Source organism: Schistocerca americana, chromosome 5 (assembly GCF_021461395.2).
Source record: "Schistocerca americana isolate TAMUIC-IGC-003095 chromosome 5, iqSchAmer2.1, whole genome shotgun sequence".
Lineage (NCBI taxonomy): Eukaryota > Metazoa > Arthropoda > Insecta > Orthoptera > Acrididae > Schistocerca > Schistocerca americana.
In genome coordinates this window covers 115114244-115258422 of record NC_060123.1, presented here as the reverse complement: position 1 = coordinate 115258422, position 144179 = coordinate 115114244, and the positions used below count along the sequence as shown (strand labels likewise).

The 144179-nt window shown below is 42.7% G+C and overlaps 1 protein-coding gene across 1 annotated transcript; it reads right to left on the bottom strand.

The window, feature by feature from the left end:
• Positions 1 to 72779: 72779 nt before the first annotated feature.
• On the bottom strand, positions 72780 to 120635 carry LOC124616225 (lachesin-like). Its single transcript, XM_047144528.1, has 6 exons — positions 120524 to 120635; positions 120339 to 120463; positions 115068 to 115169; positions 91496 to 91604; positions 87421 to 87705; positions 72780 to 73271 (listed from the first exon to the last, which is right to left on the bottom strand). The coding sequence occupies exons 1-6, from the start codon at positions 120633 to 120635 to the stop codon at positions 73114 to 73116; spliced, it is 891 nt and encodes a 296-aa protein (XP_047000484.1). The 3' UTR covers positions 72780 to 73113.
• Positions 120636 to 144179: the final 23544 nt, after the last annotated feature.

Sequence of the window (144179 nt, the reverse complement as noted above, 5' to 3'; positions counted from 1 at the left end):
TTTTTTCATGTAGCTGGCTTTTTATTTTATATTCTGCTGTTCAGTTCGACGTATGACAACAGAGCTGCCCACTGCGTTATCTGAAACATAAAGGAGGTTTAGGTAAGGTATCACAATCTTAAAGCAACAATGGAATGCAACAAAACATTGTTATTTTTGGTTGCTGCACTTTACAAACAGGCACGCACGCTCGAGTGTTAAAGAAATGTTTTGTGCATTATCAGTTGCAACTAATAGATTATCTGCTGGTGTCATTACGCAAAAGGGTCGTAGTATGAATGTCTTGAGTACTTGCACAACTACAGGGCTAATGTGGACTGAGCAGAGCAATGTATCAATGCTTGTAACCCTCCTGCACAGCAGTGTGATTGCATTGGACATATCGAGTAAGTCGAGGCTGAATGCTGAAACGAAATTCCAGTGTGCGTGGTCGAGCTTATCGGACAGGTTGGATTTAAGGTGTCTAGAAGACACATTTTCACGAGATACTGTGCTACACTGTAATGATTGTAGGTAAGTGTACATATTAAATAAGCTTAAAATATATATTGTTTTCTCCCTCACGTCCTTTCCAGCTATTGTAAGTACTGGCAAGGCCCAAACTTGCAGATCATATATTTATTTTCCTTAACCTTACATTATGTGTAGAATCAGTGTTGCTACTGTTGGCGAGCTGACATGACTGCTGCCTGTACTTCTGTTTCTCTTTGTTGGAGACTGCATTAGAATCTACATCACAACATGGAGGTGATTGATATAGAGCACATTGAGAATATTTTAAATATTTTTTTTGTCACATTTAGACACGCTTATTTAGAAATCGTCACTGTGCTAAGACACTTTAACATGAAAAAATAATGACGTCCTAGCATGATATGTAGAATCACGCTTTTTATTAATAACAATTATCAAGGGTCTCCTACTTTTTTCGAACAATATGCTCTCCAATCTGGCTCACTGCTCAGGTATTTGTTATAACAAGTTAACTCCTTGCCCCCAAAAGTATCCGAACGATCTAACGGTATTACACCAGCACAGAATTGCTGAAACGCCAGCACGTGTCGATGACGCACCAGCGCATGTGTTCTATGGATAGCATCTCAACGGCGTCACACTGGCATCACACTGGCGTCACACAGTCGTCAGACCAGCTTCACACTGGGATGATGTTGATGTCACCCTGGTATTGCATCGTCATAATACTTTATGCCAGCTTATACGCTATGTATGCACCATACATACGTCGTACGTACCTCATGATGATGCTTTGACAGTATAAAAACAATGTCACAGCATGGTCTGCAAAATATTAGTCGAGTGTCACCGGGTATGGTTACTGATGTGTGTGAATCTGTCTACTGCCCACATGTAGAAAAAAGGATGCGTGCAATTTACGTAATTAGCTGCAATTGTGTTAAGTGTCGGTCTTCTCCCAAAGCAACACTTGAGCATCAGTTAATTACACTGTCACAACGTAGCCTATACTCAAAATGTGTCTTGAGTTATTTATCAATTGCGTGCTGTTGCTCTATTGCTCTTAGACAATTTGCCCTCCTTTCTAACTCTGCGGTCTTAGGTGAGAGGATTAGAGGGTGGGTATCGAGGAAAGCTTGTCTTACGCTGCTCTCTGTACACATCTACGTTAAATATTAGACTTGTTCCTCCACACATGCGTTTCTACTGAGCGAGCGACTGCAAAAACTGATTATTATAGGACTTGTCGAGATGTTGAAATACGAAATTACATACATAGGAAAGGTAGTGTTGTAAAAGGAAATACGTTTCTCCTGGTTTAATGCAGCACTCTTCTCCCGAGTTCGTTGGTGTCAGCGTACTTCATTAAATGTTTATGCAGAAAGATCATTGTTTATAATCATAATGAGTTAGAATGGCCACACGTCATCATTATCAAGTGTAAACAGCAGTAAAAAGACAGTGATTTAATTGAACAAAATCAGTAAACTTAGCTGCCTTAAGCGAAGATAACGTGATTTGAGACACTGCCTGCATTGTAAAGAAAGTCAGACCTCCTCTATCTGCGAAAAGAAATTTGTAAACTTGGTAAATTTAAGGCAATAAACGAAGACTGCAGTAAATGGAGTAGACAACTACGATAAAGGAAGGAAATGCGATGTCACAGACATTTGACCAGCTTACGATCTCTTAATAGGTAATGCTTTCAGTCTACCCGACACATTGACTCATTTGGGTATCTATATATTCGCCAGCATGACATCCAGGTCTCTAGAAATCTAGAGATCTGAAGTATATTCTTTGCATTATTCCTACTTGATTTTGCCCTTTTGCTTAACACTAGCAAACAAAACTGTGGGGAAAAGTGGTACTTTTAACAATCGTTACCACAAATAATGAACATGTTTCTTTGGCTATATGACATTTGAAGTAGACCTTGTCAAGTGTAACCTGATGTAAAGTGTGGTGGAATTGATCAAGATTGGTAGTATTAGTTGCTTGACATTACGGTAACGCAATTAGGAGCACTGCCTCTAATAGCAACAAAAAGATGCATTTAGAGTAAAAAATGGTTAGGTGAGATACTTTGAGGCTGCAGTCTGTCTGTTACGTCATAATATATTCCAAAAAATGACGGTGAATATTAACCTCAACTACTTTGAGGCCCTAAGCATAGGCAATGTGTTATGTGTACGAAAAGAGTTAAAGTAATGGCTAGGTACATTTACAAGCCTTATCTTCTCAGGATGAACGTTCCGTCTAATACTATAGAGTAAACCAGCGCCTTTCCTCACATAGCCTTAGTTAAGTGATGGCCAATCCTTGCACATATAATTTAAAATTCTAGCCGTCCTACGTCTGTAGGTTTTATGCGTGCGATTGCTTAAAAATGGTTGTCAATATTACTATAATTAATGGCTTTCGTATCAAGCTGCAAAGTATTTGGCATTTTTCTGTAAACACATCACAAATATCGGGACTTAAGGGAAAAGCCTCTTGAAACATACCTATACTTGCAATATATTGAACAGATACCGTTCACAACACCGCAACTCTGCAGCCTTTGCTAGCATGACGTTCTCGCGCTGCCCTTCACATGGTTAGACGAGAACCTGCGTCATAGGGAAACCCAGTAGAAGGCTTTTGTGGCCGAGGAGACGTAGTAGTGTTACATATGGCGGACCTAAGATCGGGCATAAAGGGAGACAATTATCAAAACTATGTAATTCTGTAGTAATGCAGGGAATCAAGCCATATTAATTTTAATCTGCCATCCTCCATAAATGTTCAAGCCAATAAAACTTGAATATTGATCATATCAATAATAGTTTAGGATTTACTAATAAAGTGAAATTAACTAGTTTCGTAACAGACCTGAGTGCTAAAATCTGAAAGCTTTGGTCGATTTTAGCGATTGACATTTCATAGAGAGCATATCATTAAAATGACACACGCCGTAAATATCAACTCTGTAAGTTTATTTTTTAAAAGATATAGTAAATATAAATTATCGGTATTTACAGTTGAGCATCAGATCATCATTTCCTCCACACGAAACACACTGAACGACGACGGCATGACACCTTATTGAATCATTAGGTAATAGACTATTTGTTGTAAAGTTAAGTGCATAATAGTCACTTTTGTAAATCATTTATTTATAAGAAAGAACATTGGTGGAAGGCTACTGACCGTGGCATTCAAAGCTGAGAAGGAAATTGTAATGGTTTTGTGTAAAGAATTTAACAATTGATATTACTGTTACTTTATTTAGAACGTGAAAGTGGTCAAGTTTTTATTATTTAAAAATACACTGCAACCAATCTGACGGACGGCTACAGGAAAGGGAACTGCCCTAGTCAGTTGAGCGAGGAGCTTTGGCGCGCGGAAAACACGGCCAGGGACGGGCAGACGACAGTTCTGGTCTAGACACCAAAGAGAACAGTTCGGCTGGAGACACCAAAGGGTACATTTCGGATAGAGACGCGAAAGCGAACAGTCGGTCTTTAGGTAGCTAGGAAGTAAAATGACTTAGAAAATTTCGCGTTGCGTGGTATCGCGGGACTTGGACTCTGAGCAGTGAGCAGCCGCTCGCCTGGTGTGAACTCTAACTTTTCGCATAGCTAACGAGGTGGAGTATCGAACGTGTGATCCGCAGTGAGATTGTGAATGATCGAACTGTGTCAAATGGATATGCGCTCGAGTGTAACAGTAATAACAGTAACTCTAAATACGACCACTTTCGCTATTAGTTTGCCTTCTGAATAAACATTATTCTAACCAAATCGCAACTATGTGGCCTACATCATTTATAGATACTTAATTCATTTCCCAATATTATTATTACCGTTGTTATACGTTTTGTTGACTTGGTATTTCGCAAACTTGCCATCCGCCAGGCAATTTAACCAAAGGGTCACAAGTGTCTAATTTAATGCGTGTAGTGCGACTTGTGCGGTTCCACCCCTAGACGAGTTTGAGGCAAAACTGTTCGTCGAAGAGGAACCGCATGTGAGCCCGAACATCTATGAGATGTTAGCTTGCATAGTTAATCTTTGAAACATATCTATGTAAGCAACGACTTGAAAGCGGTTGCAACACGTTTTCCGGTCTACATCTTACACCATTTATATTTCTTTCGAGGTAAACTGATGGAATACGCACAAATTTATTAATCTAGTATAGCGCCTCTTTTCAATGGGAGATCTACATCAAAAGACAGGAGAGTACAACAGGGCACATGAACCTATCACTGAATCAAATTGGCACTAACAATTCGGAGCATATTCAGTGTTCAAACATTAAGAAGTATCTTGACGGAAGTGACACACAGTCAGAACGTGATTTAAAGAGCTGTTTCACAGTTACTGTGCTTTTTTTGGCAACAAAAAGCTCACGTGTCACACTTACTGAAGCACTAAACTGTATTATAAATTGCGTCATCCGATGTTGTCTGGCGAGTAAATTGCTCTGTAAGAATGATGACCTACGCTGAGCTGACAAAAGTGATGACATACCTCCTAACATCGTGTCAGACCCCTTTTGGCCCGGTAAAGTGCAACAGCTAGATGTAGCGTGGACTCAACAAGTCGTTGGAAGCCGACTGCATAAATACCAAGCCATGCTGCTCTGCAGCCGTCCGTAACTACGAAAGTGTTGGGGATGCAGAAACTGGTGCGCCCACTGACCTCTCAATTATATCCCATAGGAGTTCGATGGAATTCAAGTAGGGCGATCTGGCTGACCAAATCATTTTCGTAATACTATCACAGGCAACGTTCCGTTGGACGACTATCGAATAGTGGTATAGCCACGCCAGATTACGAACAAAAGGATTTATACATAGAGTAGTAAAGGTGGAGCCGTTGCCAGTCCGTCATACTAATCCACTTGTGTCATTCGACTGCATAGCGAGGACCCGACGTGTACATGATGCATGATCCATTGCTCAAAGACAACAAATTCTACTCGTACATGTCAAGAACAGGCAGTAATCGATAGTCAAGCGCCGAGTACACTTAGTTAGTGATATTGTCGTCAAACGCAGATGCGCCAGTGTGAAGAATAAGTCGTTATCGTAATGGCGAAGTGGCGTAATGGGAGGAGAAATATCGCTCCAACTGAGAGCGTGTCCCCATCGTCGTGGGTTGACCATCAAATATATCCACTAAATCGTGAAAATGTTTCTTTATCAGGTAGGGATTATAAACGCGGATTCCCGAATTATGTGTTCGTGTCTACCGCGTCGGCTAATGGGTCTCAGTAGGGATAACGTATGCTGATTATTACAACAGCGAGTGACGATACTTCATTGTATTTGTCTTGTGCTGAGATTAAACGTGAATAGGAATTTACGGCACTGGCAGTGACAGTCTCCATTTGTGTTTAATGAAAATGCACGGCATCGCTTCGTGTAAACTTTCCGCGAACTTGATAATGCAAAATCTCTATTCTATGTACACAGCATAACTCAACAACCGAAATCCGACTGGAACAACTCCCGTAGCGGTAAAAACCAGTTAGAGCTTATAGATCACGGTCATTTCAAATAAAGCTTACGCTGTTACATTTTTCAGCTGTTAACAATACCAGTAGTTTATTTTGGGGTTTTCAGAACTCAGTTCAAAATGGCTCTGAGCACTATGCGACTTAACTTCTGAGGTCATCAGTCGCCTAGAACTTAGAACTAATTAAACCTAACTAACCTAAGGACATCACACACATCCATGCCCGAGGCTGGATTCGAACCTGCGACCGTAGCGGTCGCTCGGTTGCAGACTGTAGCGCCTAGAACCGCACGGCCACTCCGGCCGGCTAAGAACTCGGTAATTTGGGTGACAGAAAGACAAGAAAAAGGGAAAAAGCCGACAGTCGACGTCTGGTTATTGTGTGTTCCGTTGGAACTCGTCGTGTTTATTAATCTGGTTCAACAGCAGCACGTCATATGCGTGCTTCAGAAACACCTCAATTCCGGTCTTCCCGCAAGTATTTAACATATGCTGCCTATGCTGCTCTTTGAGAGTTGTGGAAAGAAGTTTAGAGGCATTGTTTAAATGTCGCTGAAACCACAGATGGTCAACGGCAGCCTTGTGCACATTGAAATGCAAAATTCTCTGTATACAGTGAAATGCACATCCTAGCAAAAAAATATCATATTGCAGTCGCACATTTTTCTTTGGAAAATGCGTCAAGGTTGTGAAACAGGGAATCCTACAAGCGTAAAAAACTAAGACATATTTATGGTAAGTGGAAGTCATTATTATCGAGTCGCAGGGCTTGACGACTTGTATCTCCTTCTGCTGTTCAGAGGACGACGACGAAATTTGAGTTAACGTATGTATACTAGACATGCAGCGAGAAAATATAATTTATACCTGAAGACAGGAATCATTCCTTACGGAAACTGAGGACCATTAGTGGTGGAGCTGGCTACGTGAAGTCTTTAGCAGAGATTTCGACGTTGCCTGTAAAAGAAAAGTTTACAGTAATCAAGGATCCGAAATATGAATGAATGGTTTCGGGCCTACGGAATCTGCAGCTGTGATACATATTATGTAAACTGAAAGTGGAGGGGAGATGAAACGAAATGGAAGGAAATAGTATCAGCTGCATCGGAACTTCGTGCAGAATAAGCAGCGATGATTGAAATTGTGTGCCAGACCGGCATACGAACTGGGGATCGCCTGATTATTAAGGAATTGCGTTAACGACTGCGCCACCCGGTCACACGGTTTATCGCAAATGCGCAGACTGTCTCGTTACGCTCACCGGGCAACACACATTCCTACCTAGCGCCATCTATCGCTGAGTTTAGATTCAAGCTGGAGTTCTAACGTACATGTGCTTTCGCACTGAGTAATGTGGATTCATTTCCCATCGAGGCAAATCATTTACAAAAATGAGTGGTGCTTGATCTTTAGGACATGTCTGAAAGAAGAGGGATGAGGAATGGCCAACGGTTCAACGCAGTCTCTAGCCCTTGGGGTGGGAAATTACCCATACGTCAGGAAGACTCAGCAGTTATAAACATCATGAGGTTGCAGAAACTAGTGCATATAAGACACATAATGTACATCCACAGCGCGTGCAGCCTGTAATTGAAACTGTGTCCTGATGTTCTCCCCAGTAGTCGATACGGGACTGCCGAGGGGGAGAAGGCCATAAGAATAAACTAACAACGAAAGACGACGTTCCGCGAGTCTGGGCGTGGAATGTTAGAAGTTTGAATGCGGTAGGTAAGCTAGAACGGCCGAAAAGGGACATACTAAAGATCAATCTAGACGTGCTAGGGGTCAGTACGGAAATACATCATCCACACAGTTGCGAAGACTGCGAGAACGGACAAGTGCGAGAATTTTCGCATAATCAGCTTAACAGATCACGCATCCAAGTTGCTGAAAAAGAATAATACACGGAAGAATGATAAAAGAAAACTGAGGATGTGTTACATGACTATCAGATGGTCTGTAGGAAAGGTAAAGGCATTGGAGAGGCCAAACTGTGCTATTACTCAAATTACATTCTAGAGAAACCAAAATTGCAATTTAACTTCGGCTACTCAAAGGACATAGGAAGCTACGGATGTCTGCTGATGGCCAAACTCGTGGTTGGTACATAACTTTAATTTGAACTAAAGAACACATTCCATTATTCCAGGATCACACAATCGGAATAACAACATAAAACTTTAATTCGGACCTTTGTCCTCTTAAAAAAAAAATGGAATTACCAAAGATCAAGTCTTTAAATTTCGGACGCTTGCCTTTCACCAAATTTAGAAAAACTACGTGATGAGATCACGAATTAATATAACAAACAGCATTATAAAGGTAATAATTTGATCTGATTGCAAAACGATCACAGACAGTCACCACCATAAGCACACTATTAAGTACATTGGTTACGTAACCAAAGTTTACGAAACACTAATGATTCACCTCGAGTTGCTTATGAAAAGATCTCGTCCGTCCCGGCGGACAGGCCGGACATTTAACTAAAGGATGCAAGTGCGGCTTATACACAGTGGTACTCGGAACAAACGAGTATAAAACAACCGCCAAGCAATTTCAAAGATGATCAAGCGGCAAGCCTGGGCATAAAACACGCAGACCGTTTCTGTAACAGGAAGTAATTCACGTGGCAGACAACTTCAATTCGTGATTCGCCTTTTTCAAGACCATGTTAGGCTTACTAACTACGTGACTATCTGTAACATGACTGAAAACCAATCTGAGACATTTACAGAATAAAAAAACAATTAAAATTAGACTGACTTAACAAAAACTCTGCCCTTCGTATTAAAAGGACATCTAAAACCAAAACTGGGCGAAGCGCACAGTAACATACTACATCAAATTAACAAAGCAAGAAACCTTTAAAACATGCAGTAAAACTCTACTCCTCTTTGCATTTGCCGAAATAATTAGACTCCGCTCCGCGGAAACAACACTTCAAAGCCTTAAACTTCGTAACTTCAGTATAACACTCTCTTATTCAGAACCATCCTTAAATAATCTCCAGGAGATACAACATGCCACCATAAGCTTCACGAATCTTCACAGGTTAACAGCAGAATACGAAAGATACGTAACTTCATGCTTCCAGTTACGCGATGAGAAGATGTCCAGCATGAGATGAAGGACCCGCCACCGTTTCGCACAGAAACGCGTTCACTAATCAGCACCGTACACCCGGCGCGGCAAAACGGCGAGGACGGCGAGGACCAGGCACAGCGGATGGAGACGAGGGCCTGCCTTCAAAACATGTTGCCTCGTTGAACGCCGACCGGAGAGCGACTTCGGTCAGACGACAAGCCGGAAAACCAAAGGCGGAACAGTCAGAGGTACAAGAACAGGCGAGTGTCGATGTCAGCGACGGAAGAGGGGCATAACTAGTGCCAGTCGCCACGGCACAGAGGCAGGCAGTTCTGTTATTGAGGTTGAAAATGGAAGCAATACTAAACTAAAATTAAGACCTCTTCAGAGGATTTGTAGAAATGTAAAGAACGTTCAAGAATACCTAATGGTGCTAGATGTTCAAAATTCAGAGAAAATAGGGGTAATATTCAACTTTTACAGGAACGAAGTGCTTGGACAAAGGTTGTAAGACACGGATGTGGTCTTTCGTCTCTACTGTTCAGTCTGTACATCGATGAAGCAATGACGGAAATGAAAGAGATATTGAAGAGTGGAATCAAAATTCAACTTTAAATTCGCTGATGGCATTGTTACCTTCCTTGAAAGCCAAGAAGTTTTAAAGGACTTGCTAAATGGTAAGAAAAGTCTAATGAGTACAGAGTGTGGATTCAGAATGACTCGAAGGAAGACGAAAATAATGAGACGTACCAGATATGAGAACAGCATGTGAAAACCACGACTGGCGATCACAAAGTAGATTAAATTAATGAATTCTGCTATCTAGGCAGCAAAATAACACGTGACGGAGAGAGCAAAAAGGTCATTCCTGGCCAAGATAAGTCAGATAGTACGAAATATAGGCCTTAATGAGAGGAATAAATTTTGTGGGAATGTACACTTGGAACACAGCATTGTATGATAATGAAACATGGACTGTGGAAAAACTGGAAAAGAAGAGAATCGAACCATTTGAGATGTGATGTTACAGAAAAACGTTGAAAATTAGGTGGAATGATAAGGTAAGGAAGTAGGAGGTTCTCCAGAGAATCGGAAACAAAATCAACGTATGGAGAACGCTGAAAGAAGAAGAGAGGATAGTTGGACATCTGTTAAGACATCACGGAATAATATCCATGGTATTAGAGTGAGCAGTGGAAGGCAAAAAGATGTAAAGGAAGAAAGGGACTGGGATACATCCAGCAACTAATTGAGGACATAGGTGGCATGTGCTACTTAGAGATGAAGAGGAAGGCACAGGATAGAAATTCGTGGCCGGCCACAGCAAACCAGTCAGAGGACCGAAGTCTAAAAAAATTTGACATCTTTAATTGTACAAAGACTGTGTAACGTTTTATTTGAAGTCGTAGCAACACTTATATGTGGGAATAGTTTTTACAATCCCCTGATTTGGCAACGTGGTACTGTTGCTCGTAGTTCATTGTGTATCTTACGTGGAAAATCATCGTGGTATTTATTGATGGACTACACTATGCTTTTTTTCTTAATGCATGTTGAGAATCTTACCCTTAGATGTCGTAGGGAGCTGCTATAAAACCCTCTAATCTGTCATCAAGATAAAGTCGACAGAGATAATATTCAGAGAAAAAACACCTTATCAGATTAGAATAAAGTAAGACTTATAGTGAAAGAGGGAAATACCGATGCCGGGCATTTTTTTTTAACCAAGCTACCGTGATTGGATCCTTGTTATACTGTCGATCGATAAAACAATATTTTTATTTGTAGTGATGCGTTGGTTGCGGTTCCACTCTTGCTACTCGACGTAAATCATTTTGTTCCTAATCCGACGTTGCTGTACAGTGGATCTCCGTAAAAGCGTGCAAAATATAACAGGACATAGAGAATGCTCCAATGAACAGTCAGAGATCTGGAACCTGGGGTCGGAGAAGCCAGCTTAAGGAGATATGGAAGTAAACTTACCTACCGCTTTGTCTAACATTACCGTTACATATTTACAGTTACCATGAATACAAGTTTACAGATAGACGTACATTCTTTATTTGCTGCAAGGAAACAAGGAGGATGATCTTCATTATTACGAAGTCATGATGCAGGTATTGTTGACTTTACTTGTCCACCAAGTGGCTCTGTTGTATCGTATTTAGATCGTATCATGACAGAACGAGCTATGAGTCAACGATAAATCCGTTGATTATGCAGTGCTATTCAGAGACGTACAAAACAGTACAAAACAGGACTACCGCTGCAGTTCCGCAGAACTCACCCTCATTCACCTTGTGCCTGGGGTTTTACGTTACAATTCTCTCGCTGCTGAAAGGCTGTACAGGGAACGATTTCCTAACATGAATCATCCTCACTACGGGTTTTTATATCTCTCAACTGACGATTGCGGGAGACTGTTTCATTGGAGTGAAGCAACGAGGATCCTGGAAACATGAGGATCACTCGCACACCCGATTTAAGAGGTGAAGGAACTTATTGCAGCAACCCCACTCCTTGACGTACTGCAAGTGAAATTGGCGCTGCACGTACTAGCGTTTGGCGAATACTCTATGAACAACAATTACACCCATATCACCCACAACGAGTCCATGCAATGCTTGTGACTGAGTTTTCACCAAGGGTCGTATTCTTTCATAGGCTGCTCCAACAATGGATTTATCGACAAGATTTCTTTCAAATCGTGCTGTTTACTGACGAAGTGTCATTTGAGTGTGATGATATTTCGGAGACACAGCCTTCTGTGGTATGAAGAAAACCCTCACGTTGAGTAGAGACACACCATCATGTACGTTTCCCTGTGGAGTATCCGGGCTCGCGTTTTGGGCCACAATTTAATTTGGCCATCTGTCTAGCTGGCCTTCTGAATGACCACCTCTATTTGAGGTTTGAGCAAAGAGTTCTACTTGAGTTGCTGGGGAGCGTACCCTTGGCTGTTCGCGAGATGATGTGGGTACAAGCATTACGGTGTAACGCCTCACTTCAGTGGATGTCTGAAACCATTTCAGTGTTGTATTTCCTGGTCGAAGAATTGGTAGGGTAGTTCCCATTCCATGGCCTGTGAGGTCACCTTAACTGAATCCCCTAGATTACTTCGTATTGGGATATCTAAAGTCACTTGTGTATGAGACCTCAGTGGATACGGAGATGGAGTTAGCTGCTAAAATTGCAGCTACCTGTGATGTGATTCTAAACACACCAGAAATATTTGTCAGGGTGCGTCAAAATCTTGTTCGCTGTTGTAATGCTTGCAGTGAGGTTGAAGGTCGTCAGTGAAAATATATTTTGTTAGATACAGTACATATGGTACGTTCGCTGTGCTATTGACGGTGTTTGCAGTTAACTGTAACTAATGCAAGGAAAAAAGTACACAATAATGTAATTTTATTCCAATTATCTCCTTAAGCTGGCTTCTCTGACACAAGGTTCCTTACCTCAAACTGCTCACTGAAGCATCCTCCACGTCTTGTGCCTGGAATCTGTACTAGCAACTGATGTTCTCTTCACTGTGTTCTGGCGGTACGTCAAGTGCTGGAATGAAGACGAAGAACCCAAGACCAGAGAAGGTGGTGAAACGAAGTCGGCCAATGGTGCATGGAATAGGACAGGAGCACCCTCAAGCCGAAGTGAATATAGGCGTAGCTCCTTCCAGCCTCCGTCGCTCAGATCGGTTCACTACACGAACATTCGCTCTGTCTTCAGGCCACAAATGCCCTATCGGGGCCATCCGACCGCCGTGTCATGCTCAGATCAGGTTGCGGATAGGAGGGGCGTGTGGTCGGCACACCAGTCTCCCGAACGTTACGATGGTTTTCTTTGACCTCCTCAGTCGACATCACGAGGCTCAGTGCACCCCGAAAACTGGCAACAGCTCATGGCGGCCCGGATGGTCACCCATCCAAGTGCCGGCCACGCCCGACATCGCTGAACTTCGGTGATTTGACGGGAACCGGTGGATTCACTGCGGCAAGGTCGTTGCCTCGGACACGAATATTAATAGACAGTATTCGCGGAGTATTACCACGGCCTAGCAGAGAGTGCTACGAAAACAGTTAGTAGTGATTCACAAACTGCGTGACGGACTTGCCTGAACATTGTGTATGCGAGGATTCGGAATTATGTTGCATTTCGCCCATCGCTTGCGACACCATTGTTCAAATATTGTCAATCTGCTTTATAGAAGTAAAACCACTAATGTTATTTGCTTGAATTGTTGTATAGCATTCCGAGAACAAGGCAACCTTTAGCCACCCTATACGAGACGAGACACTGCTATCTATTCCCGGAAATTCTGTCGAAGTAAAAGTATACATTTGCCAAGCACTTCGTGTATTTGCTGAGTCGGTCGAGATCTTTCAATGATTTCTCCGGGGGCCGGCCGAAGTGGCCGTGCGGTTAAAGGCGCTGCAGTCTGGAACCGCAAGACCGCTACGGTCGCAGGTTCGAATCCTGCCTCGGGCATGGATGTTTGTGATGTCCTTAGGTTAGTTAGGTTTAACTAGTTCTAAGTTCTAGGGGACTAATGACCTCAGCAGTTGAGTCCCATAGTGCTCAGAGCCATTTGAATCAAAATTTCTCCGGGTCCTGACCAGCGATTCCAGGAAACACTAACGCCAGCTTACTTACTGCTTCCTTGGAATCCCTTGCTCTCCTGAATACACTGACCTTTCGAACGAATTACTGCATATATTCTGGTTCTTGTCCTCTTTGCTGAAGCGTTTTACGTTTCCTAATCGGAGGCATTGTGGTGTTGATGTCTTTAAGGTCACAGCTTTCCGCCGACAGATGTTAAATCTGACCGCATTTTCGTTAATGAAATGCAACACTTGTCACAGAAGCTACATTTATTAAGAAGACCAACGTACAGACAGACAGAACAGAACTCTCCTTTGCTGGATAGTGCAGCTACTCTTATTCATACATACTTAGATATTCCATAATGTTGACACTTGTAACGTCGGAAATGCATTATCCTCCTATTTACATCTATTGCACTATAATTTTTTTCCTTATTTTGTTACCTGAAGATATAACAGTTCTGTGTCTTTATATATTGTAATTGTTTTATTATTTGTATATACACTCCTGGAAATTGAAATAAGAACACCGTGAATTCATTGTCCCAGGAAGGGGAAACTTTATTGACACATTCCTGGGGTCAGATACATCACATGATCACACTGACAGAACCACAGGCACATAGACACAGGCAACAGAGCATGCACAATGTCGGCACTAATACAGTGTATATCCACCTTTCGCAGCAATGCAGGCTGCTATTCTCCCATGGAGACGATCGTAGTGATGCTGGATGTAGTCCTGAGGAACGGCTTGCCATGCCATTTCCACTTGGCGCCTCAGTTGGACCAGCGTTCGTGCTGGACGTGCAGACCGCGTGAGACGACGCTTCATCCAGTCCCAAACATGCTCAATGGGGGACAGATCCGGAGATCTTGCTGGCCAGGGTAGTTGACTTACACCTTCTAGAGCACGTTGGGTGGCACGGGATCCATGCGGACGTGCATTGTCCTGTTGGAACAGCAAGTTCCCTTGCCGGTCTAGGAATGGTAGAACGATGGGTTCGATGACGGTTTGGATGTACCGTGCACTATTCAGTGTCCCCTCGACGATCACCAGTGGTGTACGGCCAGTGTAGGAGATCGCTCCCCACACCATGATGCCGGGTGTTGGCCCTGTGTGCCTCGGTCGCCTGCAGTCCTGATTGTGGCGCTCGCCTGCACGGCGCCAAACACGCATACGACCATCATTGGCACCAAGGCAGAAGCGACTCTCATCGCTGAAGACGACACGTCTCCATTCGTCCCTCCATTCACGCCTGTCGCGACACCACTGGAGGCGGGCTGCACGATGTTGGGGCGTGAGCGGAAGACGGCCTAACGGTGTGCGGGACTGTAGCCCAGCTTCATGGAGACGGTTGCGAATGGTCCTCGCCGATACCCCAGGAGCAACAGTGTCCATAATTTGCTGGGAAGTGGCGGTGCGGTCCCTACGGCACTGCGTAGGATCCTACGGTCTTGGCGTGCATCCGTGCGTCGCTGCGGTCCGGTCCCAGGTCGACGGGCACGTGCACCTTCCGCCGACCACTGGCGACAACATCGATGTACTGTGGAGACCTCACGCCCCACGTGTTGATCAATTCGGCGGTACGTCCACCCGGCCTCCCGCATGCCCACTATACGCCCTCGCTCAAAGTCCGTCAACTGCACATACGGTTCACGTCCACGCTGTCGCGGCATGCTACCAGTGTTAAAGACTGCGATGGAGCTCCGTATGCCACGGCAAACTGGCTGACACTGACGGCGGCGGTGCACAAATGCTGCGCAGTTAGCGCCATTCGACGGCCAACACCGCGGTTCCTGGTGTGTCCGCTGTGCCGTGCGTGTGATCATTGCTTGTACAGCCCTCTCGCAGTGTCCGGAGCAAGTATGGTGGGTCTGAGACACCGGTGTCAATGTGTTCTTTTTTCCATTCCCAGGAGTGTATATACTTATGCATTTATGTCGATGTAAAATTGGTTTGTTTTGTAAATATGATTTGTATTTTTACGCTGGGTCTTGCCTAGGGAAAACTATGCTATCGAACGATTACATCTATAGGTAGTGTGGAGAACCAAAGTGTTTACGATCTTTGGTAGTGTTAACTCTGCCGCATGGAGCGCGGGCAGCGAGAGTCTGGCTGGGGTAGTGCAGTGGAGAGGGTCTGTTGTGTAACGCTCCCGCGAGTAGCCGCGCTTTCGGGATTTGGCAGCATGTAATTGCGCTTGACTTGCTATGATAGTTTCTGACACGGTGTCGCGGACGGGAAGAATTAGCTGGCACATATCAAGAGCCCGTTTCGCCTGGTGACCGTGTCGAGAAGGAGGCGCGCCAACATCCAGCTTCCGCAACAGCGACGGCCGACAATGAGTGACTGTCGCCACCTCCTCGATCGACGGCTTCAAACCTTCAATCAACCAACAAGGAAGACTGGAAGAACGTAAAGTTTTCTAACTGTATGGCAGACCTCAGCTTTTCAAACTTTTAAAATTTGCCTCAAAATTACTGCAACTTAGCATGAAACTTTGTTGCTCATTGTCCCAACTGCATTACCAAGCAGGGTCCCTTCCATTTCCGAAATGATCCCGAGTATCGTTGAAATTCAAACGCCAGCATTAAAGTAATATCATTCCATTTCACTGCTTTAATTTCAAGGGTCAGTTAAGGTATTCATAGCTGGCTACAATATTTAGATTACACAAGTACAAATTATGAGTGGGAGTTTAGTTAGCATACTTTAGCTTACCTGTGACTGCAGCTCAGCTTGGTACGTACTAAATGTTGCTATTGTTAACTGTCCAGCATCATTTAATTCAAGTTAAAAATTAAATCTCTTATTTATAAATTGCGTAGACTCAACAAACATAGCATATTTCAAAAATCTTACAGAACTGGTGAAAACTAAATAAAAAAACAATTACTGGGGGTCGTGTGTTAACTTCCAATCTCCATCACGCAAGCGATGGACGCTGTCCACTGCAAGAGTCTGCCTGCATTATCGCTCGCGGCAATAGAGATAGAGATTTCTATAATTGTTGTGGTGTACATGACATGGCACTTTTCCGTAATTTTTTCTTAAAAGCACAGGGGGTAAATGAGGGCCTGTGTACATGTGAATTATCAATAACAACGAAGCTGTAAATCGTACAGTGGATAGATTGATATCCCAGAAGGACAGTCTGAGACGGTATACGTTTGTGAAAGTGTATATTGGTACAGTTGGAGAAAAATGTCGGCTTACGTTATGTAGAAATGTGATGGAAACAGATTCCAAAGCCAAAAATACATTTGGCAGGTTAAGTATTTAGTGTCGTTTACTTTCATTTTGGTTATAGCCGCCTGCCTAGCTGGGTGGCCTCCCATGCAAGCGGGCCCAGGCTCGATTGCCGGCCGCGTTGGAGATTTTCTCCACTCGGGGACTAATCTTTATCACCTTCGCGCAAGTCGTCCAGTGTGGTGTCGACTGAAATGAGACTTTCACTTGGCTGCCGAACTTCCCCGGATGGAACTTCCTGGTCAACGATGCCATACGCTCATTTCATTTCCATTTTGGTAATTATGAAAAACACAGTCATAGCTCGTTAGGTAGGAACAATACAGGCTATTAATATATCAGCACTATGACGGTGGCGTGCAACAAACGACACAGTAGCATGAAATGTACTACACTTAAGGATATACAAATGATAAGCGTATCAGCGCAACAGCAAAAGGTAAGTATGATGGCATTCCATCTACATTTTACAAGGTGAGGCAAATAAAACTGGCCCACAGATCAAAGTTCCAGGATACAAACAAACATAACAGAGGAAAGAAAATGATCACCATTAATCTCTTGGCACTTTTGGGCCCTGATCAGCATGTTGGTGAAGGCGGACACAGTGTTTCAGTACTACAAATGTGCCTCCATTTTACCTGCGGATAGATAGCTTAACTTCTACTCTTACCTGTGAGGTGACTTTACACAAACAGGCACACACAAACACAGACACACACACACACACACACACACACACAGGCGGCGGCGCGCCCTCGCTAGCTCGTACATTTGCACTTGAATAAAACCGTAAATCATCTCAGCAAGAGATTCAATAACACATTCTCAGACATGAAATCCTATAAATAGTAACTTTCCGTAATGCTGTCTCCTCTAGCACGATACTTCAGGGCCTCCTCTCTCTCCTAGTAACATTTCGTTACCTATTTAGTACACGGTCTCTATTAGTGAGGCATATTATCACTGATGACGACTGGTATCTCTTAAACTGTGGTATTTTACTACAACAAAGCTGCTTTGGTAACTGGATTGCTACTTGATCATTTTGTCCACTACTGTACTCTAAATGCTTCCGTCATCACATTTTCGTAACATTATTCTTCATGTTACAGTTTTCCGGCAAGCATTATAAAGAAAATTGTTCTCTTTTCGTAAAATTCCTGCAACTTTCCATGAATAATGTGACATATCACTTCTGCCCACCTTTACTCAGCCACATCCCGTATACAGCTACCTCTGCGTCACTACTTCATCTTCTCTACATACTATCTTCCCTTTGTTGTATCTGAAGAAATAAAGCTTTTCACAAAATACGACTGATCTTTCCGCTAGTAATCAAACACGTCCCTTCCGTCTATGTTTCCATTTAAGCCTGCCACCGTCAAATGATCCTCTGCATTTGTCACCTCCCCCTTATGTTACTGTAGCTTATTTTTGTTTCATTAATGAAGTCTCCTTTTAGCCTAAGCTGATCTTCACTCACCGCACGCGCTCTCCTTGCGACGCAGTAAGCCTTTGCGTAGTAAAACGTAACAACGCGCACTATCGATAAGAGCTAACAAGGCTCAATGAGTAATCTGTAATTCATTGGCAATGGAGATATCATCAACACTCTTTGAGTTACAGGCCACCTCTTCTGCTGTGCATGCACACGACATATTTTTAATGCAGGGGTTTCCAGTGCCCTATGCACCCTCATCCCGTTAGTCATTGCTCATTCATCCACCTCCTGACGGCAGTTTCCCGGCCACGGGCAAGAGAGTGCCCTGAAATTCTATCTTCTTCTCGGCCTTCTTCTGTCATAGGCAGAACGTTGTTGACACCTTATGCGATAGGTCTACTGCGCCGTTGCGAGATGACTTTACTCAAAATTTTTGCAGTGGCTACGTTGGAAACCGGAACCCATGACGTTTGGTTTACCACCCAAAGACGGCACCTCTGGACTACGGGTAGGGTGTCTTACACGGCACTCAAATTCTAAGACAACCGCCATTCGGCTGTGTAGGAGTCCTTCATTAGGAAGCTAATTGTCTTCCTCTACACTTTTGCCCTCTACAGCTCCCTCTAATACCATGGAAGTCACTCCCTCATGTCTTAGCAGATGTCCTATCATCCTGTCCCTTCTCCTTATCAGTGTTTTCCACATATTCCTTTCATCTCCGATTCTGCGTAGAACCTCCTCATTCCTTACCTTATCAGTCCACCTAATTTTCAAATTCGTCTATAGCACCACATCTCAAATGCTTCGATTCTCTTCTGTTCCGGTTTTCCCACAGTCCATGTTTCACTACCATACAATGCTGTACTCCAGACGTACATCCTCAGAAATTTCTTCCTCAAATTACGGCCGGTATTAGATATTAGTAGACTTCTCTTGGCCAAAAATGCCTTTTTTGCCATAGCGAGTCTGCTTTTGATATCCTCCTGGCTCCGTCCGTCACTGGTTATTATACTGCCTAGGTAGCAGAATTCCTTAACTTCATTGACTTCGTGACCATCAATCCCGATGTTAAATTTCTCGCTGTTCTCATTTCTACTACTTCTCATTACCTTCGTCTTTCTCCGATTTACTCTCTAACCATACTGTGTACTCATTAGACTGCTCATTCCGTTCAGCAGATCATTTAATTCTTCTTCACTTTCACTCAGGATAGCAATGTCATCAGCAAATCGTATCATTGATATTGTTTCACCTTGTATTTTAATTCCACTCCTGGACCTTTCTTTTATTTCCATCATTGCTTCCTCGATGTACAGATTGAAGAGTAGGGGCGAAAGGCTACAGCCTTGTCTTACACCCTTCTTAATACGAGCACTTCGTTCTTGATCGTCCACTCTTATTATTCTCTCTTGGTTGTTGTACATATTGTATATGACCCGTCTCTCCCTATAGCTTACCCCTACTTTTTTCAGAATCTCGAACAGCTTGCACCATTTTATATTGTCGAACGCTTTTTCCAGGTCGACAAATCCTATGAAAGTGTCTTGATTTTTCTTTAGCCTTGCTTCCATTATTAGCCGTAACGTCAGAATTGCCTCTCTCGTCCCTTTACTTTTCCTAAAGCCAAACTGATCGTCACCCAGCGAATTCTCAATTTTCTTTTCCATTCTTCTGTATATTATTCTTGTAAGCAGCTTCGATACGTGAGCTGTTAAGCTGACTGGGCGGTAATTCTCGCACTTGTCAGCTCTTGCCGTCTTCGGAATTGTGTGGATGATGCTTTTCCGAAATTCAGATGGTATATCGCCAGAGTCATATATTCTACACACCAACGTGAATAGTCGTTTTGTTGCCACTTCCCCCAATGATTTAAGAAATTCTGATGGAATGTTATCTATCCCTTCTGCCTTATTTGACTGTAAGTCCCCCAAAGCTCTGTTAAATTACGATTCTAATACTGGATCCCCTATTTCTTCTAAATCGACTCATGTTTCATCTATCACATCAGACAATTCTTCACCTTCATAGTGGCTTTCAATGTATTCTTTCCACCTATCTGCTCTCCCCTCTGCATTTGACAGTGGAATTCCCGTTGCACTCTTAATGTTACCACAGTTGCTTTTAATATCACCAAAGGTTGTTTTGACTTTCCTGTGTGCTGAGTCTGTCCTTCCGATAATCATACCCTTTTCGATGTCTTCACGTTTTTCCTGCAGCCATTTCTTCTTAGCTTCCCTGCACTTCCTATTTATTTCATTCCTGTGTTCCTGATTTTCCCGGAACAAGTTTGTACTTCCTCCTTTCATCAATCAACTGAAGTATTTCTTCTGTTACCCATGGTTTCTTCGCAGCTACCTTCTTTGTACCTATGTTTTCCTTCCCAACTTCTGTGATGGCCCTTTTTAGAGATATCCATTCCTCTTCAACTGTACTGCCCACTGCGCTAATCTTTGTTGCTGTATCTATAGCGTTAGAGAACTTCAAACATATCTCGTCATTCCTTAGTACTTCCGTATCCCACTTCTTTGCGTATTGATTGATCGTGACTAATGTCTTGAACTTCAGCCTACTCTTCATCACTACTATATTGTGATCTGAGTCCATATTTGCTCCTGGGTACGCCTTACAATCCAGTATCTGATTTCGGAATCTCTGTCTGACTATGATGTTATCTAATTGAAATCTTCCCGTATCTCCCGGCCTTTTCCAAGTATACCTCCGCCTCTTGTGATTCTTGAACAAGGTATTCGCTATTACTAGCTGAAACTTGTTACAGAACTCAATTAGTCTTTCTCCTCTTTCATTCCTTGTCACAAGCCCATATTCTCCTGTAACCTTTTCTTCTACCCCTTCCCCTACAACTGCATTCCAGCCGCCCATGACTATTAGATTTTCGACCACCTTTACATACTGCATTACCCTTTCAATATCCTCATACACTTTCTCTGTCTGTTCATCTTCAGCTTGCGACGTCGGCATGTATACCTGAACTATCGTTGTTGGTGTTGGGCTGCTGTCGATTCTGATTAGAACAACCCGATCACTGAATTGTTCACAGTAACACACCCTCTGCCCTACCTTCCGATTCATAACGAATCCTACACCTGTTATACCATTTTCTGCTCCTGTTGATATTACCCGATACTCATCTGACCAGAAATCCTTGTGTTCCTTCCATTTCACTTCACTGACCCCTACTATTTCTAGATTGAGCCTTTGCATTTCCCTTTTCAGATTTTCTAGTTTCCCTACCACGTTCAAGCTTCTGACATTCCACGCCCCGACACGTAGAACGTTATCCTTTCGTTGATTACTCAATCTTTTTCTCATGGTAACCTCCCCCTTGGCAGTCCCCTCACGGAGATCCGAATGGGGGACTATTCCGGAATCTTTTGCCAATGGAGAGATCATCATGACACTTCTTCAATTACAGGCCACATGTCCTGTGGATACACGTTACGTGTCTTTAATGCAGTGGTTTCCAATGCCTTCTGCATCCTCGTGTCGTTGATCATTGCTGATTCTTCCGCGTTTTAGGGGCAAATTCCCACCCCTAGGACAAGAGAGTGCCCTGAACCTCTATCCGCTCCTCCGCCCTCTTTGACAAGGCCGTTGGCAGAATGAGGCTGACTTCTTATGCCGGAGTCTTCGGCCGACAATGCTGATTATTTATCAAAAATTAGGGAGCGGCGGGGATCGAACCCGGGACCGAAGACCTTTTGATTAGGAGTCAAAGGCGCTACCGCTAGACCACGGGTACAACAGCCATATACATTCTGTATTAAGATAGACAGCATTCATCTGAGTCAGTTCATGGAAGCTGTAAGAAGACTTCAGATCAGACGTGTCAGACCAACTCCTCCCGACAATTCTTCCAGAGTGCAGACCACTGTATCATCTATCCTTATACTTCTACATGTGAAGGACGATTCGCTATAGCGAATAATAAATTACATTGCTGTTTTGCAAAATACTGGGCGAACATGAATCCCAACGGACCAAGTTTATGAGATTCCTCCACGATATTTTTATGAGTTTCGCGGTATAAGGGAGCCGTGGTCTCCAACAGTTAGCTGCAGAGCAATTTCATATCATTTGATTTATGAGCCCCTTTTGTCCTTGTACTTGTATCGCACAGAGCATATCTGTAGAAATGTGTAAGATCTACAGTATGTGCTGTGTATATTCTTGGGAACCAAACTTGTTTCATTCAAGGTATTTAAATCAACCACGATAGTTCCCACTTAATTCTTTGTCCCTCAAAATTATCATTCAGTATAGATCCGTGTTTTTCCCTGGTTAGTATTACCCGGAGTTTTAGTTGTGTGTTAATTGTGATACCTAGCCGTGTGGACAGGTTTAGTGATAAACTGTTGACCTATATGCACTTCGTGCACACGTACGTCGAATGCAATGGAAGAGAGGCATAATGACTTTATCGTGAGCTATTACGGCAACGACGCTCACCGCATCAGAGTACTGCTTTATAGGAGGGTTGTGTTTTGTACCTTGTAGTGACTCCGTATAACACGATTTTGCATTGTTGGGACAGCATATTTGTAGAAACAAGGGTAAAGGGCGTAACGAACCAAATAAATCGTACTTGAAGTAGTGTAGCGAATCTTCGGTACAACGGGTAACTTATTGAAAAATTTTCCCTGAAGAATGTACGAGGTTTGGTTAATGGGGCCTGTATAAATGACCCTGTGTAAAAGAACGATCAAGCTTGTCTCCTGAAGAGACATCAGTGAAAATCATTGTAAATTAACGCCTGAGCTAGTTAACTAATTTATGATCTGACATCCAAAGAGAAACGACAAACCAGGAAAACAATGGCGACCCATTTTACTGAAAATAAAATACTTCAAACTACGCCTACAGGCAATTTCGTTGGAATTATATGATGTGACCAGATTTGCCTCAGAGGACGAATGTATACTTCATTATATGGCTACAAAAAGCCCTGATTTAACCCACAGTTCTTTGTGTAGTCTTATTTTTCCTTTTTCAAAAAAAAAAAAACCGTAAGGTGGAAGTACCTGAGACGTTGAAAATTAATTATTAAATAGAAAAAAATACATAGAGGAGCAGCCTCAATTTCTTTCCGGTTCGAGGATATCGGTACAGGGGCTTACTGCGGCCGGAGACGAAATTTCTCATTTTTCCTTTAATCGCGTAATTTGAAACGACCAGGCAATCCACTTCTTTCGGCGGCAGTACACTTTGAGCGCACCTTTTAAATTTCAAGAGAAATGAGCTGCGTGAAAGATTCACTTGACCTGAAATGAATAATGTACACGCAGTGGCCTACAAAGTTCAAACATCCAGCCACCGGCGCCGTCTTTCATTATTCCCCGGAAGGTAGTAAATATCGCAAAACCTTATTGGCTCCAAAGTTAAGCACTATGACCTCAATTCACGTAAAATATTTAGGTGTGGTTACTAAAGGACTGAATAATTGAGCCGCTGGTAAAAGTTGTGGGGACCGAGAGAAGCGCTAACTTCCGACGCCACGGCGTGGTATCGACGAAATAAATGGAGATGAGGCACGAGCTGTTGGAACGCTCTGTCCCGGTACGATAAACGCCAGCCGTTTGTGTTCCGCAGTTGGCTGCAAATGACTTCCGGAGATGTTACTGGAGCATTTGGCTCTTCGGAATCGGGCAAAGGTTTCGAAACTCATATTTAGAGTGTTACCTCCGGTTCCCAAGGATGCATACAAACATTTCGGCAGAAGTAAGACACTGAGTGGCACGTCCTACCAGGACAAATAACCTGCGATTGTAAGCTCAGGGGGCAGAAAATTCATCACCTCTAGCGAGCATCTCCGTATAACTCAGTCTCCAGCCATAATAACTGCATTAGTTTCATGAGTAATTTCTTAAGTTACGCTACATCCAGCGTATTCATTGATGGATAGGTTGTAACAACAACAACGCTGTACTATTGTGCATCTAATAATTTTTTCTTCTGATTTTCGATAAATTAGTGTAATCGATGTTCTGATTTCATTTCTTTTTTGTTTCATGCCATTATGTTAAAGAAACTGTAAACAATTTTCGATGTGAATATTAATGTTTATGTCAAATTTCAAGCAATATTATAACAGAATTGAAATGTAAGAAACGTTGAAACTATTGTAAAATGTTAAAATTGTAATTGTGCGTCTGGTCCATACATAGGCAATGTATTAGGATATGTAGAATGCAAAACCTCTGGTGAATACCCTGTCTGTAGGGGAGCGGTAAAATGTGGATGGCAGGCGAGCGCGGGAATATGCACACGGGCGCTGCACGGCATAACGGGCTCAGCAGTAGTAGTCGGAGTTGGGCATTGGTCTGAGTAACACGTCCGGGTTCGAGGAGGCTCTCCTGGAAGGCGTAGTTTCATTGAGCCTCGGATATGCCGTTCCGAAGCCAATACAGCATAGCAAAATTCCATAGGCACTAAAAGGGAAAGTATTGCGACGCTATGAAGAAGTAAAGTGCCGATACATCAAGAGCCATTGCTGTGGTTGTATGTGTGCTCCGTGCCTCGCCATCTCGCCGCCCGCCAACCGCCGCATCGATACGAACAGGTTGAAACTTTTAGTACTGTATTCGTGTGGACCAGTGTTACTTTTGTTCCAAACTGTTCAATAACAACTTAAATTTTACCAGAACTGTCCTATCATTTAATTATCCTCACAACTAACCTACACAGGGTCCTTTCCAAATGTTGTGCAATCCGAGTGTCCCGAAATGAAAAATTAAAGTTTGTGTTAATAATAATTACCTGCAGACCTAGCTATGTTAGAATGATGTTTAAAGAACTTTTTTGTTAATGAACTATTAGACGAATAACAAAGGTCTGACAAAGTTGGAAGATAATTTTGATATTGATTTAGTAATGAAGTTTAACTATTTCGAGACAGATATAATGGTATTTAAATGAGCAGGAAATAAGATAAAAAGAGTAGTAACTCATATATTGGAAATTTTGAGCGCACAATGATTTCAGTAATCAAATTTTTTTTACAGTGATAATAACAGTTTCAGGGTCCCCCCCCCCCTCTTTTTTTATTCATTTGAATTCTGAAGTGTTCTAGACTGATTTGATCAGCAAAGTTAAAGTCAATATAAAAAACCAAAATTTATCAGTGTTTGACCTTTATCAAAATTGACATTGTGTGTGCAATTCGAAAGTGCTATTTCTAGGGTAACCTATGCCCGATTTTAATCAGATCAATAGAGAGTACGAAGTTTTGTAGTAAACATAGTGTAGTGTTATGTATTTATGGTTTATCCCTATCAGTACAGAAAGTGAAATTATCAGTTCAATAGATTTTCTGGTTCTAAAATTTACCATATTATGCTGTGTTACTACGTGTTGTTTTGCTTGATCGTACATCAACTTGTACAGGGAAGAAACTCAGTTAATGCCTAATTAGGCTGGCGACCGTATTATTAACAAATTGGTAGCATCTTCTGTGTTGTTCCTTGTCCGTCCTGACGTGTAGTTGCATTTCGGACTTGCTTGACGTATCATTGTTATTACAGAGTGGGTGTAAGTCTGTTTGACTCCATTCAGGTACACGCGGTCAATTTCTATACAAAAATCCTTTCTCATAAGGTGAAGCCCGTCAACTTACCATAGTACAGGCTTTAATGAGTATCGTGTGCACTAGCGCAGCGTTACAAGATGTCGTAGAGATATCAGATTGTAGGCATGGTGACTGGTGCATTTCATTGGCTGTTCCAAATGGCCACAGGGCAATATCAGATGATTTAAAAGCGCCACCTGAATGCGACAGGTTTCTGAGTGTTCGTTAAATGCTTGCAGCTCTGTGTATACGGCTGTTGTCTGACTGGAATACACTAAGGTGCCGAAAGTGGTGTGAATCACGCTCATATCGTGTCGGACCTCCTTCTGTCCTTCGTAGTGCCGTAGCTCTACGTGGAATGGACTCAACAATTTTTTGGAAGTACCGTGCAGAAAACTTGAGTCATGCTGCCTCCGTAGCCACCCGTAACTGTGAATGTGATACCGTAGCAGGATTTCGTGCACGACCTGCCCTCTCAATTATGTATCGTAAATCTGGTCGGGCGATCGGGGTAGCCAGATCGTTCGCACGAGTTGTCCTGTATAATTGTCCTAAGGAATACGTTTGTCGTACGTTCCACATCGATTTCTGCGGTTTTTTTTTTTTCACGCAGTGTTGCTTCTTTTTAGCCTGTCAACTCTACGGGAAGACCGTTGCTGTCGGTCGTTACGTGAAGGCTATGGGCCACTGCGTTGTCTATGGTGAAAGGTAATACCAGAAATCTGATAAACCCAGCGCACTCTTGACACTGTGGATCTTGGAATATGGAACTCGCTAACGATTTTCGAAACGGAGTGTTTCATGCGTGTAGCTCCAATTATCATTCCGCAATCAAAGTCTGCTAATCCCCGTTGTGCGGCAAAAATCACGTCGGGAAGCTTTTCACATGTATCACCTGTGTAAAAATGACAGCTTCGGCGGTGGGCTACCATTTATACCTCGTGTACGCGGACTACCGCAATTTACATATGTGCATATCGGTATCCCATGACTGTTGTCACGTCATTGTACTGGAGTGTACGTAGCATGAAGAAATGGTTCAAATGGCTCAGAGCACTATGGGACTTGACATCTATAGTCGCCGGCTGCGGTGGTCTCGCGGTTCTAGGCGCGCAGTCCGGAACCGCGCGACTGCTACGGTCGCAGGTTCGAATCCTGCCTAGGGCATGGATGTGTGTGATGTCCTTAGGTTAGTTAGGTTTAAGTAGTTCTAAGTTCTAGGGGACTCATGACCACAGCTGTTAAGTCCCATAGAGCTCAAAGCCATTTGAGCCATTTTTGACATCTATAGTCATCAGTCCCCTAGGACTTATAACTACTTAAACCTAACTAACCTAAGGACATCACACAACACCCAGTCATCACAAGGCAGAGTAAATGCCTGACCCCACCGCGAATCGAACCTGGCAACCCGGGCGCGGGAAGCGACTTCATGAAGATGTAGAGGAAAGTCAAAACTTGGTCACCGAGAACGACGAGGTAAAGATCCCATTCAAGTTCACGATAAACTGAATTATTTCAATCAAAACACATCAAAAAGATCAAATAACCACTTTTGGCCTGAACATCGCCCTCCACATGGTAAAGGTTAAACGCCTCGTTCTGCAGTACGCGCAGTGATCACGTTTATTACATGAGAAGAGGCAGCCTGTTAAAAAAATTTTGTGTATAATCAGCACAGCTTCCACAATGCAACACAATGTTTGTAGTTTGCTCGGTTTCCTCCAAACGTAAGAACTCTTGTCTGGCTGTTAGCAGCGCTACTTTTAGTTTTACTAAGGCTTGTCTTGTAGGTGAAAATGTTATCACACTTTTGGCATATATCGAAAAAAGAAGACGTCTTTTGTAGAATAATTCCGATGAGATCCTCAAAGCATATCTTACCGGTACGTGGAATGCTATCTCTGCCAGTTTTTCCTTACAAGGGTGATTCTCTTGGCATTGCTTCTGCAGGTGCAGCAGGCCCTTCCCTTCAGTTGTCTTCCATGTGACAGACAGCCAATAGCCTTTTCAGGTAAGGAGGCCCGATTTCACATTCCTCTCTTCCTTCTTTATACATACAAAACCTGCAGGATCAGATCCATTGTCTTTCCAGTCTGCACCAACTGAAGGACTTCCCAGTCGATCGTTCAAAACATTAATTGCTGTTAGCGCAAATGACGAAAAGGAGCCGAATGCCTCCTTTTGTTTAGAACATATCATTTCTTATTAACAGTATTGCCCTGTTTTTGTTTTACAGCATCTTAAACGTTTGTGATAGGTGTCACATTTCCCCATTTTTTTTCCCTTAACTCTAGCACTAATAAAGAACTTTTCACGCACATTACCAAGCGGTTTGGGGAACACTGTTTCATGCCTAAACTAACAAAACATTTTAAAAAAGAAAATTCGCTAATTGGTGTTGTATTACGTTAACAACATAGTTTTTAATGATGTAGTAATATCGCAGTAGGATCCAAAAACAAAAATACTTTTAGTGTACTATTAGAAATCTTAATGCACTTTCAATAAGATGTACTTCCTTCAGACTTCATGACCATCAGAAGAAAATTCAAAAAAATGCAAATTTTGTTCGTTGTTGTTGACATTTAATTTTAACTTACTTTTAAAGAAATATTAATGTCTAACTAAGGCTCTGAACCTGGAAATATTGAATATGACTTTTATTGCGGAAAGTGATATTTACTATTGAGGTTTGAAACGTACATACAATCTGGTAGCAGGTTTCTTTTAAAAAAGAATGATAATTTTTTACAACTTTAAAATATAAAGTAACTGAAAAGATAACAGATTTTTTTTAAAAAATAAGTCATAAAGCATCCCTCTCATTCCCCCTCCCTTTGGCGGTTAAAATTCTTCCCCTCAAAGTAAAATTGAGACATGTGTCATGAAATATTATCCCTCACAGATGCTCTTAATTTTATTGCTTTTGAGTATACTACTTACTATTACTTACGATGTCAGTAATATTCGTCTATAGCAGTCATTTCTGTTAATGCTTTGTCTACACGTCTCGCTTCTTCTGACACGTTTTTTACCATAGGCCACATTGCCCGAGTGGGATTTCCAACTGTGTATTCATTTGTCGCCCAAATCAGAAACACTATTCTAAAATAAATTAGAGTCCAAGAATTTTCCACAACCTAACGTTGAACTCTGGAAAAATTGTATTGAAGGTTTAAGGATTAATGGGATTTCCAAACTGTAACAATGGATCAAATTATTGATGCTACCTGAATGTATTTTCTTTGTTGGGCCGGATTAATTTGTATCGATATAGATGGTTATGGAAAAAATTTTGACAGAGTAATTTTCGAAGCATCTAACAAATGTTACAAATTTGTTGACAACTATATGAATGTTCCTACACCGGAAAATCTTCCCAGACAGAATACGCCTTGCCCTCATGTGCTGAATGGTGGCTAAGGTCTCGCTCTTAAGCCATACCGTATGTATCCTTTTCCCACAGTGGAAGTCTAGAAATGATCCTGCAGAAGGAAATTAAGATATATGGACCATGCCGTTGGTGGGGAGGCTTGCGTGTCTCAGCGATACAGATAGCCGTACCGTAGGTGCAACCACAACGGAGGGGTATCTGTTGAGAGGACAGACAAACGTGTGGTTCCTGAAGAGGGGCAGCAGCCTTTTCAGTAGTTGCAAGGGCAACAGTCTGGATGATTGACTGATCTGGCCTTGTAACAATAACCAAAACGGCCTTGCTGTGCAGGTACTGCGAACGGCTGAAAGCAAGGGGAGCCTACAGCCGTAATTTTTCCCGAGGGCATGCAGCTTTACTGTATGATTACATGATGATGGCGTCCTCTTGGGTAAAATATTCCGGAGGTAAAATAGTCCCCTATTCGGATCTCCGGGCGGGGACTACTCAAGCGGATGTCGCTATCAGGAGAAAGAAAACTGGCGATCTACGGATCGGAGCGTGGAATGTCAGATCCCTTAATCGGGCAGGTAGGTTAGAAAATTTAAAAAGGGAAATGGATAGGTTGAAGTTAGATATAGTGGGACTTAGTGAAGTTCGGTGGCAGGAGGAACAAGACTTCTGGTCAGGTGACTACAGGGTTATAAACACAAAATCAAGTAGGGGTAATGCAGGAGTAGGTTTAATAATGAATAGGAAAATAGGAATGCGGGTAAGCTACTACAAACAGCATAGTGAACGCATTATTGTGGCCAAGATAGATACGAAGCCCACAACTACTACAGTAGTACAAGTTTATATGCCAACTAGCTCTGCAGATGACGAAGAAATTGAAGAAATGTATGATGAAATAAAAGAAATTATTCAGATTGTGAAGGGAGACGAAAATTTAATAGTCTTGGGTGACTGGAATTCGAGTGTAGGAAAAGGGAGAGAAGGAAACATAGTAGGTGAATATGGATTGGGGGACAGAAATGAAAGAGGAAGCCGCCTTGTAGAATTTTGCGCAGAGCACAACATAATCATAACTAACCACTTGGTTTAAGAATCATGAAGGAAGGTTGTATACATGGAAGAACCCTGGAGACACTAAAAGGTATCAGATAGATTATATAATGGTAAGACAGAGATTTAGGAACCAGGTTATAAATTGTAAGACATTTCCAGGGGCAGATGTGGACTCTGACCACAATCTATTGGTTGTGACCTGTAGATTAAAACTGAAGAAACTGCAAAAAGGTGGGAATTTAAGGAGATGGGACCTGGACAAACTAAAAGAACCAAAGGTTGTACAGAGATTCAGGGAGAGCATAAGGGAGCAATTGACAGGAATGGGGGAAATAAATACAGTAGAAGAAGAATGGGTAGCTTTGAGGGATGAAGTAGTGAAGGCAGCAGAGGATCAAGTAGGTAAAAAGACGAGGGCTAGTAGAAATCCTTGGGTAACAGAAGAAATACTGAATTTAATTGATGAAAGGAGAAAATATAAAAATGCTGTAAGTGAAACAGGCAAAAAGGAATACAAACGTCTCAAAAATGAGATCGACAGGAAGTGCAAAATGGCTAAGCAGGGATGGCTAGAGGACAAATGTAAGGATGTAGAGGCCTATCTCACTAGGGGTAAGATAGATACCGCCTACAGGAAAATTAAAGAGACCTTTGGAGATAAGAGAACGACTTGTATGAATATCAAGAGCTCAGATGGAAACCCAGTTCTAAGCAAAGAAGGGAAAGCAGAAAGATGGAAGGAGTATATAGAGGGTCTATACAAGGGCGATGTACTTGAGGACAATATTATGGAAATGGAATAGGATGTAGATGAAGATGAAATGGGAGATATGATACTGCGTGAAGAGTTTGACAGAGCAGTGAAAGACCTGAGTCGAAACAAGGCCCCCGGAGTAGACAATAATCCATTGGAACTACTGACGGCCGTGGGAGAGCCAGTCCTGACAAAACTCTACCATCTGGTGAGCAAGATGTATGAAACAGGCGAAATACCCTCAGACTTCAATAAGAATATAATAATTCCAATCCCAAAGAAAGCAGGTGTTGACAGATGTGAAAATTATCGAACTATCAGCTTAATAAGTCACAGCTGCAAAATACTAACACGAATTCTTTAGAGACGAATGGAAAACTAGTAGAAGCCAACCTCGGGGAAGATCAGTTTGGATTCCGTAGAAACACTGGAACACGTGAGGCAATACTGACCTCACGACTTATCTTAGAAGAAAGATTAAGGAAAGGCAAACCTACCTTTCTAGCATTTGTAGACTTAGAGAAAGCTTTTGACAATGTTGACTGGAATACTCTCTTTCAAATTCTAAAGGTGGCAGGGGTAAAATACAGGGAGCGAAAGGTTATTTACTATTTGTACAGAAACCAGATGGCAGTTACAAGAGTCGAGGGACATGAAAGGGAAGCAGTGGTTGGGAAGGGAGTAAGACAGGGTTGTAGCCTCTCCCCGATGTTGTTCAATCTGTATATTGAGCAAGCAGTAAAGGAAACAAAAGAAAAATTAGGAGTAGGTATTAAAATTCATAGAGAAGAAATAAAAACTTTGAGGTTCGCCGATGACATTGTGTTTCTGTCAGAGACAGCAAAGGACTTGGAGGAGCAGTGGAATGGAATGGACAGTGTCTTGAAAGGAGGATATAAGATGAACATCAACAAAAGCAAAACAAGTATAATGGAATATAGTCAAATTAAGTCGGGTGATGCTGAGGGAATTAGATTAGCAAATGAGACCCTTAAAGTAGTAAAGGAGTTTTGCTATTTGGGGAGCAAAATAACTGATGATGGTCGAAGTAGAGAGGATATAAAATGTAGGCTGGCTATGGCAAGGAAAGCGTTTCTGAAGAAGAGAAATTTGTTAACATCCAGTATTGATTTAAGTGTCAGGAAGTCATTTCTGAAAGTATTCGTATGGACTGTAGCCATGTATGGAAGTGAAACATGGACGATAAATAGTTTGGACAAGAAGAGAATAGAAGCTTTCGAAATGTGGTGCTACAGAAGAATGGTGAAGATTAGATGGGTAGATCACATAACTAATGAGGAAGTATTGAATAGGATTGGGGAGAAGAGAAGTTTGTGGCACAACTTGACAAGAAGAAGGGACCGGTTGGTAGGACATGTTTTGAGGCATCAAGGGATCACCAATTTAGTATTGGAGGGCAGCGTGGAGGGTAAAAATCGTAGAGGGAGACCAAGAGATGAATACACTAAGCAGATTCAGAAGGATGTAGGTTGCAGTAGGTACTGGGAGATGAAAAAGCTTGCACAGGATAGAGTAGCATGGAGAGCTGCATCAAACCAGTCTCAGGACTGATGACCACAACAACAACAACAACAACAACAACATCTTTGGTATGCTGGTCCATAAGAGGAGAATATTATAGCGATCACTAGAGACAAAGGGGTCTACCATGATATCTTAAATGATTTTGTAACGCTGAAAAACTACGATTGAGCATTTCCCTAATTTTTAGGCCCTTCACAACGAGAACAACAAGCCTTAACGTATACTGACGGAAAAAAAATCACAACACTAAGGAGTAGCTGTGCGACAAAAACGGAAGTCGGTAGGCGTGTTTCTAAATCTGAAAGATTTTGCGGCAGGTGCATGAGAGTGGCGCCAGTAGCGCCTTTATGCGGATGCAAATCTGGTTTAAAAACACGCTGTAACAATAGTGAGTGAGAGTTACCTTTGGAATGCTTTTAAGGCAGAAAAGATGCAATTATACTCACTGAGTTTGAACGAGATCGTACGTAACAGGGCTACGATAGGCAGCTATGGCCACGAGCATGTACAGGGCTATTACAAATGATTGATTTCATAAATTCACTGTAGCTCCATTCATTGACATATGGTCACGACACACCACAGATACGTAGAAAAACTCATTAACTTTTGTTCCGCTGAAGCCGCACTTCAGGTTTCTGCCGCCAGAGCACTCGAGAGCGCAGTGAGACAAAATGGCGACAGGAGCCGAGAAAGCGTATGTCGTGCTTGAAATGCTCTCACATCAGTCAGTCATAACAGTGCAACGACGCTTCAGGACGAAGTTCAATAAAGATCCACCAACTGTTAACTCCATTCGGCGATGGTATGTGCAGTTTAAAGCTTCTGGATGCCTCTGTAAGGGGATATCAACGGATCGGCCTGCAGTGAGCGAAGAAACGGTTGAACGCGTGCGGGCAAGTTTCACGCGTAGCCCGCGGAAGTCGACGAATAAAGCAAGCAGAGAGCTAAACGTACAACAGCCGACGGTTTGGAAAATCTTACGGGAAAGGCTAAAGCAGAAGCCTTACCGTTAACAATTGCTACAAGCCCTGACACCCGATGACGAAGTCAAACGCTTTGAATTTTCGGCGCGGTTGCAACAGCTCATGGAAGAGGATGCGTTCAGTGCGAAACTCGTTTTCAGTGATGAATCAACATTTTTTCTTAATGGTGAAGTGAACAGACACAATGTGCGAATCTGGGGGGTAGAGAATCCTCACGCATTCGTGCAGCAAATTCGCAATTCACCAAAAGTTAACGTGTTTTGTGCAATCTCACGGTTTAAAGTTTACGGCCCCTTTTTCTTCTGCGAAAAAAACGTTACAGGACCTGTGTATCTGGACATGCTGGAAAATTGGCTCATGCCACAACTGGAGACCGACAGCGCCGACTTCATCTTTCAACAGGATTGTGCTCCACCGCACTTCCATCATGATGTTCGGCATTTCTTAAACAGGAGATTGGAAAACCGATGGATCGGCCGTGGTGGAGATCATGATCAGCAATTCATGTCATGGCCTCCACGCTCTCCCGACTTAACCCCATGCGATTTCTTTCTGTGGGGTTATGTGAAATATTCAGTGTTTAAACCTCCTCTACCAAGAAACGTGCTAGAACTGCCAGCTCGCATCAACGATGCTTTCGAACTCATTGATGGGGACATGCTGCGCCGAGTGTGGGAGGAACTTGATTATCGGCTTGATGTCTGCCGAATCACTAAAGGGGCACATATCGAACATTTGTGAATGCCTAAAAAAACTTTTTGAGTTTTTGTATGTGTGTGCAAAGCATTGTGAAAATATCTCAAATAATAAAGTTATTGTAGAGCTGTGAAATCGTTTCAATCATTTGTAATAACCCTGTACAGTCGCAACATCAGCGAGCTCCGGACGGTCACGATCCACTGCCGAGGGGGAAGATCATCGTATTTGCCGCGTGGATCCGGCGCATCGCATTCCATCTGCAGTAGCAATATGAGCGTAAGTTAGCACCACAGTGACACAGCGTACTGCTGAAAATCGGTTACGTCAAAGTCAGCTCCAAGTCAGCCGCCCTGTAGGGTGCGTTGTACTGAGCCCAAACCACCACCATTTGCGACTTCAGTGGTGCGAAGCGAAGCCCTTTGGAGGGAGGGATGGAGGTCTGTTGTGTTTTCTCATCAAAGCTGTTTTTGCGTAGGTGCCACTGATGGCAGAGTCTTGGTCTGAAGGAGATCAGTTGAGGGCGTGCATCGAATTTGTCTACGTGCTAGAGACACTAGACTTGTACCTGCGGTGATTTTGTATGACAGCAGAAACCCTCTCGTGGATATCCCACACATCATCACTGCAAAACTGTACGTCATTCTGGTGATTTGAACTGACGTGCTGCATTCATTAACGGCAATTCAAAGAGTATTTTCCAACAGCGTAATGCTAGACCACGTACCGCTGCTGTTACCCAACATACTCTACAGTGTCGGCATGTTACCATGGCCTGATCGATCACCATATCTGACTCCAATGAAGTACGTATGCTACATCAAAGGACGACAACTCAAGCGTCATCCGCAAACAGTATTAACAGTTCCTGTATTGGCCGACCAAGGCCAACAGGCATCGACCACCATTCCACACACTGACATCCGGCACCTGGGCAACACAGTTAATCAGGTTTGCATTCTTGCATACAGAATTCTGGCGTTTACTTTGCTTTTTAATGCACCAACAAAAAATTTTGAGGTCTTCGTTTCTCATGGATTTCTGTGTCGTCATAAACTACTTATATTGTTTTTCTATCACGTATATATCACAATTGGAAAATTTGAAATTTGTGGTAAGTTCTATGAGACCAAACTGCTACTTACTCTAACTTAAACTAACTTATGCTTTCTCTACCGCCCGCATCTCGTGGTCGTGCGGTACCGTTCTCGCTTCCCACGCCCGGGTTTCTGGGTTCGATTCCCGGCGGGGTCAGGGATTTTTTCTGACTCGTGATGGCTAGGTGTTGTGTGCTGTCTTTAGGTTAGTTAGGTTTAAGTAGTTCTAAGTTCTAGGGGACTGATGACCGTAGATGTTAAGTCCCATAGTGCTCAGAGCAATTTGAACCCTTTTTTAACCTTTCTCTACCTCGCGATGACTGGGTGTTGTGTGATGTCCTTAGGTTGGTTAGGTTTAAGTAGTTCTAAGTCCTAGGGGACTGATGACCATAGCTCATAAGTCGCATAGTGCTCAGAGCCATTTTTAACTTATGCTAAGGACAACACACACGCCCATGCTCGGGGGAATACTCGATCCTCTGGGGGCAGCCTCTCAGCCTCTCCAACCGTTGCAAGACGCCTAAGACAGGGCGGCATTTCATAATTCCAACCGTTGATTTGTAGCTCTGAGAATGTTCTTTCAACTCAGTTAAAAAGTTAATTCCACGTAATATGAATGGTTTGCATTACCTGTATCAAAATGATTTTGAATGAGGCAGTTTGCAGTCACAGCATACAAGCCTGTATATCTCCAATGAAAGTAAAAATATTAGTATGCTGTACTATGTGCTATTCTGTTATTTATTCAACAAAAGTTAACGTCTAATTCGTTTCGTATTACACATGCCAATACTCTGACATTTTAAAGTTTTGCAACAAAAAGTCACAAACGCTGCTGCTTTTAAATTAAAAATTTGTGTACGCAGTATGGCTTGTACAGGACAAACAATTACTGTTCGGCCGTAAAATACGCTTCACTACCTGTCAGATATTTAAAGCTACTCATTAGACGACTAGAGGTTTTCCATCCACGTATCGCAGTAATATTTTTTATTTCCAGCTGTTGCTTCAAAGCTCATTTCCTACTGAATTCCAGATGTCACCTTTGCTCCTTGTATTTTTATAATCACTGTGTGACATATTGAGCTGAATAGAAAAAGGCTTTACTGTCTCACTTGAAGACGTGAGAATATGCGCTACCTGGCGCGACTGTAAGGTGGTGCGTCAGGAAACGCGGTTTGCAGTGAACAGGCGGCACCGCGGCAGAGAACGACCATGGTGACACAATCTGCAAACTGTCACTGCCATTGTGGGTACACAATCTGCAGACAACGGCGCCAGTGTGGGCAGCCCCGCTACACATCTCTATCACTGCAACCTGGAATATTGTTAGAAACATTCTGAACAGAATATGACTTAGTGTGAATTGATAGTCTCTAAAAAAATCACTATCTACACTCCTGGAAATTGAAATAAGAACACCGTGAATTCATTGTCCCAGGAAGGGGAAACTTTATTGACACATTCCTGGGGTCAGATACATCACATGATCACACTGACAGAAACACAGGCACATAAACACAGGCAACAGAGCATGCACAATGTCGGCACTAGTACAGTGTATATCCACCTTTCGCAGCAATGCAGGCTGCTATTCTCCCATGGAGACGATCGTAGAGATGCTGGATGTAGTCCTGTGGAACGGCTTGCCATGCCATTTCCACCTGGCGCCTCAGTTGGACCAGCGTTCGTGCTGGACGTGCAGACCGCGTGAGACGACGCTTCATCCAGTCCCAAACATGCTCAATGGGGGACAGATCCGGAGATCTTGCTGGCCAGGGTAGTTGACTTACACCTTCTAGAGCACGTTGGGTGGCACGGGGTACATGCGGACGTGCATTGTCCTGTTGGCACAGCAAGTTCCCTTGCCGGTCTAGGAATGGTAGAACGATGGGTTCGATGACGGTTTGGATGTACCGTGCACTATTCAGTGTCCCCTCGACGATCACCAGTGGTGTACGGCCAGTGTAGGAGATCGCTCCCCACACCATGATGCCGGGTGTTGGCCCTGTGTGCCTCGATCGTATGCAGTCCTGATTGTGGCGCTCACCTGCACGGCGCCAAACACGCATACGACCATCATTGGCACCAAGGCAGAAGCGACTCTCATCGCTGAAGACGACACGTCTCCATTCGTCCCTCCATTCATGCCTGTCGCGACACCACCGGAGGCGGGCTGCACAATGTTGGAGCGTGAGCGGAAGACGGCCTAACGGTGTGCGGGACCGTAGCCCAGCTTCATGGAGACGGTTGCGAATGGTCCTCGCCGATACCCCAGGAGTAACAGTGTCCCTAATTTGTTGGGAAGTGGCGGTGCGGTCCCCTACGGCACTGCGTAGGATCCTACGGTCTTGGCGTGCATCCGTGCGTCGCTGCGGTCCGGTCCCAGGTCGACGGGCACGTGCACCTTCCGCCGACCACTGGCGACAACATCGATGTACTGTGGAGACCTCACGCCCCACGTGTTGAGCAATTCGGCGGTACGTCCACCCGGCCTCCCGCATGCCCACTATACGCCCTCGCTCAAAGTCCGTCAACTGCACATACGGTTCACGTCCACGCTGTCGCGGCATGCTACCAGTGTTAAAGACTGCGATGGAGCTCCGTATGCCACGGCAAACTGGCTGACACTGACGGCGGCGGTGCACAAATGCCGCGCAGCTAGTGCCATTCGACGGCCAACACCGCGGTTCCTGGCGTGTCCGCTGTGCCGTGCGTGTGATCATTGCTTGTACAGCCCTCTCGCAGTGTCCGGAGCAAGTATGGTGGGTCTGACACACCGGTGTCAATGTGTTCTTTTTTCCATTTCCAGGAGTGTATTGCATTACGTCATCTTAAATTTCTGTTCCATTCACTCTGTTGCATTGATCATTTATTAATAACATCAATAAACCTGGGTCGAGCCGGCGGCTGGTGGCCGAGCGGTTCTAGCCGCTTCAGTCTGGAACCGCGCAACCACTATGGGCGCAGGTTCGAATCCTACCTCGGGCGTGGATGTGTGTGATGCCCTTAGGTTAGTTAGGTATAAGTAGTTCTAAGATCTAGGGGACCGATGACCTGAGATGTTATGTCCCATAGTGCTCAGAGCCATGTGAACCAAACCTTGCTCGTGTTCCCGCCATCATGTATTATACACCATTTTTTAACGTAATTCGACCTCACAACGTTAATTTAAATTACTACTGTCATTGCCGGCCAGAGTGGCGGAGCGGTTCTAGGTGCTACTGTCTGGAACCGCGCAACTGCTACGGTCGCAGGTTCGAATCCTACCTCGGGCATGGATGTCTGTGATGTCCTTAGGTTAGTTAGGTTTAAGTAGTTCTAAGTTCTAGGGGACCGATGACCTGAGATGTTAAGTCCCATAGTGCTCAGAGCCATTTTTTGAGCTACTGTCATTAAGTTGCTGCTTTTCCTGACCGTGAGCGGCGTTAACAGCGCGTATCGATATACCCCCTCTCGTAGTATCTTTGATCGACTGCTATTACTTACCGGTCGCTGTAGGTCGTAAGGGAGTTCGGGTCGCGAGTTCGGGCTCCTAGTCAGTTGGAACATGTCTGGAGCTCAGTCCGGACCCGCCAATCGGGGAGTTGTAATGCGGCACTAGTGCAGTCGGGTTGGAGCAGCAGTGAGGTCTACGTCGACATGGCTCGCCCGACCATTGCCGCCACGCATCACTTGAGCCGGGCCACGGTCTTGCTGGATCGTCCATCGGTCGTCCTACCGGACGACGCGTTTTGGCTCGCCGATCGTTCATGAGTAGGCTGTGTGTGTGCGCGCGCGTCGACTTCCGATTGTCTTCGTGCGTGCTTAGTTGCTGTTGGGTATTGTTCAGGTCTTCGTGCAAGTATTTATGTGGTTTTGTGTGTTGTTGGCGTTATTTTCACTGACGACTATTTTAGATGTTGTCGGCATTCTGAGAGGAGAGTCGGTCGGTTGCTGCGGACCAAGGAAGTTATCTCCGCGCGATGCAGTCGGCTGGGTCCGCTACCGGTCCCTGAGCAGTGTCAGAGTATATGTGGAGCTGTCGGATCGCTACGAACCTCGTGGTTTACCGACCAGGACGTCAAAGTTCGCTGTTGGGGAGGTCTTCCTGTGAGCAACACGGAGTGTTTCTGTTGCTGAAATTTAGCCGCCATGCGGTGCAATTAACTAACTATATTGGTTGACTAGAATTCGAGTGTGCCAGCGGAAGTTTCTGCCTTGTGGTCGTTAGTGTTCCGGTTTCTTGCCCTGGCCGCTAACGTAATTTCAGGCAGCGTCCTTTTCTCACCTGTTGTCGATGTTCAACAAGGTGTGTAATTTTGACAGATAATACGTATTTCGTTGTAGATAATCACGTTCGTAATCTTTGGTGTTTGAGTTCTCATGTACTGATTGGTGGCAAGCAAGTCGTTGTACCGGTCGGTCTGTGGCTATCCCTTGGTTGGGTTTCGACGTATCATGTGTGATTGGGCTCACCACCTGTCTCACCTAAGTGAACGAGGGCACACCGACCTCCCTGGAGGTTTCTGAGTGCCGTTTCCTTTATTGTCCTTCTCACCGGTGTTTAATTCTCTGTAAATAATCTATCATAGTCAATGATTTAAAAACTTTTGTTTTTACTGTACTTTATGTATTTTAAATTTCCAAAAATGAATTTTGGGGTATAAGTCACTTAAAACCTTATTACTGAAATTACCCTTTAAGCCTTAAAAGATTATGGTAGTATATTATAAAATTTTCAAATTTAATTATGGCTCTCAGCCGTTTGTATTGCACCTTGCATATGTCTGTTCTACCAACTTTTGCTTTGAGGCTTTCCGGCCTAGCTGTGATACCATGTATATTTTGATTATTTTATTTGCTATTTTAACTCCATTTTTTATTTTGTTGACTTTCAAGGTTTCTTGTTTGGAGGCCCTCAGCCCTGAAGTAATTGCCTTTTTCAAACTCGTAATTCTAAAGGTTCAGCTATGTGCTGTTTTGGTTGAAAGATGTTATTAAATTATACTACATTACAATTTTGAGTGAACCTGACCGACACCTTATTTGGCCCTTTCCACAATCATAATCAGCTTTTCTGCCTTGCGTGTTTAGCGCTCGTCTCAAAACCGCTCTTCATGTCCTTGAGTTACTTTTCTGATTCAGCTTAGACAGCGCACGCACTGAACATTGTTAAAGACTTTCTTCAAGTTAACATATCTAAATGTTGTTTTGTAAATAAGGCTTTGACACTGTAGTCAGTAAGATGGAATACCTGTCGTAGAGATAACCATACCTCGCCATATACACTGAGATGACAAAAGCCACCGGGTAGTCCATCATATCGGGTCGGATCTCATTTTGCTCGGCGTAGAGCAGCAGCTAAGTGTGGCATGGATTCAACAAATCGTTGGGAGTTCTCTGCAGAACTACTGATCCCTGCTGCCTTACAGCTATCCATACTCGCGAAAATATTGCCGTTGCAGCATTTTGTGCACGAACTTAATGACTATGTCCTGTACATGTCCAATTGGATTCCTGTTGGATGGTCTGCATGACCGCTCGAGCCGTCCAGAACGTTCCTCTAACTAATCCAGAGCAACGGAAATCCGTTTACATGGTGCGTTGCCATCCATAAAAATTTCGCTGATGTTTGACAACATGAAGTGCAGTGATGGCTGCAGATGGTTTCCAGTTAGCTGGACATAACGATTTCAACTCAACGATCGGTTCATTTGGACCAGAGGACCCAGTCCATCTCATGTGAACATGGCCCACACCATTATACACCACCACGAGCTTTCACAGCACTTTGTTGACAAGTTGAACTCATGGCTTCTTGGCCTTTGCCCCACACTCGAATCCTACCATCTGCTCTTACCAACTGAAGTCGGGACTCATACGACCAGGCCACTGTTTTCCAGTCATCTAGGCTCCAACCGAAATGGTCGCGAGCCCAGGAGAGGCGCAGCAGGCAATACAGTGGTATTGTCAACGGCCTTTACGTAGATCGTCCGCTGCTGTAGCCCATTAGCGTAGATTTCCAGCACTGTCCTAAGGGATGCATTCGTCGTACGTCCCACATTGAATTCTGCCATTATTTCACACGGTGTTGCTTCTCTCTTAGCACTGAAAAATGACGTTGTTCTCGGTCGTTAAGTGAAGGCCGTCAGCCACTACATTGTCTATAGTGAGAGGTATTGCATGATATTTTTCTCGGCACACTTTTGATAATGTGTATTTCGGGTACTAAATTCCCTGGCTATTTGCAAAATGGAATGTAACATTGCATCAGCTCCAACTATCATTCCGCATTTAGAGTCTCTCAATTCCCATCGTGCGTTGGAAACGTTTTCACCTGAATACAGATGACAGCTCCAACAATGCATTGTTCTTTTATTGCTTGTGTACGCTATACATCCACCATCTGTATGCGTGCCTATCGCTATCCTATGGCTCTTGGCTCCTCAGTGTATGCGTACGCAGCACGATCGCAGGGTGACGAAGCTCATCTCCACTATTTAAATTCCAGTTAGACTACACTGTTTTCTGCTGTAAAACTATCTTCTTGAGCTACGCTCTACCAAAACGAAGATTCGTTAGTTTTGTTACATTTTTTTTTTTTTTTTTTTTTTTTTTTTTTTTTTTTTTTTTTTTTTTTTGCCCGTAATCAGAACCACAAATGTGTCACTGCGAGACGAGTGTGTATTTTGTATCCTTACAAAATTTAAAATGTATTTTATAAGTAATAAATATGACTTGATCGCGAAACTTCGTGTATTTATGTAGCCAACCAATTACTTTTTTATTGAAGTACCGTTTACAGACAGAAAAATTAAAAAAAATTATATAATTATCGTTGTCCGTTTGTAGGCAATTGAGCGTTCTCCGTAAAGGTCAAAGGGCAAGAGTTCCTGTTATGACTAGTGAGTGGAAAATTGTGCATGAGTAACGTAAATACGTTTTGTATCACCTCGACGAAGTAGGCCTACTGAAGCAATGTTTATACGTTTTTGTTTAGAACCTTTTTTTAATTTCGCCTTTTATTTGAAGAAATTGCGTTTTTTAGTGCTAGTATATCTATGTTGCTTTTCTTTTATATTTTTGCTACAATGTCCCTCTGTTTCACGTTATACAACAACAATTTTCGAACAAAACTTGAATTACAGGTCGTCAATTTCTATTCTGCTATAAATTCCGTTTATTTTTATGTAAAAGGCAGGAGACAATCTATGTAGAACAAAAATGTAGCATAGTTTACGCAGCCTTATATATATATATCCTCACTCAGTTTACAGATGCTTTTCGGCTTCCAGTTTGTAGGGGAATTTACTGAGATACTGAGTGCATACACAAAAAAAGGGGTTGAAGTGGGGTAACACCTGATAAGTATGCAATACATAATTGTTGCCAAGACACATACGAAGCCCACGCCTACCAAAGTAGTACAAGTTTACATGCCACCTAGCTCCGCAGGTGACAAAGAGATTGATCAAATGGATGATGAGATAAAAGAAATTATTCAGAGAGTGATGGGAGACGAAAAGTTAATAGTCATGGGTGACTGGAACTCGACAGTAGGTAAAAGAAGAGTAGAAAACGTAGTACGTGAATATGGAATGGGAGTAAGGAATGAAAGCGGAAGGCACCTGGTAGAATTTTGCACAGAGCATAACTTAATCATAGCTAACACTTGGTTCAAGAGTCATGAAAGAAGTTTGTATGCATGGAAGAAGAAGTAGAGATACTGGAAAGTATCAGATATACTATACAATGGTAAGACAGAGATTCAAGAACCAGGTTTTCAATAGTAAGACATTTACAGGGCAGATGTGGACCACAATCTATTGGTTATGAACTTTAGATTAAAACTGAATAAACTGCAAAAAGGTTGTATGTTGAGGAGATTGGACCTGCATAAACTGAAAGAACCAGAGGTTGTAGAGAGCTTCAGGGAGAGCATTAGGGGACGATAGACAAGAGTGAGTGAAAAAAATTCAGTACAATAAGAATGGGGACCTTTGAGAGATGAAATAGTGAAGGCAGCAGAGGATTAAGAAGGTAAAAAGACGGGGCTAGTAGAATTCCTTGGGTAACAGAAGAGATATTGAATTTAATTGGTGAACGGAGAGAATACAAAAATGCAGTAAATGAAGCAGTGAAAAAAGAATACAAACGTCTCAAAAATGAGATCGACAGGAAGTGCAAAATGGCTAAGCAGGGATGGCTAGAGGACAAATGTAAAGATGTAGCGGAGCATATCACTAAGGGTAAGATAAACACCGCCTACAGGTAAATGAAAGAGATCTTTGGAGAAGAGAGAACGACTTACATGAATATCAATGAGCTCAGATGGAAATCCAGTAACAAGCCAACAAGGGAAAGCAGAAAGGTGAAAGGAGTATGTAGAGGGTCTATACAAGGGCTATGTTCTTGAGGACAATATTATAGAAATGGAAGGGAATGTAGATGAAGATGAAATAGGAGATATGATTCTGCGTGAAGAGTTTGACGGCGTACTGAAAGACCTAAGTCGAAACAAGGCCCCAGGAGTAGACAACATCCCATTAGAACTAATAACAGCCTTGGGAGAGCCAGGCCTAACAAAATTCTACCATCTAGTGAGCAAAATGTATCAGACAGGCGAAATACCCTCAGACTTAAAATAATTCCAATCCCAAAGAAAGCAGGTGTTGACAGGTGCGAAAAATTATCGAACTATCAGTTTATTAAGCCCTGGCTACAAAATACTATAACGAATTCCTTACAGACGAATGAAAAAACTGGTAGAAGCCGACCTTGGGGAAGATCTTTTGGATTCCATAGAAATGTTGGAAGACGTGAGCTAATACTGACCCTACGACTTATCTTAGAAAATTGATTAAAGAAAGGCAAACCTACGTCTCTAGAATTTGTAGACTTAGAGAAAACTTTTGCAATGTTGACTGGAATATTCTCTTTCAAACTCTGAAGGATGCAGTGGTAAAATACAAGGAGCGAAAGGCTGTTTACAATTTGTACAGAAACTAGATGGCAGTTATAAGAGTCGAGGGGCATGAAAGAGAAGCAGTGGTTGGGAAGGGAGTGAGACAGGGTTGTAGCCTATCCCCGATGTTCTTCAATGTGCATATTGAGCAAGCAGTAAAGGAAACAAAGGAAATATTCGGAGTAGGAATTAAAATTCACGGAGAAGAAATAAACATTTTGAGGTTCGCCGATGACATTGTAATTCTGTCATAGACAGCAAAGGACCTGGAAGAGCAGCTGAACGGAATGGACAGTGTCATGAAAGGAGGATATAAGATGAACATCAACAAAAGCAAAACAAGGATAATGGAATGTAGTCGAACTAAATCGGGTGATGCTGCGGAAATTACATTAGGGAGTGAGAGGCTTAAAGTAGTAAGTGACTTTTGCTATTTGAGGAGCAAAATAACTAATGATGGTCGAAGTAGAGAGGATATAAAATGTAGACTGGCAATGGCAAGGAAAGCGTTTCTGAAGAAGAGGAATTTGTTAACATCGAGTATAGATTTAAGTGTCAGAAGTTGTTTCTGAAAGTATTTGTATGAAGTGTAGCCATGCATGGAAGTGAAACATGGACGATAAATAGTTTGGACAAGAAGAGAATAGAAGCTTTTGAAATGTGGTGCTTCAGAAGAATGCTGAAGAATAGATGGGTAGATCACAGAACTAAAGAGGAGGTATTGAATAGAATTGGAGAGAAGAGAAATTTGTGACACAACTTGACTAGAAGAAGGGATCGGTTGGTAGGGCATATTCTGAGGCATCAAGGGATCACCAGTTTAGTATTGGAGCCAGCGTGGAAAATAAAAATTGTAGAGGGAGACCAAGAGGTGAATACACTACACAGATTCAGAAGGATGTAGGTTGCAGAAGGTACTGGGAGATGAAGAAGCTTGCACAGGATACAGTAGCATGGACAGCTTCTTCGAACCAGTCTCTGGACTGAAGACCACGACAACAACAACAACAATGATGACGATTGTCATTATTAGTCCCCTGTCAATTGAAACTGGCACTGACCAGATGACAGTCAACTTGAATGGTCGTTAATGGTCAGATGCGGAATTTTAAACTATTACTTTATAGGACCGTATTATTTTGACCGAAATGTTACTGCGGACTCTCATTTCAAACTTCTCCGCGATGATTTGTTGGTGCAAATGGAAGACGATGATTCAGCAACTAGGCAACGAATGTGGTTCCAACAGGACGGAGCAGCTCCCCATAATGCTAAAAAGGTGCGGAACGTTTTAAATTTACCATTCCCTGGTCGGCGGACAGTACGCAGCGGACCAATTCAGTGGCCTCCACGTTCACCAGACCTAACATCTCCTCAGTTTTTCTTGTGGGGTTATTTAAAAACATTGTTTATGAAAGACAGCCCCCAACCAAAAACGATATGGAGCAATTCATTTGAAGAGCGTGTGCAGCCATATCACGGGATGTGCTGCTCAAAACTGTGGACAAGTTTTGCAGACGATTGACTTTATGCATTAAATCAACTGGGGATAAATTTGAACAGTTTCTTCGTGGCTAATTTCAATAATTAAGCACTCCAAATTATGAGAGGCAAAGGTACTTACACTAATGAAGCACCCTAACGTGGGAAGCAAGCGGACTCACACTAATGAAGCACCCAATGGAAACATCATTCTACTACGTCCATGTCGTTGTTTCTGGGTATGGGAAACGCTAGAGGTGGGATACAGTACATTATTTTTGCAAAAATAGCTTAATTTGGCGTAACGAAAGAATTAGTGCACATTGCTATCGATTTGATGCGTCTTTCTCGTATCATTCTAAATAAATCAGAGTTCTTCCCCAATTTTACTTTTTTCTCGATTTCAGCGCCATCTGTCAATGGTTTAAAAAAATGTTTCAGATAAAATTGATTACTTTTTTTATGGAGAATCCGAATGCGCAATAAAATATGGGTGTTTCCATTTAAGATTTGAAAGTTGGCCCCCACCCCACCCAAGCGGACGGGAGCTGGAGGTCACGTGTTGTATCAGTTGATGTCCCCCTTTGAGGTTACGAACTTGTCTCACCCGCTATTTTTACCCGATGTATAGTTTTCGAGATAATCTCATCCGAAACTTCAGATATACCACCCTGTATATATTCGTTGTAACAAGATTATCCAAATGTAAGTTCGTCAGGCCTACAATTTTTTATAAAAAATTTTAACTCACAATTCCTGGTTTACTTCAAAACTTAACTATTATCAATAACAAATCACTACCTGTGGTGTACAGTCTCCTGCTCTCTCATTGTGTGACATCCTTTTCCAGAATATTTTATTCTATATTTGTCGGAGGCATCAAACAAATACATATTCACGTACTTTCCTATGAATATTTTAGATTATTCGTCGATCTTATAGAGCGGATTGTGATGATTACTCCATACGTATTGTACGACTATGGTGGGATTTGCCGAGGCAATTACTACTAGTACGCTGCCTAGCGTCTCCCTTAGTGTGACGGTGCTAATGGAAAAAGACAGCATGGCCGCTTCGATCAGAGATCACCGTTCATTGCCCCATATAGTACAGACGTAGCAAACTTCAGTCGGAATTTCAAGCAAGTGATCTGACACAACCGTCGCAAAGAAACACAGGACAGCATGAAATATTCTGAACGAGAAATATCTGTAGCCATGGAACTTTGTGACATGAGAACTGAGTGCTGAACTGAGACTGTAACCTGGCCTTTCAGGGACAATGCCCTTGCCGTATGAGCTATCCAAGCATGACCCACAAGCAACTTTCACATTTTTAATTCCGCTAGTACAGAGTTTGAGTGTAGCGTATTTCGTAGTTCTCGAATATACTTTGGTATAACAGCACTGCCGGAAGCAGAATGAATTAAATGCTCCAAAGCAGACTGAGGGCTGTTCGGAGTTTTAATCTGTCACTTAACAATTCCCTTCACTTACCTTATTGTGTTTAGGAGGTGCTGAAATCTACAGCCTTAAACTATAAAACAAGAAAGAATTATCTTGCTTCGATGTATGAGAGAAAAAGAAAAAAACTGCACATCAGCTCCATCAGTTACACCTTATCTGCTACACAAACTGCGATATTGTGCATTTTTGAAGATAATCTAATACAAGTTAAATCAGGTCTCGATAAAATTTTGAAGTGGCACAAAGATTAGGAACTTGTTTGAAATATCCAGAAATTTAGTGTTTCGCTCATCACAAAGCGATAAAAATTAGCATCCTGTGACAACATTAGCGGTGAGTCACGGTTGGAATAGGTAGATCCTATAACTACCTGGGTGTTTGTAGATATATGAAATAGATCGAACACATAGTGTCAGTCTCGGTTAAGGCAAGTGGCAGACTGTGATTCATTAGGAGAATAATAAGGTTGGGTTTGTTTGGGGGAAGAGACCAAACAGTGAGGTCATCGGATTAGGGAAGGATGGGAATTAGTGAAGTTCGGTGGCAGGAGGAACAAGACTTCTGGCCAGGTGACTACAGGGTTATAAACACAAAATCAAATAGGGGAAATGCAGGAGTAGGTTTAATAATGAATAGGAAAATAGGAATGCGGGTAAGCTACTACAAACAGCATAGTGAACGCATTATTGTGGCCAAGATAGATACGAAGCCCACACCTACTACAGTAGTACAAGTTTATATGCCAACTAGCTCTGCAGATGACGAAGAAATTGAAGAAATGTATGATGAAATAAAAGAAATTATTCAGATTGTGAAGGGAGACGAAAATTTAATAGTCATGGGTGACTGGAATTCGAGTGTAGGAAAAGGGAGAGAAGGAAACATAGTAGGTGAATATGGATTGGGGGACAGAAATGAAAGAGGAAGCCGCCTGGTAGAATTTTGCACAGAGCACAACATAATCATAACTAACACTTGGTTTAAGAATCATGAAAGAAGGTTGTATACATGGAAGAACCCTGGAGATACTAAAAGGTATCAGATAGATTATATAATGGTAAGACAGAGATTTAGGAACCAGGTTTTAAATTGTAAGACATTTCCATGGGCAGATGTGGACTCTGACCACAATCTATTGGTTATGACCTGTAGATTAAAACTGAAGAAACTGCAAAAAGCTGGGAATTTAAGGAGATGGGACCTGGATAAACTAAAAGAACCAGAGGTTGTACAGAGATTCAGGGAGAGCATAAGGGAGCAATTGACAGGAATGGGGGAAATAAATACAGTAGAAGAAGAATGGGTAGCTTTGAGGGATGAAGTAGTGAAGGCAGCAGAGGATCAAGTAGGTAAAAAGACGAGGGCTAGTAGAAATCCTTGGGTAACAGAAGAAATATTGAATTTAATTGATGAAAGGAGAAAATATAAAAATGCAGTAAGTGAAACAGGCAAAAAGGAATACAAACGTCTCAAAAATGAGATCGACAGGAAGTGCAAAATGGCTAAGCAGGGATGGCTAGAGGACAAATGTAAGGATGTAGAGGCCTATCTCACTAGGGGTAAGATAGATACCGCCTACAGGAAAATTAAAGAGACCTTTGGAGATAAGAGAACGACTTGTATGAATATCAAGAGCTCAGATGGAAACCCAGTGCTAAGCAAAGAAGGGAAAGCAGAAAGGTGGAAGGAGTATATAGAGGGTCTATACAAGGGCGATGTACTTGAGGACAATATTATGGAAATGGAAGAGGATGTAGATGAAGATGAAATGGGAGATACGATACTGCGTGAAGAGTTTGACAGAGCACTGAAAGACCTGAGTCGAAACAAGGCCCCCGGAGTAGACAATATTCCATTGGAACTACTGACGGCCGTGGGAGAGCCAGTCCTGACAAAACTCTACCATCTGGTGAGCAAGATGTATGAAACAGGCGAAATACCCTCAGACTTCAAGAAGAATATAATAATTCCAATCCCAAAGAAAGCAGGTGTTGACAGATGTGAAAATTACCGAACTATCAGCTTAATAAGTCACAGCTGCAAAATACTAACACGAATTCTTTACAGACGAATGGAAAAACTAGTAGAAGCCAACCTCGGGGAAGATCAGTTTGGATTCCGTAGAAACACTGGAACACGTGAGGCAATACTGACCTTACGACTTATCTTAGAAGAAAGATTAAGGAAAGGCAAACCTACGTTTCTAGCATTTGTAGACTTAGAGAAAGCTTTTGACAATGTTGACTGGAATACTCTCTTTCAAATTCTAAAGGTGGCAGGGGTAAAATACAGGGAGCGAAAGGCTATTTACAATTTGTAAAGAAACCAGATGGCAGTTATAAGAGTCGAGGGACATGAAAGGGAAGCAGTGGTTGGGAAGGGAGTAAGACAGGGTTGTAGCCTCTCCCCGATGTTGTTCAATCTGTATATTGAGCAAGCAGTAAAGGAAACAAAAGAAAAATTCGGAGTAGGTATTAAAGTCCATGGAGAAGAAATAAAAACTTTGAGGTTCGCCGATGACATTGTAATTCTGTCAGAGACAGCAAAGGACTTGGAAGAGCAGTTGAATGGAATGGACAGTGTCTTGAAAGGAGGATATAAGATGAACATCAACAAAAGCAAAACAAGGATAATGGAATGTAGTCTAATTAAGTCGGGTGATGCTGAGGGAATTAGATTAGGAAATGAGGCACTTAAAGTAGTAAAGGAGTTTTGCTATTTGGGGAGCAAAATAACTGATGATGGTCGAAGTAGAGAGGATATAAAATGTAGACTGGCAATGGCAAGGAAAGCGTTTCTGAAGAAGAGAAATTTGTTAACATCCAGTATTGATTTAAGTGTCAGGAAGTCATTTCTGAAAGTATTTGTATGGAGTGTAGCCATGTATGGAAGTGAAACATGGACGATAAATAGTTTGGACAAGAAGAGAATAGAAGCTTTCGAAATGTGGTGCTACAGAAGAATGCTGAAGATTAGATGGGTAGATCACATAACTAATGAGGAAGTATTGAATAGGATTGGGGAGAAGAGAAGTTTGTGGCACAACTTGACCAGAAGAAGGGATCGGTTGGTAGGACATGTTCTGAGGCATCAAGGGATCACCAATTTAGTATTGGAGGGCAGCGTGGAGGGTAAAAATCGTAGAGGGAGACCAAGAGATGAATACACTAAGCAGATTCAGAAGGATGTAGATTGCAGTAGGTACTGGGAGATGAAAAAGCTTGCACAGGATAGAGTAGCATGGAGAGCTGCATCAAACCAGTCTCAGGACTGAAGACCACAACAACAACAACGGGAAAGGAAGTCGGCCGTGCCCTTTCAAAGGAGCCATCCCAGCATTTGCCTGAAGTGATTTAGGGAAATCACGGAAAACCTAAATCAGGATGGCCGGATGCGGGATTGAACCGTCGTCCTCCCGAATGCGAGTCCATTGTGCTACCACTGCGCCATCTCACTCGGTCCGAATAATAAGGAAATGCCATAAATCTACAAGTTATAATTGCGTAAAAAATACTAGTGCCACTCTTTCTAGACACGTATGGGATACTGAACGTAGTACAAATAAGGGCAACATCAATGGTCACAGGTTTGTTATTATTCATTGGGAGTGTAGCGGAAAGTATGGAAGGACTGAACTGTCAGATCTGTCAGACAGCAAACAATGGTTTCTAGAATGAATTTCAAGTGATGGGTCTGGGAATTACGTATCGCTCTCATTTGTATCGCGAGGATAGAGTCATTAGAGCGTGCACAGAGATGTTTAACACGTTCACGCTGGCGTGCACCACCGGTGGCTCACGCTAGATTTTCCCATCGGGTAGCGTGAACACTGGTGGCACACGCTAATTGCTATGCTAGAATCAATACTATAACATGTGATGTATTCCCTATCAGCAAGGTACAACGAACCGTTCTAAACGCAATTTTGCGGGACTTTTCAACGGAAGAATTTTCTGAAGAAATAAGATACCACTTAAGTTGATATAGTTTCGGTGTAAAATTGGGATCTCTCGTTTAAAAAAAAAAGATTCCTATGTGCTAAAAATTAAAAAATGACGCTCCATGAGTGGATTATCCGAATGGAATAGAAATCGGGAGACGTATGTGTAAAACAGAAAATGATCGAAATTTCAGAAAAGCTGGATGATCTATATGGGAGAAAGAGCTTCAGAAACTGAACAAGTATATAAGGTATAGGTCCACACCTGTTCCTTATGCAAGCAGTTATTTGGCTTGGCAATGATTGAGAGATTTGGTGGATGTCCTCCTAAGAGACACTGTGCCAAATTCTGTCCATTTGGCGTGTTAGATCGGCAAAAATTCGAGCTAATTGTTCCTGCCCATAATGCTCGAAGGTGGGGTTTGGAAAGCAGTAGAAACTCTCGCTGTGGGTGGCTGGGCATTATCTTATTGAAATATAAGCCCAGGATGGCTTATCTTGGGGGCAACCAGACTGGTGGTACATTATCGTCGACGTACAGCTGTGCTGTAAGTGTGCCGCGGATGGCAACTTGAGGGGTCCTGCTTCGAAAAGAAATTGCATATCAGCCCCCCCCCCCCCACCCCACCCCTCCATGAACCGTGGACCTTGCCGTTGGTAGGGAGGTTTGCGTGCCTCAGCGATACAGAGAGCCGTGCCGTAGGTGCAACCACAACGGAGGGGTATCTGTTGAGAGGACAGACAGACGTGTGGTTCCTGAAGAGGGGCAGCAGCCTTTTCAGTAGTTGCAGGGGCAACAGTCTGGATGATTGACTGATCTGGCCATGTGACACCAACCAAAACGGCCTTGCTGTGCTGGTACTGCGAACGGCTGAAAGCAAGGGGAAACTACAGCCGTAATTTTTCCCGAGGGCATGCAGCTTTACTGTATGGTTAAATGATGATGGCGTCCTCTTGGGGAAAATATTCCGGAGGTAAAATACTCCGCCATTCGGATCTCCGGGCGGGGACTACCCAGGAGGACGTCGTTATCAGGAGAAAGAAAACCGGCGTTCTACGGATCGGAGCGTGAAATGTCAGATCCCTTAATCGGGCAGGTGGGTTAGAAAATTTAAAAAGGGAAATGGATAGATTAAAGTTAGATACAGTGGGAATTAGTGAAGTTCGGTGCCAGGAGGAACAAGACTTTTGGTCAGGCGAATACAGGTTTATAAATACAAAATCAAAACGGGGTAATGCAGGAGTAGGTTTAATAATGAATACAAAAATAAGAGTGCGGGTAAGCTACTACAAACAGCATAGTGAACGCATTATTGTGGCCAAGATAGACACCAAGCCCACGCCTACCACAGCAGTACAAGTTTATATGCCAACTAGCTCTGCAGATGACGAAGAAATTGAAGAAATGTATGATGAAATAAATGAGATTATTCAGATAGTGAAGGGAGACGAAATTTTAATAGTCATGGCTGACTGGCATTCGTTAGTAGGAAAAGAAAGAGAAGGAAACGTAGTAGGTGAGTATGGATTGGGGGGAAGAAATGAAAGAGGAAGCCGTCTGGTAGAATTTTGCACAGAGCACAGCTTAATGATAACTAACACTTGGTTCAAGAATCATAAAAGAAGGTTGTATACATGGAAGAAGCCTAAAGATACTGAAAGGATTCAGATAGATTATAGAATGGTAAGACAGAGATTTAGGAACCAGGTTTTAAATTGTAAGACGTTTCCAGGGGCAGATGTGGACTCTGACCACAATCTATTGGTTATGAACTGTAGATTAAAACTGAAGAAACTGCAAAAAGGTGGAAATTTAAGGAGATGGGACCTGGATAAACTGAAAGAACCAGAGGTTGTACAGGGTTTCAAGAAGAGAATAAGGGAACAATTGACAGGAATGGGGGAAAGAAATAAAGTAGAAGAAGAATGGGTAGCTTTGAGGGATGAAGTAGAGAAGGCAGCAGAGGATAAAGTGGGTAAAAAGACGAGGGCTAGTAGAAATCCCTGGGTAACAGAAGAAATATTGAACTTAATTGATCAAAGGAGAAAATATATAAATGCAGTAAATGAAGCAGGCAAAAAGGAATACAAACGTCTCAAAAATGAGATCGACAGGAAGTGCAAAATGGCTAAGCAGGGATGGCTAGAGGACAAAGGTAAGGATGTAGAGGCTTGTCTCACCAGGGGTAAGATAGATACTGCCTACAAGAAAATTAAAGAGACCTTTCGAGAAAAGAGAACCACTTGTATGAATACCAAGAGCTCAGATGGAAACCCAGTTCTTAGCAAAGAAGGGAAAGCAGAAAGGTGGAAGGAGTATATAGAGGGTCTATACAAGGGCGATGTACTTGAGGACAATGTTATGGAAATGGACGAAAATGTAGATGAAGATGAAATGGGAGATACGATACTGCGTAAACAGTTTGACAGCCTTAGGAGAGCCAGTCCTGACAAAACTCTACCATCTGGTGAGCAAGATATATGAGACAGGTGAAATAACCTCAGACCTCAAGAAGAATATAATAATTCCAATCCCAAAGAATGCAGGTGTTGACAGATGTGAAAATTACCGAACTATCAGTTTAATAAGTCACGGCAGCAAAATACTAACACGAATTCTTTACAGACAAATGGAAAAACTAGTATTAGCCGACCTCGGGGAAGATCAGTTTGGATTCCGTAGAAATGTTGGAACACTGGAGGCAATATTGACCCTACGACTTATCTTAGAAGCTAGATGAAGGAGAGGCAAACCTACGTTTCTAGCATTTGTGCACTTAGAGAAAGCTTTTGACAATGTTGACTGGAATACTCTCTTTCAAATTCTGAAGGTGACAGGGGTAAAATACAGGGAGCGAAAGGCTATTTACAACTTGTACAGAAACCTGATGGCAGTTATAAGAGTCGAGGGTCATGAAAAGGAAGCAGCGATTGGGAAGGGAGTGAGACAGGGTTGTAGCCTCTCCCCGCTGTTATTCAATCCGTATATTGAGCAAGCAGTGAAGGAAACAAAAGAAAAATTCGGAGTAGGTATTAAAATCCATGGAGAAGAAATAAAAACTTTGAGGTTTGCCGATGACATTGTAATTCAGTCAGAGACAGCAAAGGACTTGGAAGAGCAGTTGAACGGAATGGATAGTATCTTGAAAGTAGGGTATAAGATGAACATCAACAAAAGTAAAACGAGGATAATGGAATGTAGTAGAATTAAGTCGGGTGATGCTGAGGTAATTAGATTAGAAAATGAGATACTTAATGTAGTAAAGGAGTTTTACTATATGGGAAGCAAAATAACTGATGATGGTTGAAGTAGAGAGCATATAAAATGTAGACTGGCAATGGGAAGGAAAGCTTTTCTGAAGAAAAGAAATTTGTTAACATCGAGTATAGATTTAAATGTCAGGAAGTCGTTTCTGAAAGTATTGGTATGGAGTGTAGCCATGTATGGAAGTGAAACATGGACGATAATTAGTTTGGGCAAGAAGAGAATAGAAGCTTTTGAGATGTGCTGCTACAGAAGAATGCTGAAGATTAGATGGGTAGATCACATAACTAATGAGGAGGTATTGAATAGGATTGTGGAGAGGAGAAATTTGTGGAACAACTTGACTAGTAGAAGGGATCGGTTGGTAGGACATGTTCTGAGGCATCAAGGGATCACCAATTTAGTATTGGAGGGCAGCGTGGTGGGTAAAAATCGTAGAGGGAGACCAAGAGATGAGTACACTAAGCAGATTTAGAAGGATTTACTTTGCAGTAGTTACTGGGAGATGAAGCAGCTTGCACAGGATAGAGTAGCATGGAGAGCTGCATCAAACCAGTCTCAGGACTGAAGACCACAACAACAACATATCAGCTCATCGTTCCTTGTTGTCGGGCTGCAGGAGGGCGACAGTCCAGGAAGTCTCGAGATAAGTTTTCGCTTGTTGTTGGTGCTCAGTTCGAAGAGGATATCATCAATGAAGACAATACTAATCCTGGCAATGTCGCCCACCCGCATAAACGTGCGGTCTAACGCGCTGCTCCCCGAGAGGGAAGGCGTGTCGGCTTAGTGTCGAGGTCCGGTGTGCCGGCCAGCCTTTGGTGGTTTTTAAGGGGATTTTCCATCTACCTCGGCGAATGTGGGATGGTTCCCCTTATTCCGCCTCAGTTACACTCTGTCGGTGATTGCTGTGCAAACACCGTTTCCACATACACGTATACCATAACTAGTCTACCTCGAAATTTGGGGCTACACTCGTCAAGTGTGAGACGTTCCCTGGGGGTCCACTGGGGGCCGAACCGTACAATAACACCGGGTTTGGTGTAGGTCGACGGTGGGATAGGTGGACTGCTGTAGTCTGTTGGGTTGTGAACCACTGTGGGCTACGGCGGGACGAAGCCTCTTCGTCGTTTATAAGTCCACGGGTTAATGCATACATACATACATACAATCCAGACAATGAGATTCCAGGCCGGACCAAGAGGTCGACCAGCGTGTTATTGACTTGCTTAGTTTGCGATGCCCTTGCTCTTCAAAAAATCATCGATATTTTCTTACATTGTATTGATTTGTTTGCCTGTGCATGAACATCCAATATACCGATATCCGTCTCATTCGGATAATTTCTTCACAGTGCGCCTTTTTTTTTTTTTTTTTTTTTTTTTACTTCTAATGTAGTAGCCTGGGGTGTTCACGACTGCAGCGTCACAGGTCACAGCGACAAATACAAAACGCAGCGATGCCAGATGAAATAAATGTAAATGTCGTGTGACTAGGGCCTCCCGTCGGGGAGACAGTTCGCCGGATGCCGGATGCAAGTCTTTTCATCCGACGCCACTTCGTTGACTTACGCGTCGATAGCGATGAAAATATGATGATTAGGGCAACACAACACTCAGTCCCTGAGCGGAGAAAATCTCCGACCCAGCCGGGAATCGAACCCGGGCTCTTGGGATTGGCAGTCTGTAGTGCTGACAACTCAGATACCGGGGGGCGACATGCCAGATGAAGGAGAGCTGAGTACGCGTGTTGTCGTTCAATGAGAAGTACAATTCACAGGGCCAGCTTGAACGTGTTAAGCTATCATTATTCCGACTCTTCATATGTGAGTTAAACGGCAAAAAGAACTAACGGCTGGCGATATCACAGCTCGTGTTGGGTGTAATGTCGCAGCTGTTATGCATACTTGAAAGTAGAAGCTCAGGAGTGACAAAAGCTACGCTGCGGTCCATCTAAACGGCGGCACGAGTCTTATGCCAGAGAGGAGCGGCCAAAGGTTTATTCGGCTGTGCAAGATCGTACAGTTGCAAAGCGCACCTTGAGTAAGAAAATGGACATTATTCCCATGGTGAATGCTAGGACGTGTGCAGCGCCACTGACTCTCAGCACAGTAACCATTGTTGTAGGTGTGTGTTGGGACACATGGCAAGAGTGAGGACTGCGCCGGCTGTGGTGTAACCACAGATAACATTGGATACAGGAGCGGCAGTACGAAATCTTTGCAGATGATTCACGGTTATTCGTACTGAATCATATTGAAGTTAGCAGTGTTTATGAACTTCGAGGAAAGCTACCGTTACCAGTTTGCAGTCGTCATCATCATACAGATATTGGTATGGTGTTTATGGGTTCACAACACGATCACCTCTGGTTCATAAAGTCGATAAGCTGTACAGCAGATTTTACATAACTGAGGTGATAAAATGGGTGGCTGTATCCTGCCTTCGAGCTCACCATGATGACATGTTCCAACAAGATAACGTTAGAGTGCAAGTTGTCTGTGCCGTCCTGACCTACAGTCGGTGTACGACTGTTGGCATGGCCAGCCGGCCGAAGTGGCCGAGTGGTTCTAGGCCCTACAGTCTGGAACCGCGCGACCGCTACGGTCGCAGGTTCGAATTCTGCTTCGGGAATGGATGTGTGTGATGTCCTTAACTTGGTTAGGCTTAAGTAGTTCTAAGTTCTAGGGGACTAGTGATATCAGATGTTAAGTCCCATAGTCCTCAGAGCCATTTGAACCATTCTTGAAAACAGTTGCCGAATGACTAATGTAATACTACTCGCTCTCCGCTACGACTGGCGAACTCTGGTACATATCTGAAGGAGAATATTTGTGTCGGTCATCTATGAACGAGGTCGATCCAATTTCCAGTCAAACTAGAGTTAATGTTGCTGTCAAAAGTGGCAGCCATTTCTGCTGTTCTTCGCATTGTGTGTAGCCTAACTCAGTTAATAATTTAATCAAGTATCCTTCGTACTACAAACATGCAATAAGTATTACTTCGTTACTTGCTATCATCTTTGGCATTGCAATTTTAATGGTCCCTAGACAATTTGCTCATGATACCAAGTACATATTATCATTCGAGTGGTCAATACACGTTTTAATCTTCTTACTTTGTCGTTATTTTCGACAAAGACGAAGTAACTCCAAACTTATAACCACATTGCCAATCTGTAATCTCGATCGAGCTCACGATGAACCATCACTGCACAGTTTTGAGCCATTAAATGGCATTCACCATTGACCATACTCGACATCCAGCTTTCGTCTTGAGGTGCTACTGGCAGTTCTTGTGGAAAATACTAGAGGAGCTGTTACTGGAAGCATTGTTGACCAAATTGAAAGAGATTACTATTGTTGACAAGGCGTATATTGTGTATAGTGACTCATTTACAGGTAAACACAGATGGTTTTGGAATAACTGGTCACCGTCTCAACATGGCGACATATCCCTGATGACCAACTCTTAAACAATCACTCTACGTTGTGGCAGTACTCGGTGTCTCACTCTACGTACATGCTAGATACAAGAAGGAGCATCGTCCTTTGGAGGATGACTGTTGAATGAAGGCTTTTGCCGATATCTGAGTATGGCATCTTGCTAGTAGCCACTGGAGGGGAACGATTCACACTGCATGTTGCACAAAGAGCAAATCGGTGATCTATTATGTTAGGCATCTTTGGGGATAAAGAACATGTTGACTGCTCTGGACTGCACTACTCGCTTGTATAAGGACTATGTTTGGCCAATATTTTCATTCCTCGTCATGTTTCCAAACACTGTGAATTGAATGTTTCCTTTACCCTTAGCAACGATTTATATCTGTGGACTAATGCCACTCCAGCCACCGCATACAGTGGATGTGAGAAAGTCTTGTACGCCGTCAATATTTTTTCGTCTTCTGAAGTTTTAATCTTTTCTGTAGTACTCTCTCTTTTTTGGATTCGAGGAATCTAATGAGCATTTGACCCAACAGTTGTTAGAAATTGCCTAATAGTTACATACTGATCGATACACGAGACCAATGGTGGTCAATCGGGGACGCGAATTCTACCCAGTTCTTGTTCACCTTGTGCAGTTAGTGAACACTATGTACGTATTAGCAGCTTACTGCTTGCTTCCAGTAAGTCGCTTTTGCCAAGTGCCTGAACCATCTCCTGCAACAGCAATATATTTAGTCTTCATACACATGAAATACGAATGTAGAGCAGGCCATAGTCTCTTAATATACAGTGCTATTTAGTACCTACACCAATCTCAAAACTAGATTAAAGGCAATAATTACGCCAGCTGATTGTATAACGGATTCATCCAATGATGTAACTGCTGTATGGATGACTTAAGTAAAATCTAATAATATAAAGGTTATCATAATTACACGAATACCGAATGTTTCCTAGGGTTCAGCAGTTCCATCGATAGAAATCATTGACAGTCCGGGATATTAATAGTCTTTAAAACGTTACATGTCAAAGGTGAAAATATGCGTCGCCTTGTCATTATCTAACACGAATTCCTTTTGTTCTTGTAGTGAAGCCTCTCCGTACAAAATATAATCCCAAGACTGGTCGGGACCGATGACCACGCAGTTTGGTCAATTCTCTCCCCCCCCCCCCCCCCCCACCCCCCACCCCTCTTTTAAACCAACCAAAAAAGACTGGTCGGACGGAGCAACGTCCAAAACCTATTGTGAAATTACAATTAAATCAATACCATTAACCGCTGACGAGGGTTGATATACATCAACAGGGACAGTTGAAAATGTGTTCCCAGACTGGGACTCGAACCCGGGATCTCCTGCTTACATCAAGACGCTGTAGCCATCTTTTCCTTTTTCTTTTGTACTTTACGCCAGCAGTCACCTTATGCGCATGTTTTTTGTTTATATTGACAAAGAAAATAAAAATCTACTGTGTTCTAAAATAAATGGCGGCCTTCCGTATAAAATAAAAGAAATATTTCTCGAAAATGTAAATAAGTATACTATTTCCATATCATGACTTTTGATTTCAGATCATATATAATACTAGTTTATTTATTTATTTTATAGATTTGTTGAGATTACATAGGAAGCAATATCAACAAATATATAAAATAAATAAATAAATAAATAAGTATGATTACATAGGACGCCCCCCCCCCCCCATGACCTTGCCGTTGGTGGGGAGGCTTGCGCGCCTCAACGATGCAGATAGCCGTACCGTAGGTGCAACCACAACGCAGGGGTATCTGTTAAGAGGCCAGGCAAACGTGTAGTTCCAGAAGAGGGGCAGCAGCCTTTTCAGTGGTTGCAGGAGCAACAGTCTGAATGATTGACTGATCTGTAAATATAACAAAAACGGCCTTGCTGTTCTGGTACTGCGAACGGCTAAAAGCAAGGGGAAACTACAGCCGTAATTTTTCCCGAGGGCATGCAGCTTTACTGTATGGTTACATGATGGCGTCCTCTTGGGTAAAATATTCCGGAGGTAAAATAGTCCGTCATTCGAATCTCCGGGCGGGCACTACTCAAGAGGACGTCGTTATCAGGAGAAAGAAAACTGGCGTTCTACGGATCGGAGCGTGGAATGTCAGATCCCTTAATCGGGCAGATAGGTTACAAAATTTAAAAAGGGAAATGGATAGGTCAAAGTTAGATATAGTGGGAATTAGTGAAGTTCGGTGGCAGGAGGAACAAGAATTTTCGTCAGGTGAATGCAGGGTTATAAATACAAAATCAAATAGGGGTAATGCAGGAGTAGGTTTAATAATGAATAAAAAAATAGGAGTACGGGTAAGCTACTACAAACAGCATAGTGAACGCATTATTGTGGCCAAGATAGACACGAAGCCCACGCCTACTACAGTAGTATAAGTTTATACTCTGCAGATGATGAAGAAATTGATGAAATGTATGATGAGATAAAAGAAATTATTCAGGTAATGAAGGGTGACGAAAATTTAATAGTCATGGGTGACTTGAATTCGAGAGTTGGAAAAGGGAGAGAAGGAAACGTAGTAGATGAATTTGGATTGGTGCTAACAAGGGAACCTCCCCATCGCACCCCCCTCAGATTTAGTTATAAGTTGGCACAGTGGATAGGCCTTGAAAAACTGAGCACAGATCAATTGAGAAAACAGGAAGAAGTTGTGCGGAACTGTGAAAAAATAAGCAAAATATACAAACTGAGTAGTTCATAGGAAGATAGGCAACATCAAGGACACTGGAAACGCAGGAGCGCGGTGGTCTCGTGGTAACGTGAGCAGCTGCGCAACGAAAGGTCCTTGGTTCAAATCATCCATCGAGTGAAAAGTTTAATTTTTTATTTTCAGTTTATGTGACAAACTCCTATGTTTTCATCACTTTTTGGGGGTGATTATCACATTCACAAGAAAACCTAAATCGGGCAAGGTAGAAGAATCTTTTTACCCATTCGCCAAGTGTACAAGTTAGGTGGGTTGACAACATATTCCTGTCATGTGACGCACATGCCGTCGCCAGTGTCGTATAGAATATATCAGATGTGTTTTCCTGTGGAGGAATCCGTTGACCTATGACCTTGCGATCAAATCTTGTCGGTTCCCATTGGAGGGGCACGTCCTTTCGTCGACTAATCGCACGGTTTTTCGATGCGGTCGCAAAACACAGACACTAAACTTATTACAGTGAACGGAGACGACAATGAACGAACGGCCAGATAATAACTATGCAAAAGTAAAGAAAGTGAAATTTTCACTCGAGGGAAGACTTGAACCAAGGACCTCTCCTACTGCAGCTGCTCACGCTACCACGAGACAACGGCGCTCCTGAGTTGACAGTGTCCATGATGTTGCCTATGTCGCCCATGAACTACTCAGTTTGTATATTTTGCTTATTTTTTCACAGTTCCACACAACTTCTTCCTGTTTTCTCAATTCATCTGTGTTCAGTTTATCAAGGCCTATCCACTGTGCCAACTTATGGCTAAATCTGACGGGGGTGCGATGGGGAGGTTCCCTTGTAAGAAATGAGAGAGGAAGCCGCCTGGTAGAATTTTGCGCAGAGCATAACTTAATCATAGCTAACACTTGATTCAAGAATCATAATGACGGTTGTATACATGGAAGAACACTGGAGATACTAAAAGGTATCGGATAGATTATATAATGGTAAGACGGAGATTTAGGAACCAGGTTTTAAATTGTGAGAATTTCCAGGGGCGGATGTGGACTCTGACCACGATCTTTTGGTTATGAACTGTAGATTAGAAATGAAGAAACTGCAAAAAGGTGGGAATTTAAGGATATGGTACTTGGATAAAGTGAAAGAACCAGAGGTTGTACGTACAGAGTTTCAGGGAGAGCATAAGGGAACAATTGACAGGAATGGGGGAAAGAAATGCAGCAGAAGAAGAATGGGTAGATTTGAGGAATGAAATAGTGAAGGCAGCAGAGGATCAAATAGGTAAAGAGACGAGTGCTAGCAGAAACCCTTGGGTAACAGAAGAAATATTGAGTTTAACTGATGAAAGGAGAAAACATAAAAATGTAGTAAATGAAGCAGGCAAAAAGGAATACAAACGTCTAAAAAATGAGATCGACAGGAAGTGAAAAATTGCTAAGCAAGGATGGCTAGAGGAAATATGTAAGGATGTGGAGGCTTATCTCACAATGGGTAAGATAGATACTGCCTATAGGAAAATTAAAGAGACCTTTGGAGAAAGGAGAACCACTTGCACGAATATCAAGAACTCAGCTCTAAGCAAAGAAGGGTAAGCAGAAAGGTGGAAGGATTATATAGAGGTTCTATACAAGGGCGATGTACTTGAGGACAATATTATGGAAATGTAAGAGGAAGTAGGTGAAATGGGAGATATGACACTGCGTGAAGAGTTTAACAGAGCGCTGAAGGACCTGAGTCGAAACAAGGCACCCGGAGTAGACAACATTCCATTAGAACTACTGACAGCCTTGGGAGAGCCAGTCCTGACAAAACTCTACCATCTGGGGAGCAAGATTTATGAGACAGGCGAAATACCCTCAGACTACAAGAAGAATATAATAATTCCAATCCCAAAGAAAGCAGGTGTTGACAGATGTGAAAATTACCGAACTATCAGTTTAATAAATCACAGCTGAAAAATACTAACGCTAATTCTTTACAGACGAATAAAAAAACTAATAGAAGCCGACCTCGGGGAAGATCAGTTTGGATTCCGTAGAAATGTTGTAACACGTGAGGCAATACTGAGGGTAAAAATCGTAGAGGGAGACCAAGAGATGAATACACTAAGCAGATTCGGAAGGATGTAGGCTGCAGTAGGTACTGGGAGATGAAGAAGGATAGAGTAGCATGGAGAGCTGCATCAAACCAGTCTCAGGACTGAAGACCACAACAACAACAACATAGGACGCCCTCCAGGCGAAATCAATTATTTGTAATTACCATCAATAAAAAACAAAATAAAAAGTGTAAGAAAGTAAAAAGGGAGTTACATAAATAAGAGAAAACGCCCTCCTGGCAGAACAGACAAAACGGCATCCGCTTCCACCAACTTGCGGGTAGACGCATACTGAATCCCAAGGCAGTCAGGCATGTTCCGGCACGTCTTCACGAAGACTATTGCATTTTCTGGTACATGGGACCGAATCCTGGTATTACACAGTCTCACTGACATCACCTTCTCATACGTGGGACACCTCAGCTGCAGGGGGGATCGAAGAAGGCAGTACCCAAATAGTTGGCATAGTACTGACGGTATCGCGGATGGTGCACGATAAAAGTAAAGCGATCTTGCAGGAACGTCCAAATATTAAGAACAGTCTTATCACTTTCACAGAGCAAATAAGAGATCTATAGGCCTTTTATCCAGATCACAGCACTGGTCTTCGTACTTGGGAAGTATGTTTCATCTGGGAACAGAAGAGATTTCGGCGTAATGGGATGGGTAGACGTACGTAGAAGAAAGGCAAGTACCTTCTGAATCAGCTGCCACACCTCTGCAGAAGATCCACACATCAGCCGATGTTCGTCCGTATCAAGCGTGTGACAACGAGGATGCAGCGGCGGATCTGTCATTTTGATGGCATGTAGACGAAGATATGTCATGGATTTTCCAGGTCGCACGACCGCTCGTGTCGAGGAGGATATGGTGCACAGAACGCCAAACCACGGGACATGCGATCGTAGGATGTCGGCTTTCCACAACATTCCGAGTATGATTTCTCATCATTAGGCGGTAAACATCACGTGCAGTAGGGTTACTGATACTAGGCAAGTCGGCATGGACGTAACTGTATTCGATGAAAGAGGTCCTGACATGTGAAAGCGAGGAAGAAATATGGGCTACTGCAACAGGTGCCACTCGAGAGGGAGTGGCCAGTACGGCAATCAGACTTCCCGATAATCCGGTTCGGCGGTGGGTCCACGATTTAACGATCGTACTTACTTAAAGGGCAGCTACTCTCGCTCCGACGTTGACAAGGCCGAGGCCGCATTTCAAGGAGGAAGTGTCTGCGAGTCGTGGCGACCTTTGAGGATAATACCCTCGCTAACAAAGTAGCCGAACGCCGCCTGAAGTCTGTGTGCCATTGCCTTTGGCATCAGTAAAATCTGTGCTAAATGGGGTAGTCGCGAGACTAGATAAATGTTAACAAAATCCACGCTTTGTAACATGTCCAATGCTCTCAGGAGTTTGCCACGAACGTTCGTGTGGATAGCTTGAAGCAGGCGTTTATAGTTAAATGACATCGTGCACTCTATATCATGCTTGAAGGTGATAAAAAAAAATGGCTCTGAGCACTATGGGACTCAACTTCTGAGGTCATCAGTCCCATAGAACTTAGAACTACTTAAACCTAACTAACCTAAGGACATCACACACATCCATGCCCGAGGCAGGATTCGAACCTGCGACCGTAGCGGTCTCGCGGTTCCAGACAGCAGCGCCTAGAACCTTGAAGGTGATCTCCAAACATTTGAGCTTGTCCACTAACGGCAATGGAGCCACACTTTCTGCTGGAAGACCTCCACCGACGGACATAGCACTAGATTTCGTCAGGTTCACACAGCTGTCCGCAGCAGTCCCGTACTGATTGATCCATGCCAGTGCCTCTCGCACTTCATCCTCCGATAGAACCAAGAACACAACGTTATCTGCATAGGCGCGGCCGATGAAAGCATTCCCCCTCATTGTTATTCCTGTGAGCCGTCTCCTCAAACACACTAACAGTGCCTCAAGGCCGATGGCGAAAAGCAGCGTCGACAGCGGACATCCTTGACGGACCGACCGAATGACATTAATTGGGTCAGCCACACGGTCATTGACCAGCACTCGCGACGTGGCACCTCGGAGGAGCCGCAAGACTGAGTAACCGAGGGCACAGAGGATAGTCCGACTGCAGGGACTTATCACCGACACGCTCTCAGTGAGACCTACATTTTCAGCTTATAGTCCACACACTACAATCGTAGTGCCCCTGCCATTATACCCATTACTAGCGGCAGACAATCCACCGAGTCCCGTAAGAGTTCAGGCAATTCTTGTGCATCCACACTGAATAAGGTCATCAGCCGGTTAGCCTTAACGATGTAAAGAAGGCATCTGTTCTTTCACACATTAGTCCATCTCGCACACGATTGATGACACGCTAAGATAAGAATGTATTCAGTTGGGTGGCGTGCCTCACGTAAGGCAGCGTTTTCCGCAATAAATTTAGCCTGGAGATTAAAGGTATTTCTAAAACAGTTTTGTTTATAAAGGCAGTTAAAAAGTACCTCTTAAGTGAAGGATCACTTAGATGACACAGAGTATGGAGTTGGTAGAAAATGTAACAGAAGTAAAGATTAATGACGATACTAAAACGCCTGTGCCGGCCGAAGTCGTCGTGCGGTTAAAGGCGCTGCAGTCTGGAACCGCAAGACCGCTACGGTCGCAGGTTCGAATCCTGCCTCGGGCATGGATGTTTGTGATGTCCTTAGGTTAGTTAGTTTCAACTAGTTCTAAGTTCTAGGGGACTAATGACCTCAGCAGTTGAGTCCCATAGTTCTCAGAGCCATTTGAACCATTTTTTGAACTAAAACGTCTGTCATCTTACATAAGACTTCCGCATTATATTTTTCTTCTTTTTACTTTTCCGTAATATTTTTTTCTGGTTTGGAGAAACCTTACGCCCAAAGCTATGAATTGTATAATGGTAACACCATTTTCTTCTGAGCCCGGCACTTATTTGCTTACAGACGGATGCTGAGTCAGTTTCTCAGGTCAGCGATTGGGAAGTAGCAGCACACAAAATGGAAACGAAACTTCACCGCCTCGGCCCTATCGGCAGCTGATAGCGTGTATCAGGTTACATTAAGAAATAATGCTTTAGTAATGAGTGCAGATTGTGCAGCTACTACGAGAGAGAAATGAATCAATATCGTACACTAGCGGTGAACCAAATAAGAGAGCACTATTTTCCACATACTGGTCTCTATTTCAGCAGAATGGAACTCCAGTCTTCATTCAACCACTCTGATTGAAGTTTCCTGTGGTATCCCTGAAGAACTTCAGCACGTGCTGTGAAAGTTGTTACGGTGTGGGCAGGTCTGATTATCTACCCCATACTCATTAAACTACAACTGTTAGGAGGTAATGCCTATAGAGTCTCAATGTGAATTATTTTATTTTTATTGCTCTTAAACTGTAATATCATGAACTGATACTACTACTGCTAATACTACTACTTATGGAGCTGCTACCTCTTGATCGGTTCTTCGAGGCAACCAAAAAATTTAATCCATTAGGAACAGTCTGTATTCAGCAAGTTTCGCAAAATACAAATATAATCTGTAGAGTTTTCGCTAAAATACTCTAAATCACAACAAGTGCCAGAACTGTAGCCAGAGTGCCAGCAGCTACTACCAGTATCATGCTGAAGGACGCACATCTGTCTCATCGGAGCTGTGCACATCAAAGGCCTGCGACGTTGACCAAATTGAAAGAAGCTTCTGCAGTTCAAACAACTGGCGCATTAAAACAGATGGACCTCACTCACAGTTGCATAACAAGAGGAGTATCAGCGGGGTCAGAATTGTTGCTAGATCTCCTTCAAGGTCGAGGTCAAGATCACTCCCTCCCCTTTCTGCCTCTCTCCCTTCTACGCCAATTGGATACTGTACAAACGGTGAGAAATTCAAAATGGGTATAACGCATTGTTCTATTATACATAAATCGAATGCGGAGGGGGCAGAAAGGAATGGAAAGGATTACTGGTGACAGCTGCTTCACGACATTACACGGAATCAGAAGTGACGAGTGCAAATCTGAAGCGGATGGGGTTATTAGGCAAGCGCGTTAACCAGTGCGCCATCCAAAACACAGCGTTATTGCAACTGCGGGGACTACCCTGCATGACTCATAGCTGACCCACATTTTCACCGGACACCATTTATCCGCAGTCTCTGTCCTTTCCCTACATGCTCACTACTCAGAGAATCCTGCTGGAGGTTGGAGGTACTTGTGTATCCGCTCTGAAGAAGGTGAATAAATTGGTCCATCTAGGCAAATCAGTTACAAGAATGTGTGGTGCCTGTTGGTGTGCACATTTCCAAAAGAACAGACACCACATGGAATCTACATCTCTGATACATTACACGCAAATTGAAGTCAGCTGCTTGAGGACTTTATGCGGAATCAGCAGTGACGAGTGAAAATGTGTACCGGATTGGAATTCGATCACGGGATAGCCTGCTTACCAGGCATGTGTGTTAACCACTGCTCCATCCAGGACACAGTGTTATCACAACTGTGCAGACTACCTCGGAATGCCTCACAGCCGATCCACATTCCCACCAAGTACCCACATCTGCAATCCCTGTCCCGTTTCTCCATACTCGTTACTCATACATTCCTTCCGTAGGTCAGAGGTACTTGCACGTCCGTCCTGAAGAAAGTGGATCTATTGTCCATGTAGGTGAATCATGTAAATGAATTCGAGGTGTCTGTTTTTTCAGACCATTCCAAAATAACTGACACCATGCATTCATGTAGTTGTTCTATTGGTTGAGGCATACGAGTGCTTTCTCTATTGTTTCCAGAATTTTGCAGAATTACTTATCAAGTAATTTTTTGCTCATTTGTTATAATTCCTGATTATTGTCGCTATACGTCATTACACAGTTACTATAACTTATGACCCCAAAATCCCTGAAGATACTTACATGCGAAATCTGTATTTGTTATAAGACATCACATATAAAAATTATAAAAATCAAAGAAAGGTAGCATGGTCTATCTGTTTAGAGCTGTTTATGACTTGTATAAAGCAGTATTATGTTAAACAACATGCTGAAGATATCGTCGGCAGTATGGTAAGCATAAAATGGAAAGAAGTTTGCTACTATGAATGCATGATTGATAGGTGTTTCAACCATATTTCCATTTGGTATGATGACATCTAAATTTTGGTGTGTGCCGGTAATCCTTACAGCTGATATATACTCATTTATTAGGTCTGTCCTTATGTGACAGACCATGTCATTGGAATTTTTTCTCCAGCCAATCACAGTGGGTGTTGTGGCGTACCCATATGGGGAGAGTGTTCTGAGCAGTGTGGCAGTTGGTACGTGAGCAGTGCAAGTACAGGCTTCATCCCTAAGTGAAAATAACAAGTCGTTTGGCAGTGCACTGGTGTGAGTGGGGCCACAGCGATAAATATGATGGAGTGGCCAATACCATGCATGCCTAGTGGCATATAATGTGTATACTGGTGTCAGTTGCTGGGTGCACAGCATGTTGATCCAGAAGAAGCAACAGTAAGGCTGTTTGGTATTTGGCACGTAAAGGCTGGTAATTCTGTTGCCGTTAAATAACCTGCTAATGGTTTTGAAGCTGACGCTCAGAGTGCCCATTTACGATTTCAAAGAATTATATCCGATTTACAAGATATTGATTCCTCTCACCTCTTTGTGGAGTAAGCCAACTGCTTTATTCTCGTCCTGTGTGTGCACCTCACATACTGATCTTTAATTAAATGGTATTATTTGTTATATGAGGTCTAAGCAAATTGCAATTTTGTGCCTACACGGCCAAACTTCGTTTTTATGAGAGTTTATTTTGCGTTTATTTCAATCACCAACGCAAGTGAGAGACCCTTTGTTGTTAATATTAATATATAAGGTAAATATAAGTTTCATTGTACATATCATAAGGGTTATTACCTTATTTGGAGGGATATGTGAATTATCAAAAATATTTCTTCCAAGGCCACTGTATGGCAATTGAATTGATACACTTGGTTCAAATGTAATTGGAGGTTGATTTAAACACGTGAGATACCTGAGGCCACTATATGGAGAGTAATTTGCAATGCTTGGTTCAAACGTAATTGGAGCTTGATTGAAGTCATGTGAGATACTTTTCCACATTATCTTACATTCATTCCTTTATTTACAACCTAATTGATCCTTCGTATTTCTTTCTTGTGTTGAGTGCATATATATATATATATATATATATATATATATATATATATATATATATATATATATACATGTGTGTGTGTGTGTGTGTGTGTGTGTGTGTGTGTGTGTGTGTGTGTGTGTGTGTGTGTGTGTGGTAAGAAGTATTCGGACACATGGGTGAAAATGACTTACAAGTTCGTAGCGTCTTCCATCGGTAATGCTGGAATTCTACATGGTGTTGTTCCAACCTTATCCTTAGTGACATCTTTCACTCTCGCAGGCATACGTTCAATCAGCTTCTGGGAGGTATCTTGGGGAATGGTAGCTCAATCTTCACAGAGTGCTGCTGTGAGGAGAAGTGTCGATGGCGGTCAGTGAGGCCTCGCACGAAGTCGGCGTTCCAAAACATCTCAAAGGTTTTCTATAAGATTCAGGTCAGAACTTTGTGCAGGCTAGTCCATTACCGGGATGTTATTGTCGTGTAACAACTCCACTACAGGCTGTGCATTATGAACAGGTGCTCGATTGTGTTGAAAGCTGCAATCACCAGCCCCGAATTGCTCTTCAACACTGGGGAGTAAGAAGGTGCTTGAAACATCGATGTAGGCCTGTGATGCGATAGTCAAGGGGTGCAGGCCCCCTCCATGAAAAACACAACACCGTAACATCACAGCCTCCATGTTTTACTATTGGCACTACACGCGCTGGTAAATGACGTTCACTGGGCATTCGCCATACCCACACCCTGCCATCAGACCGCCTCGTTGTGTACCGTGATTCGTCACTCCACACAACGTTTTGCCACTGTTCAATCATCCAGTGTCTACGTTCCTTACACCACGTGAGCCGTCGTTTGGCATTTACCGGCGATATGTGTTGCTTGTGAGCAGCCGCTCGACCATGAAATCCTACTTTTCTCACCTCCCGCCTAACTGTCACAGTACTTGCAGTGGATCCTGACGCAGTTTGGAATTCCTGTGTAATGGTCTGGCTAGATGTCTGCCTATTACACATTACAATCCTCTTCAACTGTCGGCGGTCTCTCTCAGTCAACAAACGAGGACGGCCTGTACGCTTTTGTACAGTACGTGTGTCTTCAGGATGCCACTTCACTATCACCTCGGAAAAAGTGGACTAGGGATGTTTAGGAGTGTGGAAAACTCGCGTACAAACGTATGACACAAGTGACACCCAATTACCTGACCACGTTCGAAGTGCGTGAGTTTCTCGGAGCGCCCAATTCTGCTCTCTCACAATGTCTAATGACTACTGAGGTCGTTGATATGGAGTACCAGGCAGTAAGTGGCAGCAAAAAGCGCCTAATATGAAAACGTGTATTTTAGTACGTGTGTGTGTGTGTGTGTGTGTGTGTGTGTGTGTGTGTGTTTGCGCGTGTATGTGTGTGTTTTGGATTATAGTTCCATCTTGGGCCCAGTGCATAGGTTTTAGTTATTCACTATACTTTTATGAAATGCCAATAGTGGGTACTCAGTTACGTATAATGTTCAATCACTCGGGAAAGTTTGAGATGTACATATTAAAGTCTGGCTAACCGAACCTGGATGAAATGTTGAAATTTTTATCGTATTAATACTCAATTATGTTTCAGACAAATCTTAACAGTAGTAGAGTATTTTATCCATTCTCAGCAACTGTATCATATATGGAGAAATAATAGGCAACCAGTAGCATAGGAAATTTAATTTCGTTCCTGTTTACGGGCGCTTAGTGCCCCTGTTCATGAGGTTATACCTCTCGTATTATTTGCGAGCGTCAACAATAAGATGCATAGTGCAAAATCCATTTAATGGATTCGGTATTGTAGTGCGTATTGGTCCTGTATACTTTTCAGGGCCATGGTATTTTGCACTATGTACCTTATTGTTCACATTCGCAAATCGTTTAATAGGTACAACCTTCTGAAGAAGGGTACTTTGTGACCTAACCGGGTAAAGTTATTGAATTTCCTTGATGCAACTGGTAGCTTACTACTTCATTATATGACTGTAGTATGTTGAAAGGCACATTGCACACATCTCCCGTGCTGTGGTAGGTATAAATTGTAACTTGGGTTGCCTGTTAAACTAAATAGTACAGCGTAGTCTACCTACACAGAAAGTTTTCTATGATGTATGTAGCAGTATTATGTTAAAAACCTTTCTACAGATGTGGCTGGCTCTATGCTAAGTATAAAATACAATATAGCTTTTACATTATACCAAGTAAGCGTGCATGGTCTATTCATGTGGTTTCCGCTTCTACAACAGGACTGGGGGAGATATGCATCTGCATCATTATTTGAAACAAACAAAATGCAGGATTGTTTCCTCAGCGTACATAGCGAAGTTCACCACTGGTGATTTCGCTGCTGAGCCACACTGCAGTGCCTCAACTTAACTAATCTCGTGGGTTGCTATACTGCCATTGCCATCACAACTGGCTGCTAAGAAGCATATGCGAATGCCTAAACTGTAGTAGAGACAGGCTTTGAAAATACATAGCAGACGCTTGATCTTACTGCTAAAATTTGTTATCCCGATGTTTCCCACCAGACAGGTGATCACTTGTCTGGTACACAAGTGAGATTGAGAGTTGTTCGGACATCCGAATACGCAGTTCGGAGCCTGGATTCTCATCTATTCGTCAACGGTATTACATTGTTTTACATTGCTACGAAGATCGAACTATTATCGTTGACAAATACATTTTCAGCTGTTAGATCAGCAGCGAAACAAAGCAGTCTGCGTGTGGTCTGCACGAACTTAAAGGCCAGAGTTGGACCCTCTCAGACTCTCTGTGTTGACTGTATGCAGCACGAGTGCGTCTCTGAGGCGTGATTGCCTGCTTGCTTTACATGTTTGCACCACACGGAGCCTTCTGGTTGCGAGCACTCCCTTATAAAGGGTAGAAACAGATGGCTTTGGTAGCTATGCCACTACGCTATCTTTTGGCGGACGACTTTGAAACCATTATCAGTATATTTACTATCCCCCTCGTGGCGTATGCTGCCATCGGGTCACAATCGACGTCGATATTGCAATTGTACAAAATATTTTAATCAGCATTGTACATGTGACACAGCCAATGTTTCATTCACATACTATTCGAAACGCTATATCTACATGCAGCAGTCGATCCTGGATATCTGATAATGGATGAATTACAGTACGCGTCATAAGAGCAATAAAATCATTCCTTTCCTGATGAGTGACTCTTACCATTGTGACACAGATCAGCCTGAATGCAGAACTGCTGATAGTTATATGTCTGAGAAGATCGAAACTGATGTGATAACTGAAACAAGCCAAGATATATTGGGGGAAATGTAGAAGCTGGAGGATGACGAGGAAGAGGTAAAGAGTGGTGATAAACTGCTCGGAGAAAGAGACGTAAAACCGGAAAGTAAAATAACAAAGTTAAGGAAGCTAAACCAATGATCAATATCGATATTCGGTAGCGTTAAACAAACTTCTTGCGTTCCTTCTCAAAGTTACGATGAAGAGAAGGTGAGTCTTCTTGAGGATTGTTCAGTATATAAATCTAAATATTTGAAGGTACAATCTTGTAATTGCTCCTCTATAATTTTACACGAAATCTGCTTATAATTCAGAAGTTTCGATGGAACAAATCGATCAGAATGAGCAAACACATCTATGACAGGTACATCGTAGAACTTTAATGGGTGTACGAGTAAGCAAGCAATAACTGCACGTACGGAAACTTATTTTACAAACATGGTGTGTAACGACACTCTGCTGGCAAAATATTTTATTTAACTATACAATTTACAGAAAGTAGACCATCTGACATGTGACAAAATATCACTTACTGTATATTATAATACAGTCCTGTACTCAGTGCAGCATACAATTAGTTTTGGGCGCTGTCGATGGGTAAATTACCATTATACAAATACCTCCAGGCCCCAAACAGCAAATATTCTCTGTACGTCCATACACTGTCATCACATCTGAAGTCTCATCACTGGTCACCTGCACAGATACAAGTGGCACGAGACGTGTAATCAGTACTGGTGAATTGGCTTGACGCTGACGGCGCACAGTAGCTGTTGTGTCATGGGCGGCCGCCCTGCTGTCACAGCAGGGGACCACGGCGCACGCAGAGCAGACAGCGGCGTCAGCTGCTCGCAGGCTGGACGGTGCAGGCAGGGGCCAGCACCAGCGAGGACCTCAAGCAGAGCAGCACCAGCAGCGCCGCCACCACCAGCCCGGGGGCGGCGGCCGGGGGCGGGCACGCGCTGCGGCTGTCGTGCTGCATCGCCGCCGGCTTCTCGCCTGCAACATGCGTGGGCGTCGCAACTGAAGTCGCCGGCGAGTGGCTAGGGCACTTCCTATTATGTTCACGAGTAAACAGTTGGTAATCCTCTGTGTGGGATCCTTACCAGGTGGGATTGACGGAGGACATCGAAAGGGTGCAAAAAAGGGCAGCTCGTTTTGTATTATCACGTAATAGGGGAGAGAGTGTGGCAGATATGATACGCGAGTTGGGATAGACGTCATTAAAGCAAAGACGTTTTTCGTCGCGGCGAGATCTATTTACGAAATTTAACTCAGCAACTTTCTCTTCCGAATGCGAAAATATTTTGTTGAGCGCAACCTACATACGTAGGAATGATCATCAAAATAAAATAAGAGAAATTAGAGCTCGAGCAGAAAGGTTTAGGTGTCAGCGCTCTGTTCGGGAGTGGAATGGTAGAGAGATAGTATGATTGTGGTTCGATGAACCCTTTGCCAAGCACTTAAATGTAAATTGCAGAGTAATCATGTAGATGTAGAACTCCCTGGCGCAGTGATACACTGTCCAGTATGTAGAATGAGGAGCAGCAAACAGTCTTGGTTGCGAAGTTGAAATTGTCATTGTTGTCGTTGTTGTTATTGTGGTCATCAGTCCGGAGACTGGACTACCGCAACACTTGACGCTACTCTAACCTCTGCATGCCTCTTCATCCGAATTCTCCACGATTTTAGCCGTTCGCCCCTCAACATTTCCCTCTAGTGCTAAATTGGTGATCTTTTGATGACTCAGAAAGTGTCCTGTCAACCTATCCCTTCTTTTAAACAGTTAATACCATAAATTTCAATTTTCTTCGTTCTATTCAGTATCTCCTCGTTAGTTACGTGATCAACGCGTCTAATCTTCAGCATTGTTCTGTAGCAGCACATTTCAATAGCTTCTATTCTCTGTCTGTCGTCCGTATTTCACTTCCACACTCCGACAAATACTTTCAGAAAAGCCTTCCACACACATAAATCTATAGTCGATGTTAACAAATTTCTCTGCTTCCGAAATGCATTTCATGCCATTGTCAGTCTACATTTTATATCCTCCGTACTTCGGCCATCATTAGTTACTTTTCCGCCCAAATAGTAAAGTTCATTTACTGCTTTAAATGTCTCGTTTGCTAATCTAATTCCCTTGTCGTCAACTACTTTAATTCGACTACATTCCATTATCATTGTTTTTTGTTGATGTTCACCTTATGTCCTCCTTTCCAGGCGCTGTCCATTCCTTTCACCTGTTCTTCCAAGTCCTTTTCTGTCTCCGATAGAGTTAAATTGTCATCAGCGAACATTAGAAAAAATGTTCAAATGTATGTGAAATCTTATGGGACTGAACTGCTAAGGTCATCAGTCCCTAATCTTACACACTACTTAACCTAAATTATCCTAAGGACAAACACACACACCCATGCCCGAGGAAGGACTCGAACCTCCGCCGGGAGCAGCCGCACAGCAATCATTAGAGTTTTATATGTCCTCCCTGGACTGTAATCCGTACTCCAGATTTTACTTTTGGGTTCTATCATGTCTTATTCAAAGTACAGATCGAATAATATCTGTAATAGGTTACAACCCTGCCTTACTCAGTTCTCAGCCACTGTTTTCCTTTCATCCCCCTTCACTACTATAACGTCCTTGTGGTTGCTGTACAAATTGTAATTAAGCTCTCGTTCCATCTGTTTTATCCTTCCTACCTTCATAATTTAGAAAATAGTATTCGAATCAACCCTGTCAAAATCTTTCTATAAGTGTACAAATGCTATTAACGTATGTTTGCAATGCCTTAACCTCACGTGTTCCTACATTTCTCCGGAAAGAAAACTGATCTCCACGTGGTCGGTCTCTACCTCTCAGTATTTATTACATTGATAGTTCGGTAATTTTAACACCTGTCAGCACCTGCCTTCTTGGGAAATGCAGCTATTCTGTTCTCCTTGTTATTCTGTTCTCCTTGAAGTCTGAAGGTAAGTCCCCTAACTCATGTGTTACTCTTTATTTATTCACCAAAGACACGCATTTCTCTTAATTCAAGCCCTCTTCAGTACAATACCGTCGAATTATAAAGGCTTGACCGTACCTTGTGATAGGATGAAATCAGGAAAATTGGTATCTGGCCCTACCGACATATGTTGATAAGCAAGTTATAGGTATGGATGATAAAAGAACCTCAAAAATAAGACACCCTCATCATGTGCAGGAGAAATAGTAGAGGAAAATATATCCTATCTCATTTATTGAAATAAACTGAATGAACTTTTAGAAAGCAAAAACTGAAACCGGTCATTTTCGTTTAAGTTATAGTATACAGAGTAAAGGAGGGAATAACGGAAAAGATGCGTAGTACACTGGCGTAACAGAAGTCACCGGATACCTCCTTTTGCCTGGCGTAGTGCAGTAACTCGACGTGGCATGGACTCTTTGGAAGTCACCTGAAGAAGTATTGAGCCCTGCTGCCTCGCTGACCGATAATTGGCAAAGTGTTGCCAGCGCACGTGTTTGTGCAGGATCTGACCTCTCAGTTACGTTCCGCAAACGTTAGACGGGATTCATATAGGGGGATGAGTATCGCCAAATCTTCTCTCGAATTGTGCAGAATGTTCTTCAAACCAACAAAGAAGAACCGCGACCCAATCACACAGTGCACCACCACCCATAAAAATTCATCGTTGTTTCGGGACTGCTGCTAATGGTCTCCCAGTAGCCGAAAATAATCATTTCCAGTCTCTAATTTGTTCACTTGGACTAAAGGACCCAGTCTATTCCATGTAAACGCAGCCCAAACCATTATGGAGCCGCCGTCAGGGTATACAGTGCCTTGTTCATATCTTGGGCCCAAGGGCTTCGTGGGATCTGCGCCAGACTAGACCCCTACCATCAGCTCTTACTATCCGAATTTGGAACTCACCTGACCAGACCAGGGTTTTCCAGTCATCTAGGGTCCTACTAATATGGTCACGATCCAAGTAGAGGCGCTACAGGCGATGACGTGCTGTTACCTAAAGCACTCCTACTAGTCGTCAGCACCATAGCCTATTAACTTCAGATTTCGCCGTATTATCCTAACACATACGTTCGTCGTACGTCACGCTTTGATTTCTGTGGATATTTCACGCAGTGTTGCTTCTCTGTTGCGCTGAGAACCCTAAACAAACACCGCTTTCTCCGTCGTTAAATGAAGGACACAGGCCACAGCGTTGTCCGTGGTGAGAGCTAATGCCTGAAATATGGTACTTTCGGCACAGTTATGACACTGTGGACCTCGGAATATTGAATTCCCAACTATTTCCGAAATGGAATGCCCCATACGTCTACCTCCTACTACCAATCCGCGTTCAAAGACTAAATTGTAGTCGTGAGGCCATAAATACACAGGAAATCTTTTGACAAGACTCCTCTGAGTACAAATGACAGCTCCATCAAAGCACTTCTCTTTCATTGCATGCGGTAACGGTCATCCGCATACGTGCCTACCGCTATCCCATGACATTTGTCACCTCAGTGCAACTATCTTTCGGAACAAGCAATGAGAAAACGAGGCAGAACAGACCTGTAATGCTTTAATCGTCTTTCTACATTCTGCTACCACACGCACAATACTGTACGCTGAGGCACACTACACCTGCGGCAAGTATGTATTCACCACGGTAGATGGAGTTAGTTAACCACGAGTTATGAAGCGCTTTTTTTGAGAATATTAATCAGGAAATTTTATGAATAACTAACCCCTCTGTTGAAGCAGAAAGTCGGGAAAACGTACTTTGTTTGCAGCATACGTTTTCTCAATAAAAATGTGTCAAATCTTAAATAAAAACAGAAGACAGTACTAGGTGCAAATGGCCACATAAATTAGAAACTGGATCAAGGGTCAAATGGTAGCGCCGATGAAAATAGTAAAATGTTGGACAAAGTCATGCTGAAAAAGAACTACTACGTCATAAATCAATGAAGTTAATTAACAGTAATTTCAACGTCGTAACCATGACAGTTTTGTGTATTGAAGTTAATAAACAAGAATTTCAGCATCGCAACCACGACTGTCTTCTCCTCCCCTCCAAATCACCTTGAAACATTGCGAGTTTCCAATCATAACGGTGTGCGTAGTGAAAGTTTTGTGTTTCCCAGTGCCATGACAGGGATATGTCACGTTTCGAAAGAGCGCGCTTTTATGGCCATTGAAAACACTGAACGGCTATTAAAAAGGGGAAAAAGGAGGAGGGAAGGAAGGAGAAGAAATGCTGAAATGATCTGTGGATTGCCTTCACTGAATGAAATATACCCGTTCGTTCTCGACACAAGGGGGCTCTACTGCGAGTTTGTGAAACATTATCCATATGTTTATATATTTCGGTGGCTTCTCTATACAGGGTGTTACAAAAAGGTACGGCCAGACTTTCAGGAAACATTCCTCACACACAAATAAAGAAAAGATGTGATGTGCACATGTGTCCGGAAACGCTTAATTTCCATGTTAGAGCTCATTTTAGTTTCGTCAGTATGTACTGTACTTCCTCGTTTCACCGCCAGTTGGCCCAATTGAAGGAAGGTAATGTTGACTTCGATGCGTGTGTTGACATGCGACTCATTGCTCTACAGTACAAGCATCAAGCACATCAGTACGTAGCATCAACAGGTTAGTGTTCATCACGAACGTGGTTTTGCAGTCAGTGCAATGTTTACAAATGCGGAGTTGGCATATGCCCATTTGCTGTATCGATTAGCACGGGGCATAACCAGGGCACGGAGCGTTTGTATCGAGTCAGATTTCCAGAAGGAAGGTGTCCCGACAGGAAGACGTTCGAAGCAATTGATCGGCGTCTTAGGGAGCACGGAACATTCCAGCCTATGACTCGCGACTGGGGAAGACCTAGAACGACGAGGACACCTGCAATGGACGAGGCAATTCTTCGTGCAGTTGACGAAAACCCTAATGTCAGCGTCAGAGAAGTTGCTGCTGTACAAGGTAGCGTTGACCACGTCACTGTATGGAGAGTTCTACGGGAGAACCAGTTGTTTCCGTACCATGTACAGCGTGTGCAGGTACTATCAGCAGCTGATTGGCCTCCGCGGGTACACTTCTGCGAATGGTTCATCCAACAATGTGTAAATCCTCATTTCAGTGCAAATGTTCTCTTTACGGATGAGGCTTCATTCCAACGTGATCAAATTGTAAATTTTCACAATCATCATGTGTGGGCTGACGAGAATCCGCACGCAATTGTGAAATCACGTCATCAACACAGATTTTCTGTGAACGTTTGGGCAGGCATTGTTGGTGATGTCTTGATTGGCCCCCATGTTCTTCCACCTACGCTCAATGGAGCACGTTATCATGATTTCATACGGGATACTCTATCTGTGCTGCTAGAACATGTGCCTTTACAAGTACGACACAACATGTGGTTCATGCACGATGGAGCTCCTGCACATTTCAGACGGAGTGTTCGTACGCTTCTGAACAACAGATTCGGTGACCGGTGGATTGGTAGAGGCGGACCAATTCCATGGCCTCCGCGCTCTCCTGACCTCAACCCTCTTGACTTTCATTTATGGGGGCATTTGAAAGCTCTTGTCTACGCAACCCCGGTACCAAATGTAAAGACTCTTCGTGCTCGTATTGTGGACGGCTGTGATACAATACGCCATTCTCCAGGGCTGCATCAGCGCATCAGGGAGTCCATGCGACGGAGGGTGGATGCATGTATCCTCGCTAACGGAGGACATTTTGAACATTTCCTGTAACTTAGTGTTTCAAGTCACTGTGCTACGTTCTGTTGCTGTGTTTTTCCATTCCATGATTAATGTGATTTGAAGAGAAGAAATAAAATGAGCTCTAACATGGAAAGTAAGCGTTTCCGGACACATGTCAACATAACATAATTTCTTTTTTTGCGTATGAGGAATGTTTCCTGAAAGTTTGGCCGTACCTTTTTGTAACACCCTGTATAGCTGTGGATAATAGTTCGTCATAGTACATAAAACTTCAGTTTCCGAAAATTTCACTATCTGATCACCCAACGGAAGAGCATGTTCCGCTAGTGCTTAGTTGTCTGTTTTCCCTAGTCGTCAAAGACTTCTATGTTCCTTCAACCGTGTATTCACACTTCTGTTTGTAGCTCCAATGTCGACCCTACCACATGTACACGGAATCGTGCATACACCACTTACAGAGTGGTACGTTTATCCTTGGCCTATTTTCTTAATTGGTCTTAAAATAGGTCGAACGTTATGTTTCCTTAAAATCTTGCCGATTTGATCCGTTACTTTTTTGACGAAGGGTAGAGAAACGGTGTTCTTCGATCGCTGTGTCCTATCTTTGTCCTTAGTCATCCTGTTATTCGGTCGCAAAACTCTATTTATTTCCTTACTAGAGTACACATTCTTCTCAAAAGCCTGCTTTAGATGTTTTAACTCGGCATCGAGGTATTCCGGCGCACTAATCCTTTTAGGTCTGTCCACTAGACTTTTAATTACACTTCTTTGCTGTTGTGGATGATGACTGGAATCGTTATGCAAATATCTGTCGGTATTTGTAACCTTCCGAAAGAATTTATGCTTCAAGTGGCCATCAGTCTCTCTCTCAGGAGCGCCTCAAGAAGATGTCCAATGTAGCTTTGGACGAAACGTCAGGGATAGAAGAATTCCATGGACCACGGCCATACAACCCGGAAAAATTCTCAGCAGCTGGAACATCCGTTCGTGAAAGCCTTCAGTGTATGATACGTCAGTCACATGTAAGCACAAATGGGGATAAAATCTTAAAACTTTTTGATTCGTTCTTGTGAAAATTAAAATATATGTTAATCAGTAGCAGAGAAAAAGTACAATGAGTGTTTGTTTGTCTAATCATTGTTTTCTGTGATAACGATGAATGAAGAGCTTTCTAATTACAGAGCAAATAAGAAACACTTTTTATCGATTTGAAATTTCATAAAAGCCAAAATAGTTGCCCTTTCAACACAGTTTCATTTTTTTTCTCATATAGCGTAGGGATAGAATTAAGATATAGCGAGATGTCACCAGTTTTCCAATTAAAAGAAGCAAAGTTGACAAGAACGGCGCAAGTGTTTCGTGTAAGATTTTGAGATGTGGCTGAAGATTCCTCACGTAAAAAAATAACAAAGGTTAACACCAAAAACCTAGTTTTGTCCAGTGTCCTCTCAGTGTGAACAAAAATTTTGTTTCATGGATCCGTTTTATCAAATAACAAAAGAACTAAGCAATGTTTAGCAATGATTAATTTCTCTTAATCAAGTTCTGGCTTACTGCAATTCCGGAACTACACACAACTTACGACGATTTATTTTGCTTGGAGTTTGAAACTGAGCGTTGGGATACTTCTTCTCGGGACACGCAATCAATGAGATCTCGATTTAAACTTACTCTTGGTTAAAATACTCTTTCTTCGTACATCAAATTTAAATATAGCAAATGGTCAAGGGCGCATGAGAAAAGAGGTGATGTGAGGATTACGAAATTTGGATGAGGTCGCAAACGTGGGTGGGAGATGAGATTCAAATTTCCCACCCGGTGCCAGAAGCATTAGTTGTATACCTGCTATTTCCTGGGACCTGATGCCTCAGTTATGGAACTGGTGTTCCCTGAGTGTTCTCCAAATGAAGTTTTTGATAAGGAACCTATGTTTATAAATGTATTGTTTGGACATAAAGTAAGTTTGAAGATCGTATTACTTTGAAATCTCTCTCCGGAGGTGACAAGAAGGTTCCGTAGGCAGTCACTATTGCAATTCTGTCATCACATACCATTTCCATACGACTGCAGCAATAGCTGCGAGAAACTGGTACGTTAGTAACTTGGAGAGAGCACTGAGGCACTCCACGGTCGTTCTGTACTCTCGACCTTGAGGAGGACGTCGTTCGCAAAGTGGAAGAGTACCCGACAATGAGTACTTGAAACATTCTAAAGCAGTGGGCTCCAGCAGGGCATACAGGCCGGAGCTCATTGTCTCCGCTGCGCACATATCGTAAAGATTGGAAAGTGATCCGATCTCAAAGTTATTTTCGGTCCAAACATCATGTTTCAGCACATATGTGCCTCAGCAAAACTTCGTCTACCAAGTCCGCGTTACAACCCGAAGAAGCACATATTAAGAATTGTGAAACATCTTGTATGCAACCTCATTAGCCACTAACAGCGACGAACAGCTTACGAAATTATCCACCGGGGACAGAAAATTTGATGTCTACGAATTTAAATTGCCAAAAGAGGGATATTTCACTTTTTATCGAGATATAATAGTCTAAGACATAGCTGCGAAACTTAGTTACGGGCAGGAGGGTAGCATCAAGTTACAGACGCAACTTGAAGTCTGAGCATATTTCCGCTGTCGAGAGGCGATAGGAATGTCAGTACGGAGCTGACACGCCCACCACGCTTTACTTACACGTCTGCGAGACACAGTTAAGGCTCATGGCCCAGTGTTTAATGAGCAGGAAGACTTTTCACGCTGACCTCGCATGGTTGCAGGTAATCAATCCTCAGTTGCGGGTGAAGGCTTGTGCGTTTGTCTATTAGCGTACTCACTGTGCCTTCCGTCTTCAAAACAGTGTATCTAGAGACTGGTGTCAAAAAATGTTTGCTGATGACATTTTCTTTGCACTCTGCTAAACAACAGATGACTTTATTCAGGCAACTAATGAAATTTCCCGTATCCCCTATAAACAGTAGGCCCTTAGATTTTGACTTATGGACCACAATAAAAGAGGAAGTGTATTATTACGTATTGTTGCAAGCCATGTAACCCGCACGCAACCTGGCATGAATTCCAATCGTCGTGCACAATGGACACTTTTTTGTGAGCTAAATCTGTCATGGTTCGTACTGAAAAGTGGAGCTTTGATTTAATTTTTTAAATAATGATTGTGATCAGAACGTACGGTTGTAGGTGCAAAAATATAGACACATAAAAAAATGTTTTGCATCACCCAAGTTCCCAGATCTCTTCAAGGCAGATGTTGACACTGAATATTGTTTCACAGACACAGTCCCATTGACTGTTCAGATATATCACTAACCCCGCCCAAAGATGTAAACAAAAATGCATAAGCAGCGCCTATTAGACCGAGGGAATCCGACAGCCGATTAGTTACAGTCATTCCACCAGGAAGCAGTACACGGCTCGTGTTGTCTGTAGTTCAATCATGCCTAGACTGTCAATACCGCGGGTCGATCGCGTCCGCATTGTTACTCTGTGCCAGGAAGAGCTCCTCACAAGGGAAGTGTCCAGGCGTCTCGGAGTGAACGAGAGCGACGTTGCATGGACATGGAGGAATTACAGAGAGACAGGAACTATGACATGCCTCGCTCAGGCCGCCCACGGGCTATTAATGCATTGGATGACCACTGCCTACGGATATAGCTCGGAGGAACCCTGACAGCAAGGCCGCCATCTTGAATAACGCTTTTCTTGCAGTCACAGGACGTCGTGTTACGACTCAAACTGTGCGGAATGGGCTGAATGATGCGGAGCTTCACTCCCGACGTCCATGGCGACGTCCATCTTGGCAACCATTACTCCATGCAGCGCGGTACCGATGGGCCCACCAACACGACGAATGGACCGCTCAGGATTGGCATCAAGTTCTATTCACCGATGAGTGTCGCATATTCTGTGAACCAGACAATCGTCGGAGACGTGTTTTGAGGCAACATGGTCAGGCTTAACGCCTAAGACACACTGTCCAGCGAGGGCAGCAAGGTGGAGTTTTCCTACTGGCACTGCGTGAGGCCGGCGTACGTTGCTGGTGGCCATGGAAGGCGCCGTAACGGCTGTACGATACGTGAATGCCATCCTCAGAACGATAGTGAAACCATACTGGCAGCATATTGGCGAATCATTTGTCTACTATGACGACAATTCGCGCCCCCATCGTGCACATATTGTGAATGACTTCCTTCAGGATAACGACATCGCTCGACTCGAGTGGCCAGCATGTTCTCCAGACATGAACCCCGTCGATCACGCCTGAGATACACTGAAAAGGGCTGTTTATGGACGACGTGACCTGACAACCACTCTGAGTGATCTACGCCGAATCGCAGTTGAGGAGTGGGACAATCTGGACCAACAGTTCCTTGATGAACTTGTGGATAGTACACCACGACGAATACAGACATGGATCAATGCAAGAGAACGTGCTACTGAGTATTAGAGGTACCGGTGTGTACAGCAGTCTGGACCGCCACCTCTGAAGGTCTCGCTGTATGGTGGTACAACATTCAATGAGTGGTTTTCATGAGCATTTTAAAGGGCGGAAATGATGTTTATGTTGATCTGTAAACTTTCTGTACAGGTTCCGGAACTTTCGGAACCGAGGTGGTGCTAGACTTTTTTTTGATGTGCGTATATCCACAACAAGTCGTTCATTCTTCTATTAGCCATTATGTGGTTCACTATGTGACAGTGCGTAACTGTATCCAATTACCTCCAGCAGTGAAATTTATAGGCGACAAATTTGATCGCCTTTACTGTCACACATGGATGGGTAAGAAGCGTGCGGGTTCTCATGATCCTTGCTTTCTACGAACTTCGGCAGGTCAGTAGATACTGTAACTTGGCAAAGTGAGGTGAGTGTCTAGTTCTAAGGTTAACTACGTGGTGGTTTGTGTTCTCGTGTCAAAGGAAAATGCGTTTTCGAGTAGTCAGTTTAGATGCCTATTTTCACATTTGTAAAGCTACATTAATTCTGTCTTGTGACAGGATAAAATTACGAAAAAGACGTCACAATACACTTAAAAAACGAATGCAAACACATGAACACATAGACACAATCACATAAGTAGTGATTAATTTGAGATAAATGTAGCATTGCAAGGACAGCGCCCTGTCACCACTCCAAACTTAATACTTCAGCATGACAAGTGACTGGCATATCGACCGATCTTGTACTGGCCCTTGACGTCATTCTCGTTCGAACCTGCAATATGAGTTTAATGAAACACTAGCAGATCTTGGGTTTCAGACTTACAAGAAACTCCATCATTGAGGTAGTATAACACTCTTCACGGTCCACTGTACATGAATCTACAGTGAAAGCCCCGATTTACGAAAATCTGCTTTGCTGAAGCTAACTCTCAGTTGGAAAAAAGTGTTGTTGCCAGGGACTGTTGTTGAATATAGCAGCAGCTGACTGACGGACCACAGCGCAACACACCACTCGACAGCTTAATGTTAGAAAGCAACTGCCAGTGAGAAAATCTAACATCCAGACCCACCATACCTCTTCATTGTGTGGTTGACAAGCCCCACACGTGTACCTTTGCTCTCCACACGTTACAGGGTTCAGAAATTAAAATGGGTGGAACAACACTAACATTGTTATTTCAAAGTATGATTACAGTATCACAGTACAACCTGTTATATTCCTATTGCTTGAAACTTATCTAGGCAATTTATGTTGCTTGTGTAAGGGACGTGGTAGAGGTCAGTGGGGGAGAGAAATTCTATCCTTCCTAATAGGCGAACGATCATCTTCATGTATAACTGGGGGAGTTTTGTAGTTTAGGCGTGTCTCCATTGAACTTACATTTGTCATAATTTTGATAGCTGAAGCTTTGTTAATATTCGTTAATTTATACCAGTTCTCAGCTACGCCAAATTTAGAGCACTTATTTCACACGATCACATTTATAATTTATTTAATTCCATGTTCCCTTTAAATTATAAATTTTCTGTCTTCTTTTCTTGAATTTCTAGTTATCTACATCTACGCCATACTCCATAAACTACCAATAAAGTGTGGCAGAGGGTACTTTCGGTACCACTATCTTAACCCTCCAACCCTGTTCCGCTCGGGAATAGCGCGTGGGAAAAATGATTGTTGGTAAGCCTCTGTATTGGCTCTAATTTCTCCGATTTTCTCCTCGTGGTCAAGATGTATGTGGGGGGAAGTAACATGTTGTCCAAATCCTCTTGAAAAGTGCTGCCCAGAAATTTCAATAGTAAATCTCTTCGTGATGCACAACGCCTCTCTTGTAACGTCTGCCAACTATACGATCCCGTGACGAAACGCGCCGCTCTTCCTTGGATCTTCTTTATCTCCTCTATCAGTCCCACCTGATAGGGATGCCAGATACATGAACAATACTCAAGAATTTGGCGAACAAGCGCCTTATGAGGCACTTCTTTCGTGGATGAGTTAGGTTTCCTTAAGATTCTTTCTATGAATCTGAGTCTCATGTCTGCTTTTCCCTCTGTCTGTTCCATGTGGTCATTCCACTTAATATGACTGAATAGTTACGCCTGGATATTTCACGGCAGACACTGTCTCCAGCTCTTTATCATCAGTAGTGTAGCTGTACAGTGGTGGAGCCGGCCGAAGTGGCCGTGCGGTTAAAGGCGCTGCAGTCTGGAACCGTAAGACCGCTACGGTCGCAGGTTCGAATCCTGCCTCGGGCATGGATGTTTGTGATGTCCTTAGGTTAGTTAGGTTTAACTAGTTCTAAGTTCTAGGGGACTAATGACCTCAGCAGTTGAGTCCCATAGTGCTCAGAGCCATGCAGTGGTGGATTTCGTTTCCTATGTATGCGCAATGTGTTACATTTGTTTACGTTCAGGGTCAACTGCCAGAGTCTGCACCATTCATCAATTCTCTACAGGTAGTTCTGCAAATTCATGCTACCTTCTGGTGTTTCTACTTTAGTATAGACAACGGCATCATCTGTGAATAGCCTTAAAGAGCATCCGACGCTTTCTATTAGATCATTTATAAATATTGTAAACAGCAACGGCCCTATCACACTTTCCTGTGGTACTCCGGATATTACCTTTACATCTGTCGATTTTGTTCCATTAAGACGGACGTGTTGAGTTAGTTATGCTCAGGTTCAAAGAAATTCTTATACCTCGGCCAATTTCTGCTAACCCTTTAACAGTCCAAATGATGTTTATAACACCTTCAGACTTTTACTACCATATTTCCATAATAGCATGATTCCATTATGTTTATGTTTGCTGGGGTTTATGAATAAAAACTTCAAAAAATGAAGGCTATCTCTGTAACTTCATAAACCACTCCCTTTCTCGTCCGATTGCGAATAGCCCACATTTCACATTATTTATGGCTACATATACTTCCATAAGTGTCATTCCAATTTCCAAGTACTTTCAGTTTCATATCATCTGTCATATATGTCACGAATTCGTTAATTTCTTCACATGTTTTCTCTGCATTGTAACCATTTGTAGATATCACGAGCAGGTTAACCTGAATGTTACTTGTTACCATTGGCTTTCGATAACAGAATGAGATTTTCAATCTGCAGCGGAGTGTGCGATGATCTGAAGATCCTATCTCATTAAAACTGTGTGCCAAACCGAGACTCGAACTGGGGTTCGGGTCGAGTCTCGAGTTCAAGTCTCCGTCCGGCACACAGTTTTCATCCACTCGGAAAAATCTATGGTTCCAATGTCTGCTTATTTCACTCTGTGCGTCTGGACCCCAAGCCACATTCTGATCTGTCTGTTTTCCCAATTGCGATGTCATCGCTGGTCAGGTTGAGGAAATATTTTGGTTGACGATGTAGTATTTGCAGGATGATCTGTTAACTTGTGCAAGCTCCAATTACATGTTTCCCCTAGCACAAGGAAGCATGGAAGGGATTTTTAGGAAGGTTTACGAGTAAACATTACCTATTCTGTTAGTTTACTGCCAGTTTGCAGGTATATTTTGAAATTAGTGCTTCCCCAGTCATTTCTTTGTAACCGCTAACTCTGACAATCACTAAAGCCATAATTTAGCCCAAATACGTCATGTTTTTACTTCCTTTCACGCGTTTCCCAGTTTCACGCAGATTTTTCTTACAGAGAGATCCTGACCCTGAAGCTTGGAGTGGACGCAACGGTCACAGTGGAGATAATTGCGCGTTGATGAGAGATTACCCCCTGCTCATGATGATTATGAAAGAGTGACAGAGGACGAAGCCCTGAAGTTAATGTTAATGACAGAAATTTACACAGTTTTAGGGAAGCCTGGGGGACGAGCACAATCTAGTAGGGGGACATGCAGTCGCAAGACGATACTGGTTTCGGAAGCAAAGTAGTGAAAATGTTGTTTTAGAACTGGTCCGCATTCAGTTCGGACAGTACTTCTTGTCATTGTCGCGGTTTGTTGTGGATCGCACTCACCCTCGATGACGTGCACGGTGATGCTGGCGGCCCTCGCGTTGGAGGGCGCGCACGTGTAGTTGCCGGAATCCGTGCGCTCCGCCCTGGGGATGAGCAGCTGGCTGCCGCCGCGCCCCTTGCTCACAGCAACGCCGCGGTCCTCGTCGAAATTGATCATGCGGTCATCGTGGTACCAGAAGACGAACTCGGGCGCCTCCGTGGACCGCCTCAGCTTGCATATCAGCCGCAGCTCGCTGCCGCTGCGCAGGTGTAGGTCCGGGGCTCCGGCGATCTCTGCCACCGCCTCTGTATTTTCGTACAGAAACGATGTTGTTGTAAGAAGCGTAATGTTGCACCTCCAGAACAACAACTATTGTAATAGCTGAGCATTAAAGGTTCTAAGACACTACAACATCAACTCTTACTACCGTCCGGAAGGGACAAATTTTCCACTTTTTCTAATCATTAGACATAAGGTAATACACAAATCAGATTTATCTTATACTGAGATACGTCCAATTTCAGACCACTACGACTTGTTATGGTCATGAACTCATCACAATCACTTCATTTACATGTTGGATCCACTTGTGGCACGCATTGCCAAATGGTACATATAAGGTCTACCTATGAAACCAGCGTAATTAGAGTTGAGAAACTGCCTTGTTATGACTTCACGGGAGGCGGAACTAGTGTCGAGAAATTATCATGAATAACGTGGCAAGATCACAGATAATTGTAAGAGCGAGATAAGCCATTGAAAATGCGTAATGCTGGTATATTATTAACCGGTATAGCGGTCAGAATGTTGAATGCAAGTACGCAAACGTCTAATCTAGGTGCCGGATGTCAGATTGTAGGATGGAGTTCCATGTCTGTTGCCCTTGGTCGGTCAATACAGGGACGATTAGTGCTGTCTGTGGATGACAGTGGAGTTGTCATCACATGACGTCCCACATGTGCTCGATTGGAGACCAAGACAACACGTCGACACTCTTTAGAGTATGTTGGGTTATAACAGTGCTATGTGGACAATATTCTCTTGTAAAACACTCCCTGGAATGCAGTTCATGAAAGAGAGCACAAACAGATAAATGGTTCAAATGGCTCTGAGCACTATGGGACTTAACATCTATGGTCATCAGTCCCCTAGAACTTAGAACTACTTAAACCTAACTAACCTGAGGACATCACACACATCCATGCCCGAGGCAGGGTTCAAACCTACGACTGTAGTGGTCGCGCGATTCCAGGCTGTAGCACCTAGAACCGCTCGGCCATTTAGGCCGGCACAAACAGACAGACATACAAATTTTGCAGTCAAGATGCGTAAGATAACCACCAGAGCGTTCCATCTATTATATTAAACTGGAACCCAGACCGTAGCTCAAGGTTTAGGTCCAGTTTGTCTAGCATGGTACAGGTTGGTTGGAGACCCTCAACTGGCCTCTTTGTAACCAACACACTGCCATCAATGGCACTGACTGAGAGTCACCTATCATGAGAAAACACAACAGACCTCTGTCCTTCCCTGCAATGAGCTGTGGCTCGACACCACTTAAGCCGCAAATGGCGGTGGCTGGGGATCAGTGGAATGAACGCTACAGGGCGTCTGGCTCGGAGCTGTCCTCAAAGCAATCGATCTGTTAAAGGTCGCTGTGTCACTGTGATACCGACTACTACTCAGATTGCTGCGGCAGATGCAGCATGACGCAGAACAAAATTGTCTACCCTCTCGGTAGTGCTACGTGGCTGGCCGGAGCCCGGGCTTCTTACGACCACTGCTGCCAGCAATTACGTACAATGGCTGCATTCCTGACAAGTCTTTCGGCAATATCGCACAAGGAAAAACCAGCTTCTCGTAGCCCTATTAACACGACCTCGTTCAAACTTTTTGAGGTGTCGATAATAGCGTATTTGTCGCCGTAAAGGCATTCTTGGCTAACATCAACCCTCCACGTCCACTCTTAATGGTAACGGCCGCTACAATGCAAAGCAAATCTGATTTGCACCTCCATAGTGGCGATACTGACACGGCTCTTATGCGACTGGCTTGAAATCGCAATAGACATCATCTTTCAGATGTAGAGCACGCATACTAGCATTCGTTTACGTTGCAAAATTCGTTCTTGGTACTGCTTTTCCTTCCGTCAGTACATCTACAGATTGAGGAGCTATACATGCGAATCACCAATAGAAAATATATCGAAGAGCCAGATGAAAGGTAGGTGACTAGCCCTTGGGGCAAATATCAACATCTGACATACACCTTGAGCTCATGTTACGTAAGGTTTACTCAATACAAATTTATCTAAAGTGGACTGTACAATCCTCTTGAACTTTCCCCATTTATGTTGAAAATTGGCGGAAACGTTCATCTAATATTAAGTGCTATAAGTGGAATAAACTTAGAAGATGTTAAAATTAGGTATCACTACTCCAATAATTACTCAAAGATAAAATTGGAAACTCTTGGAAAAGTGTGGCAGAAGTAAAGTATATATTGGTCCATAAATATCTCGTAACACATGACCAATTCTCACTCGTATTTTTTACAGTATGATTCTGTTTGCTATAAATCGTCTAAAGCTCTGAGACGGAACTTATTTCGATTATGCGGCTGTCGCCTTCGGGATATCGCTCCTGATAAAGACGCAGTGTGAACTGCATTGGACGAATCGGTTGGGGCAGCTGAACCATCCTGTATAGCGAACTTACTTCATGTTAAGTACACACAGAATGTTTTCACTTACTACGTTTCATTTAACAACAGATAGGTAGGTCACTGCTGTATACCTATCACTTCGCGACAGATTTCCTACACCGACAGCAATGGGAAGCATTTCACCATGGACGCCTCCACCGAACACTACGAAATTCCTAACCTAAAATGTAGGTCTTGGGGATCACGGCCTTCTGCTATTGTAATAAAATGAAAAGCCTTCAGCCGTCAATATGATTTTATTTATTTAGTAGCTACCAGTTTCGGCGCTTCAGTGACCCATCTTCAGGCCTTAGTTGATGCGTAAGGGGTTGACGTGATCCCTATATATATTACATCAGTGGCCAACGTAACTGGCTACCCAGACTGTCTGTAAACTATGGTGTCAGCACTACAACAATTAATTCAGGAAACGTTGATAGAGATTTCGTTCTTATACGAGCTTATTTTCTATATTTCCAGTACAGGAAAAGGCCATTACCATAGATTTGGCTATACATGATTGCCACATAGCGCGTCAAACGCTGCCAGGTAGATATTGCAACACTGCTTGCAGACTACATGTACAAGATCGTTTAACCTTCATCGTTCAGTGCTTGAGAAAGGCGAAAATCACTGGCATGACAGACAGTGGAGCGTCGTGATGACAGTTTGCACTAACATTACATTGGTCAGTTTGGCGGCCAGTTGAAAGCTCTCCGGAAATGACAGTTCTAGAAAGCCATGTATCTCCAGTCCCTGGAATCATGTGCTGGGGAGGTACTGAATATGGCAGTTTACCTTATGCGGAAATTCTTGGAGGGATACCGAATGTCTACCAGTATGTGCAAAAATGGTTAACCATTAATCCTTCATGACGAGGGTACCAAACAGCATATTCCTGCACGATAATGTACGAGCCGACAATTCAGCTCACACAACAGACTCTCGGAGGAATGTATGGATACTTGGCTGGCTTGTCAGATCCTCAGATTTGTCATTCAAAAAGCATGTCTTGTATACGATGACACTACGAATACTTCCAGACCAGCCTAGATCCAGTGATCATTATAAACTGGCAAACCACTTATCTGAGGGATGGTACGAAATTGCTCAAGATGACATTAAAATACACTTTATTTGATGAAAGTCTCCACTACGTTTGATAAGTGTAGAACTAGTGTTTCATGGTGTAATATTTTTATATCCATCAATGTATAATGCAGCATACGATTTCGACTTATTTCACCATGAAATGACATGAGTTTCACTGTTTTATGTACTCTTTCCACATGTCTGAAAAACAGTAAAGAAAATAAGTACTTCGACCACTATGGTCCTGTTAGTTCTTTTTGTAAGGAATATAAGAAATTTGAAACGCTACATGACACTAACCTGTGACTTTCAGTTCAACAAATATGCTGGTCGGCGGATGCGTGGAAACTTGGCATTCGTACCAGCCGGCGTCCTGTGGTTGCACGAATTTTATCTGCAAGGCCCAGCTCTGTGAATAATGAAATGTTACGATATATGTAAAACTGTGATCGTGTCCAAAAAATCCTTAAGAATACCATCTGACATTAAAGGGCTATCTGAAGAAGTAGAAACATTGGTATTGAACTACATTTTGTTTGCATATTAATTCTGGGCACCTTAAAACAGTATACAGTGAAACATCAGTTTTACGAAGACGTCTGTAAACACACTGAATTAACCAGATTTATTTCTGCTTTCTGTTGTTAAAATTAAAGACTGCGGAAGTTTCCTGTAGTTGCAAAGCCTGTTCAGAGTTCTTTGTTGATATAGCTTCGGTGAGATGTCAGACTGAAGTAAAAACACCGTCAATGAGTAAGAGATACGGATATATCATCAGATTCCCTCACAAAACTAATTGATACTTTACAACACTACTAGTACTGTAATTAAATTTTCCCCAAAACTACTAGTACTGTTAAAGGGTACCACAAACAACTAAATACGGTGTTTTGAGCTTGTATATCCCGTTACACATTTAAAGTTAGAGACGCACGGATCATTATTGACAGCATGCTTGTTGCAAGAACCCCACATGATGTCGCGAAACTTGCGCAGAAGCTCTTCGTAATGAGCGTTGACTTACAGACTTTTTAAAGTTGTCTTCTAACTAGTCTGCAGTCCCCACGAATTCCTCCTCTGTGCCAACCTCTTCATGTCAGAGCCGCACTTTCAACATACGTCCTCAAATATGAGTTCGATATATTGCAATTTCCCTCTACCTCTACGGTTTTTACCTTCTACAGTTCCATATAGTACCATCGAAGTTTCTCTCGCATGTCTTAACGCATGTTCTATCACCACGTACAGTCTTATTGACAGTGTTTTCCACATGTTCGTTTCCTCGACGATTCTACGGGATCGTCCTCATTCCTTATCTGTTCAACTAATTTGTAATATTCTTTCCACGGTCCGTGATTTACTACCACACAGGTCTTTGTTCCAAACGTAGATTCTCAGAAATTTCTTACCGAAATTAGTGTTTGATAGTAGTAGACTTCTCTTGCCCAGGAATTCCTTTTTTGCCTCTGCTAGTCTGCTTCATATGTCCTCCTCTTCCGTCCCTCATGGGTAATTTTTTTCAGAGGTAGGAGAATTCCTTAATTTTTTTTTTTAATTCGTGATCACCTGTTTTTCTTCTCGACATTCTCTTTATTTCTGCCTCTCATTACTTTCCTCTTTCTTCTGTTTACTCTCTACGCATATTCTGTACTAAGTAGACCGTAAATTTCATTCAGTGAATTCAGTCATTCTTCTTCCCTTTTACTGAGAGTACCTATGTCATCAGCAAATCTTATCATTGATATCCATTCACCCTGAATTCTAGTCACACTCTTGAACCTTTCCTCTATTTCCGTCGTTCTTCCTTCGATCTACAGACATTGTGAGGATAATACTTTTCCTAAAGTCTGATAGCGTGTCGCCAGTCTCGTACATTCTACACACCGACCTGAACAGTCGTTCGGTTGCCAATTGCACCAATGATATTATAAATACTGAGACAATGTTAACCACCAATTCTGCTTAATTTTTTTCTCAAGTTTTCCAAAACCCTTTTAAATTCTGTCTCTAATATTGGTTCCCCTATCTCTTTCACATCGATTTTAATTTCTTCTTCTGTCACATCATCAGACAATATCTCTCCGTCAGAGCTGCCCTCACACTGTACTCTTTTCACCTCTCCTGCTACTGCTCGGGATTTAACAGTGGACTGCATGTTGCACTATTCATATTGCCTACCTTGCTTTGCATTTCACCCAAGATTGTTTTAACTGATATGTACAGTCAACCAGTCCTTCCGTCGACTACTTCTTCTTCGGCTTCTTCACGTATTTGGTGCAGTCATTCTCCTTGGCTTTTCCGCACCTTCTAATTATTTCATTCCTAAGTAATTTATATTTCTCGGTTTCTGTATTTACTTGAACATTTCTGTACTTCTTACATTCCCCGATCAATTAAACTATTTGTTTGTTACCGCAGGTTTCTTAGCAGTTACCTTACGTGTACGAATGTTTCTCTTTCCAAGCCGGTCGTCGTGGCCGTGTGGTTCTAGGCGCTTCAGTCTGCAACCGCGCGACCGCTACGGTCGCTGGTTCGAATGCTGCCTCGGGCATGGATGTGTGTGATGTCCTTAGTTAGGTTTAAGTAGTTCTGAGTTCTAGGGGACTGATGACCTCAGATGTTAAGTCCCATAGTGTTCAGAGCCATTTTTCTCTTTCCAAGATCTTTGACTGTTCTTTTTACAGACGTCCACACCTCTGGTATATCTTATCGCAATATCGAAATCTTCATTCTGGGACTTTTCCACGTATACCATCTCCGATCGTCATTCTTGAACGGAGTATTCCCCATTACCAGCTGAATTTTATTTCTGAAAATTAGTCTCCCTACTCAATCATTTCAACTACCGAGCTCATACTCTCCAAGGAAGCCTTTCTTAAGCTCCTTTCTTTGCAGACGCAGTCCACTCTCCAATACGTGTTACATTTTCACCTTCTTTATGCGCTGAATTATCGACTCAGTAACGTCACACAGATCCTCTCTTCATTTTCTGCTCGCGACATCTGCATTTATACCAGTACTATTACTGTCGGATTAAGTTTTCTGTCGATGCTCATCACAAAAACCCTACCACTGAACTGCTCACAGTAACTTTTCTCTGCCCTCCTTTCCTATTCATAACGAATCCTACCCCCGTTATTCCATTTTTACTCCTGTTGACGTCATCCTAGATTGTTTTGGCCAGATATCCTTGTCTTCATACCATTTTACTTCCTTACTACCAGTATAGCTAGACTGGTCTTTTACATCACCCTTTTCTGATTCGCTATCTTCCCTTTCCCGTTTAAACTTCTGACATTCCATGTTAGCCTTCTGTTCGTTGCTCCATCTTTTTCTCATAATCATCTCCTCGGCAGCTCCCTCCCAAAGATCAGAATGTAGGGACTAATCCAGAATCTTTTGTCAATGGAGAGGTTATCGTCAGCTTTTTTGTTTTTTTTTTTGTTTTTTTAATCAGAAGCTATCTGTGCTGTGTATACAAGCAATGCTTCTATAACGCAGTGGTTTACATTGATCACTCCTCATTGTTGATCTTAGGGGCATTTTTCCATCTCAAGATCAACAGAAAGCCCTGAACCTCTTTTCCCTCTCCTCCGCCCTATTTGACGAGGCCATTATCATCCGTGTAACTAGAGAGAACCAAAATTTGTATAGGTTGATAGAGACTTGAATGTAACTAACAAGTATTAGAGAATATTAGGCGTAAGTGGCACCAAGGGATGAAGAGGTTAGCATAGGAAAAGAAGTTGTGGCGGGCCACATCATACCAGTCACTCTGGTATGCTGTATGATGAATTCTTAAGAACGGCAAAAACAGTTAAGTGTAATGTGTAATTAAATACTCCATCTGTAACGAAGAAGAGTGTACGTGTATATAAACTGTTTGTGTTCCAGTGACTATTTATATTATGATCACGCTTAACGAATTTTAGTTTTCCATACTGCTCATCAGTTTAATGTGTATTGTAACCATTACACAGCGTTTAGTAGTATATAAAATAAATGAATATGCTCAGAAAGAGAGTACCATTAAACTCTCTGTGACATAACGCCATGTTAGGGTACATTAATTCTGTCTGTTTTATAACGCCTTTCAGAAATTGTCAGGCTACATTAGGTAAAGTGAAAACTACTAACTCTGTCACCTGTATTATGTAGTTTTTCTCTGTAGTCCCTCTACTTAAACAGCCTGTCATATGCAACTGCAGGAGTTGTAAGAGAAACTAGTACACTAGCGTTATTTGATTTCAGTCTCCTAGCTATCATTGAAGTCTTCCACTTACAGTAATTGGAGGTTTACGACAAGTTTTTTGTGTCACCCTGATATGCAAGTGTATATATATATATGAGCCATCGTAGGTGACCTCCACAGAACAAGCTGCTCTGTTTTAGAATGTTGTACGTTGCCGATGCAAGAAATCCAGAAGATGACATACAACTGCTCGAAACAGAACGGCTCACTATAGTACAGTCCAAAAATATGTAATCTTTTTAATCGAAATACGTTTCTAAAGCATTCGAAACAATGGTGAGTAGTATCATTTCCACTGTCAGAGCGGTCTTCCTTATTCCTGCTACATTTATGAAAGCGATACGTGCTATGGTAATGAAATACAGGGTGGACATTTACAAAACTGACAAACAGCAGGGACGGATTCCTGACTGTAAGTGGAGGAAAAATGCTCCTGTGAATATGTGTCCGAAAACGCATCGCTGCCATCGTAGATGGTGCTGCCGAGTGACAGTTCTTCAGACCACTTGCCATGTGTTCCTTGTGTGTTACAGGCTGTGACTGACGCCACGCACTATAAGCAGCACAATGGTCCAGTATTCATGTTGGGAAAAAGCCGAGATGGTGTTTGTGTACGTCCAAGCAGATGGAAACGGTCGAGAAGCAACACGGCCGTACCAAAACAAGTACTCTCGCAGACACCAACAATATCAAACAACATTTAAAGCGCTTTTCGGGAGTTTGTGTGATCATGGGATCTCTCAAACGGACCAAAGTGCAAGGAGGCGTCGGAATGTACGTTCACCAGATGTGGAGAAACAGGTTCCACAGGATATTCAGACTAACCCTAGTATAAGCTCCAGGGAAGTGGCCCGCCAACATGGTGTGAGACAAAATACCATTATGTACAGGGTGGTCCATTTGAAGTCTCGGATGCGATTATCTCGAAAACTATACATCGGGTAAAAATAGTAGGTAACACAAGTTTGTAAGCTCAAAGTGGGTCATTAAATGATACTACACGTGACCTCCAGCCCCCCCCCCCTCCCGGGGGTGGTGGTGGGGAGGGTGGGTTAACTTTCAAATCTTAAATGGAAACACCCATTCTTTATGGCGTATTCGGATTCTCCATAAAAAAGTAAAACTGAGGAACAGCTCCGATTTACACTCGTGGAAATGGAAAAAAGAACACATTGACACCGGTGTGTCAGACCCACCATACTTGCTCCGGACACTGCGAGAGGGCTGTACAAGCAATGATCACACGCACGGCACAGCGGACACACCAGGAACCGCGGTGTTGGCCGTCGAATGGCGCTAGCTGCGCAACATTTGTGCACCGCCGCCGTCAGTGTCAGCCAGTTTGCCGTGGCATACGGAGCTCCATCGCAGTCTTTAACACTGGTAGCATGCCGCGACAGCGTGGACGTGAACCGTATGTGCAGTTGACGGACTTTAAGCTAGGGCGTATAGTGGGCATGCGGGAGGCCGGGTGGACGTACCGCCGAATTGCTCAACACGTGGGGCGTGAGGTCTCCACAGTACATCGATGTTGTCGCCAGTGGTCGGCGGAAGGTGCACGTGCCCGTCGACCTGGGACCGGACCGCAGCGACGCACGGATGCACGCCAAGACTGTAGGATCCTACGCAGTGACGTAGGGGACCGCACCGCCACTTCCCAGCAAATTAGGGACACTGTTGCTCCTGGGGTATCGGCGAGGACCATTCGCAACCGTCTCCATGAAGCTGGGCTACGGTCCCGCACACCGTTAGGCCGTCTTCCGCTCACGCCCCAACATCGTGCAGCCCGCCTCCAGTGGTGTCCCGACAGGCGTGAATGGAGGGACGAATGGAGACGTGTCGTCTTCAGCGATGAGAGTCGCTTCTGCCTTGGTGCCAATGATGGTCGTATGCGTGTTTGGCGCCGTGCAGGTGAGCGCCACAATCAGGACTGCATACGACCGAGGCACACAGGGGCAACACCCGGCATCATGGTGTGGGGAGCGATCTCCTACACTGGCCGTACACACTCAATAGTGCACGGTACGTCCAAACCGTCATCGAACCCATCGTTCTACCATTCCTAGACCGGCAAGGGAACTTGCTGTTCCAACAGGACAATGCACGTCCGCATGTATCCCGTGCCACCCAACGTGCTCAAGAAGGTGTAAGTCAACTACCCTGGCCAGCAAGATCTCCGGATCTGTCCCCCTTTGAGCATGTTTGGGACTGGAGGAAGCGTCGTCTCACGCGGTGTGCACGTCCAGCACGAACGCTGGTCCAACTGAGGCGCCAGGTGAAAATGGCATGGCAAGCCGTTCCACAGGACTACATCCAGCATCTCTACGATCGTCTCCATGGGAGAATAGCAGCCTGCATTGCTGCGAAAGGTGGATATACACTGTACTAGTGCCGATATTGTGCATGCTCTGTTGCCTGTGTCTATGTGCCTGTGGTTCTGTCAGTGTGATCATGTGATGTATCTGACCCCAGGAATGTGTCAATAAAGTTTCCCCTTCCTGGGACAATGAATTCACGGTGTTCTTATTTCAAGTTCCTGGAGTGTATTTAGAGTGATCCAAGGAGGACGCATCAAATCGATACAAAATGTGCACCAATTCTTTCTTTACGCCAAATTACGCAAGTTTTTTACAAAATGTATTCTACCCATCACAGTTTTTGAAGGAGGGAGGCGGAATGGTATTAATTTCTCGTTAGGGTACTCTTCACAATTGCATTACTCACCCGACTGTGGCGCTACCGTGGCCAAATGGTTCAAATGGCTCTGAGCACTATGGGACTTAACTGCTGTGGTCATCAGTCCCCTAGAACTTAGAACTACTTAAACCTAACTAACCTAAGGACATCACATACATCCATGCCCGAGGCAGGATTAGAACCTGCGACCGTAGCGGTCGTGCGGTTCCAGACTGTAGCGCCTTTAACCGCTCGGCCACTCCGGCCGGCTACCGTGGCCAAACTGCGAACAATAGCTCAATACAAAGGTCAGTGGAATGCTATCAGACGCCACTCCACTTTCAGAATGTGAACTGTAAACATCAACTCCGAAAGTAAATTATTCTTTAGCGTAACATGGCTCACTATGTTGATACGATGTTAATTTTAGGTGAATGCTGTAACAATTTCGCTGCAGCTGCACTATTGTACTCAGATCGTTTCCCAAACAGACGACATCCAAGCGAAAACATTATTCGAAATGCACAAAACGAGCTCTAAATCGATACATGCACCGTCCACCTCGTGATAGCGAGTACAATAAAATGACGCTCATACCCTTAACGTTCTCGCCTGTGTTCAACTCGATCCCGACTGTACGATTCAGAGACAAACTGGAATACTGCAGTGAACTGCTTTGATGATTGTGAAGTCACACAAATTTCATGTGTATCATACCACTATGACACAGGAATTAACGCCGAAAGACGTGCAAATACGCGTGCATTTATGCCAATGGGCCGTGGAAATGATAAGAGGTGACCATGATTTTTTGTAGTTACGGTATATTCACCGATGAAGCCACATTAAAAAACAATGGCGAATTAAATCATCACGATTGGTATCGTTGGTCCCCAGTCAAATGGTTGAAATGGCTCTGCGCACTATAGGACTACTTCTGCGGTCATCAGTCTCCTCGAACTTAGAACTTCTTAAACCTAACTAACCTAAGGACATCACACACATCCATGCCCGAGACAGGATTCGAACCTGGGAGCGTAGCGGTCGCGCGGTTCCAAACTGTAGCGTCTGAAACCGCTCGGCCACTCCGGCGGACAGGTCCCCTGTCAATCCACACTGTCACAGACCCGTTGAAAATCTACACAAATGGTCGTTAATGGTCTGGTGTGGAATTTTAAACGGTTACTTGATAGGACTGTATTTTTATTTTGACCGAAATGTTAATCGTGAATCATATTTACAACTTCTCCACGACGATCTATTGGAGCTAATGGAAGATATTGATTTAGAAACCTGGCAACGAAAGTGGTTCCAACAGGACGGAGCAGCTCCCCATTATGTTAAAAATGTTAGGAACGTTTTAAATTTACGATACCCTGGTCGGTATATAGGACGCGATGGACCTATTTAGTGGCCTCCACGTCCACAAGACCTAACACCTCCTGATTTTTTCTCGTGGGGTTATTTAAAATATATTGTTTATGAAAGACAGTCCACAACCCGAAACGATATGGATCACCGCATTCGAAGAGCGTGTGTAGCCATACCACGGGGTGTACTGCTCAAAACCGTGGACAACTTTCGCACACGATTGAATTTATGCATTGAAGCGAATGGCGCTAATTTCATTAATTAAGCACCCCAAATTGTGAGAGGCAAGGGGACTCACAGTAATGAAGCACCCCAACTTGTGAGACGCAAAGGGACTCACACTAATGAAGCACCCCAGGGGAACATCATTCTACTACAGAATGAGATTTTCACTCTGCAGCGGAGTGTGTGCTGATATGAAACTTCCCGGCAGATTAAAACTGTGTGCCACACCGAGACTCGAACTCGGGACCTTGCCTTTCGCGGGCAAGTGCTCTACCAACGGAGCTACCCAAGCACGATTCACGCCTCGTCCTCACAGCTTTATTTCTTCGAGTATCTCGTCTCCTACCTTCCAAACTTTACAGGTTCGCAGGAGAGCTTCTGTAAAATTTGGAAGAAGGGAGACGAGATACTGGCAGAAGTAAAGCTGTGAGGACGGGGCGTGAGTCGAGCTTGTGTAGCTCAGTTGGTAGAGCACTTGCCCGCGAAAGGCAAAGGTCCCGAGTTCCAGTCTCGTTCCGGCACACAGTTTTAATCTGCCAGGAAGTTCCATCATTCTACTACGTCCATGTCGTTGTTCCTGGGTAAGGCTAAGAGTAGGATACTGTACATTTTGTATAAAAATAGCTTAATCTGGCGTAACGAAAGAATTGGTGCACATTTTTTATCGATTTGATGCGTCTTTCTCTGATAATTCTAAATAAATCAGAGTTCTTCCCCAATTTTACTTTTTTTCGATTTCAGCGCCCTCTGTCAATGATTTAAAAAAATGTTTCAGACAAAACTTGATTACTTTTTTATGAAGACTCCAAATCTGCAATAAAAAAATGGGTGTTTCCATTTAAGATTTAAAATGTGCTCCCCGTCCCACTCAAGAGGGCAGGGGCTGGAGGTCACGTGTAGTGTCATTTGATGTCCCCCTTTGATATTACGAACTCCTCTTACCCACTATTTTTACCCAATGTATAATTTTCGAGATATTCTCTCGGAAACTTCAGATGGACCACCCTGTGTTTCCAGCATGACTATCACTACTACCCCTGACACCTACAATCCCATGGAGGCCACTTTGAAAATCTTCTGTGATGTGGGTGCGATGCAATCTGTACTGTGTTCTGGGAGTTTTTTGTCGTTGGACGTAGCCCATCCGTTTCCAGACACATGTCCATAGGAGATTTTTCCCTCCATTTCCATGAAGGAATCCAACCCTGCAGATTGTCTGTTTTATTAATGTTCGCCCGAACCCTTTCTGAGTCTGGAAGAATGCGTAGTGCCGCGTTGATAACATTCAGTACAATGATTCCGTGATTCCAACGATGCCAAGTGCTTTAATAGCATCTGCCTTCTGTCTGGACATAACGCATATTGATCTGTAAAGATCGTGGAGTCACTTTCACCTACAAATGGTAAAAGGGAAATTTAGCAATGTCGAATTGGAGGATGCAATTTACTTTCGACACGACTTTTTTCTACATAATAATCTTGATTCCTTTGCTTTGAGTTACACGATTTTCCTATTACCAATACTGTAAGTCATTATCAGACTTAAAAAAAATTAAAAATTTAACACCAAATTATAAATAAATATAAAAATTTTTTAAAACGCTGAATTAAGGAAAATAAATACCTTAATGAACGTAAATGAAAAAATTACAGAATTATACTAGTAGAAGGAAGCATGAGCATGCTTAGATTACACGTGGGAAAATTACAGTTTTCAATTAAATTTAACAAATTCTAAAACTATTTTTGTTTTTCTTTCTTTAAATATAATCACAATTTCGTAACTTTCAGTATTTCCAAAAATAAAGTTAACGATTACTAAAATCATGCTAATCATTAGTCCAGTGAAACGAAACTAAAACGTTTGCCCACCAGATAGCACATATAATTGTAAGAGGCACAGAAAGGAACAGTAAGGAAAAAGATTATCATTAAAGACATAATTGTGGAAACAGGAATCGCAAGTTGATTGCGAGCTTCTTAATCAATATTACGCTGTCTCGTAATCTTCCAGAAGCTTTCAAAACAACAAAAATCATAGCTACACTGAACCTGGAAAATCTGTGAGTAAATCTGTTAGATGTTGCTCAGTCGCCCTCCCGAGGTGCTGCTACCGGTTTTTAGAATGACTCGCCCTTAAAAGACTAGGTCCAAAAATCTATGAAGTTATTCGCATGGAGCAGGCAGCATTCTGACCTAAAAGAAGCAGTACAGACCGAGTACTCAGATTAACAACACTCATAGGAGCTATGTTCCTACGACTACTTGAATCATCAGTGGCTTTTGTTGATCAGATAGCACCCTATGACACAGTTTAGAAACAAGGATTGCTGTAAGAACTCGCAGTTGTTCTACAGTGGCATCCATAATGAGGCTCGTAAACAACATGTTATCTGAGACATAATTCCAAGTGTTCTTCGGCAATCGATTAATCAGACAGAATATATTAAATCCCCAGGGTTCCACATTGGCACCAGTTATCTTCAACTAATGTACATCTCTCTCCCTAAAACAGTGCCAATATAGTTCATTTATGCTGAAAATTTGGCTCTGGCGACTTAACGAAGCACTCTTGATGCTGATGAAGAGTTATATCCTGCAGATTAACACCGAGTCAAATGAAGACCAAAGTTTCCACCTTTCACATTAACAATCGAATTGCCAATGTAGAGCTAGAAGTCTACAGTAATTGTCCAGTCCTCCACCAACAAGACTTCGCAAAATACCAGTAGCGTGCAGCAAGTAATGAAATACATTTTTTCCTTCTCACATTTCGGTTAAAATTTGTCGTGGGTGATCGTGGAATATTCCCTCTTCATCCCGTATGGTTTCATGAAGTTCCCATTGGTGATGGTGCTACACATAGCGTTCAAAATGGCATACGTGACAGGGGTTCTTTACAGCGAAGAGTTTCTTCTGGCAGTAAACCAGACCATTTCACATATTCATAAAACTTCGCCCTGGTAGTGAACAAAAGCACGGCGAGTCGTTGGACGAGACGTCTGTCATCATCGCAACAATGTCGACAAACCTGTCCGATCTCCCGCATGCCGGCTGGCCCCACACAACTGTGACTCCTGAGATGTTGGAACGTGCGGGCAGTCTCATTGGAGGTGACTGACGGATCACATTCAGAGATCTCGCTGCACAACTGGATGTCTCTGTCGATACTGCTGACACACTCGTCCACCAGATGGTGTACTTAAAGCAGTGTGCCCACTGGGTTCCTCTCCCCCTAACAGACAACCATAAAGGGCAACGAAGGACCATCAGCACGGAATTCCTCGCACGTTACGAGGCTGATTGTGAAAACTTTTTATCGAGAGCCGTCACATCGTCACAGGCGATGAAACATTGATACATCGCTTCGAACCATATACAAAACGGCAATCCTTGGGGTGACACCACAGTACCTCTCCTCCGAAGAAAAAGTTCAAAGCCGCACCCTCAGCCAGGAAAGTCCTATCAACGATCTTCTGGAATCTGAAGGTGTAAAACAAAAATGGAAATGAGCGTATGGCATCGTTGGACGGGAGGCCCTTGTTCGGGAAAGTTCAGCTGCCAAGTGCAAGACTTATATCATTTGACGCCACATTGGGCGACTTGCACTCCGGTGATGAGAATAAATGATGATGAGGACAACACAACACCCAGTCCCCGAACGGAGAAAATCTCCAAGCCAGCCGGTAATCGAACCGGGCCCGCTAGCACGGGAGGCAAAAACATTACCACCCAGCTAAGCAAGCGGACTCTGAAGGGGTTATTCTGGTTGATGTCCTCCCTCATGGGGCAACAATTAACTCGGAAGTGTACTGCAGTACCTTCAGGAAATCGAAGTACAGACTTCAGCAAGTTCGTCGCCTCGAAAGTATGACAACGCAGGTTAATGTAACATTATGTGATTGCCTTATCATTTTAAATCATTCACTAATCGGGCAGTCCCTCGGCAACAGCTACAGTTAGCATATAATGTTGCGAGAATGTAAAAGGTGTACGACCTGTGACGTAACTTGTTTATTGTCGAAGCGCCGTCAGAGATACAGTGAGTTATTGACTTTGAAAACCGCGGCGCGAAAAACGGACAGAAGAAGAACACTTTTACACTTTTTTTTTATGTACGAGATATTCTCGATGAACAGTTACTCATTCTTCTCTTGTCTCTTGTAACTTGTGTCGGACGCGCATGTCTTGCCGCCGTATTATTATCGTTAAAAATAATATTGTTTTAGTGTAAAGTAAATGTGTAATACTAAAAGCGACTAGCAGTAGATTTATTGTGCGACTTGTATGTGAAAACGTCAAAGGAATTGTTTTCATTAAGAGAAGTGCCAGTCAAAACGGCATCCATGTTAAATCTTTCATTGCACTGTAAGTTCGTCTATTAATTGCCATAAATTCAGAGTTAAATGGAACTGGTGTATGGACTATTTATTTAATATAGAATCTATGTCTCACTCCTTAATGAAGTTATTTAATTTTCTTTATGTTTCTGCCAAATAGAGAGTTCACAGTCACGAATTCTTTCGTCGAGTTCGGACGGAAGTTGCTTGCGGCGAAATATTTTGCCCGCGCCATATTCTACTGGTAAATGCATGATAAACTACGGTCTCTTAGGAAATTCATGTTGAGCTATCCAAAATAATTATATTTTGAATAGGCATTTACTCTCCTCTGCAATCCAACTTCCGACTGATCAGACGATTAAACAAGAAGCAGCTGCACACGGTCGGCGTTCGCAAATATGTTTCCACCGCTGATTATAGCTATATGTTACACCACAAAAGTAAACATATTGTTATAATTAGCGACTACGAACGGGGACATTTATAACTGTATGTTTATGTATACACATTACGTAAACATATCGTTATAAGGTTTACACACCCACTAGGAACTCACATAACTTCATTGGTCTGTTCTTAATCACCCCCCCCCCGCCCCCCCCCCCCACACATACACTCCGAATCTGGCACCTTCCCACTAGCATCTGTTTGGGCCAGTGAAGGATCCACTCCAGGAGAAGTAGTACCAGGATAATGAGGAGCTTATTGTTGAAGGGAGACGTTGGCTCCAGCGTCGACCACTAGTGTGGTATCATGCGAGCTTCCCCAGGAAGTTGGTCTAATGCCGTCGCTGTGAACGGAATTATGTAGAAAAATATGATATTACAATCAAAAAGAGTGTGGAGTAATATGGAATATATAAATCCTGAATAAAATCAACATGCTTTTACAAAAAAAAGTGTGTTGCGTTACTTATTGAATACCCCTAGCGTTTAGAAGCAACTCTTAACAGAACCTTGCTCCCCGAGGGGAAAAAGAAAACAGCGCAGAAAAACTGACATACAGCATTAAGATCATGTTGTTGTTGTCATGATCTTCTGTCCGAAGACTTGTTTAATGCAGCTGTCCATGCTACTCTATCCTGTGCAAGCCTCTTCATCTCCGAGTAAGTAATGAATCTTATATTTCTCTGAATCTGCATACTGTATTCGTCTCTTGGTCTCCCTCTACGATTTTTACCCCACACGCTTCCCAACGGATCCCTTCTTTCGGTCAAGTTGTACGACGAATCTCTCTTCTCCACAATTCTATTCAGTACCTCCTCATAAGTTATATGATCTACCCATCTAATCTTTATCATTCCTCTGCAGCACCACATTTCAGAGCATTCTATTCTCTTCTTATCTAAATATTTATCGCCCACGTTTCACTTCCATACATGACTACACTCCATACAAATGCAGTCAGATAGGACTTCCTTACACTTAAACCTATATTCCACGTTATCAAAATTCTCTTCTTCAGAAACGCTTTCCTTGCCGTTGCCAGTCTACATTTTATATCCTCCCTACTTCGACCATCATCAGTTGTTTTGTTTCCCAAATACAAAAATACATTTCTTACTTTAGGTTGTCTCATTTCCTAATCTAATTCCCTCAGCATCACCTCATTTAATTTGACTACGTTTATTATCCTCGTTTAGCTTTTGTTGATAATTATCTTTTATACTCCTTTCAAGATACTGACCATTCCGTTCAACTGCTCTTCCAAGTCATTTGCTGTCTCTGCCAGAATTGCAATGTCATTGACAAACCTCGAAGTTTTTATTTCTTCTCCCTGGATTTTAAACGCCAATTCCAAATTTTCATTTTGTTTCCTATACTGCTTGTTCAATTTTTTTTTTTTTTTTTTTTTTGTTTTTTTTTTTTTGTCATCAGTCTACTGACTGGTTTGACGCGGCCCGCCACGAATTCCTTTCCTGTGCTAACCTCTTCATCTCAGAGTAGCACTTGCAACCTACGTCCTCAATTATTTGCTTGACGTATTCCAATGTCTTCCTCTACAGGTTTTGCCCTCTACAGCTCCCTCTAGTACCATGGAAGTCACTCCCTCATGTCTTAGCAGATGTCCTATCATCCTGTCCCTTCTCCTTATCAGTGTTTTCCACATATTCCTTTCCTCTCCGATTCTGCGTAGAACCTCCTCATTCCTTACCTTATTAGTACACCTAATTTTCAACATTCGTCTATAGCACCACATCTCAAATGCTTCGATTCTCTTCTGTTCCGGTTTTCCCACAGTCCATGTTTCACTACCATACAATGCTGTACTCCAGACGTACATCCTCAGAAATTTCTTCCTCAAATTAAGGCCGGTATTTGATATTAGTAGACTTCTCTTGGCCAGAAATGCCTTTTTTGCAATAGCGAGTCAGCTTTCAATGTCCTCCTTGCTCCGTCCGTCATTGGTTATTTTACTGCCTAGGTAGCAGAATTCCTTAACTTCATTGACTTCGTGACCATCAATCCTGATGTTAAGTTTCTCGCTGTTCTCATTTCTACTACTTCTCATTACTTTCGTCTTTCTCCGATTTACTCTCAAACCATACTGTGTACTCATTAGACTGTTCATTCCGTTCAGCAGATCATTTAATTCTTCTTCACTTTCACTCAGGATAGCAATGTCATCAACGAATCGTATCATTTATATCCTTTCACCTTGTATTTTAATTCCACTCCTGAACCTTTCTTTCATTTCAATCATTGCTTCCTCGATGTAAAGATTGAAGAGTAGGGGCGAAAGGATACAGCCTTGTCTTACACCCTTCTTAATACGAGCACTTCATTCTTGATCGTCCACTCTTGTTATTCCCTCTTGGTTGTTGTACATATTGTATATGACCCGTCTCTCCCTATAGCTTACCCCTACTTTTTTCAGAATCTCGAACAGCTTGCACCATTTTATATTGTCGAACGCTTTTTCCAGGTCGACAAATCCTATGAAAGTGTCTTGATTTTTCTTTATCCTTGCTTCCATTATTAGCCGTAACGTCAGAATTGCCTCTCTCGTCCCTTTACTTTTCCTAAAGCCAAACTGATCGTCACCTAGCGCATTCTCAGTTTTCTTTTCCAGTCTTCTGTATATTATTCTTGTAAGCAGCTTCGATGCATGACCTGTTAAGCTGATTGTGCGGTAATTCTCGCACTTGTCAGTTCTTGCCGTCTTCGGAATGGTGTGGATGATGCTTTTCCGAAAGTCAGATGGTATATCGCCAGACTCATATATTCTACACACCAACATGAATAGTCGTTTTGTTGCCACTTCCCCAAACGATTTTAGAAATTCTGATGGAATGTTATCCATCCCTTCTGCCTTATTTAACCCTAAGTCCTCCAAAGCTCTTTTAAATTCCGATTCTAATACTGGATCCCCTATCTCTTCTAAATCGACTCCTGTTTCTTCTTCTATCACATCAGACAAATCTTCACACTCATAGAGGCTTTCAATGTATTCTTTCCACCTATATGCTCTCTCCTGTGCATTTAACAATGGAATTCCCGTTGCACTCTTAATGTTACCACCGTTGCTTTTAATGTCAACAAAGGTTGTTTTGACTTTCCTGTATGCTGAGTCTGTCCTTCCGACAGTCATATCTTTTTCGATGCCTTCACATTTTTCCTGCAGCCATTTCGTCTTAGCTTCCCTGCATTTCCTGTTTATTTCATTCCTCAGCGACTTGTATTTCTGTATTACTGATCTTCCCGGAACATGTTTGTACTTCCTCCTTTCATCAATCAACTGAAGTATTTCTTCTGTTACCCATGGTTTCTTCTCAGCTACCTTCTTTGTACCTATGTTTTCCTTCCCAACTTCTGTGATGGCCCTTTTTAGAGATGTTTATTCCTCTTCAACTGTACTGCCTACTGCGCTATTCCTTATTGCTGTATCTATAGCGTTAGAGAACTTCAAACGTACCTCGTCATTCCTTAGTACTTCCGTATCCCACTTCTTTGCGTATTGATTCTTCCTGACTAATGTCTTGAACTTCAGCCTACTCTTCATCACTACTATATTGTGATCTGAGTCTATATCTGCTCCTGGGTACGCCTTACAATCCAGTATCTGAATTCGGAATCTCTGTCTGACCATGATGTAGTCTAATTGAAATCTCCCCGTATCTCCCGGGCTTTTCCAAGTATACCTCCTCCTCTTGTGATTCTTAAACAGGGTACTCGCTATTACTAGCTGAAACTTGTTACAGAACTCGAGTAGTCTTTCTCCTCTTTCATTCCTTGTCACAATCCCATATTCTCCTGTAACCTTTTCTTCTACTCCTTCCCCTACAACTGCATTCCAGTCGCCCATGACTATTAGATTTTCGTCCCCCTTTACATACTGCATTACCCTTTCAATATCCTCATACACTTTCTCTATCTCTTCATCTTCAGCTTGCGATGTCGGCATGTATACCTGAACTATCGTTGTCGGTGTTCGTCTGCTGTCGATTCTGATTAGAACAACCCGGTCACTGAACTGTTCACAGTAACACACCCTCTGCCCTACCTTCCTATTCATAACGAATCCTACACCTGTTATATCATTTTCTGCTGCTGTTGATATTACTCGATACTCATCTGACCAGAAATCCTTGTCTTCCTTCCATTTCACTTCACTGACCCCCACTATTTCTAGATTGAGCCTTTGCATTTCCATTTTCAGATTTTCTAGTTTCCCTACCACCTTCAAGCTTCCGACATTCCACGCCCCCACTCGTAGAACGTTATCCTTTCGTTTATTATTCAATCTTTTTCTCATGGTAGCCTCCCCCTTGGCAGTCCCCTCCCGGAGATCCGAATGGGGGACTATTCCGGAATCTTTTGCCAATGGAGAGATCATCATGATACTTCTTCAATTACAGGCCTCATGTCCTGTGGATACACGTTACGTGTCTTTAATGCAGTGGTTTCCATTGCCTTCTGCATCCTCATGTCGTTGATCACTGCTGATTCTTCCGCCTTTATGGGCAATTTCCCACCCCTAGGACAAGAGAGTGCCCTGAACCTCTATCCGCTCCTCCGCCCTCTTTGACAAGGCCGTTGGCAGAATGAGGCTGACTTCTTACGCCGGAAATCTTCGGCCACCAATGCTGATTATTTATCAAAATTTAGGCAGTGGCGGGGATCGAACCCGGGACCGATGACGTTTTGATTATGAATCAAAGACGCTACCCTTTTTTTTCTCATTTTGTTCGCTTTTGTTCGTTGCGTCTGCTCGGGGCGGACGTCGTAAGACATCCGTTTAAATTCGTTATTGATAAATTAACTCAGTTCTTTTATTACAGAGGGCAGCTAATCCTCTGACCGAACACGCTGAGCTACCGTGCCGGCTACCCCTAGACCACGGGTTGTTCAATATACAGATTGAATAACATCGGGGATAGGCTGCAAACAAGTCTCACTTCGATCTCAACCATTGCTTCCATTTCACGCCCCTCGACTGTTATAACCGCCATCTGGTTTCTGCACGAATTTTAAATTGTGTTTTGCTCCCTGCATTTTCCCCCAGCCACCTTCAGAATTTGGGGTTTTCCAGTCAAAATTGTCGAAAGCTTTCTCTAAGAATACAAATGCCCGAAACGTAGGTTTGCCTTTCCTTAATCTGTCTTCTATGAGAAGTCATAGGGTCAGTATTACCTCGCTTGTTCCTACATTTCTACGGAATCGAAAGTGATCTTATCCGAGGTCGGGTTCTACGAGTTCCTCCATTCTTCTGTAAATGGTTCGTGTTACCAATTTCCATCCGAGACTTATTCAACTGATAGTTCGGTAATTTTCACACTTATCAGCATCTGCTTTGTTTGGAACAGGAATTATTATATTCCTCTTGAAGTCTGAGGGTATATCTCCTGTTTCGTATATCTTACTCACCAGATGGAAGAGTTTTGTCATGGCTGGCTCTCAAAAGGCTATCAGAAGCTCTAACGGATGTTGTCTACTCCCAGGGCCTTATTTTGACAAAGCACAGAAGAACCTATCTTCACGAAGTACCATATCTCTCTTCTCGTCTTCCTCTGCGTCCTCTTCTATTTCCATAGTATTGCCCTCCAGTGCTTTCCGTTGTATATACCTTCTATATACTCCTTCCACCTTTCTGCTTTCCCTTCTTTGCTTACGACTGGTTTTCTATCTGAGCTCTTGACATTCATATAGGTGGTTCCCTTTTCTGCAGAGGTCTATTTAAATTTCCCGTAGGCAGTATCTATCTTACCCTTAGTAATATATGCTTCTATATCCTTACATTTGTCCTCTAGCCAATCCTGGTTAGCCATTTCGCAGTTTCCGCCAATCTCATTTTTAGACGTTTACATTCCCTTTCTGCTGCTTCATTCATTACATCTTTATTTTTTTTCCTTTACCCACGGATTTATTATAGCCCTCGTCTTTTTACCTACTTTATCCTCTGCTGCCTTCAGTATTTCCACTCTCAAAGCTACCCACTCTTGTCCTGCTGAATCTCTTTCCCCTGTTCTTGTCTATCGTTCCCATACGCTCACCCTGAATCCCCCTGCAACCTTCAGTTTATCCTGTTGCCTAGACCTTAAATACCTGCCGTTTTGCAGTTTCTCAGTTTTTATCTGCTGATGATTCTTAAGCCAATTGTTAGCTATGGTCAAACTGTTCTCTGTGCAAAATTCCACCAGGAGTCTTCTTTCATTCCTTCTCCCCAGTCCATATTCACCTACTACTTTTCCTTCTCTTTCTTTTCCAACTATCGTATTCCAGTCCTCCATGACTATTTAATTTTCGCCTCTCTTAATTATCTGAATAATTTCTTATATCTCATCATATATTTCCTCAATCTCCTCATCATCTTCGGAGCTTGTTGGCATGTAAACTTGTACTTCTGTCGCGGGTGTAGGCTTCGTGTCAATCTTGGCTACAATAATGCGTTCACTAAGCTGTTCATAGTAGCTTATCCGCGCTCCTATTTTTTTTGCTCATTATTAAATCTTCTCCTGCATTACTCCCATATGATTTTGTATTTATAGCCCCCTATTCACCTGACCAGAAGTCTTGGTCCTCCCGCCACCGAACTTCACTAATTCGCAATATATCTAACTTCAACGTACCCGTTTCGCTTTTGAAATTTTCTAATCTATCTGCCGGATTAAGGGATCTTACATTCCACTCTCCCATCCATAGAACGCCAGTTTTGTCTTCCTGAGTAGCCCTCGCCCGGAGATCTGATTATGGGACTATTTAACCAAGAGGACGCTGTCATAACTTAACCATACAGTATAGCAGCATGCCTCGGGAAAAAGTTCGTGTATAGTTTTTCATTGATATCAGCCATTCGCAAGACCGTTTTGGTTGATGTTACAAATCCAGATCAGGTAATCATCAAGATTGTTGCCCCTCTTCAGGAACCACACGTTCGTCTGACCTCTCAACAGATACCCATTCATAGTCGTTGCACCTACGGTACGGCTATTACGGCTATCTGCATCGCTGAGGCACGCAAGTCTAACCACCATTGGCGAGGTCCATGGTTCGTGGTTCATCGTCGTACTAACATACAGTGCTGAATGGTACTTCATGGCGCGCAGGAGATACAAAACACTATAATGTTCTTCCTGAGGACTCGTCTACTCTGCTGCCGATTACCGTACTCTAGTGTGGCCTCTTCACTTGTGAGAAAAGTCGATTTTCGTCGAAACGCAGTAATGAGGAGAATATCCGATTACATCAAATGTCTTCACTGATTACTACCTCTAAGGCACTCTGAGCCACCCAGTCTTCAAACGTAGAATGCCCTTCTCATACAATGTGAAAAATTAATTAAACTTCGCCAGTTCTCAGTCGATTCTAACTTGCCTGCAATCGGAATAAGCCGACTGCAATCCAGGCTGTCACCTTTCGTATTGGTAGAATTGTTAAAAGCAGTGGATTTCAACTTAACAAGGAAATGTGCAGAAACGTTGAGTGGCACTACATAGGCTCTCGTAAGACCTGGTACAAAAGCATTCGGAACGGAATTACCGCGACGTGTGTGAAAGACAATTCACAGTCAACGTGATTCGTACAGGCCATAGCATATGTGCAGAAAATATCCACCGCTGAAGAAAGGTTCCAATTCCATTAGGCCTTCAAACAGAATCTAAACAGCTGTAAAAATCGACTTTACTCCGTAAAACTAAATTTCGTTTGACGGACGCAGCCCCTGTATTGATTAAAATGTCGGCCATTAGCCTGGGGTTTTAATGTTTTAATTCTATTTATATTCTAAAATTATGCAATTCATGTGTGTTAGCTGTATTTCAGTTTATGCTGACATATGCTAAATTGAGAAACACATTTGCCACAAAAAGTCTACATTAGACCTACGTGGCAAACGTTTCGTTGAAGCCTATAGGGTTCGGAATATGCTGGTTGGCTCGTGCTTTCTAGTTATCCTCTGAGGTCGTTGTGTCCCGCGCTCTCGCAGGGCGTACAAGCATGGGAGACGCGTCAGACCGTATACATTTTAGGGAACAAATAATTAACAATAGTCTTGTTATGTGGCGCTATATCTTACGTGAACGCACAGGGCATAGCATCAGCTCTACAGAAAGATTTAGATAAAAATTTATTTTAATTAACTTCACTTAAGCTACAGCCCAAACTTTTTTTTAACATTAACATGTAACATCACATGCTCGCCACACGCTGTTTAAATCTCAGAATTAGTTGTGTTCCTTGTATGAAGTATCGAAAATTGGTCCACTTTCCGCTAGATAGTAGCTGTCTCAACCGTTACAATTAATTCTGTAGACAACTGAAATTATGAATTTTTCACAATTCTGACCTATTTTGTCTTTTTCGTAATTTTAGTTCTCATGACGACTCGTGGGACCGAGACCTGTAAACTACTGTAACTTCAGCCAACGGGATAGAGACAGTTGTGAATAAATAAGTATAGAATAACGGCTGAAACAGGTGTAAGGTGTCACGTAAACATTTCCTTTAGATATTTATTCATATCACGGTTTGATAATGAGACCGTTTTAGGAGTTGCTGTTCCGCAAGAACGAAAGAGAATTTGGTTTTGTTTCATGGATATGAAAGAAATATTCCTGGCGAAAAACTTCCCGTCTGATATCTATATTATTAAAACACTATCCCGGGATCCGGAACTAGTTGCAGCCTCCTGGCAACACACATTAGTCTTTCAGTATTTTATGTAATTAATTATTGATGGAATTTAAAAATTTAAAATGCTCTAATGATCAACTCATTAATAAGCGTAAAGTTATATTATGAATGTAACACAGTATGACAAGCTTTACAGTCAGAAACTGAGTTTGTCTTGAGGCAGTGTAAATGACACCGCGCAAATACTTGGGCTTCATTCATCCAGGATTTGAGAATGACAGCACTTAGCTACTGCCAACACCGTGTGCAAATAGTTTCAAGCCACTGCCAAGGTCTCTCTTGCTAACATACCCCGCAAAATGATGGAAGAAAAAAGTTTGTTGTCCACTACATTGCCGCTGTTTGTGCAGTCAGACTTCCGCATCAGGCATGGCGTTTTAATTTACTACTTTACTCCTAACTCTGACCGCCACACAGTTCGCACACTGTTTCCACCTACAACCACTAAAAGTACCTGCAAAAGTATATCGCAGTACAACACATAGTTCAGTAGATATGATGTCATAAACATATATATGCGTGAAAAATTAGATTTTGCTGCAAATAGTGAACAGATTTCCCAGTTTATACTCATTCACTTCGACTTCCAACAAACTGTAAACATTATTTACAAGTTTTCCTAATTTCTCGCTTCCATGCCTAAAGGCAGGCAATGGCCTTGCCGCAGTGGCTACACCGGTTCCCGTGAGATCACCGAAGATAAGCGCTGTTGGGCGTGGCCGGCACTTGGATGGGTGACCATCCAGCCGCCATGCGCTGTTGCCATTTTCCGGGGTTCACTCAGCCTCGTGATGCCAGCTGAAGAGCTACTCGACCGAATAGTAGCGGCTTCGGTCAAGAATACCATCATAACGACCGGGAGGGTGGTGTGCACATCCCATGCCCCTCCTATCCGCATCCTGCTATGAGGATGACACGGCGGTCGGATGGTCTCGGTAGGCCACTCGTGGCCTGACGGCGGGGTGCTTAAGCTTAAAGGCAAATATTTAACTCATTCAGCTATTTGTAAAGTAACTGGGTGCTTGAAGCTCTTTTACACATGAGAGTTCCATGCTTTAAAGAACTTGTGTTTATTTGTTGTAATCTTAACTGGGACTGCTTACTGATACAGTATGCATTGACAAACAGCATACAAGTCTCAAGTAATTCAGAGCATTTTTCCTACTGCGTCACAAAAAATCTACTTCCATGAATAAACATGTTTTACGGTATATGTCCGTATATATATGGACGAACATAATACCGCTATAAATACTTGACAGAGTTAAAATTTGTCTTCCCATAACTTCTGCATGCCTCGAAGTATTTTCACAAGGGATCTCTGTAATCTTCACTGAATTAAAAAAAAAAAAAGAAAAAGTTGAGGTCAGTTTCTCTGTAGCGTGAATTAATTATTGTTCTTCTCCCACCACATAAAATTTAGCTTTCTTCTTTAAGTCATACCGTTTTGCATTAATCACCGAATTTGCAAGATACTTTCTGTTCTAGTGGCCTGTGAGTCTGCTGTTTATTTTGCAATATATGTGAACACAACTGAAAATGTTCAGTGAGTGACAAGTAATACTTTTGTAGTTGTAGTAACTTCTAACAGCAATAGCTTATGGCAGCGTACTATTACGCATGTGGAAAAGGGTGGAACATTTTACTTATTTTAAAGTTTGGATAAATTATGGTTTTATTTATTCAAACACAAACAAAAATTATGAATAAACTGTTCTTATGTACAAATATTATTATTGTTCGCATGTGGCATCAAAATTAAATCCACAGTTTCTGAAAGTTATCCATAAATGAAGCGATTTTGAGAGAGGGTAAGGAAATGAGGAAGCACAACACGCTGAAGATTTTCTGAGGTTTTAAAAGTGTGAGCTTACTTGAAGGTGTCTAGCATGAACAATCTGGAAGCGACTGTCACTGCTGTATGTTGCTAGGCCAACCGTTAGTAGATGATAGTCCTTCCTTCGTATCCAGGACACCTGCAATAGATAATATTTTGAAAAACGAACCAAAATAATAAGAACGACACATTGAAATAATACACATTACATGCTTCTAATCTCTATGGGACTGGACGTCACTTAATGTACAATTGTGACTTCATTTTACCTCCTTTCAAACATTTTGTATTATACACTCTTCTGCTGTGTTTGCACAAAGTATACACTTTCTAAGTATTATTACAATCTGTTCATTGGTTAACAAAACGAGCCCTGATTACCAGTCAATTCTTCTGCGTCCTAGGAGGGACGTAAATATAGGTAATTTGAGGATTCGCAAGTATAGTTGGTTTGAAAACCATATAATTTTTAGTTTAAAATAAATAAACACACAGGGTGAGTCACCTAGAACTTGCACCTCAAATATTGCGAAAATGGAAAGTGCTACTGATGTGCGGTTTTAACAGAATGGACTGGTAATCAGGGCTCATTTTGTTAACCGATGAACATATTGTAATAATACTTAGAAAGTGTATACTTTGTGCAAACACAGCCATCGTCAAATGGGACAATGTCTTTTGACATCAACGCATTGAATGTAGGGTAAATTAGAAAGTCACTGGCGCTAGTTGCAGGATTCTAGCGTGAGTCGTGTACGAGATATCGTACTTGGAAAGGCTTAGACTCCGACACACTTGTTTCCACCATTCAAACTGCGTAGTTGCTAGAGACAATGTTGCTATGTTGGCCTACAGTGTGCTTGTGTGTTCCTTGTGTGCATTGCGACTTGCTAGTCAGTTAGTGTTTGATAGTCGAAGCAGTAGGTGGTGAGAGGACGATGGGGTTTACCTGTGGAGAAAAAGCCGACATGCTCATGGTGTAAGGAGAGTGTGGGAAGAATGCAGTTCGTTTTTGTACAGTGTATGCTTCACGATATCCCAATACACGTAAACCAAATCGGCAATTGCATATTAACCTCTTCAACCAAATACGTGAACGTGGTAGCGTAACACCAATAAAACATATCAGAAGGAAATAGGTGACGCTAGAAGAGGGGAAAGTTAATGTTCTTGTTGCTTTTCCAGTTGATCCGCTCGTTAGCTTCAGTGTAATCGCAAGAGCGACCTACGTATTCTCCATCGACATAGGTGACATGCCTATGCCATCTCTATCCATCAAGAGCTGGACGGAAACGATTGTGAGAATTATGTTGACTTTTGTAATTGGGCATTAAGACAGGATACTACAGATGCGTCATGTATCTTGCCCAGTGATGAAGCCACATTTACCAATCACGGCGAGGTAAACAGCCGAAACATCCGCTATGGGTCTGTTCACAATCCCCGTTGGCTTCGTCAGACGGAACGTCATCGTCCATGGAGTGTAAACGTATGGTGTGAGATAGTGAAGCATCGCATCATAGGCACATGTTTCATAGGTGGAGCGCTAAACGCGCCCGAGTATGGAAGCCTCCTAAATGACCACCTTCAGTTGATGCTATAAGACGTTCCTCTGCAGACTAGGAGGAAACTGCGGTACCAACATGATGGCTGTCCAGCCCATAGTACACGGAATACTGCAGCATGTTTCCAAATCATCGGACAGGACTCAGAGGACCTTGGCCGGCCCGTTACCCTGATTTGAGGCCTACCGTTTTTTTTTATTCTGTAGGGAAAATTGAAAGACACTGTTTGCAAGAACATGCCGACTATAACGGATGATAGGCAACGTCGTATTACTGCATCCTGCTGGGACATCTCCTTGAAATGCAAGCACATATTCAGCAATAGTTCCATATCAGATGGGAAGCATGTATTGCCGCTGCCGGTGGTCATTTTGAACACAACCTGTGATAGTCACCTGTCTCATTACTGGCCAGAATTCACATAAGTAGTGAACCCACTTTTGTTGTTCTGTATTGTGTGTTTCCTCAGTTAATGAACAGCTGTCGGTAAGCGCAATTTTCAATGTACGATATCTCGCAAACAACTCGCTCTAGAATCATGCAAAAAAGACCACTGACATTCTGATTTACTCTACATTCAGTTTGTTAATGTCGATAGGCTTTGTTCAACTAAAAATCTGTATGTTTGCACAAAAATACACTTTATATGTATTATTACAAACTATTTATTGTATAACAATACGAAACCACTGACTGCCAATCCCTTCTGCGAAAACCGCACTTACCATTTTCGCTACATTTTCGGTGAAGTTTTAGGTGATTCTTCCCGTATACACCGATAGGAACTTTATTTTCCGCTACATCTTGTACCTTGTGTTTTCAAGCTATTACTTTCGTTGTTTTACATATACGATGTTCGAGATTTTATTTCAGAAACTCGATCAATAGATGTTTCTAAATATAAGAGTAAAATGTTTTACTCAGTGATGAATGTACAGCTCCTGTACAATAGCAGGAATTACCTCCATTGAGATCTCCTCAGTTCACCGCTACCGGAAATTTAGTTGTTACTACCACTGCCGGCACACGAGATTGATAGATATGTAATAGGAAGCAGAAAATGTAACCAGGCCGTAGATGTGTATCATTATATCAGATAGGCAGGATGTAAGAAAATTGAAGTAAGAGAACGAACAGGAGATAAAGAAGTACAGGAGGAAATGAAAATAAGGTTACCTTGGATATTATACTCTCAATGTCATTCAAACTAGTGATGGTATTCCTTTCCATAAGAGAGGCTAAATCATGAAACTAGAAGATTCACTGAGAAAATTGTAACATATGAAGAAACAGTGCATCTTCAGGTTGTACATTATTTTATTTCATCCGTATCTTCTGAAATTACCAGACATAAATGAGTCATATGGAGAGTGCTGATATAAAACGTCCGAAGTGTGACTTTTTTAAAAAGCGCTTATTCACTGCTATTGTCTTCTCGCTACTTTGCTGCAAATCCTTGAACTTCTCGAAGTGGAAGAAATGTTTCAAACATTCTTTACTAGAAACTGCATGGTACCTGTGCCTAATAGCACGTCCCTCAGGCGTTCAATATGTCATTCCAATGGTTACAATAGACGTTTTTCATTTTAAAAATGCTACTGAAACATTGTTGTCAATGTAAGAGTGTGAGGTCTCCGAATGCAACATTATAAAAGTGTCTTATACTCATCCATGTCGAAAAACGAGTAAAAACACTTACTCTGAAACAGAAGAACAGGAAAATGTCGGTGTAAACAAAAGAGTAAAGACCGTGGAAGTTGTATGTCATGCTGTACTTCATCACTTCATCTGAAGTCCGCCCCAGTAGCTGAGTGGTCAGCGTGACAGACTGTCAATCCTAAGGGCCCGGGTTCGATTCCCGGCTGGGTCGGAAATTTTCTCCGCTAAGGGACTGGGTGTTGTGTTGTCCTAATCATCATCATTTCATCCCCATCGACACGCAGGTCGCCGAAGTGGCGTCAAATCGAAAGACCTGCACCAGGCGAACGGTCTACCCGACGGGAGGCCCTAGCCACACGACATTTCCATTTACTTCATCTGAAAAAACAACCATGTTTATTAAATACCTCTTGACGGTGGTGCTGCTTTTTCCCCAACAGCACAGGGAGTTTTACAATAAACATCTGATCCCACGAATTCTTATAGGATCACAAGTCAGTATTGAGAGATTCTTTGCGAGAATTGAGATTTTAATCTCGCTCTCGCGAGATTCGAGAGCTGTGTTATATAGTCTGTTCCATCTAGCGTAGAAGAAGACAACTAAGAAACGACTGAGCCGATCATATGACAAAAAATAGTAATCACATTTTCGCACGGTGTACTCCATCAATAGTTGAAATGCCGCTCAAAGCAGTGTTTTGTCTGAGAATTCTGTTGCAGCATAATCGGAGAATAAGTTATGCTTCCACCTAATAATCGAGAAGGATTTTAGATTATAATGACAATAATGTTGTATGTAATTTAGTGTCGTGAAACCAAATTTATGTCTGAAAAAGTTGTATTTCATTCTTTTCACTTAGTAGATTCTGTTGCAGTCAGTAGAAATATTATTTTGCCTCTAGTGAAACTTAGCAGTATTTCTTCTAACATGCGTAACGAAAATCTAAAGCTTGCAATGTGTGCATAATCAAGTTTTGCTTATGGTAATGTGAAATTGACAACATGAATATCATTCAAAACAGCGATAAAAGGAGATTATTACATTCGGAAGTACTAGGAGAGACAGAGAAATAAGCAAAAAATAAGCAAATGGCATTGCTGTCCTCTCGTAATATGAAGAACTATAAAAGGTTCTATAAAGTATTTCTAGTGAGCAAAGACTCTGGCACTAAATCAAAGAAGGACAAAACTACAGAGGAATCATAGAAATGGGAATAGCGTCAAACCTAATACAAAATTTGTTGCGTTACTCGCAATGTTTGTGTGACTGTTCCAGTTTGAGTTATTCGTGACAGTAATTCTCGAACTTACATCTTCAGATTTGTGTAATTTGTCGCGTAACCAAAATTTAGCGGATTTCTTTTAATACTCATGTAGCTGAATTCACACTTTTCATTATATAGTGTCAAATGCGGCGTTTCCTACATGTGCAAGATGCAGAGAAAATACTGTTTCCCCTGGTTTTACTATGTATATTAACCCAGAACGCGAAAATCAGCAATTGTAAACTATTGAAAGTATCTCATTTTATATACGAAGGTTTCATGTAACCCTTTGAATCCCTTCCTCGAAATTTATCTGTAATCCTAAATCTTCTTTTGTCTTCCCTTTCCTTCCCTTTTATGAAAATGTTTATAAATATTATATATTGAGCATTATCCTGGTTTACTTGCAGTCCAAATAACGTAAAAATTAAAAGAAAGGAAAGCTTTCCGCTTAGCTAGTCGACCCCATGACGTTAAGATTACAGTTTTGTGTTCTTTCGCCATCACCGATGGCTGCCTGTGACCTACGCTAACATAAACAGCTGATGCCTCGCCCGACCCGTACCAAAAACGCTATTTCTTTCTAAATGCATGGCCACCTGAACCAGCCACTTCTATCACTTTCATTTCTAGCCAAACCCTGCGTAAACCGTCCATTTCGACGGAATCGATGATGACGTACAGCCACGGCCCCCTTGTGAGAGAAGAAGTTGAAACATGAGAGCTAATCGTGTCCAGGCGAATAAAATCAGTCAAGAAAGATGACAAGGAAGGGCAGAAGAATCACTTTAGCGTTCGTGTGTAAGAGCAGCGACTTACCACTCCGGAGGCAAATTTGCGCACGACGCACGGCAGGGTGGCCGTGCCGCCCACCTGCGCCACCGCCACGGTCGAGTTCTCGGTGGCGAATATGGAGGTGGGCGCCGGCGCGGACCGCAGCGCGTTGGCCCCGGAGGCGGCGGCGGCGGCGCCGGCCGCTGCAGAGGCGCCGTCGTGGTGCTTGCCACCGCCACCGCCGCGATGTACGCCGGCATCGTAGCTGCGCGCCTCGCGGCTAGGCAGCCCTGCAACACACGGCACGTCCGTCCACGTAAGGCAAATACTGTGCCGCAGCATCGTGTCACAGCACGTTGTTTATTTACACCAAGTTCTGCAGGGCGTTGTTTCAGGTATACTGTTTGATGCTCTTGGACAGTCACAAGTACATTGACAGTTGCAAATGTCAAGGTTTCCCTACCAACCAGCTGCTTTACGAACAGTCTGATGCAGTTTAGGTGTACTTTTTCTTCCGTCTATCCTTAGTAATGTAGAACACGTCAGGAAACGTAGTTGGTAAAAAATGATCGTGTGGCACTGTTGGCCGGGAGGCCCCATTCTGGGAAGTTCGGCCGCCAAGTGGAAGTCTTATTTCAGTCGACGCCAAATTGGGCGACTTGCGTACCGGTGATGAGGATGAAATGACGATCAGGACAACACAGCACTCAGTCCAGAACAACGTTACCACTCAGCTAAGCAAACGGACTGCGGTAGCAGATTATACATATTTACAAAACCAGAGTTACGCTGGTGTTCCTTCCGCAGATCCTAAGTGAATCAGTGCTTATGAATGTCAAACAACTAAAGAAAAAAATATTTTCCTCTAGGAGGTGATAACAAACCTGTTAGAAAACATTTCAGTACACAGTGAGGTGCAAATGACAGTTATTACGCTGTTGCGGCTACACATCATCAAAGAGAAAATCATTTAACAGCCCTTACTTACGTTGATCAGAGTACTCTACAGAAGTTTGGAAGCGGGATGTTGTGTAACATTCAACTACTTAACATTATTGATACTATAATCACATAAGTCTCTGTTAGTATGTGTCGATCCGATGTATAGTCGATTGACGTGTAAGAGTTTATGACGTTCAGAATGCTTAGCTGGATTTATTATATTTCTGGACCAAGCTATTTGTGGATTAGTTATAGCAATGAACTGCTGTAACTAGCAATGTGAATACAGATGCTTTCGAACGATCTTAGATATATCACATTATTATTCAGAGCAGTCACAAACACTAAGAAAATCTTGTGAGGGTGTTGTAGGGTAAATTGTCCTGAGAAATAGTTGTTAAGACAAAAGTTCGATACTTTGTGCCGTTACTGAGTTATTAAGCTCTGACGTTAGCCAATCAGGCCGTACTTCGTGCATATTCAAACTCCGCGCCAGAAAAGGTAACGCCAAACGCGTCCTTCCTTTAGTTTCCTAAAACCGAACAAGAGACCGAATTAAAGTTATTCGGAATACATTGATATTTCTTCAGGTGCACAATTTTATGGCGAAGAAAATTGTATACATTTATTGTTCCGTATATGTAACACGTGGACCGTTAAGACATACTTCGTCCGTCGTGCATCGTCTCGAACGTCGAAACTGAAGAAGGTTTTACCATGGATCATGTGACGTTTACAAATAGATGAATGAATGCTGCTTCAATGACATAAAAATTTTTTCCTGCCTTGAAAATGGGAATTTCTGCTACTTTCCTATAGCTTCTGTTTCAAAATGCATTTATCCTGCAACTGGTTTTTAACGATAATTCAGCTTAACTTGATTTCACTTACTGATTATTCGTGTGCAGCGGAGTTGCAGTGTAGACTACTAAACACAATACTCACAAGATATTCTCGAATGTAACGCAATTAAATTTCAATCGAATGTTTGTTAGTACGTACTTAACTACATTGTCCCTTGTAAGTTGTTTTCACGTTTGGAGAGAAACCTTAATTTTCCGAAGACGTCTTTGTAATTTCAGAAAAAGGATGGAGCATCTTAGAAATTGAGTGCCATCACTTATAAACGGAATAAGAAAGTATATTAAACTTCTTTTAGAACTGAATATCTGAAAAATGTTCCCTACCAGTAGTTGGTTTTCCAATGTGTAGTGTGAATATCCCACGTAATAAAAAAATAAATTTGATGTATTAAAGGAGACATTACTGTAGTCGGTCAACCGGATGACGTCGTCACAACTTGTGCGTCAAATCATATTTCATCAGAACCTTTACATACTTCAACAATACCTGCACAGCTTAAGAGCCCTGCAATACTCAACGACTGGATATAGCATTTGTAACAGGAACAATTAATGAAGTTACTCAATGACAATATAAATGATACCAACATACCAAGGATAGCACAATCAAACCTATCCCAAGAACGGGTGCACGACAAATTTAGTTTAAATGTCAACGCAGATGACAGCTTCGTATATCCAAGCAACGCTGTCGAAATGACTTCGATTTAAACATCAGTTGCAAGGAATAGAGCTGAAAAGGGCACCGAATCGAGACTCATCTGGTCACGAAATTGCACTGGTACTAGTCATCCAATCTAACACACATGTAGTAGATGCACTCAAATAGAAATGATTAGCAACGACAGTGGTATGGTAATGACTGATCACTGGAGATCGGGCACAAAATATCTGTGGCAGTTTTATAACCGTTACTCACGAATTTAATAATGAAGTATATTATTCTAGAAGTTGTCAGTTTTAAAGTGGTTCCTCCAAGCATACGAACTATTTGTTATACGGGGTAAATCACTGTTCTCAAACTCTGTGATTTACGCATTGCAGCAGTTACTCTGCCCTGAAGAAACATTTTGAGATTGAAAACTGCTAGGCAAACAAGTCTTTGTAGATGAAACAAGTGGCCAAGTTAATAATGGAACCCTTATCACTAGTACGGAAGTGGTGCATAGGCATAAATGTTGCTTTGATGAAGTTTCAGTCTTCAGACCCACCCACAGGCCTGTCAGCTACGTCCAGTCAGTTGCATCTCAGTGCAGCTTTAGTTTGACCACTACGCCAGACAAGTTATAATGGCGCTTTGAACTTCGCAGCTTCTGATCAAGCCAAGTTACAGGACAGCTGACAGCTAGGAGAAGAACATAGTCTCTCTCATCATGAGAATACTGTACAGTTCTGTTTCTTTCCCTGCGCTCTGTGTTCAGCAAATAACCTATAGTAATCAGCGAACAAAATTTTTGTTTTCTATACATCTTTATTTTATATACATCTTCATTTTATATTTTGTCTTTCATCATATGACGATAGAATCAGTTTATTATCTTGCAATGAGACGGTTTCTACTGTCTTCATATCCAGACTTATTCTTTTCGACATTGATTTTCTGAGTAGGTTGATGCTACGCGCCATATATTCCTCTTCTGTGTCAATCTCTTCCTCTACGGTGGCTATCATTTCATCCTCTGCAGTCCCTCTAGTACCATGGAAGTTATTCCCCGATGTCTTAACGCGTGTCCTACCTTCCTATACCTTCTTCTTGTCACTGTTTCCCATACGTTCTTCAGCCCTGTGGAAAGCAACCTTATTTCTGTTTTATTAGTGTTCTTAACTTTCAATATCCTCCTGTAGCACCCCATCACAAACGCTTAGATTCTCTTCCTTTCCTGTTTCCCATTGTGCATAGTTCAATAACACGCAATACGATGCTCCTAATGTACATTTTCAGAAGTTTTTTCCACAAATTATAGTCAGTTTTGGGTAGTAGTGTACCTCTCTGAGCCAGGTATGCCCTCATTGCTTGTGCTAATCCGCATTTTAGTTCCTTCTTTCTTCGTCCGTCATGGGTTGTTTTGCATCCACGATTTGCCGAATAGCAGGATAGGATAATACCTTAGTTTCGGCTACTTTATAGTCACAATTTTTTGATGTTACGTTTATTGCAAATCTCATTTATACTAATCACTGTGTTCGTTTTTCTTTTGTACCTAACAGACTATTCGTTCCCTTCAACCAGTACTGTGATTCTCCTCGCTTTCATGGGGCATAGAAACGTCATCATTGAACCTTATCATTGATAACCTGTCACCATGACTCCGAATCCCACTGTTGAACCCTTCTTTTATATCTGTCTTTATACATGTATCGACTGAAAAGTAGTGGCAAAGTCTACGTCCCTGTCTTATACTCTACCTAATCTGAATATTTCGTTATTTGACTTACACCTTCATTTTCCCCTCTTTGTTCCCGCACTGATTGTATTTTGTCAGTATTTCCACAGATTTAGCCTGTTTTTTCTTTTTCTTTTTGAAAATTTAGAACATCTTGCACCATTAACATTATCAAACGCTTTCCCAAGATCAACAAATCTTACGGTGCCTGAAAGGTAGTGGCAAAGTATACGTCACTGTCTTATACTCTACCTAAACAGAATATTTCGTTATTTGTCTTCCACCTTCACTTTCTCCCCTTTGCTCCTGTACTGATTGTATTTTGTCCATATTTCCCCAGATTTTGCCTTTTTTTAAGAATTTAGAATATCTTGCATCATTAAAATTGCCAAACGCTTTCTCTACATCAACAAATCTTACGGTGCCTTGAGGTTTCTTAATTCTTACTTACATTAGCAAGCACAATATTGGAAACGCTAACTGGTGCCTTTAATTTGCTTAAAATTAATAATTCTAATAATATCAGTATCTCAATTCCAGCACTGAAAACGGCCTAATAATAAAAACTTATTCCATCCGCTCTCTGATCGTGGCATCGTGATACAGTAATAATTTCAGCACCCTTGGTTTATACAATACATACAACTAGTATGTTTATTCGTGCGAGTACCACTGTCGTACGAGCAACCAGAAGTGAGCAGTGTGATCGAACAAACTTTTTTCTCGTTCGTCCATTCTTATTATTCCCTCTAGGCTATTTGTACATAATGTATATTACCAGTTTGTCCTTATACCTATTTTGCTCTATTTTACACTATAGAAAGATTTCCGTGGATCTGCGATTCCTACGAACATATCCTGATTTAACTAATTCTTGCATCCATTATCAGTAGCAAAGTCTGCCTCAGAGGTGCCTTTACCTTTGTGAAACAAAAACTGATCATCTAACAGATCTTCAGTTTTCTTTTCGATTCCTCAATATAGCATTCTTCGCAGTATCAGTACGAACTGCTTAGCTCATTGTCCGACGGTTGCCACACTTACCTGTTCTTGGTATGTTTGAGACTGTGCGAATGATATTTTTGCGAAAGTTCGGTGAGGTTTCTCACAGACGCCACACACCATATAGAACAGTCTGTTGGTTGCCAAACTACCATAGCGTCTATTTTAATACATTTTTTTCGTATTGTACCGTTTGTACGAAATTAACAAGCAATACAACAGCACACGTCAATATGTACATGATTTGCTGCATCATTCTACTATAATAGTAATGCCAAAAGTGAGATTTAATAGAGAAGTCCTTTGTTTCTTCTTAGTGGTAACGTGCTACTCCTGCTGTCACCGGTGATAATAACGGACCTCTACTTCGTGTAAGTTCGGACGTTCACCATTTTATCTCTTTCATATACTTCTGTACGTAGGCAGGACTACAGGAGATAAGCAATGTTTCCATTTTTATTTATAAAAGTGATATAACTGAAAAGGATTGGGCTGGGTGGATGTGGAGGAGGAGGCGAGACAGCAAATTCATCGGTCTCTTCGGGGAAGAAAGTCGGACGCACCCTTTCAAAGAAAGCATATCGGATTTTGCCTGGAGTGATTTACGGAAATCACGGAAAACCTAAATCAGGATGGCTGGACGCGGGATTGAACCGCAGTCCTCCCGTATGCGAGGCCAGTGTGCTAACCATTGGGCCACCTCGCTCGGCTTAAACCATTCATAATAATTCAAAAATTTGTGGCCTAGACTTTTTCTCACTAAATAAAGAATTAAGAATAATTTAGTAAAAGTGACATTACCTCTGTGATTTTTCGAACGGAGAAGTACAGGTGGAAGTATAATTGTGAGGCACACTCATGGGTAGTTCCTTGATAGCCCTGATAGAGAATGATCAGTGAATTGAGAATATTATGCCTTCATGGCCCGTCCAGATTACAGTTATAATCTGTCAGGGTGTCCCAACAGTTGACCAGATTAATAAAAACAGAGGAAACTTAAGATAATGGTTTTCATGCTTCAGGGGTTCTACACCGTCTCCCCGCACTTGAGCACAGCTCACAGAACGTTCACACAATTATGCGGAGCTGTGAGGGAAGTCCTTCTTTGCGATGTTGTTCATGTCTTTTATCACATTTGTTTGAATTTTACTGTCGTCGTCTAAACGTTGTCTCTTCGCTTGAATTTCTGCACGTTATCGCTTTGTGGCAATTTCGTATTGATAACTTCGAATTTCGTCACGTTTGACGATATTTTCTGAAAAAAGTTGTCAGCGTTTTGCATTTCAGTCAAGTCGCGCCTGGGGTCCAGACTTCGTTGTGTTTAGACGGGAGCCAGGGTATGCGGGACAAACTTTCCATCCAGTTTTCTCTTCTGTAAAATGTTTTTTAGATTACTCATGAGATGTGTTCGCAAGTGCTAATATGGACAACCTTAGCTATATAATGGAAAAACAAAAACGAAAATCCGGGCCGGACCGGAGCTCCAACCCGTATATCACGCTTAGCGCGACTGGTCGGCTTTATTAGGCTGTCCGAGCACGCTGTACGGACAGATCCCAACTTCTGTATGTCATCATCCATGTGTCTACAACCTGCTCTCATACATTCCTGTACAGGGGAGACATTTTGCCGGTGGTTGTTGCCGAGCGGTTCCAGGCGCTTCAGTCCGGAACTGCGCTGCTGCTACGGTCGCAGGTTTGACTCCTGCGTCGGGCATGGACGTGTGGGATGTCCTTAGGTTAGTTAGGTTTAAGTAGTTCAAAAGTCTACCGGACTGATGACCTAAGATGTTAAGTCGCATAGTGCTTAGAGCCTTTTGAACCAGGTTTTTAGGAGGCACTTTAACTGAAAGTTCGCTTGCCCTGCGTCGGCGAATAAATACAATATTGGAGTGCACGTGTTTTGCAGAATTACGATGCTGATTGAGTTGGACACTTGATTTAGAGATGTACACTACTGGCCATTAAAATTGCTACACCAAGAAGAAATGCAGATGAGAAACGGGTATTCATTGGACAAATATATTATACTAGAACCGACATGTGATTACATTTTTGCGCAATTTGTGTGCATAGATCCTGGGAAATCAGTACCCAGAACAACAACCTCTGGCCGTAATAACGGCCTTGATACACCTGGGCATTGAGTCAAACAGAGCTTGGATGACGTGTACAGGTACAGCTGCCCATACAGCTTCAACACAATACCAGAGTTCATCAGGAATAGTGACTGGCGTATTGTGACGAGCCAGTTGCTCGGCCACCATTGACCAGACGTTTTCAGTTGGTGAGAGATCTGGAGAATGTGCTGGCCAGGGCAGCAGTCGATCATTTTGTGTATCCAGAAAGGCCCGTACAGGACCTGCAACATGTAGTCGTGCATTATCCTGCTGATACGTAGGGTTTCACAGGGATCGAATGAAGGGTAGAGCCACGGGTCGTAACATATCTGAAATGTAACATCCAAAGCGCCATCAATGCGAACAAGAGGTGACCGAGACGTGTAATCAATGGCACCCCACACCATCACGCCGGGTGACACGCCAGTATGGCGATGACGAATACACGCTTCCAATGGGCGTTCACCGCGATGTCGCCAAACACGGATGCGACCATCATGATGCTGTAAACTGAAACTGGATTCATCCGAAAACATGACGTTTTGCCATTCGTGCACCCAGGTTCGCCGTTGAGTACACCATGGCAGGCGCTCCTGTCTTTGATGCAGCGTCAAGGGTAACGACAGCCATGGTCTCCGAGCTGATAGTCCATGCTGCTGCAAACGTCGTCGAACTGTTTGTGCAGATAGTTGTTGTCTTGCAAACGTCTCCATCTGTTGACTCAGGGATCGAGACGTGGCTGCACGATCCGTTACAGCCATGTGGATAAGATGCCTGCCATCTCGTCTGTTAGTGATACGAGGCCGTTGGGATCCAGCACGGCGTTCCGTATTACCCTCCTGAACCCAATGATCCCATATTCTGCTAACAGTCATTGAATCTCGACCAACGCGAGCAGCAATTTCGCGATACGGTAAACCGCAATCCTGATATCCGACCTTTATCAAAGTCGGCAATGTGATGGTACGCATTTCTCCTCTTTACACGAGGCATCACAACAACGTTTCACCAGGCAACGCCGGTCAACTGCTGCTTGTGTACGAGAAATCGGTTGGAAACTTTTCTCATGTCAGCACGTTGTAGGTGTCGCCACCGGCGCCAACGTTATGTGAATGCTCTGAAGAACTAATCATTTGCATATCACTGCATCTTCTTCCTATCGGTTAAATTTCGCGTCTGTAGCACGTCATCTTCGTGGTGTAGCAATTTTAATGGCCAGTAGTGTAGATCCATTCCGATATGTTACGTTAACTACTCCCATTCTCTACGGCCACACATCCACTACATGTCATTGCGTGCTCACACCTTACTGGTCGAATGCACATCACTTTTTTATTGTTGTTAGCTCCAGCTGGCACCGTGGTGGCAAAGTTAGACAAAGAGTGTAACATCACTCAGTATTCACCTCCCTACAGGCTGCACGCACCGATTCAATGAAGAATAGATCAGCTTCCCTTTGGCACTATAATTATGGGAACAACTCATATGTATCTCAAGCTTTAACCTCTTTTAACAAAAAGTATTTCACACAGTTTCACAAATCCGAGCATTAGAGGGGAGTAGTTTAAATGAAGAGCCATCTGCTGGCTATCAATGTGTAGTGAGTGACCTTGCAGCACAATGCGTCTGGTAACGTTGCTAGGTATAGCTACAAATGCCCCACATAAATCAGCGAATGGCACCACGTTGCCCTTAAGAGATTTTCGAAAAAGTGACACTAGCGGCCATCGTTTATCAGGCTACGGATATTCAGGGGTGGAACTGCCGCGCACTCTCCGAGTGTGCGCGTCCCCCCTACACAGCAGCGTCGGCTGAAAGGCCAGCTCTTCCCGAGGGGTGGGAGGAGCCATCCCAGACAGATTTCGCGGCCGACAAATTCGCCCTCCGCGCTGGCTACGGCTGGGCCTGGCTCTTTTCTTTATCGATGCGGCAAATTTGTAGGGCGGCGATTTTTCTGGGCCTGCCGGGGTTTGCGGCGGCGGCGCAGCAGTTTTAACGGCATCCCCAAGACTGCGTATAACGTACGGCGGAGCCGCGGCCGTATCTCAGGCGGAAGCTACAAATAGCGGCACATTACGGCAGCCCCGAGACTGCGTCTGCGGCGAGCCCCGGCTTTAAGGGCCGGAGGAGCCCTCCGCGCAGCGCCTATTTACAACTGGAAGCGCCCCCAGGCAACGGCACTGTGCGCCGGACGACGGCAACTGTTGCAGCATTGGCGGTTAATAACCTGTCTGGCGACCAGCTTGATGCAGATTATAGCTTATCTTCCAATTATTCGCGATGTAGTACATAATAAGTCCTTCATGAGAGATGTATAAAATCCTTTCCTTTCTTCATATTTTCCTATCATTTAGTAGAACGACAGAAAGAAGGGCTTCGTAATATCCAATTTTTCTCCGCGTCATCCTCCGCCAATGGTGTCACTCGGATCAGTAAGGTAATATATGTGGTCAGCTGACCACTATCCCAGCCACTATTAGAAAGAACCTAAACATCTATGGTGCATAGCACGCTAACACGACAGTACTGGCGAGCCCCTGGAACACAGCTACTACTGGAAACCCCTGATATTCGACCCGCCGAAACACAGGCTAACGCAGGGAAACCGTACTGTACACGGCACGAAAACTAGCCGCGGACACCCCCTGCACTATGAGCTGATCTATGACCGATCACCCAATAACGTATGACGACCTTGAATTGTTACAGGGACGCAGCAGCTGTAACAAGCCCTACAACGAGGTTCCGCAACGACAAAGGTACCGATGCACGATACCTCGCACTAACATAACCACACCTTGCATGCACTGTCGCAACTAGCAAGCCGCTACTGCCCTTACTAACCGTACTACTTGCGACCGAACCGCCGAATCTTTCCATCAGTAAATGGGGTACATTCTCAACTGACTCGGTTGTTTTAACCCCCTCCACTGACGGAATGACCCGTTTCCTAATTCCGTATGTATGAAGCCAATACGGACTTGTAGCTGTCATGCCTTTGCGCTTACTGCTACGTATTTTAACCGTAAATAGCTCAGTCCTAATGGTAAGAGGTAGTAGTGAATTCACGTTGTTAATCTTTGAATACAGCACAGCTGCCACAAGCTCAGCTCACTTTTACTCCACTCCTACCCTCGCCATTGCACCACATTAACTAGGTGCTACATGGACCTTGCTAAATTCACTTGCGTATACAGTTTTGACCGTTACTCGCCAGTATTTACCTAATGATTAGTACACTCCTAACCGGACTATTTCCCAAAGAGCTGTGATGATTGAACGGGTTCGATCCACGGCCTACAGTGCCCTACAGTTCACACGCTAACACTGCCTACCTGACCCACTTAACTTGATAGTGAGCTTATGTATCCAATCACCGCTGCTACCAGCAGTGGATAATCCTATCAGCACGACGAGAGCAGCAGACTTACCGTCGAATCCTCCTGAAAATACTTATAACTACGGTCGCCAGCTCTGAAGGAGCAAAAGAATAAATCAATTTTTTGGCTCGTTTCAAAGTGAAACGGCTTGAGTTGAATTTAAACGTAATTCTGAATATTACTATTTCTGATCATTCTAGGTGATTCTACAAAGCAAATACTCTCTCAATTTCTGTGAGTTGGCTTGGTAATTACTACCAAGACAATTTATGCAACTTAGGTTAACAAAATTCTATCCTTCAACTTATTTAATGATTTTGGATATTACTCTTTGGACAATTGATATAGAATTAGTTAAGTGACTTTACTTGAAACGTTACTCAGAAAAATTTAAGTAACTATAAATAGGCGACTCATTCTGGTGTGACCATTGCTCTTTTCAACATTCTTATACGCCAAAGTATTCTACAACCAAAAGAATTGTAAATGAAAGAGGCGATGGTGGCCTCAGTCTGATTTCACTATACTATGTTTGAGGTTACTACACTTTACAATGAACAACATGCGTCGTAATTTTACTCATTCCTATATTCTGTCCTCTGCACTTGCATAAAAGAAAACTGGTATTCTTCTTTTACATGTATACAAAGTTCGACTTAACAATTGCAAGCAGTCTTGCCTTGGGTAGACGTGTCGGTGCTGGTGGTGAGATGCATGTGGCTAACGCAGCTCTTCAGGCCTCATGCCCTTAATGGCGGCAGGAACTACGAGCTGTAGCACTCGTATAAGCTACTGCACGTCCGCCATAAAATCTGGGCGCAGGAACTCTTACAATCAGCCCCAGTGGCATAGAGACGGCTTCGACAACCATTCGTCGCGTTCTACTCCACAAACGGCGATGATATTCGCCTCTTCGCTGTTGCACAATCACTTTTGCGTGAGCACAGTTACGCACGTCCGATCACGTCAACACTCCCCAGGCCATTCCATGGTTCAGTCCCTGTGTCTCCAGCTACCCCTAGCTACGCTCGTATCACCAAGAGTGGGGGCGTTCCCCTACCACCTTTTTACCGAAATCATTTAGTATTTAAGAATATTTATATTTATTACCCTGGAGTTCATACCAGTCATAATGATTTACTACTAGCGCTTTACAACATTACATTATACAGTAATAACTTATAATTACCAAGAAAAAGAATACATTTGACTCCGAGAGCTTAGTGCATTGTCTGACAGGTAGCGCTAATTCCCAGTTTCGCCAATAGATGGCATCAGGGTGCACTCCCTGGCAGTCTCACACCAGCGCGCCCGTTTCCGACGCGCGGGCTCCAAATCACTGTCAGGCCACCATCATTTCAGTTCCGTTACACATGCCCCACTTCTTATTGAAGTATCTAACAGTGATAATTCAATAAGAAGTCTCTCCTATAATGAATCTGAAATGTTCGTTAAGCTTTTTACCAAGGGTTTTCCCTTTCTTACTGATACACCTCGATACTTATATTACATATTTAAAATTAAACACCAATTCTTTCTCTCTTTCCTGCTAAACATTACATAAATGATTTACATATATTCTTTCCAATTTTCTTACTTCTAAACACAGTACACTTTAAACATCTTTTCTACAAAAATTTTAAATACAGTTCTTTTATCTCAGGCAAGTAAATCACACATTATGCGCCTATTACTTTATAGCCCGTCCTTTTCACTTTACCTCCTCACTTTTCTACCTCTTCCACAACACTTATTTACACATCTATTAAGGCTTTCTTAGAAGCTCAGTCTTTCCCAGTCTGTTTAGTCTCTACTTATACTAGAAGTTTCATTAGAATACTGCAACATATTTTAGTGAACATTTACCTTTCACACAGAACAAAAGAAATAAAACTATTTACATATTGGTTTACTTTAATATTTATTTATATATTTATTTTCCATCTGGTAGAATTCGTGGTTCATACCTTTTGAGATCCACTATGTTTCTTACTCCCAGGCGTTTGCCTGTTAATGGGTACTCTAAATAATAAGCATTCACATTGGGTATGGACACTATTTTGAATGGTCCACTATATATATATTTAAATTTGCTGATCTCGTTATTAATTTCACTTGACTTTTCATGTGTTTTTACAAGAACGAGATCACCTATTTTGAATTTAGGATTCTTTACTTTTTCGTCGTGACGACGAATTCTCGCATCTGCTTGTTTTCTCATCTTGTCTTTTACTAAGTTCTTTTTACTATCATAATCTAATTTAACTCTCTCTGGAAATTCTAGTAGGTCTTCTACTAGACTTTTACTTCTTGTCTTTTTCAGGATTTCTTCTGGAGTAAATCCAGTGCTCTCGTTTGTTAATGAATTTATGATTTCTTCGAATTCACTCACATATGTGCCCCACTTCTTGTGGTTACTATGGCAGTACATCCTAAATAACAGACCTATCTCACGCATATATCTTTCTGCTGGATTGCTTGATGGGTGATAAGCTGAGATATGTACCACTTCTACTTGTTTCTCAGTTATCCCATCCTCCCACATTTTTGAGCAAAACTGAACACCATTATCTGATAGTATTCTCTTTGGCTTACCTAAAAATAATCACACACCATTTTATCATACACAGCTCTGGCAGTAGCTTTTCTCAAGGGATATAAGTTCAACTGCTACAAATATGTACACAAAACCCCCCATGGTTTTCGGTAATGGTCCAAAGATATCTACTGCTACTATTTCTAATACTTCATCAGGTTTTATTGATTGCATGGGCCCTTGATTAGTTGCATTTCTTACTTTCGCCTTTTGGCATAGATCACAAGATCTTATCCTCTGTGCTACCCTTCGTGCCATGTTGTTAAAGGTAATGCATTCATCTAACTTATCGGTACACTTCCGTGCACCACAATGGCCATATGCCAAGTGAACATAATCTATCAGCACTTCAGTGTGTTGTTCCGGCCAACATCCTCTCCACTTCCCTGGATTATTTAATCTTTTAAGATACAGTACACCTTTATTTATTTTATATGAAGCCCTTATGTTAGTTGCGTCCGGATTGTCAAACTTGACCTTTACTGACTTGAGTGCATCATCATCACTTTGATATCTTCGCATATTCCGACATATTTCCCTAATTTTTTCTCTTCCTTCCGCTTTTTTGAAGTAATTCACCTCAAAAACATCTTCCCTAATCTTTACACTTTCTAGTGTCTCACATCCTTCCAGTAATCTCGACAAAGCATCCGGTACTGCATGTTCTTTCCTTTTAACATACTTCATCTCTATATCAAATTGTTGTAAAAACAGCGCCCATCTGGTCAACCTGTTATGTAACAATCTGCAGTCCTTCAAAAATATTAAAGCTTTGTGGTCTGTATGGACCACAGTCTTATGTCCCCATAAGAAAAGTTGAAATTTCCTAACACCCCATACTATAGCTAAAGCCATATAGTTTCTTTCGTACTTAGACATGGTTCTACTCGCAAATGCTATTTGTCTATGAGTTTTTTCCCCATCTATCATTACCTCCTGAAATATGGATACTCCCAATCCATAATCTGAACTATCTGTTGCCATGTGGAACGGTTCACACAGGTCAGGGTGCCATAACTTTATGTTTTTAGCCAAATTGTCTTTTAGCCAGTTGAATGCTGTTTCACATTCCTCAGTCCATATATACACACTGTTCTTCTTAAGTAGGTTGTTCAGATGTGGGCTATTGAACACCTGATCATCCACATACTTACGATAAAAGGAACAAAGTCCTATAAACGACTTTAGTGGTTTTTTATTCTTGGGAGCTGGACAATTTCTTATTGCTTTGACTTTATTGGGATCCTTTTCAATTCCCTTTGGTGTTACTATGTGACCTAAAAACTTTATTTATTTCTTCACAAACTCACATTTTTTCAGGTTCAGGGTCATTCCTCCTTTAATTAAAGCTTTGAGCACCCTGTCGCATAACTCCATGTGTTCTTCCCATGTTCTTGTAGCAATTAACAGATCATCTACATAAACCGGGATTAGCGAACTAAGTTCACTCCCTAAAATTTTGTCTAAAGCCCGAATGAACACTGAAACGGAAGTATTTAGGCCAAATGGTACCACTGTGTAATGGTAGCATTTGCCATTGAATAAAAATGCCATGTACTTCCTAGACTCCTCACCTAATGGGATTTGCCAGTATCCTGCAGTTAGGTCTAAACTAGTCATGTACTTTACACCATTAAACTTCTGCAATAAATTATCTATGTTCTCTGGACGATCCAACTCCCTCTTCACTACTTTATTCAGAGTACAAACATCTATCACTATTCGTACACTTCCATCCTTCTTACCTACTATCACCAATGGGTTATTATATGGGCTAGAACTCCGTTCAATGACCCCACATGAAACCATTTTATCTATTTCTTTTTGAACTGCTTCTTTCTTAGACAAGGGTACATTATATGGTGGTTTAAAGAAAGGTTCATGCTGCTCTACCTCCATGCAGTATTTATAATTTATCACTCATCCCAGTTTGTCCGAAAATACCTCCTGATTTTCTTTCAGAATTTGCCATAGATCGTCCCTTTGGGCATCAGATAGTCCTTCCGTTTTATCCACTACATTTCGAAGGAGTGTCTCCTTATTTCCATCTTCAACTATCTGCCTCACCAGAAACCAATCGAATTTTTGACCTATTCCTGAATCATGATTATCTCTAAATTCTACCCATATCAGCTGGTTCTCTTCCATTACTCTAGATGATTCAAATGGTATTTCTAATACCGCTATATCAACTTTACAAACTATTATCCCTTTGTCACAATCTATAATTACTTTCTGTTTTATTAAACAGTCAATGCCTAAAATGATCTCGGCACTGAGCTCTGGAACTACTAAAAATGCATTCGAAAATAGCTTGTTTTTTATCTTAAATTCCATCATCACTTGATGTTTAACAGGTTTACTACATTTCGGTGTCGCCCCTATCACTTTAACACCTGTTACTGGCATCATGACTACTCCTCGCTGCTCTTTGATCATCTCAAAAAATGCGTGCGAAATAGCACTTATTTGAGCACCCGTATCCAACAATACATATAAGTCGTACCCACATACATTAATGGGTAGGATTGTTTGCATCCTATTGTGCTCTTTCATACTTTATCTATCTTCCCATAATAAATCCTTTTCCACCATCAAGTCTTGCCATATTATTTTTCCGGTTTTTATACTGACCATTCCATCTGGAGGTTTCTTTCTCCTTTTCATCCTAAATTCTTTCACCACTTTTTCCAATAGTCCTTCGTCTAGGCTCTTTAATGCCATCTCGTTCTCATTCGAATCTGTCATGCCTGAACTCTCGGTTGCGAAATCGGAAACTTCCTCTACTTCTTTTTCTCCCTGGATGCTTTCTGATGATTCTGACGATAATTCCTCCTCCTTAGAAATATGACCTTCTTCGGATTCAAATAATTCTCGCAAATTATAATCCATTTCTCTACTTTCCCTTTGTTGGATAGTGCATTCGCCATTCTTACTTTCATTATTTTCCCCTACTAATGGAATTCCACTCTCACTCAACTCATTTGGTTCAGTACTACAGGGATCACAACTCTCTTCCTCTTGGTTAGATACACTTTCTCTAATTTCTTTAAAAGAATCTTCATCACAGTCATGTACTCTTGCTGTCACTAGGTACACATCCTAATCGGTATGGCTCTCTAACACTGTCATATTCGGGTCCAAATTAATCACTTGAGTGGAAGATCTTTCTAATTGTGCTGGCTGGCTTTTGAGCTGATGTACATATTCTACATACGAGGTAATTTCTGAATCGGCATGCGACTCTGCACTATGCCCCTTTTTCTTATCCACCCTTTCCTCTTTAATTACTTCTCGATGCGATTCGTCGACTATTCGTACGAACCTTTTACCATAAGTCACATCACTCCTCCCTTGCCCCTGCCTCTCTGCACAGTTGCCATCCCTACCGACAAACAACGCCTTCTCTGACTCTTCCTTCATCAATTCGTCACTCTGACCTCGAATTGTACTTATTTCATTCACGTGAGCCTTCACATCCGACCGATATTCTTTTCCTACTTCATTTCCCTTAATAATTCCTCCCTGCCCTCTCTCCTCTGTTTGTATCCCTGCATTATACTTCGCAAAGTTTCGTTTATGTAACTGCTCTTCAGGCGAACGACGCACTATCCTACTATAGTACTGACTACTCCGATCTTCCCTATATTTGGGCCACTTCTTTCTTTCCGCGCGCGTTAGGCCCTTGACCTGCGCGGTATTTAGTTTTCCTGATTTTGATAATGCATCCCGTTTCCCTGATAGTGTCCTCTCCCTCGCTGAGAGTTACCTCCTCGACCTCTTCCTCTCATCATGTTAATTTGCGGTTCATTCCTACCACCTTTTACTATTCCATTCTGATTTCTGAAACCTCGAAACTCTCTAGTTTCACGCCACCTATCTTCATTCTCGATTTTTTCTAAAAATTCATCGAATGTTCGATGAGTGCCTCCTACATAACGCTTTGAATCGTCAGGTAGCTTTTTCCACAACTCCCACACTATCTCCGATTCTGATCTACGATCTTTAAGATACTCCAAACGCTTGAACCATCCTTCACAGTATTCTTTCATGAGCCCGCGCCCATGTTCTGGCATTCTGGCGACAACGAATTCTCTCCACAACCTATCTCTCTGTGGTTCAGATACTTCCCTGTTTGTTTTGAATAATAATTGAAATAAACTTGTTAGTTGTTCACGTGAATAACGGTATATCGGCACGCGACAACTAAATGTGACGTAGCGGTAAGCGTGATTCATCCTACCAGGAGACACGTTTCGACTGACCTAGGATCCAGCCTCGACGATCCTGTGCTAGGTGTAATAGTAAACGACGGTGATGGTAGGTCAACAGTGGAACATTTAAGGATCGTCTGCTGCGTAGGACCACAGAGTTCAAAAACTTTCACTGATCAGTGCCCTCGAAATACTTACGCCTACACTTGCGTGGGTCCCTGGCATCAGATCACGCACAGATGGCCACCAGTCCTGCTCTACAGAGCCGGCGCTATGTGGTGACGCGTGGGCTTCCAGAACCTTGTCGCCAATTCGCGATTTCACAGTCCTCCAGTCTCTTTCCATAAACAACAGACAACAGCACAGGAAGAGCCGATACGCTCGTTCCCAGACGGTGCGTCATAACAGTTTGCCTGAGGCCTCAATGCGCCTCTACAAGGAAGGTCGAGGAAGGCCTGGATAAAAGGGGGTTCAACATCATTCGTTTAGCCACATTTTTATTACAATTTATTAAAAACATTTCACATAAATCGGCAACCTTTAAAGGATGCCCCGCGAAACTAAAGCTAGAACATTATGACCTCCAACCTACTTTCGGTAAGAACCAGTCCATGCGATGGCAGCGTACTCTGGCGAGGAATTACTGCGAATCAGAACACGCAAGGTGTATGTAGTATTAGTGGGCGTGCTGTCCTGGTGTAGAATGGGGAAGGCGTGCGATCTGTCGGAGTTCGCTCGAGAGCGGATTGTGATAGCCCAGAGGCTCGGCACGAGCATATCGGAAACTGCCCACCTTGTCTGGTGTTCGAGGAGTGCTGCGCTCAGTGTCTTGGACACGTGGCGGAACCAAGCTGAAAGCAAGATCAGACGTCACGGGGTTTGGTGGCCAACTCTCGTTACAGATGTCGGACGCCGCAGGCTGGGCAGACTTGTAAATCAGGACAGGCGGCGAACTATAGCGGAAATAACATCAGACTTGAATGCTGGTGTGAGTACAAGAGTGTCTGGACACAGTGCACCGAACATTCCTAACGACGGGCCTCCGCAGCTGTGTGCCAATGTTAACACCACAACTGAAATATGCACGTGAGCATCGCCATTGGACGTGGCAGAGCTTTGCACGGTTTGCTGAATGCCGATGCCTCCTTCATCGTGCCGATGAGAGGGCGCGAATTCACCGTCTTCTAGGGAAACAGCTGCTTGACACCTTTACTGTTAATCGGAGACAGGCTGGTGGCGGCTCCATTACGCTTTGGGGAAAATTCATGTGGACATCCTCATTGCAGACCCGGTATACCCCTTCACGACTATCGAGTTTCCCGACTGCAGTTACATTTCTCACTGATCAGTGCGCCATGTCACAAGACCAGGAGCGTGATGGAGTAGTTCGAGGAACTCAGTGGCTAGTTCCAGTTGATATACTGGTCCCCAACACGCCAGATCTGGACCCGATCGAACACACCTGGGATGAGATTTACCTTGGTGTCAGAACTTCCTGGAATTTATGGGAACTAGATGACTCGTGTGTGAAATGTCGTGCCAACTCACTCCAGCAACCTACCAAGGATTAATTGCTTCCATGCCACGACGCGTAGCTGCTATTATTCTTGCCAAATGTGGTAATAATGTTCTGACTGATCACTGTAGTTACAAATTTCTAAATTAAGTGCACTACAGAGCAAAAATTAGGGGTATGACGAAATTTACCATTACTCTTTACATCAATGGGCATCTGAATGTAAATTACTTAATATTAACGGCACAGGCTTTAAATAAAACCAAATAACCACTCTATGGTTTTAGCAGTGCGTGAAATAATGCACACAAACTCTCAGTAACACCAAACTGAAACTTAACTGGGCACATCCAGACACATTTAAATCAATTTAAGAAATGTTTTAAGAACAGTTGTATACAGCAACTGCAATAAGATATTTCAAGGTGAAATTTTTACGTATACAACAAGTATAATAAGAAATTTGTAGGTGAATTTTTTGCGTGTACAACAACGGTAATAAGATATTTGCAGCTGAAATTTTTACAAAAAATTCGAAGCAAAATTTTCGTATTGCAAGCGGTTCGCACATGGTGGTAGAAAACGTGAGTCTCCAGAAGAAGGCGGCCCAGCAGCCCAAATTAAACGTAAACACGATTCAGTAATTAAAACTTCCGGGCTAAGAGGCCGTGGTCCAACAGTAGAAATACTTCTCCCTGACGTTTCGTTGCCAGCTGCGGGCAACATCATCTGATGATGTTGCCCGCAGCTGGCAACGAAACGTCAGGGAGAAGTATTTCTACTATTGGACCACGGCCTCTTAGCCCGGAAGTTTTAATTACTGAAGACGCCGGCCGTGAAAGCCTACACCCTACGAGTAAACACGATTATTATTACAAAGACAGTAAAATTAACACGCGAAATATAGCGTGGCACCAAATAGGGTGAATCTCACACTCTGAGGATTAGATTTAGGGACAAGCTGCATCTTTTCTTTCAGTACTACTCGGTTTTACAGTGTAATAAAGGAGAAATAAAAAAAATTCATGGTAGAAGATGATATAATACGCAGCTACAATAAGTCAATAAAATTTTTCTTCATTTCAAGAAGCCGAAATTATTCTGGTTGCAAGACCCACACTAACGGTCTTAAGTTGACAGTTCCATCAATACTTACAGATCCCAGGCTGCACCATCTCTACAAGGCTGGCCACAACAACACAGATGAAGCGTTAAAAATCACACCAAACTTAAGATTGTTCACAGCCGAATAATTTACTGAATGCCAGATTGCATGCCCCTATCCACTTGTCTCACCAAAGAACAAGAGCAATAAACAGCAAGCCTGTTATTAGTAGGACGTTTCAGAATATGAGGCTGAACCTTGTCAAACAAACCAAATGTTTTAAAGAGCAAGATGGTAATTAGCAGGTATGGGTTTTTCTTTGAAGCCCTCCCAGTTAAAGAGCATAATCCTAGTCAACGCACCTTGCAAGACACTCGGGTGGTATAACGTGTCGCAACTACACTTACGACAACGTTGCTGCACTGATAAAGGTAAAAAACACATTCACGTTCCTCACGGTGTATTAAAGGAGAGACGTAGACATGCAGGCTGCTGTCCCGTGGCGGAACACAGAGCAGAGATCTGGCGCAGACGGCGGTTTGCAGCATCAGTCCTTAGGCCGCGGTGGAAAGATGCCCATTCCCGCTATACCGCCAGATACGGCGGAACGCAACTCACGTGCCCGACGTCGAAAGCACAGCCGGCAAATCCGGAGCGCCAGGTGCTCCGCATGGCCCACGACCGTTCCGGCGAAGAACCACCTGCTTCCTCGGCGAACTCTCTTACAGACAGTGAGCTCGCCAGAGAATTCGTAGAAGCCACCCGTGAGCGCGTACGAAAGCCCGGAGCGTTAAATCGATTCGCGACACGCCTCACTGTCCTTTCCCGAAGTTGCTCAATCAGTGAATTTCTCCAGCTGAGGCCTATATCGATGTTAAAATGATTACGCATCCGCCTCTGATCCACTTACATACTTTCCCACCTACGTCACGTGACTGTAACGCCATAGGACGTCGTTTAATCTCGCTGTGGCCAATGATCAACGATTATTGTATTCCGACTCACTGTTAGTGAAACTCTGAACACTGGAAGGATATGTCCACTTGGAAAGTGCGTTCTACAGCGTAAAATGGTGTATGATGTTTGAAATCCAGAGTAAAATAGGAATAAGCTATTGGGAAAGACGGATATTATACAATATGTGGAAGAAAGAAGAGGAACCAGTAAGAATAAAAGACCTAGAACGAAGTGCTCGGACTAAAAATGGTCTAAGACGGTATTTCCTTCTTTCAAATTTAGTCCTTAGTCCATACTCCGTAGAAGCTGTGATGAATATGTAAGAAATTATTTACATTGGGGATTAAAATTCAAGATTAAAAAATTTCAGTGATATTATTCGCTGTTGTTGTTGTTGTGGTCTTCAGTCCTGAGACTGGTTTCATGCAGCTCTCCGTGCTACTATATCCTGTGCAAACTTCTTCATCTCCCAGTAACTTTGCAACCCACATCCTTCTGAATCTGCTTAGTGTATTCATCTCTTGGTCTCCCTCTACGATTTTTACCCTTCACGCTGCCCTCCAACACTAAATTGGTGATACCTTGATGTCTCAGAACATGTCCTACCAACCGATCCCTTCTTCTAGTCAAGTTGTGCCACGATTTACTCTTCTCCCCAATCCTATTCAATACCTCCTCATTAGTTATGTGATCTACCCATCTAATCTTCAGCATTCTTCTGTAGCACCACATTTCGAAAGCTTCTATTCTCTTCTTGTCCAAACTATTTATTGTCCATGTTTCACTTCCACACATGGCTACACTCCATACATATACTTTCAGAAACGACTTCCTGACACTTAAATCTATACTCGATGTTAAAAAATTTCTCTTCTTCAGAAACGCTTTCCTTGCCATTGCCGGTCTACATTTTATATCCTCTCCACTTCGACCATCATCAGTAATTTTGCTCCCCAAACAGCTAAACTCTTTTACTACTTTAAGTGTCTCATTTCCTAATCTAATTTCCTCAGCATCACCCGACTTAATTCGACTACATTCCATGATCCTCGTTTCGCTTTTGTTGATGTTCATCTTATATCCTCCTTTCAAGACACTGTCCATTCCGTTCAATTGCTCTTCTAAGTCCTTTGCTGTCTCTGACAGAATTACAATATCATCGGCAAACCTCAAAGTTTTTATTTCTTCTCCATGGATTTCAATACCTACTCCGAATTTTTCTGTTGTTTCCTTCACTGCTTGCTCAATATACAGATTGAATAACATCGGGGAGAGGCCACAAACCTGTCTCACTCCCTTCCCAACCACTGCTTCCCTTTCGTGTCCCTCGACTCTTATAACTGCCATCTGGTTTCTGTAGAAATTGTAAATAGCCATTCGCTCCCTGTATTTTACCCTTGCCACCTTCAAAATTTGAAATAGAGTATTCCAGTCAACATTGTCAAAAGCTTTCTCTAAGTCTACAAATGCTAAAAACGTAGGTTTGCCTTTCCTTAATCTAGCTTCTAAGATAAGTCGTAGGGTCAGTATTGCCTCACGTGTTCCAATATTTCTACGGAATCCAAACTGATCTTCCCCAAGGTCGGCTTCTGCTAGTTTTTCCATTCGTCTGTAAAGAATTCGCGTTAGTATTTTGCAGCCGTGACTTATTAAACTGATAGTTCGGTAATTTTCACATCTGTCAACACCTGCTTTCTTTGGGATTAGAATTATTATATTCTTCTTGAAGTCTGAGGGTATTTCGCCTGTCTCATACATCTTGCTCACCAGATGGTAGAGTTTTGTCAGGACTGGCTCTCCCAAGGCTGTCAGTAGTTCTAATGGAATGTTGTCTACTCCTGGGGCCTTGTTTCGACTTAGGTCTTTCAGTGCTCTATCAAATTCTTCACGCAGTATCGCATCTCCCACTTCATCTTCATCTACATCCTCCTCCATTTCCATTCGCTGTTAGCAAACTGAATAAGTACAGCAGTATGTAATGAATGGAAGGAATAGTCTAATGAGTACAGAGCATGGAATGGACAATGCAAAGTAACATGTGGAGAGCAGTATTCTGTCGAGTATATGAGTTAGTTAATCATATGTTCCACTGCAGTAGCAACGTTATTGAAACCGTTTGACGAGAATGGAACGTTATTTTCATTCGAATGGATTGCCCTAACTTATGTACGTAAAAGACAGACGTGTAAAACTGCACTTAAACGCAAAAAATACCAAATCGATGACACAAGCTCATTGTACAAAAAGGAGTACCTGTGGATGTAATACAGTCAACGTGGAAATTAGTGCAACAAATGTAGCAAAAATTATTGGACTGCACATAATCCATCAAAACACGAAAAACCGACAAACTGCAGGGACGGATTCCTGACTGTAAATGGAGGAATCCATCCTTGCAGTTTGTCGGTTTCATTAAAGTTCACCCGATATAGGTGATTCACGAAGTTCTGCAAATATTTTAATATGTTGCTCTACAGCTAAAATTAAAGAAAATAGTTCATATAAACATAGTTGCGCAATTATTTAGTTACGGAGGTACGGCTAGTAAAATATTTTGCCTGAAGTTTAACCACTTCGCTAATATGAAGTCATCGCAAAGGTGTACGAGGTTAAAGTAAAGCACGATTTCCATTTATTTTGTTGTAATTGATTTGGTGAATCTAATAAAACATGTTCCAGACATGTATCTGCAGTAGTTTTCCAGAACACCCAGAGAAGCAAAGATTATTATACAAGTAAATTTTCGGCTCTTGGGATGAATGGGCTGCTACTCCTCCAAAGACATTCAGATACGTCAGTAAACCAGTG

Coding starts and splice junctions, on each gene's coding strand:
- LOC124616225 (XM_047144528.1), bottom strand. CDS start 120,635: ATGCTGCGGCACAGTATTTGCCTTACGTGGACGGACGTGCCGTGTGTT. Junction 120,464..120,523: donor ACATCGCGGCGGTGGCGGTG/GCAAGCACCACG, acceptor CCTCCGGGGCCA/ACGCGCTGCGGTCCGCGCCG. Junction 91,605..115,067: donor TTCATGCTAGACACCTTCAA/GTAAGCTCACAC, acceptor CATTATTCACAG/AGCTGGGCCTTGCAGATAAA.